This window comes from Megalobrama amblycephala, linkage group LG3 (genome assembly GCF_018812025.1).
Source record: "Megalobrama amblycephala isolate DHTTF-2021 linkage group LG3, ASM1881202v1, whole genome shotgun sequence".
NCBI lineage: Eukaryota > Metazoa > Chordata > Actinopteri > Cypriniformes > Xenocyprididae > Megalobrama > Megalobrama amblycephala.
In genome coordinates this window covers 43,061,690-43,179,504 of record NC_063046.1, presented here as the reverse complement: position 1 = coordinate 43,179,504, position 117,815 = coordinate 43,061,690, and the positions used below count along the sequence as shown (strand labels likewise).

General features: G+C 37.7%; 3 protein-coding genes across 4 annotated transcripts in view; all 3 read right to left on the bottom strand.

The window, feature by feature from the left end:
- The window catches only part of znf609b (zinc finger protein 609b), a 60,892-nt gene extending 59,541 nt beyond the window's left edge, over positions 1–1,351 (bottom strand). Inside the window, 1 exon segment of the mRNA XM_048185574.1 lies at positions 904–1,351. The gene's annotated coding sequence lies outside the window, so the exon portion shown is untranslated.
- Positions 1,352–7,206: 5,855 nt separating this feature from the next.
- On the bottom strand, positions 7,207–94,213 carry trip4 (thyroid hormone receptor interactor 4). 2 transcript variants are annotated; one of them, XM_048185572.1, is made up of 13 exons: positions 94,039–94,213; positions 93,365–93,540; positions 90,717–90,844; positions 90,398–90,616; positions 88,624–88,702; positions 88,432–88,537; positions 87,022–87,237; positions 86,097–86,223; positions 85,794–85,978; positions 81,730–81,854; positions 81,514–81,605; positions 46,400–46,502; positions 7,207–7,449 (listed from the first exon to the last, which is right to left on the bottom strand). In XM_048185572.1, exons 1-13 carry the CDS (start codon positions 94,116–94,118, stop codon positions 7,391–7,393), a joined length of 1,695 nt encoding a protein of 564 aa, XP_048041529.1. In that variant the 5' UTR covers positions 94,119–94,213; the 3' UTR covers positions 7,207–7,390. The 2 variants fall into 2 exon arrangements, with proteins under 2 accessions (XP_048041529.1, XP_048041530.1); XM_048185573.1 differs by lacking the exon at positions 46,400–46,502.
- Positions 94,214–98,448: 4,235 nt separating this feature from the next.
- On the bottom strand, positions 98,449–116,383 carry swap70a (switching B cell complex subunit SWAP70a). The gene is made up of 12 exons (XM_048185571.1): positions 116,191–116,383; positions 113,207–113,347; positions 109,511–109,684; positions 109,159–109,386; positions 108,028–108,174; positions 106,660–106,768; positions 106,375–106,553; positions 101,446–101,553; positions 100,454–100,620; positions 100,177–100,375; positions 99,465–99,561; positions 98,449–99,385 (listed from the first exon to the last, which is right to left on the bottom strand). The coding sequence occupies exons 1-12, from the start codon at positions 116,284–116,286 to the stop codon at positions 99,267–99,269; spliced, it is 1,764 nt and encodes a 587-aa protein (XP_048041528.1). The 5' UTR covers positions 116,287–116,383; the 3' UTR covers positions 98,449–99,266.
- Positions 116,384–117,815: the final 1,432 nt, after the last annotated feature.

Here is a 117,815-nt window from a genome sequence, read left to right as displayed (position 1 = left end):
ATATAGTAGCTATGTCTGCAACAATAATGGTACAAAATGGACAGTGTCCAACAGTGTTAGGAAAACATGGGTAATTTAAAGATGAATATTAGTTACAGAGCTATTAATCCATATCACAAAGCAAACACATTTGGCCTCTACTCAGTCAACACTGAAAAACACTGATACAATGATTAAGAATCAGTGGGAAAATCAAACAAGCAGATAAGTTAGAAATATGGCTCTGACATATAGGCCTACCATTTACATTGATGCTTGAAAGAATACCATTTGTCCAAAAACATGGTACTATTATGGTTCACGTCCATAATATAATCATGATACCGTGTCTAAAAGCCATGGTAATAACGTGGTACCTTTTGTTAGTGTGTGGGGGCTGCTGTGAAGACTGTTGAAGGTTGTGGAGTGAGTTCTGTGTTTGATTCACTGCGAATCTGCCGATACTCACACACATCCTTTGACATTCATAACAGTCTCGAGCTCTTCCACAGAGAACTGCAACTCAAGCATAAACAAACCACAGCCGTTTTAAGCACTGTCGGTGTGTTTATGGACTAGAAACCCGTTTATTTTTCCTCAGCTTCCGTTTTAAAAAACGCACGTTACTGGTCTAATCGAGTAAGCTGGTACTCGTTGTTCGATTCGCCGCACCTAACGCGCTGCTCGAACGCATTGGTCCGTGTTGCTCTTAAGGAAATTACTCTCTAAGATGGTCAAAGCATGTGTGAGCCATGACAACCGAGCTAAGCTAACGGGCTAAAGCACCTCCAGTCTCCATCTGCACCAATAAAACACCACCCCCTACCCACACACACATACATATACACACACACACATACATATACACACACACACACACACACACACACACAAAAGAAATGCATTAATCCCAGCGTCACTTACCCCTCACGCGAACCCCTATCCAGAGAATACTTATGTACATTCCATAGAGGAAGGTGGAAAGGCCTCTGGATTTGCGTACGGAATTCCAAAAATGATCCCAAAGCAGTGCACTTCCCAACACATCCAGCAACTAGAGAAAGGGAAGGCCAGCAGCCATCACACTCCTAAAGATCCCGTTCAGAAATGCAAACACTGCCCTGAAACTGGCATCGCAGGGTCTAAATATCAAAGCTTTCTTCAAATACGTCTTTCTTAAACTCCTAGATGATAAATCCAACATCTCGGCACGTCCATTTTCACGTATATTCATTCATTTTTTTCCTTGAGTTGAGTCCTAGATCCCTCGCTCCTTTCAGTAAGGGAGATACAATGTAACTAAAGGGCAGGAGGAGGAAGCGCCATGAAATCCAGGAGAATGATCCGGATGGATTGAACCCTAGGCGCGCAGTGCGCGGTAAGACGCGGAAACTGGATCGGTCGTTCTAAAACCAAGCATTCTTCCTGAAACTTCCAAACACGTGTTTGAATGTGTTTATGAGTCCAACACATTTAAAAAGCCTTCAGAAAGGTGCTTTTTCTGCCGTATTTTCCTCTAATATCCTGGTCTTTTTTTAACTTCTTAACCCTTTATGTTTTGTGTATGAACTGATTTTTACAAATTCAAACTAAATTTAGTTAAAAGCAAATATGTAAAAAATGATCAATGAATATATAACATCTATTCTAAGATGACATTTTAATAACTATGGAAACAAAACAAGTTCTACGATCACTTTAAGAAATTAATTACTCTGGATGATAAAAAGAACCAGTTTGGTCAAACAATGCTTTTTACTGTCATACTGAATAATCAAATCACAATTTAGTTATCCTTGCTGACTTTTCAACATGAAAACTCTTATTAAATGTCGTTACAAGCCCACATGACCTCTTCTTCCACGAACTTGAGCCTAAAAAATACCATAAAAGAATCATAAAAGTGGTCTATTGCAATCCAGCTAAAGAAAAAATACAATCTTTTTGTTGTCGTTGTTTTTTTGCCAGATTGGCTATATGGTGCAAATATGGTATGAAGATACGTTGCACCAGGTTTGACATCACTAGCAATGTTTCCATCCAAAGTTGTGAATTTAATTGATGCGCAAAATTGGAATATCGCATAAAATATTTGCGAATGAAGCAGCGTTTCCATTCCATGCTTTCAGGAGAACAAATTTCCCCAAAAACTGGAAGTTGCTGCAATTGGCGAAGCCAACTTAGCTCTTTTTTCATACATTATAAATTGGGGTCAGAGCGAGCAGATGAAATGCAATAAATGCTGTCATGTTCTCTTGCTTTGGGATGCTGGTGTTTGGGAACACAATCTTATAAGACACTAATTATAATTATACCCAATCGTTATGAAGACGAACTTTGGCTCAGGAATTTCAGAATAAGCAAACCAAGATTTGAGATACTGTGCGATGCGATTGGTCCACTGGTTAGTCTAGTTATCCAATTACATCCTCTGCTGAGGCAAAGGCCCTGTCCCAAATGGCACCCTAAACCCTCACGGTCTTCCTCTGAGTCCGCACTTTCACGATGTAATGCGGCTTTGACTGCCGGGTAAAGTCCTCTGCGTAGCTCACAGACTTGCGGGCTCAGCAGAAGTGCGCATCGAGGGGGCATAGCAGCCGCAAAGGGGGCGCTCACGAGCACCCTTCTTTAAGCTTAAATGACGAATGGGACACCCTACGGTCTTGTGGATTTAATGGACACGCGCACACAGCGGCCATTGTAAGTCCACAAGACTGAAAGTGCACATGATATATCCCATTTGGGACAGGGCCAAAGTCGCATGAGTTTATTGTTGCACATCGAGGGATTTATTCGGCAAATGTGTTTCCATCGTAGTTTATGTACATGTCCTATATATATCCGCCTGAATTGAGCATGTACGTATTTTTTAGGCTCCATGCGTTTCCATCCCAAAATCTTGCATACAAATAGGTGGATGAAAACATAGCTCATGCCACATGTACAGTATTAGTAAATGAGCAGCATGAACATTGTGCAAAACATCCTTTTCCCGAGAGGGGAAAAAATCATACAGGTTTGAAACGACATAAGGATGAGATTGGAAAATGAAATTGGTTATGACGTTGTTGTCTATAGGGAGGTCTTGGATTTCATCAAAAATATCTTAATTTGTGTTACAAAGAATAAAGGTTTACAGGTTTGGAATGATATGAGGGTGAGTGATTAATGACAGAAATTTCATTTTGGGTGAACTATCCCTTTAAAAGAGGAGGAGTTAAATGATCAAACACTTGACATTTGGTACTACAGTAACATTGCTGGTGAGAACATGATTTATCTGTAATGTTTTTGCTTTCAGTTGGCACATGATGACTGACAGCATTGCTTTAGACATGATCGAGAGGTATGACTAAGCCCAGACACATCTGTTTGTGTGTTAATACAGCAAGCACACATACACGCTGTGTATTTTTAAAGTGGTCCTTGATTATGATTTCACTTTTTTAACTTCAGTTAGTGTGTAATGTTGCTGTTTGAGCATAAACAACATCTGCAAAGTTACGATGCTCAAGTTCAATGCAAAGGGAGATATTTTCTTTTAAAGAATTCTCTGTGTAAGGACTAACAAATGGCTGGTAGGGACTACAACAAGCTTTTTCCAGATTTGGTGACATCACTAACCCTAAAATTGACATAAACCCCGCCCCTGAGAACACACAACAAAGGGGGCAAGGCCATGTTGGGCTGCTTTAGAGAAGAGGAAGAGTTGTTGTAGTAGAGTGTTGTTGCCATGCCATCATTTTACGCCGGACTGCTTCACAAACGAGGGTCAATTCAATGCTGGATTTGCACAAAAGATTAACATGACGGCACATGCTAGTCGGATGAGCTGAATCAACTCCACAGCAACTACATACATTTATCCACTAACCGTTCAGAAACGTCCAGATTTCATTCTAAAAGTTGTAACTTCTTCCTGAGTCTCTCCATCAGTGTCGACTCCGGTTTGAACAATGTAAGGCTGAACATCGTTACTGACAATCCTCATTTTAGGCTGCGTGAGATTCTCCAGCTTTGTTGTTGTTGAGCAACCGAAGCGTGAGCTGTTAAAGCTCCGCCCTCTTCTGGAAAGGGAGCCGGGAGCAGCAGCTCATTTGCATTTAAAGGGACACACAAAAATGGCATGTTTCTGCTCACACCCAAATAGTATTATAAAAGCTATAATAAATGATCTGTGGGGTATTTTGAGCTGAAACTTCACAGACACATTCTGAGGACACCAGAGACTAATATTACATCTTGTAAAAGGGGCATTATAGGTCCCCACTTTAACACTCAAAAATGCCCTGATAATGTACAAATGCTATTTGTTGATGTGTGGGTAGGCTATTACTTTTACACCTCTCGCATAGCTCAGTGAACACTGGAAAGCTCCTCCAAACAATGCTAGTTTCCAACTGGCTGATAAGAAACCAGCAGGTTTCATCATACACTCTGCCATGGGGAGAGATTTTTCACTCTATTTCTGGGTGCCTGGGTGGCAGCGTCGTGTCTGTAGCCACAGGTATGCTCATTTGCACTTTCTTTTATTCGGGGTTAACAGAGTGAGGCCTGTCAAACAGTGGTAAGAGAAGGAAATGCCTGCAAGGAAAGTGCTGACTGAGAACAGGAAGACCTGCTGCTGACATTCCTTCTACAACCTAAGCCTCTTTTAAAATGCCCCCTCATTCAAATGCAAAAACATAAGCTTTTCATAAGATAATTAGCTCCTTCACACTTGAATCATGCTTTTAATAGCTCACACTGTTTGTTTAAACAAACGCAGGAAATTTGTTTGAATACTCCATAATAATGTTGTTTTATCGAGAAGCATTTTTCATGTATAAATCCAACGCATGTGCCGTGCGTTGAAGCCCACCCAAGATCTAAACTCTGTGAAACTGAATTTTGGAAGCTCTTCAGCACTCCCCGAGAAAACGTCTTTTGTACTTTGGCACAAAGGAGCGCCCCAGCACCCCATCGCTGGTTGAGATGAGCGAGTTTGATTAGCTGCTCTCTGGCTTTAGGCAAGGGAGGGTTTTCAAAAGGTTCAATCTCAAACAGTGTTGGTATTTTTCACAATTAATCGCACATTACAATATGATGGAAAAAAAGAAGAAAAGTGACTGACATGCTGTAAAAGGGTGGATGTTATTAACACTTTCACATAAGGTCACATTTTCAGCTATATAAAATATATAAATGTAACTTTTTTTAATAATTTTCATGACAAATAAGCACATTTCCTCCTTTCTCAATTGTTAGTAGTGTACTGTAAGTAAGCAATAAGGTACGAGAGGCCGTGCTGTATCGTGAATAAGTCACTGCTGAAGGGCGTTGTTAGCAACCTTGCAACCCCTTCAGCCGTGACTTATTCACGATACAGCACTAGCCTCGAGTACCTTATTGCTTTTATAAAACGGTTACCACACAATACAAATATTAAAGCCAGAAATATGTATCAATGCAACTTTTAAAAAGTAAAGTTTCACTGAAAGCCTTCCTTCCACCGGAAAAAAATAGTCCCTGACCGTGAACAGCAACAGAAGTTAGATTATTACGCCATTAGATGGCGGCAAAGACTGTCTTTATGAGTGTGTCAGTCAGTAGCAAAGACTTTTACATTGAAAAGACTGAATTGTTGTGAACACAGAACAAGACGCAACTGACAAATGCTTTGACTAGCGCTGTCAGTCATGGGAAAACCCCTTAACTGTTAAAAGGACAAGATAATACATCGGACATTTAAACTGATTTTTTTATTATGAACATAGAACTGACCTGAAAGAAAATGCTAAATCTGAATGCAGGTAATAAACTCGTTCCATCGATCTCTTTCTCATAATACTCTTTTACATAATACAGTGAGCTTCAATGAACAATATCAATTGAGAACAAACAGTTTACGTTGCTAAGAGTGGTTGCTAAGGGTGTTGTGTAGTGATACACAGAACCGTTGGGTGAAGCGGTCATAGCCGTGTTTTATCATGAATGGAACACAGCTATTGACCAATCAGAATCAAGGACAGCAACTAACCGTTTTATAAATGCGAAATATAAAATAAGCATAATTTGCATTTCTGTAATGCAAAATATTAAATTTTTTTTTAAATGGTTGTATTTTTTAATTAGAAGAAATACGTTTTTTTTTTTTTTTTAAATCATGGTTAATCGCATCTTTTTTCGCATTACAGGAATGGGAATTTGGTGGGAAAATGACTTTTTGGTTACACTGTAGTTTAGAGTTCAATTCTCACTACAATGTAAAAAAATATCATTTTTATGATTTGTTACCACAACATTTTTTCTTTTGTCAAATTTTGAGTTTCTGTTGATAAAACCAATCGCCTTCATTGTAATAACTCAAATTTTTAATTTCAGTGAACTCAATTTTAAGGAAACCAAGTAACTTACTTTATGCTAAACCAACAATTCTTTTTTACAGTGTATCAACTAGTTGCTTATTAGCATGCATATTACTAGGATACTGGCTGTTTATTAGTACTTCTAAAGCACATATTAAAGCCTTATTCTGCATGACCTTATTCTACATCCCTTAAACCTGCTCCCAATTCCTAACAACTACCTTCTGGCAAAAGTCACAGTTAATAGTGAGAAATGGACCCTAATATAAAGTGTGGCTGACTTTTTTTCTTTTTTAAATTAATTTGTGAGAAATACCCAAAATGATTCACATATGACATATGAACCAAAATAAAAAATGAAGCAATCCCAGAACAGACTCTCTATTCACCAGAGCGCAGATGTTGTCTAACCACTTATCATGTTGATGTATTTCCCCGTGCTGAAATGTACAGAAGAAGCGATGTCCCGTTTTGCACAAGAAGAGGGAAATATATGCTCCATGGCTACTTGAATGCAATTCCCATCATGCAATCTACCGTTAATGGAGCCAGTCATTTGCTCTTTCTGGTGCAGAGATGCCTGTGTCACAAAGAGGCCACTCAATCACTTTGAGAGCAGCAGGCCCAAAACCTGAGAGGCTTTGTGGCCCAAATAACAAGAGCAGCTCCAATATGAGCTCTCCAGCACAATTGCCTCTTTAGTAAGCAGAAAATTCCATGCTCAGCCAACCGGTTCTGGTTCAGACCGTCGGCTTTATGAGCTGGAAATCCAGTTGAGATTAAAAGGGAGCTGGTTAATTATACGGCAGCATTATACGCAGAATTATAACAAATACGTTATATTTTACAACCGAAATGTATTAAAGAACAGACACACAAGAAGTCTTCAGCCTTTTATTGCAGAAAAAGCAATAACATTCAATCAGGGAACGATTGTGCATTTGCCGTACTGATGTCCCAGCTACGTGACGTGGCGATTCCCACTGTAGCATTACACGGCCGACGTGAGACTTCCACCGGGATTCTCTGTTCCTCGTCTCTTGACCGCCATGGCTTTGTTCAGGTCACGCCGGCTGCATTAAACACTTCTTGGCACTTTGGTGGCTCTGGCTCTCCAGTTTCCCTGTGTGAGAGAATGGGGAGGGGTGAGGTTAATGGCGATTCAAGTCCCAGTGACCTTTTCAAAGCCCCCTGTCAAACAACGAAAAGCTGCCCTGCTGAGCTGAGGGCTGGGATCAGGAAGAGAGAATTTATGAATCTGTTTACACACACATTCACACTTCCAACACCTTTTTCACACTCTCTCCTCGTACATAGAGGGACTGCAGTGCTGTAAATGTCACACTAACACATCGTTACTCAGGGACAGGTTTAAATCTAGATGATGCATTCACAGAATAGTCCATCTGTTGAATGTGAAGAGCAAGAAATTCTGAGAATACTGACTCAAAACCGTTTAACTGGTTCAGAGAGCTCTAATTTTCTTCCTAGAATGATGTACAACAGTCCAGTGTTACCCGCATCTAAAGAAAAGAGAACAATTAATATGAAACATTGAATTGTTCTCAATTTTACTGTATAAGAATAAAGGATTAGTTCACTTCAGAATTCAAATTTCCTGATAATTTACTCATCCCAATGTCATCCAAAATGTTGATGTCTTTCTTTCTTCAGTCAAAAGGAAATTATGGTTTTTGAGGAAAACATTCCAGGATTTTTCTCCATATAGTGGACTTCACTGGGGTACAACGGGTTGAAGGTCAAAATTGCAGTTTCAATGCAGCTTCAAAGGGCTCTACACGATCCCACACGAGGAATAAGGGTCTTATCTAGTGAAACACTCATTTTCTAAAAAATAAAAAATTGACATACTTTTTAACCACAATGCTCGTCTTGCACTAGCTCTGCGATGCGCCACGCATTACGTAATCATGATGGAAAGGTCATTTGTGACGTAGGCGGAAGTACCAATCCAGTGTCTACAAAGTGAACGTGCAAAGACTAAGTCAAACACCCTAATGTCGGGTGATTTTGAAGTTGGAGGAGAAAATGAGATGGAGTTTTTCGCCCTACAGCGGTACTTCCGCTTACGTCATGCGTGACTTTTCTAACGTGATTACGTAATGCGTGGCGCATCGCAGAGCTAGTGCAAGACGAGCATTGTGGTTAAAAAGTATGTCAATTTTTATTTATTTATTCTTTGTCTGGGATCGTGTAGAGCCCTTTGAGGCTGCACTGAAACTGCAATTTGGACCTTCAACCCGTTGGTAGCCACTAAGTCCACTATATGGCGAATAATCCTGGAATGTTTTCCTCAAAAATGATCATTTCTTTTCGACTGAAGAAAGAAAGACCTAAACATCTTTGATGACATGGGGGTGCGTAAATGATCAGGAAATTTGAATTCTGAAGTGAACTAATCCTTTAACATATCCAGTTAATATATATCCAGTATTTTAGTTGCATAGAGTTAATCTTCAAGAACTGCAAGAAATCTCAATTTCTGGCTACTATCTTGGGCTAGTGTCGGTTGTTTTGTCAGATTCTTCAGGGGTGAGATTCTGTGATTCCTAATGTTGCATTACAGTAGCTAAGAGCCGTCTGTACGAGGCTCTCAACAGTCTTCAATTCTGAAACTGGAGCCAGTCAATCGATAGCAAAGGAGATGATGCTGATCTGGCTGGCATCAGCATCTCTATTCTGTGGGAAAGCAAAGACTCTCAATTCCACCCCTTGATCTTAGCTGGCCACTTTTTTCAGTTGGCAGCATTCAGCACAAGATGTACAGCGGTAGCATCTGTCAACCTGCAATGACTGCAAATTCTGGCTCACTTCAAAAAGCTCATACTGATGAAATCTGTTACCTGACCAAAATTTGAGTCACGGAACACGACTTACGCTAAAGCCAGCTTATCGGATGTTGTCTTTTTGTTTGTCTCGTTCTTTTAGACCTGGGCTCTAGGAAAGCAAAAGCCTGTAAACAATCTTTCAGAACATGTATCTGAATGATATTTCAAAGCACACTGTCACAACAAAGAGAAAGAGATTTTTTTAACAAACTGAGCAATGAAAGCATATTTGAAATCAGCTAATACTATTCCAGAATCATTTTTAATTTGTTAGTGTTCCACTGTACTGCTCTTGGTACACACACCATTTAAAAGAGACCTTAGGAATGCTACGGGGTTAAATCAAAATCTTAATTTGAGAGAGATCTATACATAACATACCGTATTTAACTATAAAGAAACATCACAGTACAAACACAATCTAATGGAGATGCACTTCTTCAGCCAATAGTGGCGTAGAGCTGCTGAGTCCCAGTTTTCTGCATTGGCTGGTGATGCAACTTCTAAGAGCCCAGACATCGATCTGGCAAGATAATTTCCCATTGATTGCTCTAGTTGGGGGCTGCTGTGAAGCAGTTTATTACCCATACTGCAGCAAGGGAGCCAGCCCAATAATAGGTGCAGTGGGTACGGAGCAATGCTGGAACTCCATCATCTAGCACATCTGGCTTTCCTCCAACTACTTACGCTCAGATCAAGTACTGAACTCCAGAATTTATGTAATCTTCCCATCTAACAGGACCACATATAGTCTAGTTAAAAAAAAAAAAACAAAGACGACAAAAAAAAACAAAAAAACGAATAGAACCACCCTGGGCTCATTTGAAGAACTATAACCGTTTGTTGGAAACTTAAAAGGTAGGGTTTTTTTTTTTTTTTCAATTTTTTTGCAAGTAAAATGTAAAATGTAACAGGGAACTCTGCTGGAACTTAAAACAATACACCTAAAAATTTAAGCAGGGGTCATCAAGTAGGATGCTTCAAAAAGGACAAAACAATACCATAAAAGTGGTCTGTGCAACTTATATTGTGCGCTATATTCTAATCTAGTGAGAAAAGCCGCGGTCACACTAGACTTTGAACGTGCGAAATTTATTCGGATGCTGTAACAGTCGTGATATGACGTCACGGTCTACGTCTTTTTTATAAACATGAATTTAACACATAACTTAAAGCAATACATTCAAAATGTAAAAATAGAACCTACTCGACTTTACTGCAAAAATATAATTCTTTTAATTCAGCCAAGAGGTCATGCCATGACAAACTGATCTTCTACTGGTCGCACGTCTTCACGTGATGCGAATTCGCAGGTCAGAGTTCACCAAACTTGAACTCTGGAATGCAGCGAAATGCGAAATTTTTCGCACGAGCTTGCGTTTCCGGTCTGATGCATTTGCATGCGTTTGAATGGAAGTCAATGGAACGAAAAGTGCAGTGTGACCGCCCCTAAAGACTGAAATTTAAATTGTTATTCACTGATATTCAAGTCAAGTCACCTTTATTCATATAACGCTTCTTACAATACAGATTTCAATAACAGGAAAATAATGCAACAACATTTGTTTTGGCTGTACAGCTGCTTTAGAAGAAAATAGTGTCATTGTCCAGCTTAAGCATGTTCAGTGTTGATTCATTTCCATTGTTAAAAAGTTATTAACTTGGTTCATTTATCTATACAGCAGCTCTGGAGAAAACAGTGATGTCATTGTCCATCTCAGTTCAGCTCTCATACAATGCAGGCAGATCAATAATATAATCAATGTACTGTAAGTTAAGTATGGAGTACCACAAGGCTCTGTCTCTGGCCCTTTGTTATTCTCCTTGTACATTCCCTTTAGATGATATTAAGAGAAATCATGACATTAGCTTTCACTGTGGTGGTGGTGGTGGTGGTGATGATGATAAAACTATCTAAAAACTAAAAGTTTGATAATTTCTCTAGCCACATGAAATATCAGTTAGCTGAGTGCATTAAGGATGTAATTCCTGAATGACCAATAATATCTTTCATTTTCTGGTAGACTATCTCTTTATTCTCATTAAAACCTTGATTACACTTATAATGTTTCACACTTGTCCATAGAAGACCACAAATGGCAGAAATCCAATAGTATTATAAATGTTCAGGATGGATTTCATTGTTGGAGATCCCCAAAGGAACTGTACAGGAGAAAATATGATCTTGTTTTTGTTGTGTTCAATCATATTGGTTCCTGAAAAGGCTGTTTGTCTTGTAGCCACGGGCAGTGAAGGGTGGGAGGAGGGACATCAACACATGCACTCAGTGGGGGTAATAAACACAGACAGCTGGAGCATTGTTGATCTAGCTCTAGAAGTATTATCCATGTTAATGAGTTAAGATGAGCTTGAATAAATGACTAGAAATAATAATGTAATAAAGATAGACAGTCTTTGTTTTGATGTTTCAGTTTGTGATATCGAGTCAAGTCAAAGCCTAATGAAAACAAATCACTATTCACTATTCAAACTCTGAGGGTTTCAATCATGGATAACGCTCAGCAGTGTCAAGGGAGAATCACAACACAGTCTGGGGAAATCCAGCTCGTTTTTCCTATCTAACTCTAAGTACCTTAATGATTAGAGCATGTCATGAATGCTCACAGACACTTACAGCTCCCTCACTGCAGTAAATTCATTGCATACAAGTCTCCTGAAAGAGACTCTCAGCTGGTTCAATCGTATGGAATTTACTCAACTACTTCCCTTGCTGCAGAATTGGGCTAAAATGAAAGGTATGAATAGGTCCACATGGAATATGTGCACCTTTTTCATCAAGTGTGTTAAAAGAGAGCTGAGAGTGCTACACTTTTATTATCAGAAAAAAAGTATAAACACATTGCCCAAATTATCTACCAAACGAACAAGCAAGAGGCAAGCAATATGTTTTCCCATTGTCAAAATAGCCAAAATATCTAAAAAAAACAACAAAAAAACAAACAAAAAACAAACATGCAAAGGTCAGGGGACATTTTGAACATTGTGGAAGATGGTCCTTATAATTTCTGCAGAGCTTTCTGTGGTGACAGAGGTGGGAGAAATTCAAACATGGTCAAGTCACAAGCAAGTCCCTTCCATTAAGTCTCGAGCCAAATGCTCGCAGTGCACACAAACCAAGCAAGTCAAGTCAAGTCAAGTCAAGTCAGGTGACTCGAGTCTTGCAAAGGATCAGGTCAAGTCACAGTACCAAATAACCGAAATAAGTGTAGTTTTAATATTTACTATTTTTTGTTCTTTGCTTTTAGGCTTAAACAGAAGTTCAGAATATGTGACCATAGTGAACATCCTGATGTCGCCCATTTACAACTGTGCTGAAATTCTGGAAATAGAGCTTAACTATATGTTATAAATATAAAAACTCTATAATATGGGCATTTTACCCACAATATATTTAATTGGTTCTCAAGTCTAATGGTGCGTTCACACCAGACGCGAACGAAGCGTTAAGCGCGAGTGATTTACATGTTAAGTCAATGCAAAAATGCGAATACACATCCTGCAGTGCGATTCGTGCGAATGACGCGGCACGAATTGAGCGTTTCTGGCGTTTGACGCGTGATTCGCGCGAGTTGAAAAATCTGAACTTTGGCGAATTTTCGCGCCGCATTAACCAATCAGGAGCTTGCTCTAGTAGTGACGTGATTACGACATAGCGAGAGGAGGCAGAAATCCGAAACAACAATGGAGGACAAAATCATAGTCGATGTATGTGGATACCCAGAGCTGTACGATACATCTTCAAACTTTTATAGAAACAGGAATAAAAAGGATCTTGCTTGGAAGAAAGGCGGAGGTCGGACAATCTGGGAAGTTGTAAAAAACACTCTTTATTCAATTTGAGCTACACATACATATATACATATATACATATATATATATATATATATATATATATATATATATATATACATATATATACATATATATACATATACATATATATATACATATACATATATATATATATATATATATATATACACATATATATATATATATATATATATATATATATATATATATATATATATACATATACATATATATATATATATATATATATATTGAGACTACAAGCTAGCTAAAGTCAGCAAATTGAGCTTTTTCGCCGTATTTTACAACTACTTTCCCGCTGACGAGTTGATGTGTTTATTCAGAGGAAGTGTGCAGAAACGAGACTGGAGCCGCCTGGCAGAAGCCCCTCTCATGACGCAAATTTGTGTCAGTTGTGAAGGGAATTTCACGCGCGAATGAAGAAAGTAAACTCAAAATGTTCAAGCGTCCAACTACACGCGAATAGCGCAATTTATTTGCGCAAGTCGCGTCTGGTGTGAACGCCCCATAAGTCAAGTCGAATAACTTTCTTCATTTAGTCAAGCATGTCACAAGTCCTTAAATTTGCAACTCGAGTCAAGTCATGTAGCTCGAATTCGCCCCAACCTCTGCCTATGGAGGCCTGGGTTTGAGGCTTATAGCTGAGAGCTGAACATGCTTCCAAAAAAACCTAATGCATTTTCCCATTTTAGATGCAAACCCACAGACACACAGACCAGGACAGGTATGCAGAGGAATTGCAGTGCTTGAACTGTTGAAACAGGGACACACTGTGTTTACAGCACTTTCCCTAATATGCTGTGACATTAATCAATTCCACCTGCCACACAGAGTTTGGAGTTTGCCGAAATAGCCAGCTGAGGATGGGAATTTTCCAGACACATGAAGAGAAAGACAAAGAAAAGAGACTGATGAAAAGAAAGACACAGCTCCATCCTACAAGCTGCCAGGGAGCTCCAGACTAGGAGAAAAAATCTTCCAGCCACCAGGGTCGCCCATACTAATGGGCAAACCAGAGAAAACAGATTAATCCTGCAGCCATTAATAATTCCTGCAACTGTTCCCTCCGAGGCAATTAATCACCTCCCCTCTCTGTCAGCACAAGAGCCTGAGGCTAAGCACAGATCCAAGGCTACTGCTGGAGCCACAACTAAACTCATTCTCAGTCACAACCATCCGCTCCATAGAGCAATGTAGACATCATTAGCAGAATCTACCCAGATAATGTACAAAACATCCATCCATATTATTAATATACATGATATTAAGAACCATATTGGTGTTTTTGGATGGTATCAAAAGGTATCAAAGAATATACCATGGTATTATGATAGCATGTCCACAATATATATGATAATACCATGGTACCGTTGTTAGACCCTCATTAAAAAACATGCCATTAACATCATACCATATCTCAAAAACTCTCATACGATTACTGAAACACCATATTACAAAAAAAAAAAAACTTTAAATGTCCATAAAACCATGGTTCCATGTTATCCATAACATTAAAGGTGCAGTAGGTGTTCTGGGGAAAATCCTAGCTTTAGTCTGTTAGCATTGAAAGTATACATCCCACCCTCCCTGCAAATCATTGTCCAAAGCCACGCCTTCTCCAAAACAAATGAACACACACAGACCAGAAGCCAGGCAACCAGGACAACATTATTGGATTACATCGTGTATTTCACCTGTGAGAAAACTTTACAGTTCAATGAATAACAGTACTACAATACCGAACATAAACAACTTTTTAAAAATGAATTAGATGCAGCAAATGGATATGCTGGATATTTCTAATGTGGCAGCTGATGAAAAACTAGCAGCACTGAACACAAAATAAACAACATCATTGTCTTTTAAACCAGAAAGGTGATAGTATTTCAGCAAAAATATATTGTAAACAACACAGTGAAGGAACAACACAAAACTATCTTTCGTGCTAAGGACGGCACACACAATACCCGCAGGGATGCTCAGGGTATTTTCATTGAAGGAGGAAACAAGACGTTTTACTCATTGTTTGTAGCAAGATTCAAAAACAAATGGTTGAAGCATCTCGCGGTGGTGGTGGTGGCCTTACGAATCCATGCACCAAAGGTGTGGATGTTGTAGTTTGCTTGCAACTTTGAAAACATAAAAATAGTTCCCGATTAGACTCTGGGCGCTGCTGTCGTTGAGCTAATTAGTACACAAACTGCATATGCTACATTATATGTTACTATCAAAACACATCAAAATCGAATCATACCATGTACCTACCTGTCCAAAAGAAATTCTGCAACCATGGCATCATCTTTCAGACCCTTTGACTCCCGCAGTTATCTCCAGCGTGGAAAAGCAACGCTGATATTAATTCGAAGGGTTTAGCTCTTTTATGATCAAGCCTTTTTTTTCATTGTAGCCCTTTCTAAGACTGTCTTTCTTTTGGTCAATACTTTTCCAATGCCATTTAGGTTGTTACACCTACACCTTCCACAATTGATATGGATTTATAAAAATATATTTAGATCGCTTAACATATTAGAATATGAGGAGACTTTCAACCATCATAACAAAAAATGTTTCTGAAGACAATCACCCATTGCACCTTTAACTTTTACTCTGTGTCATGCTAATCAATTAAATAATCAAGCATAAGTAGTGTTTCAGCCTTATTATGTTGACATCACAGAAAAAGTGAAGTATGGAGTTCCACAAGGTTCTGTCTTAGGCCCTTTGTTGTTCTTGTACATGCTTCCCTTTTAAACTGATATAATCAAGAAACACATAAATGGGACTCAAACTTATCAAAGAATACCATGGTGATACCATGTCTACAATATATATGATATCACCATGGTACCATTGTCGGAAAGATTATAATTAGGCATTATTAATGTTTTAGCCCTACAATTGAATACACAATAGAAGCTGTAGCTTGTTAAAAAAAACAACAACAACATGTTATTAGCATGGTTTCCCCCAATGTCCACAATAACAAAACATGTCCAAAACCATGAAAGTACCATAACAGACTGGTTTTTGAACAAGCACCAGCTTCCATTGAAATACAGCCAGCTGGTCTCTGTATATTGCAATCTTGCAAAACAGTGAGTCAGAACTAAATCCAGGTGATAAAATCTCACATATATGTTGATGGTGACTCACTAAAGCCTTTGAAAGAGAAATCAGGCAGATCCTCCCAGCAAACAGTGTAGCACAATTAGTCACAGAGCTCTTTACATGAGATATGATGGCTCCATTATCATTCATTAATGAGAAACACTTGAGTACATGACCGCTCCCCCACACTCAAACACTGCTGAGCTCTCTGTTCCACTTCTCTCCTGTGAGGGGGAGGCAGGGCAAGAAAATGTTCATTAGTAGAGCAGCGGCAAAAGAAAGAGGATGAGAGAAAGGAGGAGAGAGAAACAGAAGGGGGGGATAAACTGAGGCTGATCTGGTGCTCTGTTTTTTGAGGCACTGAGATTTGCATGTGCAGCAGCGAAGAGGGAGAAAATGTGTCAGTACTGACAGCTTCCTGAGAATCTTTAAGCCCGATGTTGGCGCCTCTTTTTCTCTCCCAGAGACCGCAGGAGCCCTGCTAACAGCCGCTCGGAGGTCAGGACCAGTGCCTTTGTGCTCAGCCCTCCTATGGCAACCCAGCAAAGCATGTTTAACGGTCAGCTCAAGTGCAAAGCTGCTCTCTGGGGGGAGGGCGAGTTGAACCTTCCCTGCTGCAAGGGCAAATGGAGATGTGTGTATGTGTGTGGGCTGGTACAGAGCTAGACTCAAAAAGAACAAATTAATGTTATGACACGGACAAAATCGAATGCTGTACGTACTTTCCAATGTACCTTAGTGAGGATAGATTCATATTTAATTTGACGTGAGACTGTGAGAGATAGATGTTCAATAAGTTGGTCCATGTTATCCTGAGATTTTTTTTTTTTTTTGGGCTGGTGGACGTACTGATTGACATCAAGGCAAGGTATGCTATGCCTAACAGCTTTGGTGTCATTTGCTTAAAATCAAATATGGCCTCCACCCAGACTAAGGTTAAAAGTGTCTTGTGTGCAGGAAATGAAGCAGGAGTTTACCCTGTTGAAAAAGACAAGCTTAGACAAGTATTCATTTCCATGCTGATCCTGGCTGGTTTATTCTGGTTTGATGGTGATGAACCAAAACTTTGCTGGTAAAGCTGTTCAACCAGAACAGAAGCTGGTTAACTAAGGATATCTAGGTGGTTATGTTAGTTAAGAAACTGGGGCACCAACCATGTCAGGCTACAGCTACCATAAAAGGACTCTTTTTAGATGGGTCATACAGTTGTGGGGGGCTGGGTTGATCGTCAGGCCCCTCCATGGGGCGGGCGCTGGTGATCAGCTATGCTGGTCTTTTCAGCAGGGACGGGATCCAAACCTTTCCCCACCATCACACTAAGAGTTGTCAAGCTCAGCATTCATCAGCAGACACACTCCTGTACCAGTCTCGTGAGATACACCCCAGCATGCAAACACAAAATAACACATGGATATAAATCCATCATTGTGCATGCAAAATCCATCAGGGTTTGTATTCGGTTACAGTTTGAGAAAGCAGAGCGAATGGCTCTCTGGGAGAAATCATCCCCACTAACTACCGGGAGTCCCTCTTCTTGTTGGCGTAAGTGAGTCACAAATCAAAACCCAGCAGGAGAGGTTTTCCGAAACACTTCTCCAACTGTTCATCTTCTTGCAGTAATTTCTGTTAAGAATGAAAAACTGCAGTAAAAAAAAAAGTCAGAATAACTGCATAGATTTTGCACATGAAGTAAATAAACTAGATTTTTATATTCACGCAGTGTGTAAAATTAGTTTTGACCTCGTAAATTTTAATCAAATTGTCCTAAATCGATCTTCCAGGTGACTTCTCCAATAATTTAGTCCACTTAAATGCGATTTACACAAATCGACTGCATTCAGATCTGCCACACTCGCGACTTTAATGTGTTCCTATTAGGGCCTATTAGGGCTATTTTAATCTGATTAATTAAATGATGTGGCAATTAATTAATTTATCATACATCAAATTTAGCTGAGAAATTAACCCCAAAAGATAATTTGAAGTCATTATTGTTTAAAACATCAAATAGACATTACAAAAAGTAGATACAGATAGAAATATTTTATTTGATTCATCATAAAATTTAATGCACAAACTTTTGGACAATGAGGTTGAGTACATTTTAATTCTTAATTTTAATTTTTTTTTTTTTATCAATATGGAAATATGAAATTGAAAGTAAACATATGGTCAACTGATGTTTTATGAATCATTTTCTTAGAGAAGTTAATTTACTGAAGGCTACCAAGAATGCTAGGTTACAAAGTTTATTAAATTAATTCACAATACGTGTACTTTTATTGTAAATGTGGGGGGGCGACGCGTCACGCTGCCACAATAGCGCTGTATGACAGATGTATCACTTTTATTTAGTTTTTCATTTTTTATTCAAAATATTCCCAAACTTGTTAACTATAGCCTATCGTGAACTATAGGCTATATACATAGGCGCTGAGCACCCACGGAAAAACATGAGATATTCTCCATTCATTTTAATCAATAAATATCTTGAATTTTATGCACATTCTAACTGCATTCTATTGGCTATATCACGCAGTGAGTTGTTGCCCTGCATCATATTCATCATCAATCAACTATGTGAAATCTCAGATGACCTATGTAGGTCTGGGGGCGGGGCAAATGCGTTTAAATTTTAACGCATTATTTTTTTCTGCAATTAATCGAGCTAATTAACGCAAAAAAAAAAAAAAAAAAAAAAAAAAAAAAAAAATATCACAGCCCTAGTTCCTATGCATTTGCTTATACTGTGTTTTCACTTTTTATATTGTCTTCTCAATGCTTTACATGTCTGCCACAATAATGTCTTTGAGCTATCTTCATTTGGGGGCTTTTCTCAGCAAAAATCATTCATGTCCTTACCACAAACAGAGTTAGTTTATGCAACAAAGTTTAATACTTAGATTTAGGGATTTGAACAACCCCATAATCCCCTGTATGAGCGATTGCAATAGTGCTATTTGTCTAAAACACCGCCGTTAATTAAGTTAACAGCAAGCACTTGAACAATCAATTACCTGCTGTGTAATGGCAAGAAATTGCATTTGTAGTGCCTGTTAAAGACTATTGCACCTTTGATAAGACCTTGAGAAAGGTAACATAAGCAGTATTTATAGCTCTTCCTTGTGGGCTGAGCACAGAGCAGGGGTAGGACAGGAAGCAGTTAATGGTGTGCTTGTGCTGGCTCTTTGGCATGCTGGAGGGAGAGTGACATTGATCCACCAGCTCCCGTCCATCCGTCTCCCTGACAGAGGTAACAGGATTGTTAATAAAAATGGAAATTGAGCTGCACTACCCCCTCACACACACACACACACACACACACACACACACACACACACACACACACACACACTCTCTGACCGTATTCAGGGCTTGCGCTCAGCTGGCTTGCTCTGCCTGACATCTCCCTGCAGAGGCTAAGCACTGGTTGCACTCGCCGCCATGGTTGTGCTTCTATTTAAGCATGAGCCAAAGAGTGAACACACACACACACACGCACACTCAGCTATATTACCTGGCAGTGGGGGAGGAACACTGATAAACGGTTGGTTGTCACGACATATATTAAAACATTAAGGTTAACAATTCAATCCAGCAGGAAATGACTCATACGATGCAGCTAGGTTTTGCTAACACTGAGACGTGTAGGTTTAAAATTAGTCGACAGATAAGGTTGTATTTTTAAATGGCCAACGCTGAAATGATTAGTGTAGTGCCGATAAACGCTGGGTCCAAAATCTGAAACCACTAGTAACACTGCTTCTGTTCTGCAATTTATATATTCTGCAATTTATATATGGTTTGGTAGAAAGTGGAAAGTAAAGCTTCACAAAAAGCAGTTCTATATTAGCTGTGTGAAGCAGCATTTTTGCATGTGGATCCTTGTCTTTCGGGAGTGTATTTGAGAAGGCAGTAATTTGGCACTTTCAATAAGACAGACAGACCACACCAATCACAGTGCAAAACTGACAGTGATGGCTGATTTTATACATGGGTATAAAGGATGTTAATTTTGCACTAAACAGTGATTTTTGGAAAAAGAAGAATACGATGATTATGCACACTATTCCTACACTGTAAAAAAAAATCCCAGTAAAATTTACGGTAAAAAAACGGCAGCTGGGGTTGCCAGAACTTTACCGTAAAAAATACAGTAGCAACGTAAAAACAAATCTGTTAAATTTACGGTAAAATAACGTATTTCATTAACTGATATAATGTTAATTTACCAACCTAATTAAGTACTAATATCTGTTTTGTACCTTTATAATACACTGACAGTCACCAAACACAGTGGTGATAAGAGTCACATGATGAATCAAAGTTCATCACAAGCAGATTTTCCACAAGCTGAGAAGAACAACACTAACATATAGAAGGTGCACACAGTGTCATTCACACACACACTAAACACCATCATGGTAACATGCATGAAATTTTAAAAATGCAATAAACATTAATTAACAACATTAGATGTAACATAAAACCCTAATGTACATAACTGATTAGAAAAAAATGAGAAAAACTAAGAAGAAACAGAGTTATTTCAACGAAAATATATCAAATGTGAAGTGTCACGCAGGGAATTGTGGGAATGTCAATTTACGGTTTTTCACTGTAAATTTTACAATGAATTGTTATTTTTCACCTCCAAAAACTGCGAATTTAACGGTATTTTACCGTAAAATTACATTAAATTTACCATTAGATGATATCTATTACAGTTATTCACCGTATATAGTATGGAAACTTTCTGTAAACCAATTGACAGTTTTCACCGCAGCATTTTTACAGTCTTTTACTGTTAAAATCACGGTCATTTTTTACAGTGTATGACATTATGGTATTAGCCACATGTATAAGATTTTACCTTTTTAAAGCCAGATATCAACCATGTTAAAAAGTTAATCTTTTCTACATCTAACATTGAAATGTATTATTGCACAGCCCAAACAGCAACATCGAGCTTTTGGTTTCTAATGTCTCAGTTTTCTAAATTCTAAAGTCTTCCGGTTTCTAAAATCTCAGTCTTCTAGATTTCAGTTTAATGCACTGAAAAATGCATGAAAACCAGACACACACATACAACACAAACTCCTAAAGATGTCTGTTTGCATGTGTACATACACTAGGGGGTTTAAATTACTCACGGTTCGGTTTTTAATCACAGTTTTATGGTTTGGTTTGTACTATGTTCATTGAATAAAGAACTACTGTCAAACAAAAAAATGAAGAAAAAAGTACAAATAATCAAACAACAAGCAAAAGCACAAAGAAATACAATAGAACAAAGATACAAATAAAATAAAAACTATGTTTTCAGGTACAGAAATTGAATAAAGTAATCAAATTTAAAATAAAATTGCATTTAATCTTTACTGCACAAACTAAAGATTAATCATTACTAAAGTTACAAAAGCTATTCAGTTAAGAGCAGTGAGTGATGTTCTTTGTCTTTTGTTGTTTGATTAACATTAAAAACACAGACAGCAGGAATATTAGGCTGCTGTCACTTTAAGACATAATGCACAGATCCAAAATACTGATACACATGCATTGTCTTTCTCGACTTTTTACATTCACTTAAGACATGAACTAATATGTTTGATAGAATACTCGCCAAGACGGGCATGTTGACATAATTTTTGAGTGAATTTGTTCGTTCAAGCGCAAGACTTGAAAGAGAACTCAATATTTGCGTGTTAAGTCCTGAGACGCGGCTTACGAGTGCACACACAAATCTTCTCACAGCATGTATGTGCTGTTTTCTTTCTGCCATAATAGTGTCTTTGAAATATCTTTATTTGGTGTTTTTTTTTTTTCAGCAAAAATATGCAATTAATTTTAATTAATTATGTTATATGCCAAATAATGAATCAATTAAGCATCAATGGGCAGATCTAGTAAGTTTTTTTAAAAACCTTGCATAGTTTTGTAAATTGTTTTCAAGGATGAGAAGATGTAAAACTGTTTATTTTGGGATCAGTCAAGTGACAGAAGAATTAGCGGTCTTTTAAATCAACAATAAAAGATATTGAAAGCACTCTCTCTGCCCTTTTAAAAAGATAAGCAATTTTTGCTACCCAACTATGAATGACTATACAATTATTTGCATTTAGCTCATCTAAAATGTGAGACCCTATAGAAAAAGACCAGCAATCCACCAGGAGAGACCTACTATGTTAGCATATCAATTAATGGCCATGACTTAAAGATAATGAGTTATCGGTATAGGACACACATGCACACAGAGAACAACATGTTTGTGGTTTAAAAAGCACCATTCATTCAAAGGACAGGAAGGCAGCAAAGGAAGATATATATCTGCTGTTTGTTTATTAGGGTGAGATCAAGGATAGATGATTTTAGCCCACAGAGCCAGTCTAAATGTAGATTCGCACAGAAACTGGGTCAATTTAGCTCCCCAAAGGCTGTGCACACAGACAGTGGAATTAAACGCTCTTGGTAATCATCAAAATGGGTTCTCGGGTTGGAAGGTTATGTGTTGGGTGTTAAGGAATTGACTGGCACGGGAACTGTGGACACAGTACAGAGATAGAAGCTGATCGAGTGTATTCCAGAAGCTCAGCTGGTTTGCTGGAGTGCAGGGAAGAATAAACAGAGTGACGTGAGGCAGAAAGAGCTCAGCAGACTGAGTGCTGCCTCATTGAGCAGCCCTGGAAACCTGCCAGTCTAACGCCACAAAGCATTAATACATGCAGAGTCCATCAGAGGAGTGTATCGCACACCTCTACACAGCCACTGCTTTTACAAGTAAATGCGTCAGGAGCACTTATGAGTTCACTCTGTGACATATGCTTTCTTTTTAGACACACAGAGCCATGGAAGCACTGCAAAAAAATCATTTCCCTGAGCAGTATTTTGTCTTGTTTTCCAGTAAAAATATCTAAATAGCCTTAAAAGAATATGCACTTAAATCAAGAAGCAAAATTGCACAAGATAATGAGAGTTGTTTTTAGAAAATATACATCTATTTTTCTTACGTCATTGACAAACTTTTTTGTTATTTAAGCATAAGCATCTAACATACAGTAATTTAGTGAGGTTTATAAAAATTCAAAGATATTTTCTTTAAAACATTTTACCACTGCTTCATATATTCCCGGCTCTTAATGCATAGTGATTGTCAGTGAATTTTTGCAGCCTTAGTTGTGTGCGAGTCCCTCAGCTGTCCTCAGTGTGAAAAGATGGATCTCAAAATCATTCAGACACTTCTGGAAAGGGTTCAAATATGCAAAAGATGCTGGAAAACCAAAGAATGTGCAGGACCTGGAGCTTTTTTTGAAGAAGAAGAAGAAGAATAGTAGGCAGTTTAACTGCTCATGACAAAGAAGCAACTCACAAACAACAGTCACCATACAAAAAAAGTCATGGATCATCCAGGTAACGGTACACAGTATTAGGAATCAAGCACATGTAAACTTTTTAACTGGGTCATTTTTATATATTCACCTATTTCTTAGCCTTTGACCATACGCAAAAATTGGTTTTGTGAAAAAGCTTATTCAGAGTAGAATATATATATACACCCCGCCATCCACGAGATGTAAAAGAAAACATGATTCATCAGACCAGGCAACCTTCTTCCATTGCTCCGTGGTCCAGTTCTGACACCTTTCAATATTAACTAGTTGCTTATTAGCATGCATATTACAAGGATGCTGGCTGTTTATTAGTACTTATAAAGCACATATTAAAGTTGTCATGAAATCAAAATTGACATTACTTTGTTAGTGCACATTACTAGACTTGTGGTGAACAATTAAAGGGATAGTTCACCCAAAAACGAAAATTACCCCATAATTTACTCACTGTCAAGCTATCCTAGGTGTATATGACTATCTTCTTTCAGCCAAAAGCAATCAGAGTTATATTAAAATATCTTGGCTCTTCTAAGCTTTATAATCACCAGAGTGATTGGAGGGTGAGATTTTGAAGCCAAAAAAGTGCATCCATCAATGATAAAACAAACTCCACGTGGTTCTGCGAGGTTAATAAAGGCCTTCTGAAGTGAATCGATGTATATCCTTATTTAAAAACTTTATAAAGTAAATTACAAGCTTCCGGCACGAAGCTTGTAAAAAGTGTTAACTTCCACGATGTAGTACACAATGCCACGATGTTCTACGATACACCATGACATTCTACGCTATGTCCTATGTTATAACGCGCAGTACATCACGTCATTGTGTACTATGTTGCGGAAGTTGACACAGACGCAAGTTGAATGCATATGGCTGTCGCGCCGGAAGCTCATTATTAACCCCGTTAAAATCCCGCCCTCTATTCAATATTCCATTTCGCTTGGAAATACGTCACAACACTGAAGACACTGAAGTCGGTTGCAACTTCCAGTTCACGTGGACTTTAATGCCTTAATTTGCATGACCATATTCTAGATCCGGTAACACATATTCACTATTAACTACTACTTTTCCCTCAATAAACTCCCAATTTACTGCTTATTAATAGTTAGTAAGGTAGTTGTTAAGTTTAGGTATTGGGTAGGATTAAGAATGTAGAATAAGGTCATGTAGAATAAGGCAATAATTTGTGCTTTCTAAGTACTAATAAACAGCCAATATTCGAGTAATATGCAAGCTAATAAGCAACTAGTTAAAACACCCTAAAAATGTGTAACCCTACCCAATACCTAAACGTAACTACCTTAATATTAAAAAGCAGTAATTAGGAGTTTGAGGCAAAAGTCATAGTTAATAGATAGTTAACAGTGCCCATACATATATATATATATATATATATATATATATATATATATATATATATATATATTATATATATATGTATGGGCTTATATATACAGTTATGGCGTAAATGTATGATTTTGCAACCAAGCCGAGCTAGAAAAAAATAAAGATTTCAAGCAGGTATTTCTAAATGTTTCTTCCACCACTTCCTTGCCATTCATACCATTTCACAAAGATATATTAGGGACATTAGGGAAATAAAATGGGAAATAGGGAAATAAAATGGGCCATTAATGCCATTTCACAGTGACTTAAAACATTAATAAAAGTAAAATGGCCTGTAAAAATACCACATCTTTTCTTTTGGAGACATTAGGTGAAGCAACACAATGGCAACTGCAACATAAAGGATGTCAGAAATTCTCACTGGTACTACCTCAGACTCTTCTCAAACCTAAAATTCCATGAGTGCTGTTTTCAAAGTGTGAATCTTATAGCCAGCGTACACAAAGCCTGTGGGGACTCAGTATAAACACGAGCACTAAGGGCCTCTTCAGCTCACAGAGAACTAGTCCATACATGGGGAGACAGGAGCGAGGGCCCCTCCCCCACTCACTTTACGCCACAAAGACGGCAGAGCTGGCTGCTATGTAGGGGGTGAGCAGATCAGACTGCAGATTATCCTGCTGAGAGAGGTCTGGCTCAGCCGAGGTGGCTACAGACAGCTCTCTGAGTGTAAATACACTTCTTTCAAAAGCACAACAATAAGCTCAACAAGAGCTATGGAGATTAAAACAAGCTCAACACAAAGCCGGGGCTAGCTGTGGGAAGCACTGAAATGTAAAACAAAGAGTCATTCTAAGCGTTGTGTGATTTTGCCATGGTTTTTATCAGCACACTTTCAAGGGCACTGGTACTAAATATTGTAGATAAGATAAAGATCTGATAATTACCATGGGGAAGTATGTGTTTGTGTGTAACCTTAGTCTTCAAGACAGCCTCGTCCCTGTAGAGCGTACTGGGGAACATCAATAGGAAATGACTCTAATTATCAAATCAAATCTTTCTCTAATTGTGAAACCGTTGTGAGGAAAATGTAGGTAGTAATTCGTAAATTACAAATAGTGGGCGCCAAGTGCAAATTTTCACTGCAAAACCACAGAAAATTATTTTGATGTGTGTAAAATTTTTTTAAATTTTTAAGCATTTCTGTTATTTGTCCATAAAATGCATTATTTTAGGTGTAAGGGTCTTCTAAAACTACTGTTCTAGAAAGATTAACTTCTAGTTATGCATTGCGGATGTAATTAAAATGTATAAATGTTTAAGTTTTGAAGATATTCAAGACTTAGACTTGAAGATATTTTGGAAAAAGTACCTATTTTAACATTTATTCCAGTACAATGTCCCAAATACTTCCATTGTAAATGCATTATTGTAAAGATTTTTTTGTATTTGTTTTTTAAAAATTAAGCACCAAAAAATCAGAATTGTTTCTATGGCAAACTATTTTGAACCCGGAAACATTCATTTAAACCAAAACTATGTTTTCCTACATCGGGTGCAAAATTTCACCCACAATTTTTTGTAGGTCAGTTTTTGGGCAAAACACACAAACAAAAAACCCGTAACATAAAACATTTCGGGTCATGTATCCACATTTAGCATAAATGTACGCTGGTGATTTCAGAGTACAAGCGACGTTAAAAGCCATAGTGGTAACAAACAAGCAAAGCGAAATGAGAATGTGTTTGAGGCCAGGAAAAATTTGTGTCACTGCCTGAATGGCTAAATAGTTTAGGGGCGACAGTTGTTGGATGATGTTGGGCAATGATCCACTTCCTTTTGTCGTTTTGCTCTGATGTTATAGGTCTTAATGTGTTTAAAACAGGAAATCCAGCTTGAAGGTGAACAGCTGATGCACTGCAGCAGAGAAGCAGAAGCAGCTTTTCCCTCTAGAGACAAGCATGAGTGCACTTCCAAATATAACCAAAAAGCTCTCTAATTACTGCAGTCACGATCTAGGGCTGAATCTTCCATTCAAAACACTGTTTGATTGCTTAACAAGGACATATTTTCTGTCTCCTTTGCCACGCTTCAATTATGAGTCTGATTCAAATGGAAAACCATGTCCAGATGCTTTCAAGTACTGGCGAGATTCTACCAGACAGTTTGAAAAAGGATTTCTCTTTGATTGTCAAAGCCCAATTAGAGGACGGGAATGCCTGCCATGCCGGTCTTGTTTGCGGCAGCCTTTTGGGGAAATTCCAGCCATATCTCAAGGCTCTCAAAGCAACACATTCCTCTTTCAGCTCAGGCAGTGGCTGCTATCCAGGTAAAAGAGAGATAGTAAACATTAAAGATGACTAACACCAGCACTGATTTTTTTTTTCAAGCTCCCCAAATGATGCCGAAATGGTTTCACAGTGACAACCGTGACATTCTGTGACTTTTCGGTGAGATTTAGAAATCAGCTATGCAGCCAAAAAAGGGGACAAGTATGTTTTAATCAAGCATGATGTGACAGTTTTTAGTGAAAAACTCATTTTTCTATCTACACTTAAAGAGAAAAACTGCATGAAGCATCAAATTCACAGCCAAGCAGAAAATGCTTGAGGTTTAATATATAGCTATGTGAGATGGGGCTTTAAACCAATGAGATTTCACTGTGAGCAAAGTGACCCAAGTGTGCGACAGACTTAGAAATCAAAATGCTGTTGATTGTAGTGGTAGGTTATAAATAAAACTAATTTTTTTTTTTTTGAATGAATGAATGAATGAATGAATGAATGATTTAATTGTTTGTCCAATCAGTTATCGTAATATTTTGTGCAATATGGGGAAATTGTAAGAAAACAAAAATGTAAGATCCAAACCTGAATATTACAGTGTTACACCGCATCTACACCAGACTTTTATCGCGTCACATCGCGGCGCAACAGCTAAAAGCTGTTTACACTGAACGTGACAAGCCGACTGTTGCAAAGCACTTGGACTACGTCAGAAATAGAACGGGGAATACGTTTACTGTCGGGAATTTGTTGCATTGCATTGTTTGCATCCGGTGCAGACACGGTGTTACAGTAATATGAAAAAAAGAGCATATAAAGTCATAATTTTCTCTTAAAATGTTTCTATCTTGTACAAATGTACACAAAAGGAGAAATTTAAAAGGGTCATGAAATGAATGATTTTTAAAATTATTTTAATATGTTCCTGTAGGTTCACTTATAATGTTAATAAAGTTTTTCATGCAAAAAAACAAACAAAAAAATGCAGAGAAATGATTATACTCTCCATTACACTGCCTCTGCAGTCAAACATATCTGAATAAATCTGTACAGAGACATAAATGAGCTCTTTAAACAGGATGCCTCAAGGCATATGTTCTTTTATTCAAGTACATGGAGTATGTTAGAAATAGAATGGGCATCAGCATACTGTATCCACTGGATACAGTATGCATCAGTGACACGAAGCGACTGACACGTCCATCGTAGTCAAATATCATGGTGCGATGATGCAAAACTATTTTTTAATGTCTTGATCTAGAGGTGGTCATATGCAAATGTATTTGCCCGTGTGACGTTACAGATCCCTCAATATCCAAATAAGCCATTTATGGAGCTTGGTTAAATAAATGTTTCGGTTTTTTTTTTATATATATATATATATATATATATATATATATATATATATATAATGAGGATGTTTTAAACCATGTTGTTTTAACCCTTGTGCAGTCTTCGTTTGGGAAGTACACTCAGTGTCTTCGGGGTCTCCACAGACCCCAGGCAACAAAATGCAATTTTGTAACAAAATACTTGTTTTTTTTTTTTAAACAAATGTAATTTTCTGTTTATTCTGTTTATTAATGTTTTTACTCCATGTTTGTGCAGTTTTTGGAGGATTTATCATATTTTTTAAAATTTATATAAATAAATTAAATAGGTTTAAATAGGTTTTTATACAAAAACAGCTTTTTATGTAAAATTCACTTTATAAAAGACCTACATTTCTAAATTTCATTCATGGGGATAACATGGATAATTTGACATGGTTTAGTGTAAGATTTTTGCCCGTCTTTTGGAAAATGCAGTTTTAAAAGTAAAAAACTATCATTTTTACCAGTAGATGCTGCAGAGCTCCACTATTTGCTATTTGACTGACTGAAAGACATCTTTTCACAAGTATTCTTCAGTTGGATTCATATCTAAATATTCTGAAATCACAATTATAACAATAAAGGCTACTTTTTTTCAAAGTTTAGTATTTTTTTTTTAATGAAAAAAAATCAGTTTTTCAATATTGTTACATTTATGATGAGACTCCACTTAGAAAATGGACAAAATTCATCCTCAAAATCAACATTTTTGAAAAACTTATTTTTTTCAGTACAAAAAAATGATAAACTTTGACAAAAAGTCATTTTTATTGTCTTTTATTGTCATAATTGTGATTTCATAATATTTAGATATAAATCCAACTGAAAAATACTTGTGAAAAGATGTCTTTCAGTCAGTCAAATAACACATAGCAAATAGTGGAGCTCTGCAGCCGTCTACTGGTAAAAGTGATATTTTTTTTACTTTTAAAACTGCATTTTCCAAAAGATGGGCAAAAATCTTACACTAAACCATATCAAATTATCCATGTTATCCCCGTGAATGAAAGATAGAAATGTGGGTCTTTTATAAAGTGAATTTTACATAATAAGCTGTTTTTGTATAAAATAAAATATGTATTTATTTATTTATATAAATTTAAAAGATATGACAAATCCTCCAAAAACTGCGCAAATATGAAGTAAAAACATTAATAAACAGAGTAAAATTATATTTGTTTTTTTAAAAACAATTATTTTGTTACAAAATTACATTTTGTTGCCTGGGGTCTCTGGAGACCCCGAAGACCCTGAGTGTGACCCTTTTTTTTACACTAACATAAAAACAAGATATCACTCCAATTTTTTTTTCTTTGTATATCTAGAAAGTGTTAACAACTGTACAAAGTTTAATGTCATTTGGACAAAGAGAACATTTTTTTTTATTTGAGCAAACGTTGTTTGGGGTCTGTGCAGACCCAAAGACCCTATAAGGGTTAAGGATGTTTTAAAGGGGACATCGGATGGCCATTTTTTTCAAGATGTAATTTAAGTCTCAGGAGTCCCCAGAACGTGTCTGTGAAGTTTCTGCTCAAAATACCTCACAGATCATCTATTATACAATGTTGTAAATACCGGCTCTTAGACACTAAGCTTTTCTTTGACTGTTAGCGTTTTTAAGACTCTTTTTGTGGTCGTGATATTCTAACATTACACTCTGACACACCATATTTCCACAAAACACTACCAACAAAAACAAACTCCATCACAGAGTAGACTCTGCAAATGCACCATAGACTTTAATGTAAAATGAATGTCAACACAATGCAGTGAATTCCACTCCCCTCTACTCCACTCATTTACTGTACCCTACCCTTCCTGCTAGGGGGGCACCTCAGTCACGTACCTAGGGTCAAAGCCCTGGCTAGACCCACTTTGAGAGTAATGAGCACATAAGCCACGAAAATCGATCCAAACATGGTAACATCATTGAGATCATCAATCAGGCCAACTGGACTGTTTGAATATCAACACTTTGTAAATGCCATTCAAAAAAAGCTATGACGATTCCTTACCGTGATATTTGGCACAAAAAGTCAAATCTAATCATATTATTCAGAAGGAAGCGGACAAGCATTTTTATTTATATCAGGTTTCAAAGAGTGTTTAACTGTACATGAGGTGCCTGTTACCCACCCAAAGACAAATCTAAATATTCTACTCATTTCTATGTTGGAGCTTGTCGACAAAACTAAGAGTATGTTTACTGTACATAACACAGAGCTGCTGCTGTTGGCAGGTCAATGCAAGGCAGTGACTCTCACTGCATACTAAGCGCACTTGCAGCAGTAGCCAGGGCGCCTAGGCTACATATGGTGGGGAATGTGTTAATGCAATATTCATGGTGTGCATGAGAGCGGAGCACAACACAGCTTTGAGGACTCTCTGAAGTCCCTTTCACACTCAACAGAACAGAAACATAGCGTGAAGGAGAGCCATGTATGATTTGGCCTTTCACACGAACACCAGCAAGCTTTATTACAGTTGTGATCTCTCACAGCTAAGCGAATATGTAACTATTTGACACTGAATTTCATGTAGACTCTTGCTATTAAGATACTGCAGTTAATTGACAGCCAAGTCATACCAAAAAGAAGCATAAATATACATATAACATTAAAGATTCAAAGCAATCATATCAGTTTTACACAAATCTGCCTTTGACAAGTCAAATGTTTTTTTTACCATCTACAACCGTGTATGTCAAGCTGTGTTGATGTATAACAGTATTGTACCTCTCCAGTTAGATTTGCACAATGCATAAATAGTCAAGGGATAACCCTGCCTTTGTTTTTAAGCCACTTAAGGAGTAATGCAGCATGAAGAGGGAAACACCCACTGATTTGAAGTGGTTACAACAAAGCTCTGATTTAAGGTGTTGTGCTTGGCAACCTAGAATGTGAGAATGTGATGTTGTGATAGGGCTGCGGAGAGTAAGGAAAAACAATAAAAATCAGTTGTATATAATATATATACCAACCATATAACCATACATAGAAGAGTAGCAAAAGGAATAGGCTTATTTAAATCGAAAAAGAGAGAAAATGTTATGTCAAATGCTGTGCATCCAATCAAACTAGTATTTTGGAGTGATGAGAGACATTTAAAAACCAAAATTGTCAATTTTTGTATTCAACTGATGAAGTTAAATGTATTATTAGTATTAAAAATACTTTTTAAGAACAAAACTATTTAAGAACAAATGTAGTAGAACATAGATCATAGTCTGAATATTTATCCAAGAGTCCAATTTTCAAGTCAACAAACATTTTTTATTTGGCAATTGAAGGAAAAACTAGGGAAGAATGTTACTGCATCAAAAAAAAAAAAAAAAAAAAAAAAAAAAAAAATGTTATTCTGAGAAACACATTGTTTCCACTGCAAGACCTTGTCACATAGATACACATATAACATAATGCATGTTTTACCTATTTGATTTGTTTAAAGTTCCCCTGTAGTCAATAATTATATCCCTTAAAACTCATATTTGATCACCAAAATGACATATTTAAATGTTTTCCTGAGAAAAAAATGTCTTCATGCCTTAAAATAGCCTGAATGTAACTCTACACCCTTGCCTCATTTAATATACGTGATCAATGTATATGCAAATTAGCCCCGCCTCCACTCACTCACGCCAGCTCAGAGATCCACTCGGTCAACTTACTGAGGTAAACGCTGCACAACTGTATCGCTCTTTACGATGTCGGCTACATAACGGTAATAAATATGATTAGCCTTTTGCTTGACTATGTTATCAAACAGCTCATAATGTGTTGCTAATGTTACACAAACCATGTTCCCGTTCTTCATGTCAGAGTCAGACAGCTGCCTTCTAATTGTTATAAACCCTTCGAACGTCGGTGGAGAAAGGCATATAGTTCATCTTAACATCGTAATATGTACATCATACACTCGCTATATTGCTAAATCTACACGATTTTTCATATCAACAGAAAAATATATAACCAGGAGAAACCAGGATGGCTTCTCGAGACTCCCCTGCTAGTTCGCTGTTAATGATATGCTAAAGCCCGCAGGCACATTGACGTGATTAGTTACAATGTAGTTTGTGCCGTAACAAACACCAGCGATTTCAAACCGCGGGTATGAGACTGTCTTTTTTTCAATGCAGTTTTAAAGAGAAAATACTCAGCAATGGTGTTGATAAATGAATTTGCAGATGGTTTGTCTTAAAGCATATTAAAAACACTACACAGACATATAAACAACTTGACCACAGGGGGTCTTTAAAGAGAAAAGCTTCTGTCAAACTAGGGCTGGGCGATATATCGCATGCAATTGTCACGCGCATTTCGTCAGTAAAGCCGGTTCCCTGATTACCTCTAAATCGCCATCACCTGCTTTCAAATGGAGCGGCATTTAATAGACAGAGCCGTAGTTCACTGATAAGCTACGCAATATCGCGTTCATTATCGCAGATGAATCGCCTTCGATAATGAACGCGATATTGCGTAGCTTATCAGTGATCTACGGCTCTGTCTATTAAATGCCGCTCCATTTGAAAGCAGGTGATGGCGATTTAGCGGCAATCAGGGAACCGGCTTTACTGACGAAATGCGCGTGACAATCGCATGCGATATATCGCCCAGCCCTATGTCAAACACAAAAAATTTTCATGCAACACTTAAAGATGCAAGGTGCAAATGAGCAACAACTGTAACCAGAGACCAGCAACTCGACTTTCATCCATGCACACAGTCTTTCCATTTACTCCCACCATCTTCCTCTCTCTCGCTCATGCATTAATTTTTTAAGAGCTTAAATGGCCATCTTGGCAGAGGCTGAGGGCACAGAGTCAAGGGTTCCTACTTCCAGCAACAAAGTAGTAGATGTATTTGTCGACAGATGAGCCTGTAAAAACACGCTTGACAACACCAAACCGAGACCTTGTAATCTTTGTCATCATATGGTGTGGGACTCCAGTACTCCCACGCTGTTGCTAGTGCTCTATTGCAGTTGGCTGTTGTGTAAATTAGGATTAAATTAAGATAAAGAAGAGGGCTCTTTGCCTCGTATCATTATTCATACGTACTGCAGTGGGAAAATTAAACCTCAGACAGTATGAGAAACATGGGAGCAGCTGGCAGCCCACACATAGACACGTCTCTCCATCGCTCTTCTCTGAGGACTTGGGCTCTCTAAGCAGAGCGGTCATTACTGATAACAAATGGAGGGCAACATTCATGCCAGATCACCACAGATCTGCCTCTCAGGAACACACAACTACTGCCATTCTGTGGAGGGACACATTAAAGTTGAAGTGTGTAATTTTTTCCAATGTTGAACACTTTCCCAGTGCAATGAAGGGAGACAACTAGAAGTAAGCCATTTGTAGACTGTGGTGCTTTCTTGGTCGTTTTTGAGGGGTCCGACAAGTCAAGGCGCGAGTTTGAGACAGGACAACCAGTTTCTCTGAACAATGGAAGATGGGGGAGGGGCTGAAGAGGCAATAGGAGTGTTTTAAAAACATTAATTGTGCAATACCACTTGGACCACTAGGGATGCAAAAGTTTCATTTACTCTTTATTAGGGATGCGCCAATTGAAAGTTCATATCGGACTTATACTGAGTATTGGATCAGTGCATCCCTAATTCTTCATTTAGCATTAGCGTTCAGTTATGACAGTCAACAAATTAAAACTCTTTTCAAAATGTTACAATGTTCCCAATTATTATGCATAATCTGAACATAAAGGTCTTTCGTTTAAAAGGACTGGAGTTTATTGGTGATTGTGAATGGTGTTGTACTTGCTATCGGGTGTCTGAGGAAAACGGCTCAGTAAACTATATAATGGATACTAGGCGTTTCATACATATAATCTCTTCTCTTTGTGCTGTAAATTTCATTATGGAGCAAGATTCGCCTGCGACTCAAAAAAGTGATGTTGCTTTACAGCGCATCATTGTGTGCCAGAAATACCCATGAGTGCTTTTTCTGCATTGGAACCTTTCACACTGTTTTTCACAATCAAAATAATTGATGTTTTGCCTATTTGTTCTATCATCTTTGTTTTAACCAAAAAACAATCTGTGCAATACATTCCAAGAAATGCTGTTTATAGTGTGTGTATATTTATGTAGTAACTAGGGGTGAAATGGACTTCGGTAAAATATCGTTCTCCAACTACAGATCGGTACGCACTTGCACTGTGGTTCATCTTAAATCAGACGATGCATCTATATTATGGTTTGTTGAGAATAACAATGCATAAAACAGACAAGAGAGTTCGGCTAATGTATGTTTCTGTCGATGGATACGCATACGAAACAGCTATGATCAATAAACAGGAACAAAACTGTGTCTTTTTATAAACTCTGTACGCTTGAATGTGACCAGTAATTTACACTATCATCACCCGGGAGTTGATAGCGCATGGTGAGACCTATCTGTGTTTAAACTAACTAATTTTAGCCTTGCCAATTTAAACATTAAAGTACAAGAAGATGAGATCTCTTCCGTTTGAACGGACAAATTCATACAAAAATTATGTCAACATGCCTGTCTTGGTGAGTATCCTAACAAACATAGTAGGTTATGCCTTAAGTGAACATAAAAAGTTGAGAAAGACAACGCATGTGTATCAGTATTCTGGATCCGTGCATTATCTCTTAAAAGTCTTAAAGTGACAGCAGCCTAATATTCCTGCTGTATGTGTTTTTAATGTTAATCAAAAAAGCTTTTGCAACTTTAATAATGAATAATCTTCATTTAGTTTATGCAGTGAAGATTATATGCAATATTATTTTAAATTTCTGTACGTGAAAACTACTGTTAGATACCTAAATAACTTGAAAAGCACTGTTTTTTTTATTTGTATCTTTGCTCTATTGTATTTATTTGTGCCGTTGCTTGCAGTTTGATTATTCTTGTTCTTATTTTCTTTATTTTTATTTGACAGCAGTTCTTTTTCCCCTCAACATAGCACGTACCGAACCGTACCGAAACATTGAACCCTAAAACAGTGATAAAAAACCAAACTGTGAGTAATTTGAACTGTTACACCCCTAGTGATAACTATCACAAATCTATTGTTCATAAGATTTTAAGAATGCTGGCAACCCTCACAGTTGGGCCACTGCTTTTAAAAACTAGTTGAAGAAGTTGATGAAACAACACAAGACAAAACCGACTTTAAAAGGCCATGTCAAACCAAGCCAACATCAAAAAACTATCAGTGACGAAAGCCGACTGTATTGTCGCCTCGCGTCAGCTGTGTCTTAGCCAAAAAGCTGCGCTTGAACACACTGCAAAAACTACAACCAAGTGCCAACTAGCATGTGCGTTCTGTGCCTGCATTTAAGGAAATAACTGTCTATATCAGCAAGCATCAATATTCAGATTCGATATTCAATATTCAAATTCGTCGGACCCAGGTCTAATTGTGTTATTTATCTACATTTCATGCTAAGCTGACCTGTGCTTGAAATGAGAATTACGTCTATTTCAATTCATAGTCAAATACCAACTGCATTCTTGGATCGTTGCTTGAGTGCACAGGACCTTCAAAGGTTTGCTTGCTTGGTTTTTTCTGGCAGTGCTGAACAGTCTCCCTCCCATTCTCTTTTCATGTACACACATCTTTTATGTGTTTATGTAGCACTCAGTATAAAAGCTATTACGTCTTTTTAGCACTGAAGGGTTGTATCACGGAGACAGATATACAAGCGTATCAAAACCGCTTGTTGATATTTTGATCACAAACCACGATACGAGTGAACAACTCTGTGTGGGAGCATGGAAAAGTAGCCAGCTATTAAACTCTTAAACTCTATTCCACATGGCCTCCAGGACAAGTAGTTTTCAGTTACTAAGAAACATTAACAGATCTTTTTCAGGGTAAACACCACATTTAATGTTACACGGATGAAAAGGAGACTGCGAGGGATAGAAGTAGAGCCCATTCAATGAGCTGTATTGCCATTAAATTCGCTTTGTGCTTGTGCTAACAATTTACAGGCTTTCTCTTCTGGAAAAACTGACCAAACTCATGCTGTAAAATTTTTGTTCAATCAAATACTCTGTGGAATGAGAATGTTCCTTTTCCTGCATCCAATCTGCAAGCAGCAAATCGTGGTGCATGACTGCGACAAAAATAAAGCCTATTGGCTAAAAGAGACTCTTCTTTTGATATATCCCACCCAAACTTCCTGTTTCAATAGGAAATATATCAACACATAATTTAGCTTTTTTCCCCACTGAAATACAGTGCGAACAATTTGCATGAGGGTACACAACAGCACAAACTACTGAACAGACTGTACTTCTAACCATCATAGCCTAATTTTAATTTCTGCAAAGTTCTAAAGTAAAAACCCAACTCAACATTTTCTCAAAAACATTGGTTCTCTCTGAACATGAAAATGTTGCATAATCGCTTGTGTTCACCCACCTGCAAAAGGGGGTGGTGTGAAGTAGTAAGTACTGGAAGGTTGCCGGCTCAAGCCTTGTAAGGAATGAGCTATGAACCGACATCACTGTGTAAGGCACTTAACCCAAGGTTTCTCCAGGGGGATTGTCCCTGTAATAATGTACGGACACCATGGTTGTGCCAAGTAGGACAAGTTCCTGGAAAAACATTAGGGTAGGGGAGTGGAAATTCAACAAGCTTCTCCATCCCTCCTCCACTTCCTAAGAATCTGACAAGCTGACCTATTATATATTTAGGGCTGTATACTGTATACACAAATGTATTCCAGTTGTTTTCCAATTTATAAATGTGTCATTTAAGAACAGAAAACAAGGTATGTGCAAGATACTTGTGTTTAGGATTACTTTACGTCAAGGTTAGGTCTAGATTCTTTGACAGGAACGTTCTTTCAGGATTAGCAAAATTTGTCTTACTTGGCAAAATCACAATGGCTAGTACAAGGCCAAGACAAATCTGCACCCACCCAACTCTACAGATCTGGCTGTATATATATGTTTTGATTCTCAGCTCCATTTTCACAATTTAAAAAGGTCTGCTGTAACTATGTTCGGAAAAACTCATCTGCTAAGTGACTACTTGCCTACTAGGATACAGTTATAACTTCTGTCCAAAGTCTGAAAATTCCACCCAAAATCAGCATAAATGCCAAAAAAAAAGTCCTTCAGATGATTCCTTCTGAGACCTGCCAGTATTGTCCGCAGTTTTGGATAAACTCATCTGCTAAGTGACCACTCACCCACTAACATGCAGTGTTATAACACCTGAGCAATGTTTGAAAGCTGTGATTTCATTCACCTTTTGCCAGTTTGAGGATCACTATCACTGCTTTGAGTTTAAAGGGCAAAGAGGGGGAGGGAGCCCTTCTCTGAGCACTAAAGTCCTCTTGTTCACTGCACGCTTCTCCTTCACATTAGTGAAGCAGCCAGTTCCCAGCTGCCCATTAGCTGTGTGACAGATCTGTAATAAACACAGCCTGTCACCTCTGAAGCCTGCTGCACATTTCCTGGGTAATATATAACCACCCCCAATACACATTCCCTTCCCCCACCGCAAGGCTCAATAGACCTGAAACCCGATTTCTGTCGAGCATCCCAGCAGCTGCTGAAGCAAGAAATTCCACCGCACCCAGATAGCCCTGGAAAATACATGAATATAAAAAAGGAGTCCATGAATAAATCAAAACCTCTCTTTTTACTTACCCTATGGAAGAGAATGAAAAAACGTTGTGGTGAAATGAAAGGAAAAAAAGTGAAGGAACAAGGGCACTGCAGGGAGAAAAATCAAAGCGCGATAACAGTAGAAGCTCATGGCCTCAGGCTACTGGAGCCCCTTGGTAAGGTAGCTGGTGGGTGGTGAGGTAACTGGTGGGTGATTTTGCACACTTTTCTGCACCGATTGTGTAGGACAATCTGACAGAATTCTACGAATGGACTTAAATATGGTAAGAGCGCTCAATAACTACATATCCAAGAGCAGAACAGTATATCTCACTTTGTTTTCAGAGTAAAATAGTTCACAAGTTCTCAAATTTGGGAAGAAATCATCAGTTCCCTTTTGTTAAATGACACAAACCAGTAACTCCAAAGTCAGTATGTCTGAATGATTAATTGAAAGCACTAACTCGCAAAAGTCATTTGCTTGTCAATGAAGCTACACTGATTGATTTGCGACATTTGTGGTGCATCAGAAATATGTAAATGCCAGTTACTAGTGTTGTAGTACTCAAGACCAGTCTTAGTCTTGAGACCACTTTTTTTGAAGGTCTTGGTCTTTTATACTCAGTCTTTTCTTGGTCTTAGACTGAGAGGACTCAGGATTTTGTTTCAAGACTGGTCAAGACCACCACTGCGGGAATTGCTAATCACTAAATTGCCGGTGTATTGTCTAATTTATTTATTAACATCATTGATGTGATTGGGTGTAAAATGTCCTGCTTCAGATGCAATCAATAATGAAATTTGCAATTTGATTTATTTATTGTGCTAGGTCAGAAATTAATAAGGGATTGTGTCAAAAATGTTACCAAAATTAATACAAATGCTCACAAAATTCAAGACATTGTTGCAAAAATGTATCTGGATCTGGATTTTTATATTATAACTTGATATAATTAAGCAATATCACACAAGCAATTGAGCACAATTGTAAACTTTATATTGCTTTTATACAAACATTCAATAAAGAAAATTTTATTTTTAAAACATTACTCTTAACATTGTTTAAATGCATTTGTAATTTTACTAACACAGATGCAGCTTCTGTGCTACCTCTGCCGTGCAAAGATGAATTTTGTTGTTAATGATTTCAAGTCATTTAAAAACAAGCCATTTTTCAGGTGGTAATGTGGATCTTTTAGATGAAGTTAAGGATTGCTAGTCTGGTCTTGGTCTCGACTCTGTCTTGCCCTGCATTGGTCTTGGTCTTGTCTTGGTCTCAACCCCTCAAAGTCTTGGTCTTGTCTTGGTCTCAACATGTATTGGTCTTGATCTCGGATTAGGTGGTCTTGACTACAACACTACCAGTTACACCTACTAACAAATTTGCCCTTTAACAGTATGGTAAAATTAAACAAACTGTGGTCAGTCGCTTTACATTCTGGTCGGACAATCTCTTCCTGGTCTAACTGGGCTGTTCTTGGCCAGAATAAGTTGCCAAGTGAAGCAGATATTCCAATAGTCGAAAACCAGGCTGTAAGTCACCAGAAGTAAAAAAGGTGGCCCATTTATTAAAATAAATCTTTGTTCACTACAGTTGGCTAAAACAGACAAAAGGCTTCCTTTCAGGAAATAAATAGATCATCTACTTCAAGTCCATCCTTCAGCAAAGCAGTTCAGCATGGCATGCTAGAAGCTGGGCTGCATATTATTAATGCATGCAGCTTGCAAGGCACACTTGTTTGGATATTGAAGCCGTATTGATTTGAATAAAGCAAGAAGAGAGAGACAACCTTTACCCTTTAAAAGGCTGGCATGTAACAGAATCACTGATGTGAACTTGCAATATTCACACATGGCTGAAGCCACTCATCAGGATATCTCCGATAGCTCGGTGCAGCGAGGGTGACCTTCAGTGCGGAGATGAAATGACAGGATAAAAGATTCGGGTGCCTGATGAACAGAAACCTCAGCTCCCACACAGCTCTTAATACATTTGTTTTAATCAGCGAATGGAAATTTACTTGTAATGGAATGACAGAGTCCACATTTGCCACATCTAAATATCAGCAATTCTAGCAACAATGAGGGGTAGATGGATGGTTTTCTATTATGCAAGTCCGTTTTCTGTAATAGCTTTTTGAAATAGCAATCTTTTTTGATTGCTAATCCATACACCATCCTGTTTGGGACAATAGGTTAGAGACAAAGTTGTTCATGTGCAGGACAAGTAGGGTGACACATTGACCCTAACGCTGGATAAACCTTAGAAGACACGGAAGAGGTAAAGGGCAGGACATCTCTGTGGTGACTCCCAGCTTATCAGTCCATATCTCCTCCCCCATTCACCCCATAAGGAGTTCATGGAGGTCGGCTCTCTTGAGAGCTCGGTCAGCTTAGGAGAGAATGAAAATGAATGGGAAACGGTGGCTAGACACAAGGTCAAAATGGATATAAAATTCTCCATTACGATATGAAAAGCCGGTGGAGAAAAAAGGGAGCTTTGAATGTCAGAAGGAAGGATCGCTTTTGAGGGCCTGGCTTTGTGCTTCCTTTATGTGAAAACAAAAGAATCCGAACACTGAGTCGCCAGTGCTCTTGTAAAAGCAATCACCCATGCTTGTCAGAGATGCTTTCCAACCGAGAATTCACAAATTTAGTTATATAATTAATTGACCATTTTTATCTAAGAAGCTAAGAGGGTTAACCAGAAAAGAATGTGTGCATGTGATTAAGAAGAAACTGTCACACAGATACTGTCCAAGTGTGAAATGCTTCCAGTCTGTACTGTGAAATAACACCATTGTTGACAGTTGAGCTGCTGTGAAGAATGGCCGGGAAAATGGCACCAAACAACCTTCATTAAGAGTGGAGATTTGCTGCAAACAAGACTCTAGATACAAACAGTGCATGAACTATCTGTACGTTAAAATTCGTTGGACAACGAAGTGATGTTTCTTTCATAATATAAGTTTTTTTATGAGGTCTGGTGACAAAAACATGGGTCTTGTGGCTGGAACAAGAGGTTCTATCATTCCCAGAAAAAAAGCTAACATTCATCAGTTAGCATTCCCATTCATCTCAATGGCAGCTTCTCAGCTGGTGCAGGACCTCCCAGAAGTACACTGCCATAAGGTTTTTTTTTTTTTTGGCGGATCACCAGAGCCGTGAATGCAATGTGACTTATCACTCTGAAGCTGGCTGGTGGCACCACAAGAACATACACAGTCCTAAACACTTCATTAGCGACTATCCTGATCTGTGATGTCAAACCCAGGAAATGCCCAGAGGAAAGGACCAGCTGGAGTGCATTTGTCTTTTGTTCAGATCGACAATTCGGGGCAGTTGTGGCCTAATGGATAGAGAGTCGGACTTGTAACCCAAAGGTCATGGGTTTGAGGTCCGGCAGGGATTGTCGGTGAGGGGAGTGAATGTCCAGCGCTCTCCCCACCTTCAATACCACGACTGAGGTGAGACCCTTGAGCATGGCACCGTACCCCCAACTGCTCCCCGGGCGCCGCAGCAATGGCTGCCCACTGCTCCGGGTGTGTGTTCACGGTGTGTGTGTTCACTGCTGTGTGTGTGCACTTGGATGGGTTAAATGCAGAGCACAAATTCCGAGTATGGGTCACCATACTTGGCCACATGTCACTTCACTTCACTTCAATTATTTGTTTCACTTGTAATGTATTTTTACATTAATCACCTTCTTTGATATTCATGGCTGCTACAAAAAAAATCATAAAATAAAATAATTCAAATGGTTTACTATCAAATGGTAGGCCACTGACATATACTATGGTAAAATCTCCACAATATTACCATTGATTTTCTATAGGATATTTTTATGGTAATTGAATGGCTCTCTTTTCAAACTCATGCAAATCAAATATGCTACCATTGTTATTGGCAATGCCTAAAGATGTGATTGTTTGGACATCCACGATGTGAAAATCTGTCGGCATAAATCAAATGAACAAACACCTTGATCATAACCAAAGGGAACCAAAGCTAAATGATGATAGTGAAGACAACAATAAACATGGGGACCTATTATGCAAAATTCACTTTTGCATGGTGTTTGGACATAAATGTGTGTTGGCAGTGTGTGTACACAACAACCCTATAGTGATAAAAATCCAACAACTCCTTTTTTTTAATCCCCATAAATCATAAGCAGTGTCTCAGAACAAGCTTTGCAGGTTCCTGGCAGTGTGACGTCACATTAGCCACAGGCCCCGCCCACAAATGTTGACAGACACTGACGTTTGAATATAGAACCGCCCTGAGCGAGTTCACAGCGAGTACGCCATTGCTGCACTGACAAGAACGTCTCCCAAGCGTTTTAGGTGTTCTGTAGCTGGATGGATTAATCCACAAACCTCTCTTCATTTACTACCTAAATCTGAGCTGCTGAAAACGAGGTGGATTAATTTGGTTTTCCAGGAAAATGCTCCCTCAGTTCTGTCGAAATTTGTTTATGTCTGCGCGAATCATTTCACACCGGACTGCTTAGTGAATGAATATCAATACAAAGGGACAATACAAAACAGAGACTGCTAAAAATGTGCTACTCAAGGATATACAGGTGCTGGTCATATAATTAGAATATCATGAAAAAGTTTATTTTTTTATTGTAAATTATTTTTAAAAATGAAACTTTCATATATTCTAGATTCCCTACATGTAAAGTAAAACATTTCAAAAGTTTTTTTTTTTTTTTTTTTAATTTTGATGATTAGAGTGTACAGCTCATGAAAGTCCAAAATCCAGTATCTCAAAATATTAGAATATTTATATTTGAGTTTCATTAAATGACCATCCCTACAGTATAAATTTCGGGTATCTCTTGTTCTTTGAAACCACACTAATGGGGAAGACTGCTGACTTGGCAATGGTCCAGGAGACAATCATTGACACCCTCCACAAAGAGAGTAAGTCACAGATGGCCATTACTGAATGTGGTGGCTGTTTACAGAGTGATGTATCAAAGCATATTAAATGCAAAGTTGACTAGAAGGAAGAAATTGGGTAGGCAAAGGTGCACAAGCAACAGGGATGACCACAAGCTTGAGAATACTGTCAAGTAAAGCCGATTCAAACACTTGGAAGAGCTTCACAATGAGTAGAATGAAGCCGGAGTCAGCGCATCAAGAGTCACCACACTCGGACATCTTCAGGAAAAGGACTACCAAGCCACTTCTGAAACAGAAACAACGTCAGAAGCATCTTACCTGGGCTAAGGAGAAAAATAACTGGACAGTGAACAGTGGTAGAAAGTCCTCTTTCAGATAAAAGTAAATTTTACATTTCATGTTGAAATCATGGTCCCAGAGTCTGAAGGAAGACTGGAGAGGCACAGAATCCAAGCTGCTTGAAGTCTAGTGGGAAGTTTCTGAAGTTAGTAATGATTTGGGGGGCCGTGACGTCTGCTGGTGTTGGTCCATTGTGTTTTATCAAGTGCAAAGTCAATGCAGCCATCTTCCAGGAGATTTTGGAGCACTTTATGCTTCCATCTGCTGACAAGCTTTATGGAGATGCTGATTTCCTTTTCCAGCAGGACTTTAGCACCTGCCCACAGTGCAAAAACCACTTCCAAGTTGTTTGCTGACCATGATATTACTGTGCTTTATTGGCCAGCCAACAAGCCTGACCCCTGAATCTATGGGATATTTTCAAGAGAAAGATGAGAAACAGTTGATCCAACAATATACAGATGATCTGAAGGCTCAATAGTGCCTCAGCAGTGCCACAGGCTGATCACTTCCATGCCAGACTTCACTGATGTTGTAATTTGTGCTAGAGCAAGTCATTTGCTGTAATATGTGCTGCCGACCAAGTATTGAGTGTACAAATGAACATACTTTAAAGAACTTGAACTTTTCTGTTTTGAAAATCCATTTTTTGATTGATCTTAGGAAATATTCTAATATTTTGAGATACTGGATTTTGGACTTTCATGAGCTATACGCTCTAATCATCAAATTTAAAAAAAAAAAAAAACTTTTTAAATGTTTTACTTTACATGTAGGGAATCTAGAATATATGAAAGTTTCATTTTTAAAAATAATTTACAATAAAAAAATGAACTTTTTCACGATATTCTAATTATATGACCAGCACCTGTACAAGTAAAAACTGTTCGTGATCCAGCTTACAGTCTCCAGAGTGATACTGGATACGGCAGTAATGAAGGTAAGAGCACTTTATTACAGTTTATTTACGGGTATAAAGTTTATTAAGCACCACCCGAAAGGCATAAGGTCTTTATATATTTGTTTACTGTTAGTTGTAATGAGTGTTTCTGTGTTTTTCGCTATGTTGGTGATAATAATACAAGGGGGAGAGAGAGAGAGAGAGAGAGAGAGAGAGAGAGAGAGTATATAGATAATATTTTAATGCACACTTGCAGTGTTTTATTAAGCTCTTACAGAGATTTTCTAGAGTGAAAACTGACGATTCATCTTTTGTGTTAAGTACAATAAACATCATAAAACTCATCGGTAAAGTTTTGGCCATCATTCGGACAGTACAACAGACTTGTACTAATATAGTGGATAAAAACAAGAAGGCAGTATAAGTTATAACCGTAATTGAACTAAACTATACCTGTTCTATCTCCATGCAGCATATATTTGCAGTTTCTGACATTATAATGCGTCCTGACTGAATCCTGTCACCGGTGAACGAGCTCTTGAAGCTCCGCCCTCTTAGGCAGAGCACAGCAGCTCATTTGCATTTAAAGGGCACACACTGAAACGGCTCGTTTTTGCTCAACCACTAAAAGTGGCAATTTTAAAATGCTATAAAAAATTATCTGTGGGGTATTTTGAGCTAAAACTTCTCATACACACTCTGGGAACATCAGAGACTTATTTTACATCTTGTAAAATGGGCCATAATAGGTCCCCTTTAAATGATAAGAACGACCAGTGCAACACATGAAAAGAAGCAGCTTATGTTTACCATTCAAGGAAAATTTCACCAGCAACAACGTATGACATATTGCATGAAAAGAATGGTGTAAACAAACAGCCATTACACAAAGGCAATTATGAAAATGTAATTTGAATACCATGCAACAACAGTTACAGTAAAAGATGGTGTGCAAATCATAGCTCTGTTGTAAAACCTAGTGAAGTGCCTCAATGTCTACAGTCTAGATGGGCTGAAAAACTGGTATCAACAGAGTTTGGCATTAGCAAGTTAAGCTAATGACATGATACTCAAATCACAACACATAAAATACAAGATTATTATAAACCAACACTGCCTTTGCTTCATCTAACAACAAATTTATATATATATATATATTTTTTTTTTTTTTTTTTAACCAAACTTGGTACAATATACTATCTGATTGCCTTCTCTGTGAAGGATATACAGTATTATACAAAAGTACATTAAATGCTTTTCATAGAAAAACATTTGCTTTAAGATCTTTTGCTTTAGTGTGCCATTTTAGATTTCCAAACATTACTTTGGCAAATATTGTATAATATACATAATTGTATATAAATTAACATCTTAAAGAACCAAAAAGCATAAATTTCCTTGACATAGTACACAATGCCATGATGTTCTACAAAACGACATGGCGTACTATGCGTTGTATGTCATGCCGTAGTGTAAAATGTCATGGCATTGTGTACTATGTCGCAGAAATTAGTGCTTTTTGGACGTACGTCGAATGCGTACGGCTGTCCCAACGGAAGCTCGTTATTTTACTTTATAAAGTTTTAAATAAGGATACTTGTCTTACACAAATGCATCGATTCACTTCAGAAGGCCTTTATTAACCCTTGAGTCATATGGATTCATTTTTCTTTTGTCTTCAGAATTTGGGCCCCATTCACAACTATTATAAACATTGAAGGAATAAGGATATTTTTAAATATATCTCCGATTGTGTTCGTCTGAAAGAAGATAGTCATATACACCTAGGATGGCTTGAGGGTGAGTAAATCATGGGATAATTTTCACTTTTGGGTGAACGATCCCTTTAAAATAAATGTTTTTGTGAAGCACCTAAAGACTTCTGCACAGTACTGAATTCGATGATGTCTTAGAATTTGGTTTAAAAGAATCTTTTTGGGGCAGCATAATGAATTTGCCTACCTTCATGTGTGTAGTGGCCTATATGATGCTTAAAATCTCCGTAGGCCGCTCACTGGGTTTTATGCATGTGTTTAAATGTGAGCGTGTAGAAAGTGTGAACAACTAGAGCCGGTACATGAAAAGAGGCAGGCAGGACTTACAAATCTTGTGTTTCCCTTTCATGGGAAATTTCACCACCAACTCCTGGGGGTTGGAGCAAATGAAGACAAATGGAGAAGTCGACTCCTCGCTGATCTGGGGATACTGAAAAGAGAGAGAGGAAACAATGAGCTGTGTTCAGCCACTTGGTTACCACGCACAGAAAGCACAGCTGCTTTGAAAGGCTTCTCTTCCCCGTAATTGATAGGCAGCACACAGGAGAGGCGAAATTGACTGGCACTTTCATAAGAAAGGTGACATCTATCTAATCTGTCGGGGGAAGGCACAGGTCATCTTATTTCCTCCCGACCATCAGAGAGTCGTATGATTGTATCACGGCATTCAAGAAGCACAAGCTTTTCACAGCACTATTTCCTCCCCCCACCCCCACACTAAAAGCGGCAAAGAGAGCTTGACACAATCAGGGCTTTTAAGAGAGCTGCAGATATGAGGTCCCTCTGCATACTTGAGTTGTCTCGCAGGAGATGTGGATAAATTCAGCCACTGCTAGATTTACTCACACTCGTGTTGTGATACGCCCACCTATCTGATTGAATTTCTTGCGGGGAAATGTTGCTTCAAGATCAGCAGATGAAAGGCTGAACATGTACTTTTTTCAACATTAAATTATATAAAGTCAAGTTGCTAAAATTTAGAAATACATACCTTACATGAAATATTTCAAATGTATAAAATATGAATTAAAAAATACATTTCTTTTTTTTCTTTATTTCATTTAATAACCTTTAAAATAGTCATGCGGTGTGACAAATGCAAGGACAAATATACCTTTTGTAGTTCATGTCAATGGAAATGCATCCACTAAAACTCTACTATGAGTTCTCTAGATGCCAACATGGGCAAGTTGTCTATAACATGCCCTCATCATCATTAAAACCCATGAACAAAATTATAAATATGCAAAATATATTAAAAACTATTTTGATAGTTTGGGATAATTGGGACTCCATTTGGGAGTCCAAAAATATCTGTGTAAAAACTGGGTCCTTAAAGGGATAGTTCACCCAAAAATGAACATTTGATGTTTATCTGCTTACCCCCAGGGCATCCAAGATGTAGGTGACTTTGTTTCTTCAGTAGAACACAAATGATGATGTCCAACTGCCTTGAGAATACGGTTGGTGAGGTCTGAAAACGCGCTCTGATGCCGGAAGTGATCTCTCACGTGTATATGTCAATGAGTACGAGCGATCACTTCCGTTGTCAGAGCGCATTCAGAACTCACACACCGGACATAGTATTGGACATAGTGGTGTATTAGAGGTAAAAAAAAAAAATTATATAAATACCATTCAGTTTCTCGCACAAACCGATTGTTTCGTGTCTCAGGACATCAATGTGTCGTCACGAGCCGCAGGGTTTAATTTGGATTTGTCTGTGCATGTTTTATAGATGGAATTCCCATTGACATGCATTATATGACTGACAGACCGCAACGGTTGGAGTTAAAAATGATCATTGGTGTTCTACTGAAGAAACAAAGTCACCTACATCTTGGATAACCCTGGAGGTAAGCAGACAAACATCAAATTTTCATTTTTGGGTGAACTATCCCTTAAGGCAAAAACAGCTAAGAACCACTGGGTAAAACAAACAGACAGGCAGGCAGACAGACAGACAGCCATTATACATATTACAGAAAAATAATACTTGGAATAAATGAACACATAAAACTGTACAGCTACAACATCAGAAGCAGCCGTAAATGGTGTGAAAAACAGAAAACAGTGCCAGTGATCATAAATAATTGTCAGTGTTACAGCTGCAAAATTTCCATCTAGACTCACAAGGTCAAAAAAACTGAAGTTTTATTTTAAAATACAATAAATGTGGATACACTGAGTGGGTAACTAGTTTCTAAAGTAGCAAAAGCTGTTTGTTTAACTAAATCTCTAATTAGTGAGCCTACAGAGTTGCTATTTTTGTAGCTTCTCAGTAGCAAAGCTATTTTATTGATTAGTGCAACTGTCTCACATTATAATTTAATGTTGTGCCTCTTTTGGAGATTTCTTTGTTTGCTAAATAATGTATTGAAACTAATTAGAACACACAGGACCGGCAGACTATTTTAAATATTTACTATTTATAAAACAATTATGAAGCTTTAATGTAACAAGCTATTTCACCATATAGCTAGGGGTGCAACTAGCTGCTTTCTCTGATGTTTCACCATAGTTTAGCTTTTCTGTAAAGTCGGTAGTTTAGATTGCTACATTGTTTTGTTCCCAAATGCAGCAAATACAGCAGAACTATAAATCAGCCTAATGGCTTAACATGAAACCAAAATTATTTATACATTTAATTTAAAGGTCCCGTTCTTCGTGATCCCATGTTTCAAACTTTAGTTAGTGTGTAATGTTGTTGTTAGAGTATAAATAAAATCTGTAAAAATTTTTAAAGCTCAAAGTTCAATGCCAAGCGAGATATTTTATTTAACAGAAGTCGCCTAATCGAACGGCCAGTTTGGACTACATCCCTCTACTTCCTTCTTTAATGACGTCACTAAAACAGTTTTTTGACTAACCTCCGCCCACAGGAATACACAAGAGTTGCGTTTGTAGAGTTTTTGTCGCCATGTCGTCGAAACGCTGTTATTTTCATCCCGAGTCCAATCACCGGGTCTGATTCCGGCTCAATTGTGGGTAAAATTAAAGACAGTTTACAATAACACTGGCGCGTGCATCCAGTTATGGTAGAGGCGTGACCTTTCCGGGCAGGTTCGCTAGCTGCTGCAATCACAACACAGGAACCGCTGGCACAATCAGAATCGTTACGTATTTCTGAAGGAGGGACTTCAAGAACAAGGAAGTCATCAGCCCGTTTTATGAATGGAAACAGCGGTAAAGATAGTAAATTATGTGAAAAATACTGTGTTTTTTTATACGCGAAACATAACACATTATATTGAATAAAACACAATCAAAGCTTCAAAAAAACACGAAAAATGGGACCTTTAACACTTCTGAAAGAAACAATATTCAACGAAGGAAAGAAATATAGTGGGACTTGATTTTTATCTATGTGGAAGTGATTGAATTGTGAAAACAGGGTTCCAGAAGAAAGCAGGGCAGGAATGAGAATTGGCCAATTTGAATCTAAATAGTTTCCTATTAGAATAAGTATCTGTATGGCTATTAGTTAACATTATCCAATAGTCTGCATGGCCTAAATAACATACATATATTGCCTTTATATTGGCCATCGGTGACCCTGCTGTATATTGGTATCAACCATCAAAAAAATCCACATCGTTCAACCAATAGTCAATGAAAAATTTGGGAAAGAAATCAGATATGTGTCAATATATTATATAGTATATAATATCTGTGCAATTGGTCTTAAAGTGACAGCAGCCTAATATACCAACTGCTGTCTATCTATATCTTTTTTTTGTCCTATATTGTTTGCTTCTTTTGTTATTTGTTCTTATTTATAATAAAATAAATAAAAATAACTATATTGCAATACATATCATTATCGTGAAATAAAACTAATCAATATTGCGAAAATACGATTTTGGCAAATTGCTCACCCTACAGAAAGTAATTTCAAATGCAGAGCAATTATAGAGTGATTATATTGCTGTCTATGGACGAGTCATATACATCTCGGATTTCATCAAAACTATCTTAATTTGTGTTCCGAAGATGAACGACGGTTTTATGGGTGTGGAACGACATGAGGGTGAGTAATAAATGACAGAATTTTCATTTTTGGGTGAACTAACCCTTTAAGAAAGTAAATAGCTTCAATTTTGATTTCATGCTGAAAAGTCTCACAAAAACATATTTTTAAAAGAATTTTAATGGAAGATATAACTGCAGAGTTCAAAGATTAAGAGTGTGGGCTTATTTAAAAGGATGACAGATTGCATGATGGGCCAGTGGGAGGATTACTGAACAAAAGACTACAGCACTATTCCTTAATAGCTTCCTTGAATGCATTGCCTCAGTCTTCTTATTTGTTAGACAACCTTCATAAAGCCTCTATATGTATCTCAAATTAAACTGTGAATAAAAGCAAGAGAAGAGGGACTTTGTTTGATATAAAGGAACTAATCTCAAATTCAAGCCAACGGCTTTAACAAAAAAAAAGCCTATATACACACAATGGAGGGGATATATATGGCTAATGTTCAGAATCTAATCTTGATCAAAGAATGAACTCAAAAATGTTTCCCTTTCATCCTTCCATGGCTAATTAGGATTTAATGCTGCTGAACTGCACTGGCCAGTTCTCCCCTCCCCCGCGTGACAGTTTCAATACCTGACTAATTGAAAAGGCATGTCAAATCCATATCCATCTACGGAATAAGGGCTTACATTCAAAAGCTCCAGTCGTATCGCTGAGATAAGATACAATCTGAACATCGGTCATTAAAGTAATATTGTGGATTAAATATAACTTAAGTTATATTGAAGGCATATGTAGCATGCTTCCCATTTTATACAGAAAATAATGTTAGACTGTTTGTTCATCAGTTTGTAAGGAAGATTAGAAAATGCACATTTCCATTTTGGAAGTATAGGTTTCAAAGCAGAAATGTGAAGTGTGTATTTTTAGACTGTTTTAGGTGGATGAACTTAATGTAAACTTCTGAGCCAAGTATGAGTTTGTGGCAGGATTATTTGCATAAATTTGGCAAATGGTGACAGTGATGGGGAAACTTGTTTGGATTGGAAACAGTCATTATATTTGCAATTACAAAATGACATATAGCAGATTTCAAGGAACAGTTAACCCAAAAATGACAATTCAGTGATCATTCACCAACCTTCACCAGTTCATATAAGTCAATATTAGCCTTCTGCTGCTTTATGATACCTTTGTGTCAGGAACAGAATGAAATTTAAAGATATTCACTGAAAATCTCTACATCCACCCCTGCTTTCCTTGGAGAACTCATGACATAGCTTCAGAGTCAATTGAGGAATCGTAATTGAATTGGTTAATCTGGTTCATGAAACCAGCATGAATGATTCATTCACAAATCTGACAGATCTGTTACTCTGGTTTCTCAACTCACTGACTAGATGAGTGTCAGTGAGGCAGAGGCAGTGATAAACAGCTCACCGGATAGGACAATTGTCAGAGAAAAATGACATAAATTCTGTTCTGTTTATCACACAAAGCAACTGTAGCTTCAGAAGACTTGGAACATAGTGCATAAGTCATGTCGGCTACTATCATGATACTTTTATAATGCTTTTTCCCCTTTTTTGAAGCCAGAAAGCTCCAATCCCCATTCATTGCTATTGTGTGAAAAAGAGTGACTAGTAGAATCTTCAAAACTTCTTTTGTGTATCATGAAAGAAAAGCTGCATTTCCACTGTCGGGCCAAAGGTGATAGTGCGTGCCAAGGTCAGTCGCATTCCACTGTCACTTCCGGGGTTTGGACGGGCCTCCTCTGGGCCAATGGCCAGGGTTTTTGGGCCCGCCGAATACCTTGGTCCAAAGCAGGCAGCTGAGGCTTGAGGAAGTGGTTACGAACAAAGGTGGAGTTTATCTGAGTCTGGAGAAGGCAGCGCCGTGGCCTTATGATTTCATATACCAGCTAACATCAGCCTTAAAGACTTTTAAAATCATTTTAGCTAAAAACTCGTTTTCAGACAGCAGCAAGTGTTTGAAATAACTTCTGTTTGTGATCCAATGTGGATTCTGATCACTGGTATAAGGCAGAAATATTTATTTGTAATGCAAAAGGCTATGTGCGCTAACCATAACCATAGTAAACATGGTAAATATGACGGCTTGAAACAGAAATCAGACAAATCATATAGGCTATCACAATCGTGTATTTATTTTATCCGTCAGTATGTCTTGTCTCTTTATACACTGTAAAAAGTAATACGCTCTATCTACTCAATAAAATTGCGGCAAAAGATTACAAACAATATTATTAATTAAATTAATGAATTAACCCTCTACAGCACAGCATTGGCACACCTCAGGCAACGGAAAGTTTTTTTAAGCCCTATGTTTTGTACATTTTTCTTTAAATGATTACAACCAATTAGAAAGGTCAAGAAAGTATCAAAGAACAGTCCAGTAAGGTGTGGGACTCACTATCAAGCACCATTTAAAGGTGGGACTTCCTGTTCTGACACATGGTCACAGGAGCACATGGTGTGAGAAGGCGGCAAGATTATTTGCTTTAGTAATCTTATTTAACTGTACATAAAAAATATGTGTGTGTGTGTGTGTGTGTGTGTGTGTGTGTGTGTGTGTGTGTGTGAAGGTATAGAAAAGCCTTTTGTCAGGTTTTATTAAGTTTTTTTTTTATTTTGCATGTTCAGAAATTCAGTTTCTCTTTTTGTTGCCTCAACGTTGTGCAATAAGGGGTACTTTTCGAGGATGTTTTGGACAATACCTCACATTGGCCATAATGTATTATAAGAAGGGAAGATGCAGGGTTCCTGGGTGTGCAGGAACACCCAAAGTGATGTGCAAAAGTGATGTGCATACACCACTATTTCACAGCAGAGAAGAACTGCTTTTTGAAGTTTCGTACGGAGTGAAATCTATCACATGAAGTACATTATATGGCACAGCACACTACATGATACAGACCTATGCATGTATCAAATTCAATATATCCATGTCTTTCAAGAGTTTTTTCCTCTTTACTTAAAGTCCCTGTAAAGTCATTTTAAAGTATGTGTTTTGAGTTTGTCACACCACAGAAAAATGTGTTATTAACCACCCAGCCAAATTTGAATGATTAAAAAAATCTGCAAGTAAATAAAATAAGTTATCAAAATCTCGAAAAAATAGGCAGCGCTCTCTGCTCTCAAACGCTGGGGGCGTGTCCGCTGTCGGTGCTGAAACCACACCCACTCGCGAGAGCTGCAGCCTCAACTTACTTGTCTAATGAGTCAAACATACTGATGCATATAAACAAAAGAATCACGTTAGAGGGTTGCACATTTTAGTAGAGTTACTGTGGACTACACTCATTGGTGGGCACGAACTGCCGAACTGTTGTCGAGTCGACAAATGACGGTGCCACGAGATGGGAGGATGAAGGCCGGGACGGGAGAGACTCTGTCCGGCCCCATATATCATCGGTTATCGTCGGGACAGGTAAGAAGGCCGAGGCGGGAGGGGGGCCGAGGTCTGTTCAGTCACATTCACCAAAAACAGCGGATTATCTGTGAATCCCAGCTGTCTGATGAAAGTTTTTAAATAAGGAGACCGAGCATATTGTATATTTTAACAACCATGTAATATGCATTTGCGTGACGAAGGCATTACTAGCTAAATGTGCAAAGGGCTGTATGACTGTAATGACACTCGAGAATGAGCGAATGAACCGCTGTACAGTTAGAGGCGGCGCCACACTCGGTGCGTCATCGACAGTTATGTAGTGTTAGGGGAGGGGCTATGATCGGGGGACGATGTGCGTCATTAGACCCCCGTTTTAGCTCCGCCCAAAATATCCTGAGCAGAGACTTGGTGAAAAACTGTTTAACGCTCTAACTTCACAATTAAGCATTACACAATTCACAGACTTTGTAATGTGTTTCAGCAATACATTTGTAACATTTATAAAGTGTTTAGAAAGAATTCTCAGAATTGACTTTACAGAGACTTTAATGATTTCTTGATTTTTAAAAAAAATAAATAAATAAACTTGATTCTGATGATAATTTTCTCTATGATTCTGTACCATTGTCGCACAACGTTGCCCTGAAGCAACGAAAAAATATTTTGGGGTTGGGGGAGGGTGGGGGGCAAACATTTATTTATTTATTTTTTATTCAATAAAACGTTCTAAAAATGAACCAAAAAAATGATGTGGAATATTTTTTTTTCATGTGCCATCAACATGTGTGCAGTGGAGGGTTAAGGAATTATTTTGATTAATTCTAACTCAGTTCTATTTGTTGAATTTAATTAATACTATTGCTTGTAATCTGTTGCCAAAATTTTATGGAGTAGATTACTTTTTACAGTGTACCAGACCATATGTCATAAAATAAAGCTTCCTCTGTTTCTCTGACTGAAAATATAACTGTATCGGGACGGTCACTGGAGAGAGTGCTAAAGCTCCTCAGGTCGTATTTTTGGTGGAAAATATGTAGAAATGATCATTCTTTCTAAATGTGATGTGACTACAAATAAACAGAAACAGTGAATAAGTACGCGTGTCCTCTTTCTTTTGTGAAATCCCACTTTATTTCTGTTACTAATATGCAATCTTGACAAATTAATTCATTATGATCAATGTTTCTCACTTATTATTGTAAAACTGTGGTAAAAAATGCCAAAAAATGGCTGTTTTTATCATGTTCGTTTTGCAATCTCGCTAGTTTCCAGTGATTTCTTTCTGATTAGTTTTCTGATAAAACTGTGTGACGTTGTTCCAGAGAGGCGGGTTATGGGCGGGTTTTAGCGAAGTGCTGTGGAGCTTCTGGCCTGACAGTGGAAACGATCGTGGTTTTTAGCCCAGCCCGGCCCGTTGAAAGCCCTGGCTCGCACAGGCCCGACAGTGGGAAAGAGGCTAAAGAAAGTCACACAAGTTTGAAGCGACACAAAGGAGAATAAGCAATGACAGAATTTTCATTTTGGTGACTTATTGATTATAGTATTATTGTTATTTATTCAAAACAATGTGATAGTAGCATATTTTATGCTTTTTGGTTCTGGATGATTGGCTGCTAAGCTTCCACTGTAAGCATTACTGCACACAAATTTTCTCTTTGTTTTTAAAGGGTTAGTTCACCCAAAAATGAAATTTCTGTCATTAAAGGGTTAGTTCACCCAAAAATGAAAATTATGTCATTAATGACTCACCCTCATGTCGTTCCAGTTTAAGATATTTTAGATTTAGTCCGAGAGCTTTCTGTCCCTCCATTGAAAGTGTATGTACGGTAGACTGTCCATGTCCAGAAAGGTAATAAAAACATCATCAAAATAGTCCATGTGACATCAGTGGGTTAGTTAGAATTTTTTGAAGCTTTGAAAATACATTTTGGTCCAAAAATAACAAAAACTATGACTTTATTCAGCATTGTCTTCTCTTCCGGAATCCTTTCCATTGAATTGATTCCATTGAATTGATTCCATTGAATCCTTTCATCTGTCGGCGTTGGTAATGCACTTTTACGTCACCGTGGTTGTTTTTGCTGATTAGGACATCCGCGACATTTTGAAGCATCGAAAATACATTTTGGTCCAAAAATAACAAAAACTACAACTTTATTCAGCATTGTATTCTCTTCCGGAATCCTTTCCATTGAATTGATTCCATTGAATTGATTCCATTGAATCCTTTCATCTGTCGGCGTTGGTAATGCACTTTTATGTCACCGTGGTTGTTTTTGCCGATTAGGACATCCGCGACATTTTGAAGCATCGAAAATACATTTTGGTCCAAAAATAACAAAAACTATGACTTTATTCAGCATTGTATTCTCTTCCGGGTCTGTTGTCAATCCGGGTTCACGACTCCGCAGTGACGCTGCTGATGTAAGACGCTGCTGACGTGTTATCCGGTGCGCCCGAGCTTCGTTTACAGTCTGAGGGAGACGCACGCTGTATTCAAGCTATTCTACATTGTTTGTATTTTGATATTGCTATATTTTTTTTTAAATGGTGCGTAAGTGTGCATGTCGCGAATGTCCTAATCGGCAAAAAACAATGACGTAAAAGTGCATTACCAACGCCGACAGATGAAAGGATTCAATGCAATCAATTCAATGGAAAGGATTCCGGAAGAGAATACAATGCTGAATAAAGTCGTAGTTTTTGTTATTTTTGGACCAAAATGTATTTTCGATGCTTCAAAAAATTCTAACTGACCCACTGATGTCACATGGACTACTTTGATGATGTTTTTATTACCTTTCTGGACATGGACAGTATACCGTACAAACACTTTCAATGGAGGGACAGAAAGCTCTCGGACTAAATCTAAAATATCTTAAACTGTGTTCCGAAGATGAACGGAGGTCTTACGGGCTTGGAACGACATGAGGGCGAGTCATTAATGACATCATTTTCATTTTTGGGTAAACTAACCCTTTAAGTATTCACCCTTATGTCGTTCCACACCCATAAGACCTTCGTTCATCTTCAGAACATAAATTAATATATTTCTGATTAAATCCAAGGGTATCTGATCCACACATAGGCAGCAACGTCACTGCACATTTTGACGTCCAGAAAGGTAGTTAAAAATGTAGTTAAAATAGTCAATGTGACTACAGTGGTTCAAGCTTAATGTTATGAAGCGACGAGAATCGTTTTTGCGCACAAAAAAAAAAAAATAATTAAATCGGCGTTTGGACATAAACACAGAAGTCTGCACTGAATTTACTACATATGACAATGGTTCAAATTGTTAAAGTCGTTATTTTTGTTTTGGTTTTGCGCACAAAAAGTATTCTCGTCGCTTCATAACATTAAGGTTGAACCACTGTAGTAACATGGACTATTTTAACCATGTTTTCAACTACCTTTCTGGACGTTAAAAGGTGCAATGATGTTTCTGCCGATGTGTGGATCAGATACCCTCGGATTTCATCCAAAATATCTTAATTTGTGTTCCGAAGATGAACAAAGGTCTTACAGGTGTGGAACGACATGAGGGTGAGAAATTAATGAGAAATTTCATTTTTGGTGAACTAACGCTTTAAATATTGAGGAATGAGTCAATATTACCTTCTTGCGGTAACTGACAGAAATCTTCACCGAAAAGCATTTCAGACAACTCACACCATCTCCGCATGTATTCCAAAACACTACACTAGAAGAGTGCAAAATGTGTGCGCAGCCACAACTATCTGCTGACATGGTGCCAGATAAGTGGAAAGACGTTATTTTTTCCTCTAGGCTGGGATTCTGCCAGTGTGTTCCAGCTATAAGCACTGTGATGAGAGATTCATATTGTCCAGTGCAGAGGAGGGCAGCAAAGGGTGAGCAGCCCTCGCCAGAGAACATTATAAGATTAGTGAACAGACAGAGCACACCATAGCTTATAAGCCTCCCCATGTCCCCAAACAAAGACAGCCTGGTGCTTTAACTAGCCAATGGAGCAATGAATCTGAGACTGGCTGTCTGCTCACCACTGCAGAGAAACAGCCTTTCAGCTGATGTCCGCAATTAGATGACAGAGGCAGGCAATCTCCTGCACTGTGGCGCAGTGGTAATAGGGCCGGGCCGCTTGGCTGCACTCAATCTCGGCCAAATAGAAAGGCTTCATTGGCACAGACGCCCTGATACAGGAGAAGCACTAAGGAAGAGGTCCTTCAAACAGAAAGGGAATTGGAGAAAAAGGCAGGCTGTCAGGATCACTGCTTTCATGCTCTATTTCAGCATTTTCAGTTGTACTTCACTAGCATAAGACCAACCCTCAATGGAACATAAAAAGCTCAGCAGCCTTTTCAAAAAAACAAAACAAGGAAAAAAAAGCCTGTAAACCCCTGCAAGCCAAAGACCATCTGGGAGCTGTAGTGAGAAATGCCTGAGCAGCATTCCAGCTTCATGACGGCTAACAGTGAATAAACCATGAAAAGATGAGAAGAATGAACAGCCTTCTGAGCTCTTGCTGCCATTAAAGGCCGATTAGTTGGCTGATATCGTCATCCACCGATAAATATGCCCATTTGACCAATTAATCGAAGTGTTAGCTCTCCTATGTCAATACTGACAGCTTCTCAACTGGATTCCACAGTGAAAAAGTGCAGAGCAATAGTAAATCTGACTGCACCTTTTACATAATTTATAATCCATCATTTGTAATCAAGCACTGAATAGAAGTCACATTAACCCTTTAAGACCTGAAGGCATTTTTAGAGTTGTTTTTTTTTTCTGAGTGACATACACAAAAGTAAAGACTCATAACTCCAAAACTTTAGCAAGGAGAGTCAAAAGGTAGGTATCGTTTGATAAAACACTTTTTAAAATATAAAATATAAATTACATAACACTTGGACATTCTCATGCTGAGAAACTGCTGATAAAAGACAAAATATACATATAATTTTAAATGATAATTTTACACATCTTTCTTATTTGACATGCAAAAATCAAGAAGGAAATAAGGTAGGAGGAAAATTCTTGATGTAGGAGGAAAGTTTTTGGTGAAGCTCTCCTACATGTGAGCTGCATCTGGATCAAATTTTGTGGTGATAGCATAAAGTAATCAAAAGTTACACCATTTAGAACCAAGGAAGCCTTTCTGTTTAGTCCTTGACACCCCCCTAATGGCGATTTTTAGAATCGTTCCTCCATGAGGAATATCTCGTGATCAACGAGATTATTTTAATCGCGAGAATGTGCCTTAAATAATGCTGTGCCATTTTCTACATTTTCTATCTGTGCATGTTTCATGAAGTTATAAGCGAAAATGCCACTTGAAATCTACATATTTGTTTTTTGTTAGCGCCAGTGTAGTTTTATGTGTCGTAAAACTATAATATCTCGTGATTGATGTAAAGGATTGGCCTCCTTTTAATTGTGAGAATCTGCTGTAAATAAAGATGTGCCATTTTCCACAATCAGAGCATTTTTCATGAAGTTACGTGAAGTTAAACGTGACAAATGCCGCATCCGTATATTATTTACATATGGGTCTTGCGGGGCTTCACGTACAAAGACTTACTCAATTTTAGTCAAAGCCCAAAACAATTATGCTTGTTGTAATTTACTCCATGGGACCTTTCAAAAGGCATATGACACATGACTATCTGAGCTGTATGATATTTTTGACACATGCAGTATATAGTATAAAAAAGTATTTCATAAATTATGAGAATTTTTTTTTCTATTTATCAGCAAATAACAGCACTACTTAGGTTAGTTAAATTGAATTGGCTACATGCATTGTAAAGATCAGACTCTAAGCTTTCAAATGACACCTATTTTGTGTTGATCAAGGCAGTAGTTTTGAAAATTATGATTATTTTTTCATTACTAGGTGGCGCCCGTGGGCGGTACACTCCGGTTTATAGGGACTTCTCAGCACTCTTTAAGAGTTGAACAAAATGGTTAGATGCATTAAAAAGCCATTTCTAAGCTTTAAAATTATACCTACTTTGTGTTATTCCATGTTGGAAAACAAGCATGGATGGTTCCGGAAGCACTGGATAACAAATTGCATCCCGGAAAGATAAGAGACATGTTTTTAGCCAAGTATGTTACATCACTCCGTGAGTAATATCTCGCGATTGATGCAATGGATTATATTGATTTTGGGCTTTTTTTAATCGTGAGAATCTGCTGTAAATAATGTGCCATTTTTCATGAAACTATGAGCAAAAACGCCACGTAAAATCTACATATTTATTTTCATTTAGCGCCAATGCACTGTTTTTGTTGTAAAGGCATATTACACAATTTGTGCAGACTCATTAGAGGGTGAAAACAATGCAACAGAAGCATGTTGGAGGCTTGATCTGAACATGTAACTCTCTGATTTTGTATGCAAAAAGAATTACTGTGCTACCCATTCTTTCTATTGGCTCTTAAAGTTCACCCAAAAATTAATTACTCACCCTCATGTCGTTCCAAACCTGTAAGACTTTCGTTCATCTTCTGAACACAAATTAAGATATTTTTAATGAAATCTGAGAGCTTTCTGACCCTCCATAGACAGCTATGCAACTACTGCAAGAGGTTTGTTCTCATGAGTTAACATGTTTGGTTGAGCTTCTGTTTATGTTCGCTGATCATATATGTGAGTAAAAGCAAAAATTAAATCTGTTCATCATAAAAAGCAATCGAGTCTCTTCAGAAAAATTGGACTAAAACGCTTGATTCATAAGGATTAGTTTTACGATCTCTTAAGAACTTTTCGAAGCGTTAAAGTGGTAGTTGCGTAGCTGTCTGTAGAGGGACAGAAAGCTCTCAGATTTCACCAAAAATATCTTCATTTGCATTCTGTAAATGAACTAAAGTCTTACTGGTTTGGAATGACATGAAGGTGAGTAATTAATGACAGAATTTTCATTTTTGGGTGAACTAACCCTTTAAAAAGATGTCTCAGCCAATGGACTCGCTTTGGGGTCCAAAAGGGACAAGTCTGTGTATTGCGGATAGGATCTTGCACTATATTGGAGAAAGCCCTGCTGATATCAAAATGTGAATGTGGTTTTCCCATGTTGTCAGATTTTGATAAAAGAGATTTTTATGTTTTGTTGTAAATGCAGATGACTAGAACTCAAAATGCCAAAACCACAGAAGGACTACACAACTCCAGACAAACGGAAACTTTTGAAATGCAGTTATTTATATTTATGGCAGGCAGAGCTGCTCTCTCTCCAGTAGGAGAGTTCTGCAGTGATTAATATTTAAACACACTCCTTCATGCACAAACACAACTGGTGTCAAGTTGGAGCGCAAATTAATTATACAGCACTGTCCAACACTGCCACTAGTGTTTTTACATAATTTATGTCTCAGCCACAAGAAAATTCATGTCCAGCTATTACCGCTTCACAAGCTGCCACTGTGTCAATCAAGCTGATGGTAAACGCTCGCCTTAATGCATACTGAACAGGTAATGTACCTCTCAGAGACAGCAGCACAAAACTTCCAGGACCAGCTGGGCAACAGCCTGCAGGGGGAAAAACCGTTGCTGTAATGCATTGATTGGCCTCGTTTAAAAAGAGTCACTGAATCAGGCTCCTGCTGAAAATGCAAAAGCAAAATGAAACACTAGCAGGCTTCCAATGGAGCCAGAGCTGGCTGAATTGCAGGTTCTACATTAGCATTCGACAGACCTTCACTTACTGAAAATCATTGCTTAGCGAATGGGGAAAAATGCAGTTTCACAAGATGATGATAGATTTTTATGAGGTCATTTATTTTGGTGGTAAGATTTATGTAGCCCAAATGTTTTGCTCAGTTCCAGGCCCCTGAGTTTTGCCTATGACCTCACCTTTGAGAGCAAACCACAAGCAATGAGAAAACAAGGTCGCCTAAGAATCAACCAGACACCGAGTTAGACAAAACCCCACTATGTTAACATTCTCGAACTGATTACTTTCAGCAAATCATGTTAAAGTGGTGTTCAATAAAGCTCATAAGAAGAAATTAATATTAATATTAAGTAAAATTCAGTATACTTGATATGATGCTGTGAAATGTCAAATATGTCCATCCCTAAAATCTGGTGGTCATTTTATAAATAATTTTGGTCTATTCTGCCATATGTTCAGTTCAATGTGTATATTTCTCACTAAGGACAAGAATATTTTTATCATAAATCTACTTTAAAGATCATTTGGTAGTTTTAAGAATGTCAAGCAAAACTCAAGTCTGTGTGGATGTAAACGATACCCAGAAATAATAGCAAAAGCAGCAGACTAGATATTTAAAATTTAAAGAAATCTGTCAAAACATAGCAAGTAACATAGTTGACAATTTCACTATTTTGCCTCATAATTTCAAGGGCAGGCCTTGCCTGGTCAACCAAATGTTATTTTCTTGATCAGGTTAACCTCACATTTTAATATTTACTTGATATAATCATAAAAATATTGCAAACCATAACAACGTACCCAACATAGTTGACAGGTAATTAATATACTCCTTGACAATTGGCAATTGGAGATAAAATATAAAAAACAAATTAAGAGGATATTTACCATACTGTGTTCAAAATATCCACCACAGAAGAAAATGACATCTCATGATGCTGGTCACACGGTTTTGAGATAAACCATTTTTTAGTTTTCAGGGGGGTGTTAGGTTGGTAACATAGTTGACAGAATTTTTGCGGAAATTAATAAAATGAAATATTTTCTTATTTTAAAGATAATTAAATTTAAACTGTTTTTCCAAGGTATTTAGATGGTGGAAATAAATTTAATATAGAACCCAAGACCCACTCACTTCAAAAAGCAGACACTGCAAAAACTGTAATTTAAAGGATGTAAAGGCAATTTTAACCTGAAAAACATGGTGCATAAAATACTGGTGTGAGATTATAGCATGCATTCTCTTAATGGATAAAATATGATATTTCTGAAGAAAAATGTATATAATTATCATCAATGGACATGAAATGTACCCTAAATTATAGAATGAACCTGGTGAGGAGTACTTGAGTGTCCGGAAGTGACATCAATGATCAAAGCAGAATAATAGCATGATTTTCCAACAACTTCACCAAAAAAAAAAAAAAAAAAAGACTTACATTTTGTGTGCATGTAGTTTTTAGGTTACAACACACTGCTTAATGTCTGTACTAATGTTGCCTTTCAATTATGAGCATTTAAAGCAGTGCTTTTGAGAAGATTAGGCACTAAAACAAACAAACTCAAACAATTTCATAATTTTGATGATGTTGCATTCAGAGAAGTGTCAAAATGCAATTTATAGCACAACTAGGGGCGCTATTAAGAGTTTTAGCGATGACCGTCTTCTTCTATGGTGAGTTTTATCTGTTATGTTGGGGCAACACTTTAATTCAATTAAATTCAATTCACATTTATTTGTATAACGCTTTTCATGATACATATCGTTTCAAAGCAGCTTTACAGAGAATGCATGTCAACAATACAATTTAAAGAATTGTAAAGAAAGTTTAAAGAGAACCTCACTGAGCAATTAAGTTATGTTAGTTATACTGTCAACAATAGCTAACTGTGTGAACAGTAACATCCGATTTAATGGCACAGACATTTGATGGTTATAATCGCTTCCTTTGAGTACAGAGGCTTCAGTTTTTCGTTTTAACCCTACATCTTGCGGAGTGCCAAGAGCAGGGTCCATGTGGACTGTGTGAATGCAGCCCAAATTTTCTAGCCTCTAGCCTCATGTTTCAATGTGCATGTGCCTGGAATTGACTTCTTTGGTGGCTCCACTAGGAGGTAAAATCTGCACAGTCAGGATGTGCTGCATTACCCATCATCCCATCACAAAAGTGCTCTGCTGATTTAACTGTCAAGATCCCAAGGAGACAAAAATACCAAAATGCCTATCAGCTTTGAACATCAACACTGCAAAGCTAGCATAAGTAGAACTCTATCTTTCAAGGCAAGATAGCTGATAAACTGAAAACATAGCAAACATCATGCTTCTGAGAGGATTTATCAATGAAACTCAATAAAAATCACAACTTGGTTTTTCTCAAGTGTGTTATTAAAGGGTAGGCTTTCCTTCTGGATCAAAGCTAAGCAGGAAATTTTGCAGTTAAACTTAATGCACGTTTGGAATAAATCTTATCAGCCCCACAAATCTCACCTTGTCTGTCAGCATGGACCATGTCAACTAGTACTGGGCAATGAGCAACTGTTTCTTCACGGGTCCTCACCCAGAGGTCTCGACATGAAATAAGAGATACGTTTATGAGTTTGTCAGTAGGTAGACGTGAATGTTTGCTTTGATTGAGGTTTTGGACCCCAGCCCATCTATGTCTGCTGGAAGTCCACGGTGAAATTCCAGTTGCTCCCACAAAGTCCCATAAGAGGGAGACTAACTGGCCACAAGAGCAAGCCTTTCATCCAGATCCCCCCTGGATCTACCGACACCCCATTAAACAAACCTGGAGAAATGGCGGGGAAAGAGTGGGGAGGGTTCAGCCATAACACGATCAGCTGAACAGAGAAACTTTAGAACAAGTACCAGTTCTGCAGGGCAGTTCATTAGGGAATCCCTTAAGAGAGGAAGGTGTTTTTATGAAGAATAGTGCTTAAGAGGGTGCAACATCCCTTCCTGTAAAAGGCGAGGCCTGACAAGAAACAGGATGAAGGATGAAAGCAGCACCGTGTCTTTGATCCATCAGGGTGGGGTTGGCTTAAAGGGACATGCGTACCCAGAATAACACAGTCGAGTTTGTAAATTCTGACCCACGACACCCTCAGCGGGTCTCTCTGCTCTGCCTGTCAGGAAGACGGATGCCTACGGAGCAGCGCTGCAGTGTATGGCTGACGAGGTGAGCTTTGCACAGCCTGTGTCTTTCTCTGACTGACAGCTTCTGGCTTCTGACCGCAGGCCGGCTGGGATAAGGGAGGAGAATGTCAGACGCATTAACACCACCTCAATTCAGTAACTGTGGTGCAGGCCGACACCTGCCACTACTGTTGGGTGGGGGATTGGGCCATGGTTCTTTAACAGACCCAGCTGAGCACCTGCTGGACTCCACACGGACTCCATTCATGAGGGCAAGTGAAAAACGACCCCTCACTGACCATAACAATGATCTTTAAGGACAAATCATTTGGTCAACTGAAACAACATTGACGCAGGACAAAGCGCCATCAATTGCTGTTAACACTGATCTAACATAAAAGCCGTATATTAATTACTAAATTAAAAGCCGTGTCCAAGATAACAAGCAGAGATTGTTTTCAACCTGTTATTGATAATGAAATATCATGTATTTAGTTTTTTTCTTAAATCTTTTGAAAAAATTTTTTATCAGTATCCAATAATTTTCTTTCAACTTGTTATGCTGTGGCATTTACCCATTTAAAACACCACCCTTATCAAGCGTTTTTCCCCTTGTGGTTAAAAAAAAAGGGCAAATTAATGTTAACTCATATGGTTATAACAAGCTATTGTTTTTTTTTCCAACTCTGCTCTGACAAACTACAAAAATATTTATTGTAAATAATGTGGTGTAGTGCAAGGATATGTGCAAGCTACATTACCCATTTTTCAATAAACTTTGCTTGACTGTAAAATTCAATCTAGGGGCCCTATCATACACCCGGCGCAATGCGACGCCAGGCGCAACGCAAGTGTTTTTTGCTAGTTTCAGCCCAATGCAGTTAAACGATAACTGCATCATCCTGTGCAACGTTGTTTAAATAGCAAATGCAGTTGTGCCCATTTGCGCACCCATGGGCATGCTGGTCTGAAAACGAGGTGTGTTCAGGCACATTGTTGGCACGTTACTATTGAGGCAACTGAATATTTGTTTTGTTATTTAAAGAGTGCGTTAGTAATATGCGCCTATATGCAGGTGCACAACATGCGTACACTCTGCTTATTACACACACGGATGCGCAGCAGCACACAAACATGCCAAATATTAAAAATGAAAGGATTTCAATGTAAAAGATTATTATTGTGGACATAAAGATATAAATGCTTTTGTGGAATCTGGCTTTTTAGACCGTTTTCTACTGCCACACGATGTATTAAAACCATACTCTAGCATAGTGCTATTGTGAATTCACAAAGGCTGCAACAATTTTTCCTCTTCCATGTCAATCTCCTACGCAGTTGACGTAATGAACGCAGGGCAGCGCTTCCGTGTTCTACGTCAAACGGCAACTCTGTATTGGCCGGCTCCTGCGTCAGCATCACACGCATTTATCATGGTGCTCATGTGAACAGTGTCAGCCAATACTGAGCCGGCATCCTGATGTAAACACGGAAGCTCTAGACTGCATTTACTGCGTCAACTGCATAAGAGACTGACAGGGAAGAGGAAAAATTGTTGAATATGTTATTTTTGTTTTGCGCACAAAAATTATTCTCGTTGCTTCATAACATTAAGGTTGAACCACTGTAGTCATGTTGACTATTTTAACAATGTCTTTACTACTTCTCTGGACCTTGAATGTGGTAATTTCATTGTGGAGATAAAAAAAAATGCTTGAATTTCATCAAAAATATCTTAATTTGTGCTCCGAAGATAAATGAATGATAAATGAAGGTCTTATGGGTGTGGAACGACATGAGGGAAATTAATGACAGAAATGTAATTTTTGGGTGAACTAACCCTTTAAAGGTCCCCTACTATGTAAAATTCACTTTTGCATGGTGTTTGGACATAAATGTGTGTTGGCAGTGTGTGTACACAACCACCCTATAATGATAAAAATCCAACCACTCCTTTTTTTTAATCCCCATAAAATCATAAACAGTGTCTCAGAACAAGCCGTTTGCAGGTTCCTGGCAGTGTGACGTCACATTAGCCACAGGCCCCGCCCACGATTGTTGACAAACACTGCCGTTTGAACATAGAACCGCCCTGAGCGAGTTCACAGCAAGTTGTACAGTCCGCCATTGCTGCACTGACGAGAACGTCTCCCAAGCGTTTTAGGTGTTCTGTAGCTGGATGGATTAATCCACATAGTTCTCTCCATTTACCGCCTAAATCTGAGCCGTTGAAGACGAGGTGGATTAATTTTGAAGAAAATGCTCCCTCAAATTTGTTTATGTCTGTGCGAATCATTTCACACCGGACTTGTTTGTGAAAGATGTCAATACAAAGGGACAATACAAAACATACAGTCTCCAGAGTGATACAGGATACGGCAGTAATGAAGGTGAGAGCACTTTATTACAGTTCATCGGAGTTGATTTACGAATATAAAGTTTACCAGTTTATTAAGCACCACCTGAAAAGGCATAACGTCTTTGTATATTTGTTAACTGTTAGTTGTAACAAGTGTTTCTGTGTACATCGCTGTGTATCTTGATCATTAATGCAAGGGAGAGAGGGAGAGAGTTTATGGATAATATTTTAATGCACACTTGTACTGTGTTTTATTAAGCTCTTACAGAGATTTTCTAGAGTGAAAACAGATACTTCATATTTTGTGTTAAGTACAATAAACGTTATAAATCTCATCGGCAAACTGGCTACTAATATAATATAGTGGATAAAAACAAGAAGATAATATAGGTTATAACCGTAATTAAACTAAACTATACCTGTTCTATCTCCATGCAGCATATATTCGCAGTTTCTGACATTATAGTGCGTCCTGACTGAACCCTGACAGGGGAGAATGAGCTCTTGAAGCTCCGCCCTCTTAGGCCGAGCGCAGCAGCTCATTTGCATTTAAAGGGCACACACTGAAATGGCAAAAACCCCAAAAAGTGGCAATTTTAACATGCTATAAAAAATTATCTGTAGGGTATTTTGAGCTAAAACTTCACATACACACTCTGGGGACATCAGAGACTTATTTTACATCTTGTAAACGGGGGCATAATAAGGTCCCTTTTAAGTCATTTTAAAGGCTTAGGTCTTTTTATTACCACAAAAAAATATCAGATTACTTGATTAATCGTCAAAATAATCGACTATTAGATAAAGATACTTTATCATTTCTATGCCAATAACACCAACTATCTGTCCCACTAACCAAACAGAACTGAAAAAAAGATGTTTTTCAAACTTTTCACATTTCTAAATATATTCATTTGCATTACACATCAAAAAACCCATACAAATATCATGAGGGTAAATGATGGCAATAGTCCCTTTCTTTTTCTTCTTTACTGGTAAATTCCCATTAAGAGATCATGTGTAAACGGGACCTTTTCAAATATACCAGTAAATAGGTTCTGGCAATTTAACAGTATGAGAAGTTGTAACATTACCAGTAAATTACCAGTATGATGCTGTGTGTGAACAAAGAATGAAGATTACTGGTATGACCCGTTCAAGATCAGAACTCGCTGATGTAAGAAGAGCTCTATCGTAAAGCTCTGTCGGAGCGGTTTACAGTAAGTCCTGCTGCTTTTAACAGTTTTTCTATGTAATCATGCGCTAGACGGAGGTCTGATCGTTGCGCCGCATTTCTCGCTCGAGACCCTGTCTTCTTTTCCATTCATCAGCACTGCAGATATTGCGGTAACTGCAATACTACAGTAACTATTAAGCGTCCCATTTTTTTAAGAGCAAAACAGTGTTCTGTGTAATCATACCCTTACGCCTGTCACTCAGAAGTAAAAAAAATAAAAATAAAGTAACTAAAAATGAAACTAAAGTGCTTCTCCTCATCCAGGTGGATGAAGAAAACGGCTCAGCGTTTAAAGGTCATTTCTGATGACTGACATCACAGAGTTTACCAGTAATTTGGTACTGATGTGTGAATGTAAAAAGATGGAAACGCCGTTGCTTGTGTATATACAGGAAAAGTCATTCTGATAATTTTATGGTAATTTATCAGTATTGCTGTGGGAAAGGGGCAATTTTCATTTTTCAGTAAACTATTTCTCTAGTACAACAAAAGGTGCTAGAATTGTTAAGAGAAATCAGAATCGTTAGGAAGAATCAGAATGAGGATCATTAAGTTCCCAACAATCATCTCTACAGAAGATTTCTGTAAGTCATGAGTCGGTCTAAGCTTCTAATTCAGTGTGTCCAGATCCGACTGGTCACTTTCTACACAGGGCTACACAATCACATACGGCCTGACCTCTCCAGAACGGCAAACACCGAGAGGGAGGGGGCTTCAAAGCACCTCTCCACACAGCAGATAATGAAGGCAGCTACTGGAGAAATTGAATTCCTAACAACCACATCCTTACACACTACACTGACAGGGAAAAACAATGTCTGTGGGGGGAGGATAGATAGAGGGAGTGTGTGAGAGAGAGAGAGAATAAGATAGCGTGAATGAGAAAAAGGGCTGTCTCGGTTTGGCTCAGATTCAGAGTCTCTCCCACTGGAGGAAGGCTTTTCAGCATTTAAATATCACATTACCGCACAAGGAAACACAGGCATCGGCTGGCCTTCTAACCTGCACTAACGAGGGCTGCCGCCCCCTGCCAACCGGCCACTGTCTTCTCATAAGAGGCAGTTTAAGTGTTTTGTTCTGCAACTCAGTAGACAAAGCACCTTTTCAAAATAACAACTAGCGCTAATGGATTAAAATAATCCCAATTTTCTGATTGAGATCTTAAAACAATGCCATGATTAATATGATTAACCTCTCATTTTGAATTTGCTCAAAATGCAGTGCACTCAGTTTTAATGCGTTGTGATCCAATCTGACGACAGAGTAAACAATTTCGCTTTTTTAGCTTAAATCACAGCTAATGCATCATTTTAGAGTACCCCCAAAAAACAAAACTTGTGAAGAATCTATTAATAAAATGGCAACTGGCTTCTTATTAGGCAGGATAGCCCACAGAATAGAATGAAGTTGTTTATATGTCTTTATCTAGTGGCAAAATGTGATTTAGTTTAGCGATTTAGTTTTTTTACGTTTTTTTTTTTTTTTTTTTTTTTTACAACCTATTTGATTATTAGTGTCCAATAAACAATATAGAGAATGCATAATTAATAATCATTTTATTGTTTTCTTTTTCAAAACTGTATATAAATAATCATTACACAACAAATCGTATAAGTGACAATAAGAAAATGGACAAATACAAATTAATGTTCCCCAAAAAACTTTGTAACATTAATTTACAGTGTAATCCGATATTATGTCAAACATACATATATATACATATATATATAGAGAGAGAGAGCTGCCTTTCAACTCATTTGAACATGATATACCTAGACAATCTGCAGCATAAACAGATGATATTCAACCTATTAAATCAATGAAGAGCCAAGTCCTTACATTTACATACACAGAGACTGCAAATGATGGAGTACTACAATAATACCACAGTTTCTCTGTGGCAGGACAGCCTGCCCATGCTCAGTCAATACAGATCAATACAGCACTCAGCTACTGTGGAGGGGAAATTGGTTCTTTTTTTCGTTGTACATATCTGGCTGCCTAAAAAAGTGCCATGTTGACAGCCAAATGGAGGCGTTTATAATCACCCTGACATGGCAGCCTACAAAACAGCACTGGACTGACAGAGATATTAAGGGCTCTGTTCAATATTTAGATCAATACAGTAAAACTGAACAGAGTATGAGATTTAGGAATGAATGGCTACCAAGTAGCTGCATGATTCTGGATAAATTGAGAATCACAATTGTTTTGTTTAAAATAAAGATCACGGTTCTCCCATGATTCTGAAAAGACAACTAAACAAAACAACATGTAATTTACTAGAGGTTCTAAAAAAAAAAAAAGAAAATAAATAAAAAATGCTATTCGCTGCAATCTATTTCAAAAATATTAAACAGTGCTGTCAATCGATTAAAAAACTTAACTAATCACATTTTTTTCTGTGATTAATCATGATTAAAAACATTTAAGTTTTTAATATATTTTTATAATGTAATAATTTCACAGTTAATCCAAATTAATGTAGAAACAACATAAATACAGTATATTTTAAATATTTGTTTAATGGCATCTTTTTATGAATGAAGGCCAGTATCACTGATACTAATACAGCTTTTGATGTCTCGATGAAACTGTTTTTTTTTTTTTCCAATTTTAAACATTAATTATAACCATTCACCATTACAGTATAATTGAAAGCTATCGATTTTAACAACTTTTAATTTAAGTGAACTTAAAACAATCTTCACATAAACGCATTATAATAAATGTCATATTTAGCTGTCTAACAGGTAGGAAATATACAGAAATTGAATAAAGTTCAGCACAACAGTTTGCACTGCATAAATTATAAATTAAATATAGATTAATCCTTATTAAAGCTACAAAATTCTGTTACTCAAGAGCAGTGAGTGATTTTCTCTGTTATCTTTGTTCTTTAATTAACATTAATGACAGTATCACAGCAGCAGGTTTATTAGGCTGCTGTCACTTTAAGACCTTCCTCTGCTGCACAAGATGGGGATCTGTAGTGCATCCCATTTTCTCACAACTCTTGACATTCATTTAAGACTTTAACTCATGTAAGACAGCTCTTATGAGGATACCCGACAAAATGGACATTTGGCATAATTGTGTGTGTTACTGTTCATTCAAGCGCGAAAGAGAAGTCAATACTGGCACATGTGTTTCTGTGCGCACGATACTGCCGCACGTCTTTCTGTGTGCATGAGTTAACATGTTAATTTTGACAGCCCTAATATTAAATTAATTAAATTATTATTATTTTTTTTTTTTTTTAATCGGGTTGAATGAATGATTCAATGACTAACTCAAAGACTCAGCATTTTTGAACGAGTCTCTTTAATGAATGATTCAATGACAGATACATTTTTTTAACAGTCACTTGTCGCCACCTACTGGTGTTATGATGTAATTCATACAATATTTATTTGAATAATCAAGTTACTTCACAAAGGTGATTTACTCTATTTTGATCACTACGGTAAACATAAGTGTTTATATCAAAACTATAAACTTTTATCGCAGTCTTCTGTGAAAATTTGAATTATTGTAAGACAGAAATAATAATACTGATGGTGGTTGAAAAGACTGTTTGTGAAGCTGTTTCATGCCTATACATAGCAACTGCTCTCTCTGGGTCAGCGGCAGCAGCAGCTATGAATATTCGCTGTGATCGTATTTGTCAAAGGTTTAAAAGACAGGTGAATTGTTGTCATTTAGGAATAAAATCACACGTGTTTGAATCTAAGTCGCAATCTTTTACCGATTAATCATGCAGCTCGACTACCAAGCGCTTCTCTTTTTATTGTATTAGGACTGAATTGCCAAGCTTTTGGTCAACAATTAGTTTGTATTGTGTTTTCTAGTTATGTTTTAAAGCACATTTAAAACCAAAATAATACGTGTGGTTAATTAATAAGAATGAAATGAGCAGTCACCAAGGACCAAATTCCCTTTGGTTGAATTGAAATAGAAGAACATTAGTCAGACTTTGCCTGTTGTAAGCAAACAATATAAAGAGATACAAAAGATCTACTAAATGAAAGCTTAAAACTGCGGTGTGATATTCTTGGCATTAAACAAACAAAACGCAAATCTAAGAAACAAAAATGGCATGTCTCAACATTTTTGTGACAAGTGTTGTTTTGCTGAGACTGGCTAATGTATGATGCTACAAATGGCGCAGCGGTTTGCGCTCTCTGCCACAAATATGCTAGACAATTCATGTGTCCCAGGAACAACATTATGAAACATGTAAAAAACATTGCTTTGGCTGGAAAGAAATCTTGATGGCTGGTAAATTCCCAATTATTTGCGGCAAAATGTTCATTTTGGACCCTGTCTGTAGACACAGATCACCAAAAAATGCTCAGCATTGCAAAAAAAAAAAAAAAAAAGCTTCAATGTTAGGACATTTGAACTGTTGCATTTAATGCCTAAAAGGGTATCTAAATGAAATGAAATGAGCCACATTATTTATGTCTCAATCTCCAAAATAATGCAGGAGGGGCAGATGACGGTGCTTTCCCAGTAATTCTGAGAGTGGGGGGTCGTTGATCAATATCTCAATGCACTCTAATACTGCAAGACTGTTATAATGCCTCCAAACAGATGGGCCATGGTGTATGTGTCTGTGAAAACCTACCCCCGTCAGCGCCCTCCTCTCTTCCCTCCCTCCAGGCTGCCCACTGCTGCTCCAAAGCCAGTCAAGCCTTTTTCTTTGAGTGGGAGGGGGAACAAACTACACCCGGAGAGGCCACATAGCCCCTGCTAATTCTCTTTCAGAAGGGGTGGAGGAGGACAGGATGGAGGGATCCACACTTCTTGTTCAGGCTTTTATGGGAAGCTTTATTTACGCCCAGCCTCTCTCTCTTTCTCTCTCTCGCCCCCGCTCCCTCAACCCCCAATCCACTCCCTCCTTCTTCCCAGACTGGATTTATGGTTGGCCTCCAAGCTGTGAGCACTCAAACAGAGGATGAAAAGGCGCTCACACTGCCTGTACCTCAAACACAGGCTTTTATGACACTCCACAGGATCAGCGCTGAAAAGCCCGAGAAAACAGCCACTGAGCGAACAAGACAAACACAAGAAAGAGGATTCCAGGCAGATTCCGCTTGCGCTGTTATTGCCACAGCCAGACCACCAGCCAGAGGGCTGGAAAAGCAGCCGGGGAGCGACTCGCTTCTCTCTGCGGTAAGAATTGTCCGACGACTGGGGAGAAGTCGCTCGGAGCCCTCTCTCCATAATCACCCTCTGAGTGATCTAAAGGAGAGCAATTACATTTCATCAGTGCTATTTATACATCAGCGGAAAACGAGTGTGCATAATTTAGACACCAGTGTCTGTGTCAATATCTCATTAAAGCTAATGAGACTAAGAGGGTGTGGGAACGCTGGCGGTGGCAGTCACAGATGTTTGCGCTGTCAATTTCGTCTTCAAATAAAACCGCAAGACAAAAGAGGGGCACTCCTGCTTGGAGATTAATGCTGTCATACAATCCATAAGATCTACAAACAATGAAACAGTAACCATGCACTACTATCGAACGTTGGATGAATTTATCCAACAAACTCGCTAGCCTTGAGTAGCTGGACTATCAGCATATAGTCTGGTCCTCTTTGTAGTTTGTTCCACCTGCCCACTTGGACAGGAAGGGGTGTCTGATAAGCGAAGTGACCAGAGTTTGCTATAGGGGTGGGCAGTGATAATCTTGTCAGCAAAATTAATAGCTAAAATGGTCGTTAATGATAACGACTTAATCCTAACCTTGCAATACCAAGAGCTGAGCAAAGAAACTGATCCCCTCTCTCAACTGGTCCAGAGCTTAAGTTCTGATGTTTCAATAACATCTACTGACCCCCATCACACTGATACTCTGAACCAGAACAATACTGCCAAACCTATTTAATCTAACCAAATTACAGCACAAATGCAACACAATTATATTGCTTATTGGGGAAACTCAAACACAACATCAACATAAAATGCAATTCTATTTGGTCCTAAAGAAAGAATATACCATGGCAGACTATCTGTACGCAGTCACTGTGATTTTGCCAAGTAAGACATGTTCCTGCATCAACATATTTTGTTGATCCTGGAACAACATTACTGTCTGAAAATTTAGTCCTAACCTTATCCCTACACCTAACCCTAACCCTAGGGCCTTTTTAGGAATCTTCACAATGATCCCATCTGTCCAGTCGTCTGGTATCTTCTTCTCCTCCCATATTACTTCAAAAAGTGGCTGCAGCATTTTTCCTCAAAGCTCTGGGCCCACTTGGAACAACTCTTTGTTGAGGTTGTCCTGTCCAGGTGCTTTTCTGTTCTTGAGGGATCTGATGGCTGAGGTGATTTCTCCTTTCTCTGGTGGTGAAATATTGACATCTAGGTCAATTTCTGTTTCTTATACGTCAGCCTCTTCTGTGGCCTATTCAAGATTTCACTTAAGTGCTCTAACCACTAAACTTCCTGTTCTTCTGAAGTAAGGAGTCGCCCCTACTTTTCTGTGAATGTTACATTAGCAGCTCCACTGTACTTACTACAGGCTATCTTGGTCACCTTGCCTTGTTCACCTCTATTGCTTGGCTTGAAAGATTTGACATCTAGGTCAATTTCTGCTTCTTATATGTCAGCCTCTACTGTGGCCTATTCAAGATTTCACTTAAGTGCTCTAACCACCAAACTTCCTGTTCTTCTGAAGTAAGGAGTCGCCCCTATTTTTCTGTGAATGTTACATTAGCAGCTCCACTGTACTTACTATAGGCTATCTTGTACACCTTGCCTTGTTCGCCTCTATTGGCTGCTGCTTCTGCTTGGCTTGCAAGATTGTCCATGTAGTTTTGCTTATCTGCTCCTGCCTTATCTTTACCATTTGATCTGCTTTATTGTACTGCAGTTTGTATTTCTCTTGCAACCACTGCGACTTGGCCTCCATGAGTTTCTTCTTTATGGCTCTCCTGTTCTCGATGGCTTTCCAGGTGTCTGCTGTAATCTACTCTCTTCTCTTTTTTAGTTTTGTTCCCAGGTATGCTTTACTGTTTTCAAAGTACGCTGGTTTGACTTGCTCCCACTTGGTGTTGACTTCATCTGGGTCTGGGAGCTTTAAGTACACATTGGCCACCAGAGCCTCGAATCTGTTTTTCAGCTTTAAAATGAAAGCGTTCTTCACTCTAGGATCACCTCGATTCACTACATCAAACAGTTGGCGTCCTGCTCTTTTTTGCCTGATTCTCCTAAGTGTCAGTGCTGCTATGACCACATGGTGGTCACTGCCAACATCAGCTCCTCTTTTCACTCTGACGTCCAGGAGCGGTTGTCTCCACATGCCATTTATCATCAGGTAGTCTATCTGGTTCCTGTCTCTTTCATTGGTGGAGCAACAGGTCAACCTGTGAATGTTGTGGTGTGGAAAGAGGGTTCCTCTAATGACAAGGTCATTTGTTGTACAGAATTCGAGCAATCTCTCTCCGTTTTCATTTATGGTGCCGCATTCTTCTTATCCCATGGCCCTGTCATAGTTTTTGCTGTCATTACCAACCTTTTCATTCAAGTACCCTATCACAAACTTCAAATCATGTTGTGCTATGTCTTCTAACTCAGCTCGTATTTGGTCATAAAAAGTATCCTTCGTTTCTTCATCACTGCCAATTGTGGGAGCATAACACTGTATAATAGTGGTATTGATATACCACTAATGAAATACCACTTCCTCTTGTTCTAATCTTTATGAGTCTGCTGTTGATAGGCTTTCACTCCATCAAACATTTTTCTGTTCCTTTCTTCAGGATAATGGCTACTCCCTCATGATGTTGGTTGTCATCCCAGCCTGAGTACAGCACCGTCTTTCCTGTGTTGGTTTTGTGTCTGCCTGATCCTGTCCATCTACTCTCACTGATACCAAGGACGTGTAGATTATAGCATCACATGTCTGTTTTCTGGTTTCAAACATGGTTTGCACATTCCAGAATCCTATCCTGGTCTTGTATTTGGTGTCCAAGACTTCCATCCTCCTGTCAGTGGCTTCCTTTCGACTTTCATCACTGGAATTCATTTGAGTATCTTCCAATGATTCTGGAAGCCCATCACACACAGAAGTTTTGATTCTCTCTGTTGCCGTTTCCATAACAAAGCTTTTTTTAACGGACTGAGTTGTTAGCCCTGTGCCCAACCCCCAATCTAGAGGTGGATCATGTTTTGTCAGTCCTCTACCCTTTGACCTGTCCGGCTTGAGTGACCCTACCCGGAGACTATAAGCTCCTGCTGGTATAGCTCTAGGGGTCATTGAGTCACGCGAGCCCCCCGAACACAACAAGGTGGCTATCCCTCGGAGGGAACAAAGCTACACTGGTACTAAAATCTGTTTTGTAACTTTTACATATACTGACATCCACCATAATAACAAAGGGGGTAAAGAGAAAAGCCACATGATGAATCATCACACATAGCTTTTCCACAAACTGAAGTAAATAATATATAGAAGGTCCATGAAGTGTCATGCACTCAAATACAAAACACCATCATGGTAATACACGAAACTAAAATAACGCAATTAACAACATAAGATGTAACATTAAGATTTAACATTATTACAAAGCATTCAAAATAAATTGTGCTTATATTAATGGTTTTAAACTCAGAATATTAATTCTAAGCATATGCAGTCTGAGCAGGGGCATCAGACTAGCCATATGACATTCACCTCTCTGTGCAAATTCATTCTGCACATGGTTTGCCAAGAGGTGTTTGGTTTTTGAAAAGCACTCAGGTAGACAGATTCTCTCAGGTTAAAGCAGACAGAGTGGCTGAGGCACACCGACATTTACACTGGATGAAAGAGAAAAGATTAGAGCCCTCTGAGCTGCAATAGACTTCATTGATTTATAATTAATCAAGGACAGAGCCGGGTTGCGATATTGCACCTGGACATAATCCTTTTAAATCCTCTGCTTGACATCATAGAAACTAGGAAAATAGATGCTCGCTTCAAACATACAGCTATCAACAGTAGAAGTGTGGCTATCAACAGTAGAAGTGTGCAATATGAAAGTAATCGCAGGACATGAATTAGTATGAAAGGATTCCAGGCTTTGCTTAAAATGGCAGTAGTGGGCTGCTGAGGTTGAGGAGCTGATGATGCATTGCGCCCTCTGCAGGCTGTGCTGAGAATACAACCCTCTTTACATTTAAAAAAAAGGGCTATTACATCAAAATTGTTTTGTGGTTTATAGTCTGTTAGCTTTGAGGCAATCTGTATGCAAGCATAGTCCTAAAAATGACAAATTAAATCAGCTAAGATTTTATTTACACAATCTAAATTTAAAAAGGGAAAAACATATGACTCATCTTGCTCAGAGACATAATATTATGTAATATATTATTAGATATATACACTACTGGTGTGTATATATATAGTAAAGATGCACAGATACTAAATTTCTCTGCTGATATGATAGCTGGTTATTCAGAATGATATCTGCCAATACCGATAGTTTGATTTTCTTTAGGGGAAAAAAAAAAAATCTCTCTTCCAACTAATGTTGTAAACTATACAGGGAACCCTGTCATTTTCTTCATGACAAATTTATTCAAACATATATAATTAGCTGTAAATAAGCTGCTCTTTAGTGTTTTTATATTTGGGGAATTTTCTCATGACAGCAAAAATGTATGTGTGAGTCTTGAGTGTCCTATCTGGCATCATGTGAAAATGACTTGATCCCTCCTATAATTAAAATGAAATGCGTTTCTTGCCCCAACCTTAAGATTTATTTTACATAATTTGTTGTTTAATCACTGATCCCATTTCAACTGCCATTTATTTTTGGTGTATATATTTACAGTTGGTTTCAAATCTGTGAAAGGTATAGCCAGGTACCTAGCAGAAAAGAAAATTCTTTGATTCAAGAGATGACAATTTGATTAAAATCTTTACTGTATTTAAACTAATGCCAACTTTACTTTCCGGAAAGAACATAAATCTGTAAAACATGTCTTGCATGTTTTTTTTGAGCAGTCAAAAAGAACTCAACGTCATCCTCATGGGCAAACACATTTGTTCACGTCATTTTTAGCATCCAGTTATTGGGGGAAATGTACTTAACAGAATGTCACAATGCAAAAATCCTCATGACCCTAAAAATAGGTTTCATTCTCTCAAGGTACACAACATTATTTCTAGTTTTACCTTTTGATTTTGTGGTGAAATATGACCCTGACATGGTGAAATGAAGCACAGCAGAGGAGAGCTCATCTCGACGGCAGACGCTGCTGCAGCAGCACCAATTACACCTCTATTACAGAGAGCCTGCCATGCAGGGAGAACAGGAAATGAGGCAGGAAGTGTGCTGTAGGCTACAGAAGAAGACAGCAGGGGAAGCGGACACAGACAGAGAGAGGAATGTGCTTGAACGCCAGAATACTGCTGTGTGCTGCTCAGTTCAAGTGCACTGTGAGCACTGATTTTTTGTGTACATTAAACAGGACAGATTATGCCCTTTTACAAAGTCTTGATTTTGTTTATGGGCTCTACTAGAACAGGTTTTCATGCTTGAATGTTCAAAAAACACATTATTTTTCTCATAATTGACATTGTTGCAGCTCATCTCTTCCCAGTCTGCGAGATCCAAATTCACATGAATGTCCCGTTCAGGGCACAAGCAAGAAAAACTCACTGTTCAGAAAGTCAAAGCTAGTCCACAGTCTAGTAGACGTTTGCAACCTCTTTAAGTTATTTTTGACTGCGCTGATGAACACTGTATCATGTGAAAGAAAATTTTCTTGCTTGTGCCAACTGAAAACACACCGTGAGACAGGATAGACTCTCAGACAATGCAGTAGGCTACTGAACATTGAACGGGCCATTCATGTGAATTTGGATAAAACAGTTAATCGCTTTGATGCCGTGCTTGGTGGACGCCGTTTAGCCCTTCAAAGTGGCATATAGCGAACAGGCATTATTACAGGGAATATTAAATGATCATTATTATTGCTACTTTTATTATTAAATTAATATTACAATTCATTTGCCTCACAATACTTTCATAGCGCATCCCCACATAACCGGCGCGCTGTGAGGATAAATAAAGATTAGTTAGATCAGCTTACTCCTCATTTCAAAAACGAATTGTTTACACTAAATAGTTAAAAATATTTATTTTTCACTATGGGCCACAAGAGAAATATTAAGAAAATAAACTGGATTAATCTCTCATCGTCTCTAAGAGAATATATATGCGGCGTCAGATGGCGAAAGCTCGGTCAGTTTTTACTTTCAGTTTCTGTAGTGAATAATTGACTGGCACGCAAAGTTTGCACATTGTTTGTGTGATATCCACTGCTTGGCTTGATGGTTTAAAATGGAAATATTTTCAATGTTGCAACATGGCATTTTTCTTTATCACCAGTTGCTCACAAAATGATTGACAATGATTCACATTTCATGCGTGTCATTTCCCATAGACCTAATAAAATTAAGTAAATAATTAAATAAATGAGTAAATAAACAAGTAACAAGCAATCTTTTGCTTCAGAACTCAGATTTAATTTCATGTGGTGACCCAAAACAGTACCAGAATAGAACTGAACTGAAGTGTGGTCACAGGTGTGGGTATATCGGCTACTTAACAGCTTCGAGTGTGGCTCACCCAATCTGATCTGTTTTTAATGGTTTTTAAATCATGTTGCTTCATGTAAAGCCTAAGGGGGTGCACACACAGGAGATGCTTTTAAATTCAAAAACAGCTAGACAGAGCGCAGTGAAATGGAACTGAATGCAGAGGTCTTGAGATGCAAACTATTTTTAACTTGTCAAATCTTGCCGGGTTTTTTTTTTTCTTTTTTTTTTCTGATGCACATATACAGTGGTCCTAAAACGTATTTGTACACTAAAGTCACACTTAAAAATTTCGGAATGTCACTGATACAAAATACATATCAAACCAAGTGATATCTGCAAATAACAGATGCAAGACCTTTTCTCAGATTCTTAGAATTACTTCACTTTTAATTTGATAGTTTTTTTTTTTTTTTTAAACTAGTGTTGCAGGGATTTTTAGTGAATGCATGGTTCACCAAGTTCACCTACCAGTGTAACCACATGTGCAGTTCAACAAATTAACTATGAATATGATCCACCACTATTATTTTACATTTTTAACAGTATATCTACTGCTTTAACCTCTTTTTGTGAAATGGTTTGGTTGGTTATGCGATATTTTGTTATATTCTTTTTTTTTGTTATATTCTTTTTTACTTCAGTGAATATTTCTCAGGGTTTCAATTTCTCTATAGACACTGAACATAAAGACTTGGCCAAAAAGCAGGCAATGTTGTTGTGGGGTAAAGGCTGGAAAACACTATGGTCTGGTTTCACAGACAGGGCTTAGATTAAGCCAGGATTAGTTCAATTAGGACATTTAAGTAGCTTTTAGAAAGAAAAAAAAAATTACTGACGTGCATCTTAAAGGTCCCGTTCTTCGTGATCCCATGTTTCAAACTTTAGTTAGTGTGTAATGTTGCTGTTAGAGTATAAATAAAATCTGTAAAATTTTAAAGCTCAAAGTTCAATGCCAAGCGAGATATTTTATTTAACAGAAGTCGCCTATATCGAACGGCCAGTTTGGACTACATCCCTCTACTTCCTTCTTTAATGACGTCACTAAAACAGTTTTTTGACTAACCTCCGCCCACAGGAATACACAAAAAAGGGGGGCGTGGTCTTGTTGCGCTCCCACAGAGAAGAGCAAGAGTTGCGTTTGTAGAGTGTGTTTGTCGCCATGTCGTCGAAACGCTGTTATTTTCATCCCGCAGTCCAATCACCTTTGTTTGGCCTTCCCAGGGACACTGTACTTAGAGCTCAATGGTTACAATTTATGTTTAACTCGGTTCCCGAAAATTATAATTGTGGTATCCTTACTGCAATAGTTAATGTTGGACTGCAGTGCACATAATGGCCACAAGAGGGGACTATGCTTATGTATATGGCTGTTTTCCGTATGAGGTACTCTTCTGAGTGAGTGCTAACGTTGTACATTTTCTGTCGCTGCTTGTGGAGATTAAAGAGTTCAGTCTCTCGGGAATTATTGTCTTTTGTGTTCATTCGGCACGACACCACAATAATCCACATGTAAAACTATGTGCAGCACACGTTATGGTAAGAGGCGTGACCTTTCCGGGCAAGGTGCGCTCTCTATGGCTCTGGGCTCGCTAAGCTGCTGTCGAATCACAACACAGGAAGCGCTGGCACAATCAGAACTCGTTACGTATTTCTGAAGGAGGGACTTCATAGAACAAGGAAGTCATCAGCCCGTTTTTATGACAGTGGAAACAGCGGTATACAGATAAGTAAATTATGTGAAAAATACTGTGTTTTTTTACACGCGAAACATGAACACATGTTATATTGCACACTATAAACACAATCAAAGCTTCAAAAAAACACGAAAAACGGGACCTTTAAGACAAAACTATAGCACTGATTTTAGGATATGTCAGTGCAAGTTGCTTTCACTTAAAACAGCTCAAACATGCATTTTTGTCTGGGACTAGGCTTAAGCCTTGTCTGTGAAACCAGGGGTATGACTTTTGCACCAAGTAATGGTTATTTGGCACTTTAAGGGAAAAAGAATGTTTTGTATGGATGAATACCAACAGGGACACCAAAAGCCACTGACCTGTTCCCTGAACTGCTCCTGAGAGAGACAATCTGTGACGTTCACACAGCCCAACAGACAGCCTGTGGGATACTCCGAAGGAAACTGGGGCTCTGGACAGAAAAATAACTACAGTTAGATGAATTTACAAAGATTTTACATTCTACAGACATGCCTGACAGCATATAGGTCTAACATGTTTAGTATTACAGTCATCTATACTGTCATCAAACATACCATCTTTGTAAATCTGGCGGTACATGGCCTCTACCCCTGCGATCTCTTGAGGAGTGGCTCTGTTAGCTGCAGCAGCAATCCACAGGCGCCCTCTATGGGATGTGTACCACGTTCTGCCTTCAACCCTACACAAACACAAGAAATGGAGAGAAAATGGGAAACGTATAGATTGAACTATATAAACAACAATAGCTCTACAAATCAGTAATAAAATAGGCAGAAAAGAAGCCATTAATGTGAAGCCGAATATATGGCTTTATCAGCTGCTGCACAAGAAAGCTTGTATCTGACCAATCTAATCAATGGAATGGACAATGTACTTGAATATGCACCAGTGACTATTTTTGAGGACAATCAGGGTGCTATTGCACTTTCAAAGAATCCGGTGTGTCTACAAAGGTGTAAGCATATTGACATAAGGTATCATTTTGTCCGATCTGTACTGAATGACGGCAAAATAATTCTTCATTATTGTCCTACAGTTGATATGGTGGCAAACATTTTAACAAAATCGGTGTCTAAAGCTAAAATGGATAAATTTATGTGTTTTTTTATTTGGAGTGTGAAGAATTAATTGGAATTCGGAAATGCATGTATGTGATGCACTGTTATATTCTGTCAATTTAAGAACAAGTGGGGGTGTTGACTTATGTAATTGTATATGTTCTCTAATTGACTGTGATCTATTTTCATGAAGTGGGTGGAGTAACATACACAGGTGTGCAATCATTAATAAAGTGGCCGCTGCTCTCTTGTGCGGGTGTGCAGGCTAAACGCCAGGTAATGTCTGAGTTGTAAGTCTTTCAATCCTTCGTCATGTATTACCGGTTACCTAGCTCTAATTGAGATGGCAGCGCCAACAGGATACTATTAAATGGTTTGGCAAAAAGCAGTTTTCTTCCCTATGTTATGTATTTCACTGAACAGGAAGTTGGAATGGGGCATCTCAAAGGGCTCAAGTTTTTTCTTCAGTCTGTATCCTTTATTTTGCATTAAAGGTCCCGTTCTTCGTGATCCCATGTTTCAAACTTTAGTTAGTGTGTAATGTTGTTGTTAGAGTATAAATAAAATCTGTAAAATTTTAAAGCTCAAAGTTCAATGCCAAGCGAGATATTTTATTTAACAGAAGTCGCCTACATCGAACGGCCAGTTTGGACTACATCCCTCTACTTCCTTCTTTAATGACGTCACTAAAAAAGTTTTTTGACTAACCTCCGCCCACAGGAATACACAAGAGTTGCGTTTGTAGAGTGTGTTTGTCGCCATGTCGTCGAAACGCTGTTATTTTCATCCCGCAGTCCAATCACTGGGTCTGATTCCGGCTCAAATTGATATGGTAAAATTAAAGACATGTTTACAATAACACTGAGCGCGTGCATCTCCACGTTATGGTAAGAGGCGTGACCTTTCCGGGCAAGATGCGCTAAACTGCTGTCGAATCACAACATAGGAACCGCTGGCACAATCAGAACTCGTTACGTATTTCTGAAGGGGGGACTTCATAGAACAAGGAAGTCATCAGCCCGTTTTTATGACAGTGGAAACAGCGGTATACAGATAAGTAAATTATGTGAAAAATACTGTGTTTTTTTACACGCGAAACATGAACACATGTTATATTGCACACTATAAACACAATCAAAGCTTCAAAAAAACACGAAAAACGGGACCTTTAAAAATGCACAATATTGGTGCCACATCCAGTTATCGTCCAATATCAGTGATATATTTAAAGTGTGGCTACTGTAGCAGGCTGAGAGTTTAGGGCGTGGCTACTGTAGCAGGGTGAGTTTGGGGCGTGGCTACTGTAGCAGGGTGAGTTTGGGGCGTGGCTACTGTGGCAGGCAGAGTTTGGGGCGTGGCTACTGTGACAGGCAGAGAGTTTGGGGCGTGGCTACTGTGGCAGGCAGAGAGTTTGGGGCGTGGCTACTGTGGCAGGTGGGTAGTTTGAGGCGTGGCTACTGTAGCAGGTGGGTAGTTTGGGGCGTGGCTACTGTAGCAGGTGGGTAGTTTGGGGCGTGGCTACTGTGGCAGGCAGAGAGTTTGGGGCGTGGCTACTGTAGCAGGCGGGTAGTTTGGGCCGTGGCTACTGCAGGAGGTGGAGAGTGTGAGGCGTGGATACTGTAGCAGACTGACATCTTGGGGCATGGCTACTGCAGAGGGCTGAGAGTTTTGGGAGTGGCTACTGTAGCAAGCGGAGAGTTTGGGGCGTGGCTACTGTAGCAAGCGGAGAGTTTGGGGTGTGGCTACTGTAGCAGGGAGAGTTTGGGGCGTGGCTACTGTGGCAGGGTGAGTTTGAGGGCGTGGCTACTGTGGCAGGCAGAGAGTTTGGGGCGTGGCTACTGTAGCAGGGTGAGTTTGGGGCGTGGCTACTGTAGCAGGGAGAGTTTGGGGCGTGGCTACTGTGGCAGGCAGAGAGTTTGGGGCGTGGCTACTGTAGGCAGGGTGGTAGTTTGGGGCGTGGCTACTGTAGCAGGTGGGTAGTTTGGGGCGTGGCTACTGTAGCAGGCAGAGAGTTTGGGGCGTGGCTACTGTAGCAGGCGGGTAGTTTGGGCCGTGGCTACTGCAGGAGGTGGAGAGTGTGAGGCGTGGATACTGTAGCAGACTGACATCTTGGGGCATGGCTACTGCAGAAGGCTGAGAGTTTTGGGAGTGGCTACTGTAGCAAGTGGAGAGTTTGGGGCATGGCTACTGTAGCAAGCGGAGAGTTTGGGGCGTGGCTACTGTAGCAAGTGGAGAGTTTGGGGCGTGGGCTACTGTAGCAAGTGGAGAGTTTGGGGCGTGGCTACTGTAGCAAGCGGAGAGTTTGGGGCGTGGCTACTGTAGCAAGCGGAGAGTTTGGGGCGTGGCTACTGTAGCAAGCGGAGAGTTTGGGGCGTGGCTACTGTAGCAAGCGGAGAGTTTGGGGCGTGGCTACTGTAGCAGAGAGTTTGGGGCTACTGTGGGGAGAGTTTGGGGCTACTGTAGCAGGGAGAGTTTGAGGTGTGGCTACTGTAGCAGGGAGAGTTTGGGGCGTGGCTACTGTAGCAGGGAGAGTTTGAGGCGTGGCTACTGTAGCAGGGAGAGTTTGGGGCGTGGCTACTGTAGCAGAGAGAGTTTGGGGTGTGGCTACTGTAGCAGGGAGAGTTTGAGGCGTGGCTACTGTAGCAGGGAGAGTTTGGGGCATGGCTACTGTAACAGGCTGAGAATTTGGGGAGTGACTACTGTAGCAAGGCTGAGAGTTTAGTGCGTAGCTACTGTAGCAGGCAGAGCCAGAGGGTGTTTAGCTGGTATGGGACCATGACTGATGCGTTATATGGGAAAAGACATTCGGCTTCGGTTAGAGAAGTGCAAGTTAAAATTCACTGCATTTAGGCCTTCAAAGATTAAACAGGTCATGAACATGCCAAAATGAACAAGGATTTGCAATGCAAGGAACTACAATATAGCATCATCATACACCGTTCAGAAAGACAAATGCACCAGTTCATAATGTTTACTTTAACGTGTCCAGTGTAGACCACCTCAAACTAGTTGTGGTGCATCATGCCCTAGGCAGACATGTTGGACAAGTTTATTATAAGCGAGACGCTCACATTCAAACTAAACAGATAATATAGTATTCCTAATATGTTGAACCTTTTATTGAAAGTAGTCTAATTTTACCTGTTGAGACATGTCTTCACAAGCACCCATAAGAGCTGCGTTTGTGAGTTGGGTGATGCGCAAAAGGGGTGTTTGCAAGGTTGTTTGAAAATATGCTTTATTTTTGTAACTCCTCTAGGTGACACTATTTTCACAGAAACGACATACTTCATCTTTAATTTACTTGAGTTGGTCAAACTTTTTTTGATATACTTCAAATTTGTTTACACAAAATAGTACAGCCATAATGTGAAAAAAAATTCTCAACTTATCGCTATCGTCCAGTTTTAATATTGGAGCATCTTGTGTGTCAAAACTATTTGCTACATGCTATTTATAATTTAGGGGGCAGAATATTCTCATTTTAGAATATTGTATGCACCCCCTGAGCAGGGATTGATGTAATTTATGATTTCATGGCGTCTTGAAGTGAACTGTACCTTTTTATGCCCTTAACAAGCAGTGAAGCCCACGGCTGATGCATGCTGAGACACCAGCCTCCATCTGAGATCTCCTGCAGCTCTTTGTCCTGCAGCCTGAGTCGGCTGCGCTCACTTTTCTGTGTACTGCTCACAGCCTTTGATGAATAGTTTTGTGACGAGTCGCTACAGGCCATGTCAACCCACTGACACAACACAAAGACACATGAATGAATAGACATATCCACAGATACAACTCAAATACAAACAACATTAACTTCCTTTCAGGTAAGATTCTTTATAAGAATCTTTATTTGAACCCACCTCTGGCGCGGCCTGTACAATGTTGGGGTTGACAAGCTCTCTGAGGTGCTGTTGTTCAGTGGAAACAGAATGTTTTGATGTCCGACCAAAAGAACCAGTGTTGATGTCCTTGACTGTCTCATCAAACCTTTTGCAACCAAAAAAAATGATATTCATATCATACCTTGCCAATCATGGATTGCAATTAATGGTGCCTTCAAGTCACATCAAATTGATTGTATGAAATGAAGAGAGGTGAATGAATGATAGGGCTGGGACAATAAATCGATGCATCACGAATCGAGAAACAATTCTGGATCGATTCTGATATTTTCCGAATGTATCGCGATTCTCTCAAATCGATTCTGAGCTTAGTTTTTAACAGCAGATGGCACTGCATGCTTTAGAAACAGCCATACTCTGCTTCCTTCCAATTTCTTACACACCACTTAAGCCTTCTATAAAATAATCAATTCATAAAGTTCAAAAAAGGTAAAAGCGAACTACAAAGGTGTTTGCAGTGGGCTGTTTACATTAATCTCGCATTATAAAGCATTCTGAGGTGCAAGTACATTCTCAGACTCAGGCCTAGTCCTCGTACAAGGCTTTTTTATAAACAAAGTTTTTCCTCCTTTGTTTAAAAAAAACACAAAAAACATGTCCACATGAAAATGCAAAACACGCTATGAAGCTCTGTCAAGAGCATGCCAAACCAACAGGTGGCGATATAACCCTAACCATCGGTTGTCGTCCACTATAACACAATACGAGATAAAACAATCGATTCTTGCGTCTCGACACCCAATGTCATTTAAGAATCACGAAAACACCCTACATGAAATAGATCATGCCAAAAATCAGGCTGATATAGCGTAGCCTGAACCCGGCATTACGTTCATCAAAAATCTAAAAACTAAATCAACTAATTATGAATGTGGCTTCTTACTTCTGGTAGTACGGAGTCAGATTCTCCCCTTCATCCAGCACTCGTCTCCCTGCAAAGTCCAGTGTGATCTTGCGGTCTTTTCGGGAGGCGTGTCGAAGCTCCCGGAGTTCCTCCTCTCGCTTGCGTATTGCCTCCCTCTCACCTGGAGAAAGCCACTGGTTGGAATCCGTTGCAAAATAATCAGATTCATCATCCAAGACTTGTGTCCTCTTAACACTAAAAGAAAGAGGAAAAGGTCAACTTGTTTAAAAGTCTAAGCTTTGTGAGTGCATTATACTTTAGATGGTCAGTGGGCAATTCCGAGGCTGAAATATCTAACCCTGGCAATTAGGGCTGCCTCTAATTGTCGTCTAATCGTTAGTCGACAAGAAGAGGATTAGTCGAGCAAAATTGGCATTAGTGGGATCGTCGCAGAAAAAAAAAAACCTCCACAGGAAGTGGCAAAGTAACACAGTCTGTGACGGACAGATCATTAACGGGCAGGAAATCCAAACATTTGCCAATCATTCATCATTCATCGACCTCAAATATGGCTTATCACTTGAAACATGTAAGTAGCAGCAACTTTACTAGTCCGCTTTAACATTAACCTAGATAAATGTGCGCTATTATTTGGTGCATATCCAAGTTTGTGTGGAAAACGCGCTTACTGCATGACATGGAGGCGTCGGTGCGATCACTTGCATTTAAATTAAAATACTCCGTCATCTTTAGTCATACAGATAAGAATAATCCAACATTCGAAACTGTAAATGGTTTGCTTTTATTTCTGTAAACTCACAATAACAGCAAAACATTTTGTTTTTGTAAAAATAATGAAGACAAACAGAATGCCGCTTTCTGCCGTCTCAGTCTCAAGTGAACTTGAGCGTGTCACAAAAATGAACAGAAACTCAGCATATGTACTTCCCTCACAGACATGAGAAATAGATCTATGGAAAGCTTGAAATGTCTAATTTATATTCAAATATAAAACAAATATTCTCAGATTATGTAATCCGTATGAAACGTGCATATAGGCGCGTACACTACTGCGGAGATGACAAGTCAGCATCGTCGACTTTATCTCTGCAGATCAAAACACTAGTTTATCAATAAATTATTAAAATGTTCACACAGTATCCTTCTGTTTTTACATGCCACATTTATAATCATTACGTTTGCCGCTGGACTGCTGCAAGCTTTATACGTGCATTTGAGTGAAGATTAGGCTATTTATTACATAGGCTAAATGCAATATTTTATCAATTAAAGGCTCATTATTATGATTTATTAATATAAACACGTGATTAGTCAACTAATCGCTTAAATGAACGACTACTAGTCGACTAGAAAAATCTTTAGTTGGGGCGGCAGCCCTACTGGCAATCACACCAACAGGTTAACAACAATGTATTTGGACAGGCAGACCTGTTCTTGTCAAACTCCAGAAGTTTGTCTTTGTGCTTTATGGCTTTTTCCAGACCAGTCTTCATCCTGGCCTCTTGGTGGGGCAGATATTCCCGATCAGTTCCCTCTGGGACCACACAGAAAACAAAGGCTGTCACAGAAATGCTACAAGTCAAAGAAAAATACATACTGTACAATCACTTCATGTCTTACCTCCCATGAGTTTTTTACGGAGCTTTTGACTTTTGTTCGAGTCTCGCTGCAGTATCTCTTGCTCCTCATTTGTACAGACCTGAATTATGTGTGAAAGATGTTAAATGGTGATGATGAAGGTTTTTTAAACAGTTGTTCATCACTATCAATAATCAAATTTGCAAGGCCCATAAGATTAGACAAGATACAGAATATAGTGGGTGAGCTTTTCTATGGCCAGTACAAATATCTATAGTCAGTATGTACACTATGATTGAAAAGTTTGGGATCAGCAAGATTTATGTCTAATGTTCACCAAGGCTTCATTTACTTGATCGAAAATACAGTCAAATACAGAAATATTGTTGAAATCAAAGATAATTGATTTCTTAATATATTTATGCTTTATGATCATGGAATCCATGATATTGTGTCTTTGATGAACAAAAAAAAACTGCAATTTCTGTTGAAATAGAAATATTTTGTAATATTATAACTGTCTTTGCTTCAATTTTGGATCAATTTTATTCAGTCCTTGCAGAGTGAAAGTATTTCTTAAAAACACAAAAGGTCATGGTGATCCCAATCTTTTGAACAGTAGTGAATATGTTTTAAATATTACATTATTTATAATATTTTGCACATTATTTATTGGTGAATCACATGAAGCCTGTCAGGACCATGTCTTGGTCATAATCCCCACCCCTCCACCCCAAAAAAATGCATGTAATGTATATAAAGAAAGAGTTTAAAAAATATTTTTTGAGTGCATCCCAGAAATAAAAAACTGCACACAGTTCAAAATGGACCCCATTTACTTTGTTAGCACACATTACTAGTCTTGTGGTGAACAATTAATCTGTAAGAAATTACAAAAGTACTCAAAAAAGTAAAATATTTGAATGGTAATGAGAACATTTTCATGATCATTCTAAACAATGGCAACTAAAAACTTTAATGTGACCTTCATTTACTTTGTGTAAAATATAATTTCTTAATTTTTTTGGGTGGAGATGAGACCCGTATGTTTTCATGAGATTCACCCTTACTCAAGATTCACAAAAAAGAAAAGAAAAAAGAAGACCAAATTAATTGGCTTGGCTGACATATAAACTCAGCAAAAAAAGAAATGTCCCTTTTTCAGGATACTGTATATTAAAAATTAATTTCATAAAGCATAAATAAGCAATTTCTACACTTGCAAAAAATGAACCTTTGAGTTTTTATTTTGTCGGAAACTGCAGTTGAGCTTTTATTTAAGCAGAAAACTACAGTTTTTGTGAGAACAGCTTTACAAACATGTCTCATTACAAATCTAGTGAAATGCTGCAATCATCTTCCCACAATAATGTTGGAAATAACAGAAATGTGAAAATAATGTGTAACTGGTGCCTGCTACATTTCCAAATGCACGCTAGACTCGCAGAACATGCAGTGATGGAGTTCACTGCATTCATTCAATGTCAACTGAGCCGTTCTAAGACATGGAAAAAACATCGGATCACAAGCTGATCGTGTGAGCAAAGTGCGCACTTCGCTTTGAAACACACAGCACGAACAGACTTTACACTAGACTGTTTGTTCAACAGGGACTCTATTCCATTTCTGTTTGTCTGTGAAATTGGTCTCAGTTGGTGAATCTTTTTATGTTTCTACAAATATTTACACATGCTAAGAAACCTGCTGGACAAAAAGCAGTTGAAAGTGAGAGAACATTTCTTTTTTTTTTTTTTTTTTTTTTTTTTGCTGAGTTTAGGTCGATCACTAACACAGACTGTAAAAAGACCAAGCTCACCAGACTGCCGCAGAACAAACAGGGGCCGGAGCCCTCTTGCTCACACACTATACGGCCGCAGCTCAGACAGTTGTTGATGAGTCTGTGTTTCTGAGCCAGACACTCGCAGGACTGACGGCCAGGCAGCAGAACAGCCAGCTTATCCCGACCCTCTTTAGCATACAGATTCACAAACTTGCTCTTCTTTTTCACTGAGCTGGAGCCGCTGTTCTCTTGTGCCTGATAATAGCAAGTAAATCCTTCTGTAAGTCTTTCCACCTATAGTTGAACTTCATATATTCCATGAAAGAATTTTAGATATTTAAATAAGGTGTCATACCTTCATCAAGTCAATGGGGGTTTTCACAGGCTCTGGCTCTGCCTGACAGACGGCAGCAATCTCTTGCTTGTTTCTTCCCTTTCGTTTGGACTTCTTCTGGGTGTCTTTGGTAGTTGTGTCTAGATCCTCTGTGGTAGAAATTTCATACAATATTCCTTTATTGACACTCAATAGATATATTTTCATAGAAATTACAATATTATTGGTAGGAATACAGAGATCAAGCACTATAATTCAGTACGTTTTAAAGCTGCAATAAAACTCTAAGTTCATCAGTTGTTAATTGACTATATGCACTGAACATTCTTAAGAACTTCCACAATAATATAAGCCTGCCAGCTGGAAAACTTCCCATGAAATGTCACTTGTTGGTTTAAAGGTAGCTTTAAAGGGTTAGTTCACCCAAAAATGAAAATTATGTCATTAATAACTCGCCCTCATGTCGTTCCAAACCCGTAAGACCTCCGTTCATCTTCGGAACACAGTTTAAGATATTTTAGATTTAGTCCGAGAGCTTTCTGTCCCTCCATTGAAAATGTATGTACGGTAGACTGTCCATGTCCAGAAAGGTAATAAAAACATCATCAAAGTAGTCCATGTGACATCAGTGGGTTAGTTAGAAGTTTTTGAAGCATCGAAAATACATTTTGCTCCAAAAATAACAAAAACTACGACTTTATTCAGCATTGTCTTCTCTATGGTTTATGGTTTCATAAACAAGGCCCAGTTCATCGCTGGATTTACAGATCGTTTCAAACTGAAAGATGGAGCGGTCACAGCGATAATGATTCCGGTTATGATTCGGAACCAAAGGTGGTGAGTAAAACTGCTTCAAATGTATCTTTTTGTTGGGAATAGGCGCCTAAGTGCATATAATGTAAACAATACGAACATAGTGAATTCATAAATTCATTATTCATTCACTATATGCTATATTCATTATAGTGATTCAAAAGTTATCCAGGGATAATGCAATGGTGTATTGTGTATTTAAATACAGTTGTTTAGCTGACCATTGATAGCTTGCAGACGATCTCTATGCAAAAGCTGCGCGTGCTCGTCACTCTTTAGCTCCGCTCACACGGCACACCTCCAGGAGCTCGGCTGTTTTAAGAAAGACTCGGTACAATGTATGTATTTTTTATAAATATGATAAAACTAAAGACTTTTCGGCGATATTAAGGATGCTCTACTACTCTATAGGTACTCACATGGTCATCACATTAAAAATAACATTTGAAGTGCTGGAAAAATGTTGCATGTGCGTGTCTAATTACAGACACAGCGCTCCTTATTCAAACGTTCCCATTAGTTTAGTCTTTATTGCAGTCTGACAAATTAGACAAGTGTGATAACTGCATTAAAATATAAATACAACATTAAAAAGTCAACCATTGACGGTTTTGTGTCGATTTACAGCGAGTACAGAATGACAGCTCACTGGAAATGCCCGAGCTGGCTTATCGAAAACCAGGAAGTAACCGTGCATAGGGTCAATTGGATTTTGAGATGTTGGTGTTACATGCAAAAATGTAGACAAATTAAAAGGCAGCTTGCATGGGCAGGGATTAATGCCCGTTCACACCAAGACAAATGTTCGGTGCAATAAAAATTTTAATTTGAACATGAACATTCGAAATTCGTCAGCTGTCAGTGTTTACAGAGAGGTGTTCAAATATCTTTTTTTCACATATTCACGTATTTTTCACATAATTTACTTATCTGTATACCGCTGTTTCCACTGTCATAAAAACGGGCTGATGACTTCCTTGTTCTATGAAGTCCCTCCTTCAGAAATACGTAACGAGTTCTGATTGTGCCAGCGGTTCCTGTGTTGTGATTCGACAGCAGCTTAGCGAACCTTGCCCGGAAAGGTCACGCCTCTTACCATAACGTGGAGATGCACGCGCTCAGTGTTATTGTAAACATGTCTTTAATTTTACCCTATCAATTTGAGCCGGAATCAGACCCGGTGATTGGACTGCGGGATGAAAATAACAGCGTTTCGACGACATGGCGACAAACACACTCTACAAACGCAACTCTTGTGTATTCCTGTGGGCGGAGGTTAGTCAAAAAACTGTTTTAGTGACGTCATTAAAGAAGGAAGTAGAGGGATGTAGTCCAAACTGGCCGTTCGATGTAGGCGACTTCTGTTAAATAAAATATCTCGCTTGGCATTGAACTTTGAGCTTTAAAATTTTACAGATTTTATTTATACTCTAACAACAACATTACACACTAATTAAAGTTTGAAACATGGGATCACGAAGAACGGGACCTTTAAATAAAACTACGACGGTGATGCTCATGAACAAAGCGACAGTGAATAGCAGAGGAAGAATCCATAAACGGCTCTCTTTCTCTGTACTCTTGTATTTGGTGTTGTTTGATGAACATTACAGTGAATAAAAAAAATCTGAACGGCTGTTTGAAAACATGTAAATGTTTCTTCTCTGTGACGGGCCGCCGTCACAAATGGAAAGTTGCGCAGTGATGCCCTAATCAGACTGATACAGATTATTTACAAGAATGTTAATCATTGGTAATATGGAAATTGTAACTCCTATTTTTTCCTTAATTCTTCGGTTAAATACAAAATTCTAAATTCTGTATTCACAATGAAAACATCATGTGTCCATATTTACCCATGATTGCCTCTATCCTGAGGCCGTCTCCCAGACCATCACCTGCTTGCGTCCGACACCTCTGCCATCTCTGCACCAGCTCATCCACAAACTCCTTCTTTTTCCCCTCTGTTCCCTGCAAGAGATCTCCAACATACTCCACAATTTCATCAGCATTGTCAATGGAAAGGATGTACCTGTGGAAAAAACAAAACAAAAATTTTATTGACTTTCACAGTGCTCAGTTTTTCCCCCACAAAGACCCATTCAAAATAACATTTCTGTTTGGATACTAGATGCCCAAACATCCCCATCACAAACTCCAAAGAATCTACTGTCTCATTTGTTTTTATTAATTGTCACATACATTTCTTACACATTTCACATAAAACATTACATTAATATATATTTTCCATATGGTTATTAAAGACAGGTATGTAATTAGTACTATTGGACTAAATGTCATAATCATGGTGTTTACATCCATTATTGCCATCCATATTATTATTGGAAGTGCGATGACTATTTGTTATACATGAAAGGACTTTCATACAGACACATTTGTACACATTAAGTCCACTTTCTGACTTGTCAGTTCTATCATTTATATTTTACAGCATCTCCACAATTGTCATTAGATAGGCTTGCGCACAAATCATCCTCCAGAGGCATAAAATCAACTAAAATGTACTTACTGTACAATGTCATCGCTTGCCTCTAATCCAAAACTATGCTTTAACTTATCAACAGTCCAGCGAAGCAAAGAATCAGTCATGATGAAGTTAGTAAACTGTGAGACACTGCAGTCAGTGTCTGTACTTCAACTCGAGAGCTGTCAGCATTTGTCTCACAGAGCTGAAAATGGCTTCCGGGAGACGTGTTTTAAAATAAAAGTCTCCGTAGAAAAGATCATCACTCTTGCTGGTCCGATATGATGGGTCAAAATAATAATTATATTAATGTAACCCTTTAATGTATATTTTTAAGTTAAAGGATATTAAAGTTTATCAGTGCCTTTAATCAAATGTATATTTTTGCTTAAGATTCATGAACATCGTATCATATGAGACTTGTTACTTTTCTCAACGCTGAACAGGATGAACCAATTATAATTGTCTATGATTATAGAATTTGTAAGGCCTATTTAAATGTCAGATAAGAATCCATGTTGTCAATATACCTGTAAATACTACATACATTACATTTTGGCACTAATATATGGCAAATATGTGCCAAAGTTAGATTTTCATTGTACATACTGATTTAAAGCTTTCATTTTCAATAGGCGATATGAGCTAGATTTATGGTTTATTAAAAATATGGCAACATTTTATTACATGTGGCTAAAATATCATTTATTTTTTAGGAAAAAAAATGCAATGTAGAAGTTTGGCAACATGGCTTTGGTATGTGCAATGAATGATTTTTATCATAAACTTGCAAAAAAAGAGAAATAAGAAGAACACCACAAGATTTTAAAACATTAAATCTAAGTCAGAACAGTTAACCAAGGTTCATTTGATATTTGATGCTGGATATATATATATATTGGATCGAATGTGAGATCACAAGCATCTCAAGAAAGACTAAAACATCAGTGATATCACTAAAGATTGATATTGTCTTGATATTGTCATCCTTGGCTTTGAATTTGCAACCGCAAGGCACTATTCTATGGCTGCTTTTGGATTATTTGTATTATAAAAGCAGAATAATATTGAACTGATGTGATCCTGAAGGACTCTCTGTTGTCCAAACTAAATAGCACAGAAGGAGGCTTTTTCTAATAGTCTTAGAAAAAGCATTTTAAACCCTCGCCTTTTCCACTGGTCCAGAGTTTGCATGTTGACTGTTGTTATTGCTTTTTTCCACTCTATTTTTTGTTGTGTATGTCCCAATGTTTTGCAAATTTCAAATTTTGGTTGCATTTGTAAGTTAATAAAAACGAATTGTGTAAAATAGGCACATAATATCGTAATACAGATATATAGATCAATATACCCCTGAATCTAATTTAATCGTAATCCTATCATGGCATGTGTTGTGGTATCGGCAAAGATTGTATCGCTGGCTAAGGGAATCAATGATGTATTGTGTGATATACACCACTAATGTACACTTCACAATTTTAGGCCTACATACTTGAGTATCTCCAGTGTACTGTTTGGATGATTCAGTTGATCCGAGAGCATCTTGACTCTGGAGTGTCCTGAGTAATTGTAGCTCAGATCCAACTCTCTCAGGTGTGATGGGTTTGAACTCAGAGCTGAGGCCAAACAACAGCAGCCTTCCTCTGTCATCACAAAGCCAGATAATCTTAACATGCATCAACAGTCAGATAATGAAAAAAACAGTATGTATTCCATAGTATGAAAAAAAAATGCTACAGAAGTCAATGGGATCCATCAATAGTTTGTTTCCAGACATTATTCAAAATATCTTCTTTTGTGTTCAGCAGAAGAAAGAAAATCATACAGGTTTAGAACAACTTGAGGTAATGTGGTAATTTACACATTATTATTAGTATTATTAGACTGTGTCTTTGCACATACTATACCACTGGAACCATATGGGCAGCTTGCATGTAACTTTCACAAAGGATTTTATTATTTTAAAATAATGTTAACTGTTAAAAACACACTGTGTTCAGTTCTTTTAAAGAGGACAAGTGTGAAAACACCCTTAGAAACCTAATTTTCACTAGTTACCGGTGAAAACTTCAGTCCATCAGAGAGAAGCTTCACTCCTGAATCCACAGGTCATTGTTACTCAGGTCCAGCTCTCTCAGTACAGAATTTGATGACTGTAAAGCTGAGGCCACAATCTCACAAGCTCTGCTCCTTCCACAACTCAAACCTCCCAAACACAGCTCTTAGGGCTGCTTGTGAAAGCATATCTCAACAGGTAAAAGTGGGCTACTTTCAACAAAAGGTATAACATATTAGGAATACTTTTAGCCAGTGCCGGCCCTAGCCTCTTTGGCGCCCTAGGCAAGATTTTTTTTTGGCGTCCCCTTATATTGCGATTTAAATCACCAAGTATTTAGACAAAATAATAAAAAATTAATAACACTTGTATAGCACTTTTCTAGATACCCAAAGACGCTTTGAGAAAACATGAGCCTAAATTATTTTGCCATTGACGTTTTCAAGTTTAAATACTGTAAATAAAAGTGCAACATTTCGGTAAAAAAAACAACAACAACACAATAATATAAACAAAAGCCACTTTAAAAATAAATCCAAATAACTGGATCATAATTTACTCAAATATAAAAACAAATCAAACAACAATGATTGAAATAATACAGTAAAAGTATGATACAACACTAAAAATAAAAAGACTAATATAAAATTCTTCAATAGCCTAAATAAGAAAACTAAACAAATCACAAATTAAACTTAAATAGCTTTAAAATAGCCTTAAAAAAGGCTGCTTTTCAAGCCATGGTAATGCATGTTTTTGAAGGATTGGATATCAATCTGTTTATGTAGATATTCATCTGTATAGTTATCTGTTTAACGTGTTAGCCTAGTGCACGTGCACAATTAATTAATTCAGTGTTTTCGTCACACAGTCTTACCTCTGGCTTTTTCGCATTTTTCCTCCTCTTCTTTTCGTTTTTTTCTTCCTTGCGCACCAGATAATTTATGAGGTCGTTTTGACATGTCGCCACTTTGCCCCTCGCTGATAGCACGTGCACGCATCCAGCACAAGCCATTAAACAGAAAGTAAACAAATCGGCACACGGGGCACACCTCGCTCCGGCCATCCTTCAGCCAGGTGTCAATCAATTGGGGGCGGGTGCAGTAAATGCCCTTATTTTGGATTTTTATATAATACAAATTATTAATACTAATTCGAAGTTTAGTTTGCTAAAGATATCAGCAGTTTGGTTATGTTTGTAACTTTTTTTTTTATCCCTTGGCCTCTTTGACGCCCCCTAGTGAGATTGCGCCCTTAGCATTTGCCTATACTGCCTATATAACGGGCCGGCTGTGTTGTCTTTTAGCTGTGTTGTTATGTGTCATGAGTATAGCGCCAGTGCCACAAGGGGGCCCAACCCAGCCACCTCAGTCACTGTGCCCCCTCAACTCTGGTCAACCACCCCACTCAGCCCCGGAGTGATCGCCCTGAACTATAAGCAAGATACTGCCTGGGAGCTGGGAAGATCTCCCACTCAGAAGTAAGATGACGAGTGGATGGGTGTAGGCTGTGAAATACATAGATTAAAAACTAATTGTTTTCATTTCAGTTTGTTCTTAGCAAAAATATTTTTTCGATAAATCGCAATAATCTTTGTGCTTTGTTACTTCTGATATGAAGCAAAGTCTCAGATTTCAAATGACATCCATCTTATTATGAGATTCAAAAAATAAATTATTATTTATTTGAAATATGATTATGTAATTCTAAACTTTATTTATAATAAAAACATCAGTGAGTGTAATTTAAGGGTTTGTTTATATAAATAAGTTAATTTAACCTTCAATCCACTTAACATTTGTAGTTTACAGCATTAGTTGAGAGATTTTTTTCCTCTAGAAAATTTGCCATGTAGGCTACTGTAACTGAAATACTACATCCAAAATAATCAATATCGAATCGAAATCGTAATCTAATCTAATCGAAAGCATGTGAATAGTAATCGAATTGAATCGTGAAAATTGTGTCAATACCCATCCCTAGTTCTCATATAGCATAATCTTTAAAAAATAACAATAAAAACTGCAGAATGTCAGAGAAAGATGCAGTTGTAAGCTAAACATGTTATTTGTTTAGATATTTAACATTTTTAAATGGTCTACAGCAACCCATCAGCAGGAGTGCGGGCACGTGTCTTCAGATGCGGATGCAGCCGTTAGATTCAGATAACAATTCTAAATTTCTTTTAGAGCTCCCAATTGGATTTCACCCACTTTATTTTCCTCATTCATTTGAAATAAGATTACATTACATATTAATAAACTGTGTCACCTATATACAATTATTTTATTATTGAATTATTTACTCATTAAATTATTTCCTAAGGATCATGTTAGTCATTTTTTATGTCAGGTACGATAGATTCTGACAGTTAAATTAAAAATCAGGCTTGTATATTTATGAAATCAATTACTGCTTTATTTGTTCAAAAACAGATTTTTAGTATAGTAGGGTACAGCAAAACTACTGTTTTACGGACGGCATGCCTTCTGTTGAAGAACACCCAGGTCATGGGTTTGATTCCCAGAAAAAACATGAACTGATAAAATGTATACCTACAACGCAATGCATACACACATAAAAAGCTATCAATATTAAATAAATTCACCTCGGTTGAGTCAGGTTGACAGATATTTATTAAACACAAACTGAACCAAATCAACCCATCATGAACTACAAAATGTATTCTATGTATACAAAATGTATTATATATTTTCAAACAAGCTGAAGCTAAAGGTTAAAAAGCAAAGAATAAGGCTAAATGCACTCTTCAGTATCACAGTTATGTATCTTTTGGGAAAATCTGGGTATAAATGGGTCTTCTGGGTGTATCTGTGTATCAACAGGGACATCTAGAGGACACAGTATCACAGTAATTTTATTTTCCCATCAAAAATGAGAATACACTTGGAATGACTAAAGTTGAATGATAATAACGTTACATTTTCTAAATTTGTTTGTAAAAACAACATATATAAGTATAAAAAGCATGGATGCCACTTTTTACATTAACTTAACAAAATCAACACAATCAACTTGCACATCATTTATCTGCTAATGTTCCATTATACAAGCACATGATTAATAAATGCTTGAATAAAAAAAGATTTCAGTGACAACAGATTTAATCAGTAACATAAGATCAAGATGAGGACTGCCTGGAAAAAACAAAACAAAACAAATATACACAAATAAAAACAAATAGATGTTTTAGGTGTTACTGTCCATCAAGCGATCTATTCTTGTTCTCCTGCCAAATCTTCTCCATCTGATTCAGCTCTGTTTCGGTGAACGCTGCCTCTCCCCAGTTGGTCATTTTACAGGGTTTCTTGTTGCCTGAGAAATACATAAAAAACATATATCTGGTGCTTTTGGTAACGGTATCTGGTATTTGAGAAACTTTACACTCAGTCACCTGGTTGAACGATTCGAAGTAGGCCCTCATGTTTAGAGACTTTGTGTTTCCAAGTTTTTGTCTTGTTACTTGCCCGTTCCAGTTTCTTTGTAATGGCCTGAAAAACAATAAAGATCACTGAAATCCTGATCATTTGCCTTATGTTTAATAATGAATCTTATTTTGAGTATAAAAATGGAAACAACAGGCAATAAAAATTGAAATGTCTGTTCTGTCTGATGAGAGGGACATTAGTGGTTTTCATTCTTCTCACCAACATAATTATCATTAAATTCAAAATGGTGAACATTTTGCTGAATTGCTGAATGTTCTTCTGGGTTCCCACTATTTTTAGCTAATGAATCTGACTTTTCCAGTCATTCATGATTATCAGATAAGGATATGGAATATTTGAAAAAAATGACGACAACACTTCAATTCACTGAAGCCTCGCCTTCTTTCTTTGCATATGGGTTTGTACAAGCATTATGCTAATAATTCATATTGTGACATTACACGCTAAAGAAGTAGGAAAACATTAAAAAGCATCATATGACCCCATTAAGTCAACTTGAGGGCCCCTTGGAAGTTTGCTGACGCCCCCTAGTGGGCCCTAGACACCAGGTTGAGAACCATAGAGCTAAATGTTGGAAAAGCAAAATATACTAGAAAAGGACAATGTTCATTTGATAGTGAACAATAAATTTTTTTTAAAAAATTGTGAATCCGCTACCATATATTCCTCTTGCGCCCCCTGTCTCTGTCTTTTAAGGTTCTCCAGCTGCTCCTGTGCAGCCTGCAGGGCACGTTCCTTCTCTGCCTTCTCCTTTTCCAGCTCTACTTTCTCTTTCTGGGACTGGGATAAGACCTCTTGCTGCTGCAGGTGAATCTGCTCTAATTCAAGCCTCTTGCTTGCCTCCTCTTGTAGCAGCCTGCAAATAAAATGCACAAATGTTCTCCATAATTCTGTGAATACTTATTCTGAAAGTTGCGTGTTTGCACACTGTTACCTGGACTGCAGTTTGCGCAAGACTTCTTCATCCTCTTTGGCCTGCCTCTCATCCTCTAGTGCCTGTTTCAGTTGACGGTACATGTCTTCCAGTTCCTGCATACGCTGAAAGTACTGCTCCACTTCGCTGGACTTTTCAACGACCTGCTCTTCCATCTGCATTCGAGCCTAGGAGGCCATTTTAAATTTCTTTAATACATCAGACCTGTTTCGCACATCCTGCACATGTGGCGCAGAAGTGCAGCTGCAACAGTAGATTTTTTATTGTGCTTTCTTGCAAACTGACAAGAAAAGAGCTGCATTTCTATACAATAATTTTGCGTTATTTTCTCTTTCTTTTCTTAAAAAGGAGCTAAATGCATTAACATGTTCACAACAAATTGCAACTATTTATATATATATATAAATTTTAATCAGCTGACACCCTTAATTTCAGCAAAGTCACCATGAAATCAAATCACTGATTCGAAACAAATAATTCGTAAATCTTCGAAGCTTCATGAAGCAGTGTTTTGAAATTGCCCATTACTCGATATTGTGGAATAAAGTTGCTATTTTGTTATTTTTGGCACACAAAAAGTATTCTCGTCGCTTTATAATATTAAAGTTGAACCACTGTACTCTCATGAGCTGTTTTAAATATGTTTTTCTTAGCTTTATGGGCATTGAAAAAGGGAGTGTTATTGCTGGCGATGCAGGCCTCACTGAGCAGATTTTATCAAAAATATCTTAACTTGTGTTCCGAAGATGAACAAAGGTTTTTCGGGTGTGGAACGACATGAGGGTGAGTAATTAATGACAGAATTTTCATTTTTGGGTGAACTAACCCTTTAAAACCAATAATAAATTCAATTTGTGAACAGATTTTCAAAAGTTTTGGCAATTACAATTATGTTAGGATATCCAGCCAAATGAACGCCTACAAGCAACCTGGTGACCTCCAGCAATAAAATCACTGTCATTGTGAACAAGACATAAGGCTGTTGTAGTTACCATTTTCTCCTGTTCCAGATCTTGTCTGTATCGTTCCAGTAATTCTGCTTGGGTCTGAAGTCTTCTCTGTTCCTCCAAATCACCCCTGAGTGACGCTTCATGTAGGTTCTGCAACATGCAGACAAAATGAAAGCAGTAACTAACAAGGCTTCTGTGAGCCAGACAGTACAGGGAGAAAAACAACAAATTAAAACTAGCCTTCAGTCACTGTTTAATATTAAAAGTGAAAGTTCCAGTTTCAATCAGCAGCTGTGCCAAGCTATTGATTTCAACAAAATCACTTCAGTTCATCCCACAATTTATATACGCACAAATACATGTTTACAACAATGCACTTATAGTACAAGTCTACGACGCAAGGCATTCAGAACCATTTTGTGCAGCTTTTTAAAGTTATGGAAGCTTGTTTCCGCCACTAAATAAAACAATTAAAAAGGTAACTTTTTTTTTCTTGCAATTGTGAGTTTTTAATCACACAATTCTGACTTTATAACTGACTTTTTTCTCCAAATTACGTGATATAAACTCACAATTGCGAGTTATAAAGTCAGAATTGCATGATATAAACTTATATCTTAAACTAATATTACTTATATAAATCTTTTTTTTTTAAAAATGCAATTGCAAGTTTATATCACGCAATTATGACTTTATAATTCGAAATTGTGAGTTTATCTTGCAATTCTGAGAAAAAAGACAGAATTGAGAGATAAAAAGTCACAACTACCTTATTTATTTTTTATTTCATGATGGAAGTGGTTAAGTGGTTAAGATGTGTGTTATTTGAATAAAAATGTGTTTGAGTTGCAAAGTTGTCTAGTTGTGTGGGACTTCAGATATGCATTTCTGCATTTTCATATTGTGCAAAAGTTTCCAAGTTTACCGGCCTTGCATGGTTGACAGGAGTTAAAAATCAAACTAGTCTAGGAATAATCATATTTCCTTTCACAGGCGATAAGGTATGTACAAATCCCTTGAGATTGAAAATATAAAACAGGAACTAGTAACTGTCAAAACCACCCATAGACAGGAAATATGGTTCAGGAGTTCTCTTTTGCAGGTGTCCTAAAATATCTGCAAAAAGCAGAGCATTTTTAAGATATATTTTGGGGCTCTTTTTTTTTTTGCTAATATTTGATAAGGCAGTTGGGATTGTTGCCTGCAGTGCTGTTGCAATATATGTCAGAGCACGATTCACAAGACTATGGCTCCGACAGCAGAGTTGTTTTAGCATAAAAAAAGTTCTACAATTATCTTCACATTTATCAGCTTCAGTTTAGAGATGAGAAGAGGTTTAGTAAGAACTTCATTAGCTTTCTTTTCATGGTCGAACAGGTTTGCAAGAGTCTATTAACATGAAACCTAATTAGTTTAACAGAGAAAAAAACAACAAATGTGATGTGAAACATTCTTCTCACATTACTAACAGTGTGACCATTACTAATAGTCCGCTATAAACAGAAATAATGTAGGTGAATAAAAATGTGTCAAAGGAAGTTAAAAAGAGAACAAAGAGAAAATGGTATTTCAATAGAGAGAAAAGAATGAAATGGTTAGCCTATACATATCGTTTAAAAGTGCACTTATTTGTACGGTGCTAATTTAACAAGTTATACACATAAATTAAATTCTGTTTTTGTAAAGAGTCACCTGATTGTTGTATACACTCACATGAGATGAAGATTGATCTCATAATGGTTATCAATGCCACTATCAAAGGACTACTTACACTGAGCCTCGTGACGCACATTCGGTTTAAAATAATACTGCTCAGTTGTTTCCATAAACCGTGATTTCACCACAGGGTGTTGGCGCTCTAAACTAGCGATTGCGACACTGCAGTGTGAGACTTGATGAATAAGATCAGAATTAACTAATTTATGTATTTGTATTAAAATATTTTACTCACTATTTTGTGTCACACGACAATCATTTCACTGTATGTTATTTACATTCATGAGTTCAAAGTAGTCGCGCTGCCATTGCATTATTCTTAAAGATTAATTAAATATTTAACATCGTTAATTTTCTTTAAGGCAGTTATATGGAGTCAAATTAATGCCTTAAAGTTTTGCACAAAAATAAAGTTTTGCAAAACAAAAAAAAGAATTGAGCAATAAAAAAATGTTTTGCAAACAAAAATAAAGAATTGCAAAGGAAAAATAAAGTATTGAGCAGAAAAAAATAAGTTTTGCAAGCAAAAATAATAAATTGCAAAATAAAATAACGTAGTGCAAAAATAAAAATATAATCAATTACAAAAATCAATGACAGCTGTAATCCTATTTTATCTTTGCCACATATTTTTCATGCTCAAACCTACTAAATCATTTGCAACGCTCATTTTATTCTGCGTTTCAGTCAAGCGTGCGCTCACGATACCGGCTTTCGTTTGTGCTGCACTGTTCTGTGCGGTTCTCTTTATGGCACTGGTTTGACGTGGGGGTGGAGTCAAGAAACGGGGGCACGCCCCGCGAAACACGTCATCGACAGGAGACGCAGATCGCAACAGAACAGATCAAGCATAGAGACAGAGCGCATTTATTATAATCTGAAAACCATGCCCACCGGGGGAAAAACAATCCAACCGGGGGGAAAATCAATCCAACCGTCTCCATTGACTTTGTAATGCATGATGCTGCCTCCTTGTCTTTTCTGACTCATTACAAAAAACAGAACAATGCATAAAAGCTGCTGTGTGACAAGGTGTACAGCTAACAAGCTAAAAAACCCAGAAATAAGTTTTTATAAGCTGTCGACACCAAAAAACGAATGTTTAAGGACACAAAAGTGGATACAGGCAGTGAGACAGAGCACAACAGGTCATATTACTATAAGAAATGCATTGGAGGGGGTCGTAATTGGCGACAACATATGCTAAACAAACCAACAAAAACAAACCATTCATTATTTTTAACCATGTCAAAGAATTATTTCACCTGTCGCTGATTACGTTCCCCTCCAATGCATTTCGCGGGGGCGTGCCCCCGTTTCTTGACTCCACCCCCACGTCAAACCAGTGCCATAAAGAGATCCGCACAGAAAAGTGCAGCGCAAAAAGAAAACCGGTATCGTGAGCGCACGCTTGACTGAAACGCAGAATAAAATGAGCGTTGCAAATGATTTAGTAGGTTTGAGCATGAAAAATCTTTGGCAAAGATAAAATAGGATTACAGCTGTCATTGATTTTTGTAATTGATTATATTTTTATTTTTGCACTACTTTATTTTATTTTGCAATTTATTATTTTTGTTTGCAAAACTTATTTTTTTCTGCTCAATACTTTATTTTTCCTTTGCAATTCTTTATTTTTGTTTGCAAAACATTTTTTTATTGCTCAATTCTTTTTTGTGTTTTGCAAAACTTTATTTTTGTGCAAAACTTTAAGGCATTAATTTGACTCCATACAGTTACCTCACATTCTATTCAGCTATTTCACGTGGTACAAGTCGGAGCTTACAAGTTGTAATTACAAGTTCTACAAGGACGTGGACGAATCTCGTAATATATAATATCGTATATATCGTATAGTAATTCCAACATGGTGTGAACGCACAATTTCACTAAAAACTGAAGAGAATCTTCATAGTGACAGCGCCTCTGTAGATACGCTAGTAGTGTAGAGTAGTGTAGTTATTATCGTGCTTTACTAATGGAGACAATGGAAGAATCAGTACTTGTACAGATAAAAATGAGTGCAAGACAAACAATAAGAGTAAACATCGGTACATTATACACAATGTGGAACGATTAGATGATGAGTAGATGCACAAGTTGTTTCTGTTTTGTTTAACAGCTAGGAGAATGTATTGTGCAAACCGCTCTCTAAAACTCAATAGAATTGTGTTAATTTGCATAAAACGACGTAACAACGACCATGCAATGTCGAAAGATGGCATTGTGTTATCGGTACTTAAAGGGTTAGTTCACCCAAAAATGAAAATTATTCCATGATTTACTCACCCTCAATCCATACAAGCAGTATATGACTGTCTTCTTTCAGACGAATACAGTAAGAGATATATTTAAAAATATCCTGGCTCTTCCAAGCTTTATAATGGCAGTGAATAGGGGGCCTGATTTTGAAGCAAAAAAATTGCATCCATCCATCCATCCATCATAAAAGTACTCCACACAGGCTCTGGGGGTTAATAAAGACCTTCTGAAGCAAAGCGATGGGTTTGTGCAAGAAAAATATCCATATTTAAAACTTAACCATCCAAAATAACTAGCTTCCGACAGACGACCGTATGCATACTGAGCAATTCGACTTGCACCACAAGAGTAACGCCCTGACGCAATGTATGACGCAGGAGTATCGTAAGCTTAGACGCCTCTTGCGATTTAAACAAATAGGGTTGGGCAACAAACTCAAGATCCTTTTCTCTTTTATCGAAATCCTCCAACATTTCTCTTTAAATTTGGTTATTTTAGACTTCTAATTCATGTGTACAGTCGTCTGCCGGAAGCTAGTTATTATAGTTAAAGTTTTAAATAAGGATTTTTTTCTCACAAAAACCCATCGCTTCACTTCAAAATGCCTTTATTAACCCCCCCAGAAGAGTACTTTTACGATGGATGGATGCAGTTTTTTTGCTTCAAAATCAGGCCCCCCTTTCACTGCCATTATAAAGCTTGGAAGATGCAGGATATTTTTAAATATATCTCCGATTGCTTTCATCTGAAAGAAAAAAGTCATATACACCTAGGATGGCTTGAGGGTGAGTAAATCATGGGATAATTTTCATTTTTGGGTGAACTAACCATTTAAAGTACACAAAGAAAGCCAATGTTATGCTAAAGAACTACTGAATACATGTTTAATCCAACATCCCCAACAGAGATACTACTAAATGGCTTGAAATCTAAGACGTTTTAGCAGGTGACTTATGTTTGTATCTTTCAACGATTCAAGGAAGGCCACAGTACCTTCATGGCCTCCAGCTGGGCCTGTTTGCTCTCGTTGGCCAACTGCAGCTGTCTCATTCTGTTCTCCATCATCTCCTGTTCAGCTTTCATCCTGTTTCTCAGCTCTCTGCGTTTCTGTCTGGATTCTCGGTGTGAGGAGGAAAGGCCCTGCCTTATGCGGACAATGCAGTCCTGGATGGCTAACGTACACATGAACAAAAACATGTTTAAACAGGAGAATGGGAGGGCAGAGTTGTGGATATACAGTACAAAACCATCATCAGTGTAACCAATGATATGTGATACCTTGAATCCACTCCTGTTTTGTCTTTTTATCCGGTGCACTGATCTCAAAACTTTTCTCAACACATTTAATAATGAAGAGGTTTTTCCTTCCATCCTTGTCTGGTAAGGACTGCAAAGACAGAGCATTTTAGATATTTAAAGGAATAGTTAATCCAAAAATCAAAATTCCCTCATCATTTATTCACCATTATGCTTGTTCCAAACCTGTATGTTGTCCTGCCATAGCTCTTATTTCCAGTCAGGCTTAAATATAATTCAGAATATTTAAATGTAACACACCGTGATCAGTCACACAGCATGAAATAATCTCTGTTATAAAACATGCATCTTGGATCTTGAGGTGCCAAGCTTGAATATATGGAAGTGCAAAAGGGATTTCTGGTGTCTAACAACTTAAATTCTGTCCGTATGACTTCAAGCAGACTCGCAATATAACTCTAGGGGCTTTTTTGACTACTCATTGACTGTTATTATCTGGAAAAGGGCAGCTTGGACATTCGGCTAAAAATTTGCTTTCATAAGCCAATCATACAGGGTTGGATCAACATTAGAGAGTGTGTAAATGATAACAAAATATTCTTCTTTGTCTGAACTATTGCTGCATCCCAATTCACAAACTATCCATCCAAAATAGTATTCAAAATGGGAATGAGTGTGTCCCAATTCATAGTATGCTGAAATTAGTACCCTAAAAGTACATGGATGCTCTACTATTTCTGATGAAAATTCAAAGTGCAGACCTAATATTGCCCACAACCTATTGCGCTTTTGAGGAGGATTGAGTTCAGAACTTCAAATGTGTAAAAATGGATGTGCAAGACTGATTATTAAGTAGAGTTTTAGATAGAGTTTTAGATAAAGGAGTTTGAGTGATTAATAATCAATATCCAACAAAAAAAAAAAAAAAATCTGCAACAACATTGTGATCTTTTTTAAAGATGCATTTGGCCATTAACTCTTAAATGCATCATTATGCAAAAACATAAAGAGAGTTCTCCACAATAAAGACCCACAAATGACAGTTAAACATGCCAGTTCTTTTCTCTCCAATATGGTGGGAAGAATTGTTGAGTAGCATAAATTAAATAAACTGAAACGTGGAATGTGTAAATGAGGCGGTTAACTGTGACAAGATGATTGACAGGATGTGCGGTCCGTTTATGACACAGTTCTCACGTAGTAGTATGTCCTAAAATGTACCTACTGTTCTGCTACATTCTCAAATGTATGTACTTTTTCTTTACAAAAAAATAGTACTTTTAGGACATTATAAGTAGGCGAATTGGGATGCATTGGGATATACCTTTAAACTTAAACTCTGAACAACAAATACTACAAAATAAAAAAAAAAAAAAATCTAGCTTTTACCTCAACACAGCAGTTGCGATCAAGCGTAATACATCCCTTCTGCTCTATTAGGTCTTCACTCACATAATAGGATATGTAGTTGAGATGGAGCTTAAACCATCGTTCTGTCCAGTTCTTCCTTTTATGGCCTTTTTTCATCATGTAGCCCTTTTTGAATAAAAAAATAGCAAGTTAATGATTTGTCATAGATATCTGTTTATTTCTCCAGTGTCATTTCTAGTCAGTGGTCTTTGCACAACTAATTTAACTGACAATTTTTAAACACCTGATTATCATGTACAGACAACAGCAGACCTGGGATGCCCATATTAAAATACATTTAAGGATTAGTTCACTTCAGAATTAAAATCTCCTGATAATTTACTCACCCCCATGTCATCCAAGACGTTCATGTCTTTCTTTCTTCAGTCGGAAAAAAATTAAGGTTTTTGAAGAAAAAAAAAACATCGCAGGATTTTTCTCCACATAGTGGACTTCAACGAGGACCAATGGGTTGAAGGTCCAAATTGTAGTTTCAGGGCATCAAAGGTCTCTACACGATCCCAGCCAAACGAATTGGTCATTTTCTAAAAATTTATTTAATTTATATTCCTTTTAACCACAAATGCTCGTCTTGCACTGCTTTGCGATGCGCCACGCATTACGTAATGACGTTGGAAAGGTCATGCGTTTCATAGGTGGAAGTACTGATCCAGTGTTTAGAAAGCGAACGTGCAAAGACTAAGTCAAACGCCCTTTACAAAAAAGGTAAAACAACGATTTTGGACGATTTTGAATTTGGAGGAGAAAATGAGGTGGAGTCTTTCAGTACTTCTGCCTACGTCACACGTGACCTTTCCAATGTGACTACGTAATGCATGAAGTCGTGCAAGACGAGCATTTGCGGTAGAAAATTACAGATCGTTAAAAAGCGTCCACGTCCTTGTAGAGTCCTTTGAAGCTGCATTGAAACTGCAATTTGGATCTTCAACCCGTCGGTAACTGTTGAAGTCCACTATATGGAGAAAAATCCTGGAATGTTTTCCTCATAAACCATAATTTCTTTTTGAACAACTTGGATGACATGGGGGTGAGAAAATGATCAGGAAATTTTAATTCTGAAGTAAATAATCCTTTAACACAGACTCCTACCTGCTTAATAACATCCAGTACAAGTTCCTGATAGACCTCATTGATGCCCATGGAGACGGTCTGAGGGTTTATGCCCTTAGTGAAATGGCCCAAGCCAATAAGCTCAATCAGCTCCCATGCATTCATATGATGTTTCTTTGCACTGAGCCGCATTTTGTAGTCTTCAAATCTGCCCTCGTTCCAACTGCAACCCATTGCTCCTAACAGCTTGCGCAGGAAGTACTCTAGCTGTTACAATACAGAAATACCTCATTATTTCCATATTTCCATTTCCATAATTTCAAAGATATATATATATATATATATATATATATATATATATAAAAACTAAGATTAAAGTACTAGAACCAACCTCCTCGGTGACAATGTGCAGTGGATATTTATCTTCAGACAGGAAGTTGAAGATACACCACAACTTGAAGGTATCTTTGTCTGAGATGAGCAGATTCTTGCTGCTGATATGCTTTGGTGCAGACAGAGTCCAGCACATATTATTCAGCTCTGCGAAGTCAAAGTTGGGCTGGATCTGCGATTCAAATATTAAAAATATTAAAAACTAATTTAGGGCTACAATGTCAAATCTTTTCTGCAGAATTTATATGTAGAGGCATGAAGTTTGTCTAACTGCTTGTTCTATAAAGATAATACCAGCTGGCAAGTAAAGAATTCTGTTGCTTGTGAACTTCAGTGTGAACATGGCCAACTATATCATATATATTCATATTATTTGAATGAAACATATGTATTGGTGAAACATATTTGGCATATAACGATCCAATGCGTATCTGTGTTTGAGCTCTGGAGAGCGTCAAAGGTTTCTATTTACAACATGTTTTTGCAGCATTGAAAAAATGTAGCCAATCACAAACATATATGAACGCAATGGCCAATCAGTGGTGTTTAAGTTAGCGTTGAACTAAAACTCAGTTGAGTGGATTCTGAGTTCTGTATGCTCATAAATCCTCTCATTATAACAAACAATTATGTAACTAAGAGATTCACTGTGCATTAAACTTCATTGATTATAACGGAACTTTGTAAGATTGCGATGAACTAAGATGAGTGACAACTTTTTACTGACTATAAAGGGAGCGCTCTTTGCATGCGTTTTGCAATGCCAAATCCTGCATACAGTATGCGTGCTTTTCTGTTAAATAACAGTGGTTTATGAACGTAGACGTTTTACTAACAAATAGTTTATCTGGAGCGTTTATTCTAGGATGTGTGGGTTGTGCGGCAACATGTAACTTGAAACTATTTCATAAAATATGTTTTTTAAATATGCATATATATTGGTTATATGGTATGTATATGGTATATATATGGTATATAATGGTATATATGCGGTGTAAGACATGTTACAAAGAAAAGGAGATCCACATAATATAATGAAGTAGATAGTCTTAATGGCATTCTGAAAACTTAAAAGATCTAAATATACACTCAGTGGTCAATGCATAAAAACATGCAGAGATGGACAAAAGGTTTGGTTTTTCACTATAAGCAATAATCCTGTAGAAAAATATATGAATGTCCGGGCATAAAATTACCAGTAGTCTACGTTTTACCACTAAGTTTACAGACAATTTTTTCAATCTTAGAACACAATGCAGTTTGTATTTCAAAATATGGGAAAAAAACACCTGTAATAATAATAATCAATGCAGAAATATTAACACTGTACATTGGGCCATACATTTAATGACTTTTCTTAGGGTGTTGTTCAAACCAAACATCAGAATGGGTGAGAAAATACTGTACGTGTTAGTTATGAGTATTTTAAAAACTGCTGATCTCATTGGATTTTCACACAGTCTCTATAATTTACAGAAAATGGTGTAAACAACCAAAAACATTGAGTAAGTGTCAGTTCTGGTGACAAAAATGCCTTGGTGAGAAGTCAGAGAAGAGTGGCCAAACAGGTTTGAGCTGACAGGATGGAAAAGTCACTTCTGAATGCACAATACATCAAACTGTGAAGTCGAAAATTAACAAAAGAGCACAACAGGTTCCACTCGTGTCTGTTAAGAACATGATGTTGGATTGAATTCAATGATTTTTAAGATAGTGTAACACGTCATTGTTTACTGGTGGCATGGTTTAGTGTGGGGGAAAACAAATCATACTGCACAGTCTTTTAAAAAAATTTTATTTTATTTTTTTATTTTTGGCAACAATGCCATATTAATTTTGAGTTCTGCAAAGAACTATTCAGTCAGCAGTTCTTAAAGCGACCCAAAATTGAAAATCCTGTTCCAAACCTGTATGAATTTCTTTCTTCTGCTGAACACAAAAGAAGATATTTTGAAGAATATGGGTAACCAAACAGTTGATGGGCCCCATTGACTTCCATAGTAAGGAAAAAAAATTGGGGCACATCAACTGTTTGGTAACCAAAAATCTTCAAAATATCTTTGCGTTCAGCAGAAGAAAGAAATTCATGATAACAAAATTTTCATTTTTATGTAAACTATCCCTTTATAAGATTTTTCTTTCTTAGTGTGAAGAACATTTTAATAATCTAAAGAACTTTCTTTCACTGTATAGAACCTGTTGTGGAATGGAAAGGTTCCATGGAAGTTAAAAGTTCTTCATGGAACCATCAATGCCAATAAAGAACGTTTATTTGTAAGTTATTTGTAAGATACCATTCGCTCTAAGAAGAACATGTATAGAAACTTCCAATAGATTTGACAAAAAACAAGACCACAAGATGACACAGTGAATAAGTGCAATTCACCAACAAGATGATAAGAGATGCCTGTAGAATCACAAATCTAAATGTGTACCCATCAGTAACAAACTGAACCCACAGCTAAAACATCATGATTGTTAATAGATAACACTAGAGGACAATATATGATAACTGGCAAACCTTCTAATGACAAAACCTTGAGTTTAAATCAGCATGAAATCTCACAATGAAGTAAAATTTTAAACACTCACTTAAGACAATTTAAATTAATTTCCATTTTCAGGAGAAAGATAAAAAAACATCAATATGTGAGTAACAAGTCTCATGCACTTGTGAGTCATAAGTGACGGCTCATGAACATCAACTTCCCTACAGCCGTTTTGCCATGTTAGGTTTTATCATCTTTAGTATTTATCAACTATTTTTCCCATTCCATTTTTCCAATTTTAATAATGAATAACTTCATCAATTAAAATACATGGGGCACAAAAGTTTAAGACCACTAGTGAAGATGCTTCTGCATATGTATTTTCCTAAATTAATTTATTTTATATTAAAGTTACGCTTTATTTTAGTGATGTTGTTACAGTGTAATTACACAAATAAGAATGGAGTAATATTAATTAGCTACATGTACTTACTATAGGGTTGCTTAGGGTTAGGTTTTGGGTTAGCTGCTTGCAATTATGCATAATCTACTGTTATTACTATGTGTAACTACATCACCTTAAAGAGTTACCTATAAACGATATTATCGGAATAGCAATTTCAGTTAAACTGAAAAATGCACATGAATTTCCGAGCCTTGGTATTTTGTATGTTTGCCTTGATGACAGAATAATTTTTTCCATCAGCAGAATGATCCAAAGAGCATCTTGTGCTTCAATGGAACAGTCTGTACAAAGAGTCACATGATCAGTGACACAAATTGACCTATTTAATTATAAATAGTACACAATCATACATTTTTCATCTTTTTAATTTTTCAGGTTAAAATTACATTTTGTATCCCAGATTTTTGACCCTTTGTACAGAAAAGCAGACAGATTAAAAAAAAAAAAAAAAAAAAAAAAAAAAAAGATTATCTCTGTGAGTCATAGGAAATAATGTGTAGCCTCATTCCAGAGGAAATAATAAACGTCTGTTCTTAAAACAGACTCAGACTTGTGTTGATTCTGGCGAGAGGTAGGCCTAAACCATATGATGTCTATTGTTATTCATTTCGTGACATATCTGATGAGGCTTTATCATTTGATGGGACAATGCAATCATGCTATTATTGTCATCTGAACAGAACTGGACTGAAATACAGCACTGCAGCTGTGCTTTGATAAGAGACCGTGCATTTGTTACCTTATTAAGTATGAACATGTTCAGGTAGGGCATGTACCCTTGTGTTGACACTGGTCCTTCATCATCATCTTTAAAGTGCTCCTCCAGGGCTGAAATGTTATGAGGGATTTTCAGTATGGTGCACAGGTTGTGAGACAGCACCTTCAGAGAGACAAAAAAAAGGATTAAAATGGCTATATGTAGAATTCAAAATCCCTTGTTACTAGTGACACCAGTGGCCATTAAGTGAACTGCAGCCAGCAACTTATTGAATAAGATATTATACATCAGTGTGCGCACTCAAGGCCCCAATATACAGCTAACTTCTTTTTCATTCTTCGCCTAGTTTGAATTTATTCATTTTCTTTGCATGACACATTGATATTGCAGTACAGAATCGCTCTTTCGGCATTATCCTGAACATTGTATATGCATTCATTTCAAGTGTTATTACGGAAAAGGGGCTCTCGGGAGTGTGTGTAAATTTTGCTTTTCAAAATTTACGATTTTTCTCTGCAAAAACATCCTTAGCCCTTCACATAAAAACAAGTCTACAGGCTTTCATAGACAACCTAGATCTCGTTTTTTTAAAGGGGTCATGAATTGAGAAATCTAATTTTCCATTATCTTTCGACATATAAGAGGTCATTGTACTATAAAAATACTATAATAATAGTTTCAGAACTCAAGACTTCCTCATTAGTCCAAAAACAGCTTTTATTGAAACCAAGCTCAGAAAATGACACGTTTCGGATTTTGTTACATTATGACGTAATAGTGCGACAAAAGAACCGCCTCTCCAGAAGAAGATCAACGCCTACTTCTACATCATTGCCTCTTCATCTCCACCTACTGATTTGCGCATGTCATGTATTAGTAAATACAAGAAAGATGCAAACACAGCATTACTTCAGCAACAAAAAAACGATAGAGACGCCTCTGAGGATTAGGAACGACGAAGTCTTAGGAAGTCTTTGGAACGACGAACAGCCTATAAGAATGACAGTGTGATAAACGATGTTCTTTCATAATTCCATTTACACAAAACATCGTAAGTCATGCTTTGTCAATTATAACTGTGGAACTCCAAGTTCTTAAAGAATTAGTTCACTTTCAAATGAAAATTACCCCATGATTAACTCACCCTCAAGCCATCCTATATGACTTTCTTCTTTTTAAGAAACACAATCAGAAATATTTTAATAAATATCCTGACACATCCGAGCTTTATAATGGCAGTGAACAGGGGTCATGAGTATGAGCTGAAGAAAGTGCATCCATCCATCATAAACATACTCCACACGGCTGATAAAGGCCTTCTGAAGCAAAGTGATGCATTTGTGTGAAAAAATATATCCATATTTAACAAGTCATGAAGTAAAATATCTAGCTTCCGCCAGACCGCCTTCCGTATTCAACGTACGAAGAAAGTGTAAAACTCTTGCAGTTCAAAAAGCTTACGCTACATCCTACGCCTTCTCTATTCAACTTATGCGACACCAGTTTATACTTTCTTCGTAACTTGAATACGGAAGGCGTTCTGGCGGAAGCTAGATATTTTACTTCATAACTTGTTAAATATGGATAGATTTTTTTCACAAATGCATCGCTTCACTTCAGAAGGCCTTCTGAAGACCTCCCAGAGCCGTGTGGAGTACGTTTATGACGGATGGATGTGGATGGAAGCACTTTCTTCAGCTCATTGATCCCACTAACTGCCATTATAGAGCTCGGATGTGTCAGGATATTTATTAATATATCTCCGATTGTGTTCATCAGAAAGATGAAAGTCATATACACCTAGGATAGCTTGAGGGTGAGTAAAGCTTGGGCTAATTTTCATTTGAAAGTGAACTAATCCTTTAAACTTTATTTGCCACAACCAAGAAAGCATATGTAATATGCATATAGGTTTCACATTGTTGGCAAAATATTTCAACTATGTAACAAGATATTATCGGAATTTTTCAATGGCAGGGTTGTTGAAAATTATTTTAATATGTAAAACTGTTACCCAATCATAGCAGTCGGCGTTTACTTTCAAAATCTTGAACAAAATCTTAAATAAAATAAAAATGCAGTTCATGGCCCCTTTAAGTTTCGTTACAAGCTGTGCACACATTGGCAATAACAATGCGAATACTACATGAAAATTCTTACATATAGATTAGCCCCTTCAAGATTCAATCTGATTGAATTTATGCTTATTTATACTCAAAATGCCTGGAATTCAGTTTGGAGATTACGTAATTGTGTACGATGTATAAATTTATTCATAAAACAAATCAGTCAATATTGAAATGTTTTAAGTGGATAGTGAAGAAAATCAGCCAGCAAGTGTCCACCAGATGTGCAGAGCTGGAATCTAGACAAAGGATGGTGATTTGAAGAAACTCAAATATGACTGCTTTGCATAGAATATTATGTTGATTTGATTTTATTATTGTTATAAAAAATGAAAGAAAAAAGGAATGAATGGGTTAAACTTTTTGTTGAAGTTGATAAATCATCCAAATGATAAAGATGACTTCAGTCTCTCCACATCAGTACACATATCTGCATACACCCTTGTGAAAGTCTTGCAAGACTGATCAAGCGTTATTCAAAAAATTAGTAAACAAATGAAGTCTGTGCCTCTCTTCCGCTTTTATTATATAGCATTATACTCTGCAAATATCTTGAAAAATAGCCCTACTGTTCATGCAACTGCCACTAGTATCGAACAAGGCTCTCGAAAGGGAATAATCTTACTGCTTAAAAGGAGAACAGAAAGAAATTCTCTGCTAGCTATTGACCTTTTCTTCAACTTCATTTTGATTATAAGGTCTGTTTAAATATGTAGAAGGCACAGCTGAGACAACTCGTGTGAGTAAATCATGTGTATGGACAAACGTTCATTTTTAAGTTTCATTAATACACGGAAACTAATAGTTACTCAAACAGGTGCGAGCGCTGCTGTGCTCTCTGTAGTTGATACTGGAGTAGTTTAATAAAGTTTTGCTTACCTTTAACTGGGATTTGGATACTTTCCCGTTTCGGTCTAAATCCAGAGCAGTAAAGGCGTACCATATGGGTTTGAGTATTTCGTCCCGGGATATCATGGTTAATTCAGTGAAAGATGTCAGAGCGCGTAAAACTGATCCTCTTCACTCAGTCAGTCAGCGCAACATGAGCACGAGTCATGTGACCAGCACAGCATACATCTCGCATATTTGCATGGGCTACAAATAAAACTGTGATTTAAACAGAACCAAACTGCTGTTTTTTCAGGTTTAGAGATATCCGTGTTTCAGCGTTTTTTAAGATTTAGTTAATAACGCAGCGTGTTTTTATTTTTTCACGACAGCATTACTCAGTCAATTACGAATTATTCAATGATTTCAGCCGAACCTTTTAATGAATTTGGCTAGTAGCTATATTCCATACAAGACCGTCAACTTATGTTAAATTTATCTTACTCTTAAGTTTCTTTTGTGTGTGATACTGTAATGTGCAAATCAATAACAAATTGATTAGTACACTATGTTTTTCGTAATGAAACGCGGTAAAGCAGCGAAACGTTGCTATGGTTACCTCCTCATAAGACTTCAGTAGACCTTTTCACATTTCTGGGTCTCTCAGAAGCGTAAGTCTTCATAAAATTCTATAGAGGGTATGCATAGACATTACTTTCCCGCCGGAATGCGCTCCCTCAGCTGGACTGAGTGGCAAAAGAACCTGCTGCATGACTGGATTTAATTGGGGAAACTGTGAAAATGCAAGTAAAACAAACGATTACATTAAAGGTTGGGGTCGAAAGTGTTACTTATGACATGTCAAAGAAACCTAATCAATGGATATTGACATGCAGCCAGGAAATGTTTCCTGACATTTATATGTGCCTGATTTTGATGCTGGGGAAATAACTTACATAAAGCAAATTGGCCTGTGAACGCTTTATATAGGGCGAATTCAGGTTGATTGAGACACTTTTTCCCAGTCATCTCAGTGGCAAAAGTGTCCCATTCAACCTGAATTCACCCTAAATACAATATAGGTAGGTCTAAATTGGAGTGATCACTTATATTAATGTTATATCGTCCAGCCCTAAAACTTGTATAGTTTTTGTCAGTGTTTTTTTAAAAACACCCAATTATGCAGAATTGCCTATAAGATGGTAAATATTTAATTGATGAGTTGTCAACACAATATATAACAATACAATATATAGGGTATGATTTTACCTCAAAATCCAACATTTTGACACAAAAATGATAACTACAAAACATGTTTCTCTGCCTGCAGTCCAGTTGTTTCTGCTGCAACCTATTTTTTTCTTCTTTTCTTTTTAGAAAAGGGAAGAAAACAGGCACAAAATACAGGCAAAGAAACAAGAAAGAAGAAGAGGACACACAACAGGTACTGTTACATTACCATACATCCGGGGGATCACAGAATGCATACAAAGGGCCACGAGAAGACACAACTTCAACACACCAGTAAAACTACATGCAAAACTCAGACAGTTACTTGTAAAACCCAAGGACAGAATAAAACAAGAACACAAATGTGACGTCATATATGAAATAGCATGTCTATCATGCAACAAAACATATATTGGTGAAACAGGCAGAACGTTTGGAACACGGAG

What these genes read in the sequence shown, in the direction of transcription:
- trip4 (XM_048185572.1), bottom strand. Translation starts at nt 94,118, where the DNA reads ATGACTGATTCTTTGCTTCGCTGGACTGTTGATAAGTTAAAGCATAGT. An exon ending in CTGGAGTTTGACAAGAACAG is followed by an intron (nt 87,238 to 88,431) that starts GTCTGCCTGTCC and finishes TCTTTCTTTTAG; the next exon opens with TGTTAAGAGGACACAAGTCT. An exon ending in CTGACTCCGTACTACCAGAA is followed by an intron (nt 86,224 to 87,021) that starts GTAAGAAGCCAC and finishes TGGTTGCAAAAG; the next exon opens with GTTTGATGAGACAGTCAAGG.
- swap70a (XM_048185571.1), bottom strand. Translation starts at nt 116,286, where the DNA reads ATGATATCCCGGGACGAAATACTCAAACCCATATGGTACGCCTTTACT. An exon ending in ACATGTTCATACTTAATAAG is followed by an intron (nt 109,685 to 113,206) that starts GTAACAAATGCA and finishes TTTGAATCGCAG; the next exon opens with ATCCAGCCCAACTTTGACTT. An exon ending in TACTGGATGTTATTAAGCAG is followed by an intron (nt 108,175 to 109,158) that starts GTAGGAGTCTGT and finishes TTATTCAAAAAG; the next exon opens with GGCTACATGATGAAAAAAGG.